The sequence below is a fragment of the Mesocricetus auratus genome, unplaced genomic scaffold, assembly GCF_017639785.1.
Source record: "Mesocricetus auratus isolate SY011 unplaced genomic scaffold, BCM_Maur_2.0 Super-Scaffold_2245, whole genome shotgun sequence".
In the NCBI taxonomy this organism is placed as follows: domain Eukaryota; kingdom Metazoa; phylum Chordata; class Mammalia; order Rodentia; family Cricetidae; genus Mesocricetus; species Mesocricetus auratus.
In genome coordinates, this window is record NW_024429180.1 from 50,202,859 (window position 1) to 50,347,037 (window position 144,179).

Here is a 144,179-nt window from a genome sequence, read left to right on the forward strand (position 1 = left end):
AGACTCTAGTTCAGGGGGTGGAACCATGTAGCACTGATGTTGAAGGGAATATGATATCACAATGGGCTTTGGGTCTTAAAGGAGAGAGAGGGGTGTTTGTAGACTGCAGAGGGGAGTCTCACCATAGCACTGAGGCTTGTGAACTTTTTCCTTGTCTTTGAGTTTAGACGGCGACTCCCATCTAATGGAATCTTCCCCCAGCACATGAGCTTCCTGTGGGCTTAGGGAGATTCTAGCTGTGTGTCAAGGGTGGCAGGTGCCCTCAGCTGCCTGCACACTTGCTCATCCTTGTACCTGGCCCTTCTGCTGGGATGCCACCCTGCCAAGCATCTCCCGCTTATTGGCCCAGCTTCACATCCAGCACTTGACAAACCTCAGGAAGCCACTTGTGCCTTTCCTTGCACTGACACTCAGCCAATGGAATGATTATTTTTACATCTCAACTTGACTGAGCTACAGGGCACCCAGCCATCTGCCTGTTTCTGCGAGGGTGTCTCCCTAAGACTTTAGTTTTTAAGCCAATAAAGGAGTGCCCTTTCCAACAGGAGTCAGCATCACAGGACCCATTGAGGACCCTCAAAGAATAGAAATGCAGAGGAAGGTTGAAGGCATTCTCTCTACTGAATGTCTGGAACTGGGCCACCGAGACTTCTGGTTATGAGCTGAGATATGCTATGAATACTCCTGGATTTCAGGCCTTTGGACTTGAACTAAGATTACACCACTGGATTTCCTGATTGTCCAGCTGCCAGATGGCGGACCATGAGACTTAGGCCCCATAGCACATGAGCTAATTCCATATGACAAGTTCTGTTTCTTATATGCTTCTTGCTGCTCTTTTCTCTGGTGGGCACTAACACACCACCTCCTTGGAGCACCCCATGCTGTACACTGGGTCCATCTCTTCATATTCCATCCACACTGCAAACAAGGCCTCCTCCATTAAACGCAGAGCTTCACTAGACAAAGGCTTCATTTGCATTCTAATGATGGAGATAGGAGACACACAGCATGTGTTTGTAAAAAACAAACAAGCAGTCAAACAGATGAGAAGACCCTGGTTGCAAATCACTCCCTTCCACCACCACCATGCACACTTACTACAATCAGGTGACCTTGGACATGGTGTTTGCTGTGGAATTCTGTCCTTGGGCATGGCATGGCCATTGCAGACTTAAAATCAAAGCAGCTGTGGCCGTTTGCATGAGATCCTCACAAGACTAGGCCCACTAACAAAAATTACACCAAGGAAACAGAGAGGACAGCTCATGAAACGATGCACACAGCCCTACATCCTGGGACATACAGCTGGCTAACAACTGTTGAGTAGGGAGATAAATCCCTCTTGGGTGATGTAGCTCACCGTAAATCGCCCATGTTCTTGTAAGTAATCCCAGTTAAACCTAACTGTTCACCAAGCTAGTCTTGGGTGAAATCATTGTGTTAGTCTTTTCTGTGTGCCTTCTCCAGGGTGAATAGATATCTGTTCACATCTCACCAAGAAAAGTCACTTGACGATATTAAACATATCTCACCTCAGTTTCCAAGCTATTGCAATTCATAGAATGATAAAAAAAAAAACTGTCAGCACTGTTTATATAATTAAATAAGAAAACATATGTTATATGCCTGGCCTGATATTTGGCACTTAAAAAGCAATGAATTAATGGATACTGCTATCATTGTCATTAATGATAGTTCAGCTAACAGAGCTCCAAGCTTCAGCATTGTGTTTAACAAAAAGGTCTGCAGCTGGGCTCAGGTGTCAGGGACATTTGCTAGGGACAGGGGAACAGGTACTTGGTGACGTACCCTGTTCCTTTCCAACAAACCATCCCCAGTCCAGATATTCAGAGTGCCTGCCTCTGCAGATGACTGGGGGGAGGGGTGGTTTACCCTCTTCCCAGCTAGTATGCACTCACAGAGAGTCTGAAGACATCACAAAGATTCTGCAGTGAGTGTGGGTTAGTACTCAAAAAAAAAAAAAAAAAAAAAAACCTGGACACCCCGCCGGGAAGAAACGCAATCACAGCACCAAGAACTTTCCAGAATATTCATCAGAAATGCTTGCTGAACAGCAAACCCCAACTTTACATCAGGTCCCACAGGAAAGCTGCTGACAAAGGCCCAGTTATGTAACTGAGGCGGCAGATAATTAGCACAAATGCTCCCCAGCAGAAGTGGAAGAAACAGCCCCTCGGGCCTGCTCTGTTGTTTAGAAGGAGACCGAAGCAGAGTTCCTGTGTTAGGCCAAGTATCGGGCAAGAATTTTGCTCTGAGATCTATGAAATTCGAAAACTTCAGACGAAAGCCTGCCAACCCGATGGAAAGGAAAACAGGTCAGGGTTCAGAAGTCTTCCGGAGGGGGCTCAGAGGGGAGGAAATGGCTGCCTGTGGGGTCTATGGGTAAGACTCCCAAACACTAGGAGGAAAAGCCCAAGCTGGCCTTAAATTTAATATGTACCGCAGGCTAGATCCCAACATGTGACCATCCTGCCTAAGTCCCTGGGTGTTGTAGTTATATAAGGTGTGAGCCATCATGTCTACCCTCCTTAGGTTTTTTCACGGAATCTTTGCCTTAAGAGCCACAGGGGTCACATAAGCTGTAAATAAAATATTCTGAATAAATAAATATTTCTCTCTATCTCAGGCCAACTGGGATTCACAAAGGACCAAGAAGAAGATGGCCACCAATGGCTAAGGAAGGATAACAGGCAGGTCACTCCAGCATACAGTGTGCCAACCTGCCTCCTGGACCATCTTCCAGACCTCCTTTGTCACAGAGTTCAGGGAGGCTGAGACTTATCCCATCCATGCATCCAAAGGTGCCTTCCTCCTAACTAAGAAGGCCGACTCTCAGCCGTGTGAGGTGAGTTATGGCCTGGATAATAAATTGGTGAGTGCTTCTAAAGACGCGGAATAAATAGGCCGTGCAATAAAAGCCCTTGAGTATGGGTTTAATTTTATCCTGAGATTCGCATTCTGAAAGCTGATAAATGCCATTGGTTCGTATGTCCAGGGCACACTCGGATGCGAGGCCTGTGTGTGGACCCGCTCGGGCTTCAGAGGCTGAGTTCAGTCTCTCCTCACTGTGTGAATGCTCGTCCCACTCCCCATCACTAATGCTGTCTGTCTTCCCAAGCCTGCCTGTTGGAGTCTTTGGCTTTGAACCCAGCCTTACAAACAAACCAAAGCCTTCAAATTTGACCCCCAGTGTTCACCTGAAGCCATCAGACCATTTCAACCAAGGACAAAGGTGCCCTCACCAGAAAGTAAGGCCATTTCAACTCCTGTGGTCTGGACCAGTTGGGGACAGGCACTGACTGTCTCCAAAGCAAGCATCAGAGAGGTGCCACCTGCTCCACAAAACCCTTTGCAGTGTTCCTCCAGACACAGGGTAGAGAGCGCTGACCAGGCCTCAGGCTACAGTGCTTGTTCCAGCAACCCTACTGACTGCATGGGAAAAAAAAGGAAAAAAAAACTCCCTTTTGTTACTTAACCTCTCTGGCCCTCAAGCTTCTCCCATAAAATCCAGCTGAAAACCCCTGCCCAGTCAGTCAGTCTGGCATCATCCCTGTAGGGATGGGATGAGATCAGACAGGAAACTGCACTTTGAAACCAGAGCATCCAAACCCGCACATGGTTCCTCACTCTATCCTATTCAGACCTGGCTTGAATGCCACCATCACCTTTGCGGCTTCTGCATTGTGTCAGAAGCCTCTACTGTAAGGACGGAGCCAGGCTCCACGTGCCGGGCGAGGGCTCCTGCCGATAGACAAGGCTGGCAACACAAAGGAGGAGAGTCTTGCCCAAAGCCAGGGCCCGAGGTTTGAGGGCAGCTGTGTCAGCTCAGCACCTCCCACACATGGAGAGGCAGAATCAGACCCCTTCATGTCTGCAGCTTCCACCCAGCCCTACTCTCCAAGTCAGTGAGGGAGACTGCTTGCTAGCACCGTTTATTCTGTAATCTGAAAACCAGATGCCCAGCGTTGCATTAGAGGAGCAGCCTGGCTCCAAAGAGCTAACGATTACATCAGATTGCTGGGACTGCCAAAGCATAGCACACCTCTCTGATGGAGACGTTCCGCTCCATCATAGAGAATTGCTGAGTACTTCCGAAGGGCCCAGCACTCTGTTTTCATATGCACCTATCATCTTCCACTATCTGAAGAAAATATCATTACTGCTACTCTGTAAGCAGGGCCATTGAAGGTCAGAGAGGTAAAGGACCCAACCAGGTTCCCATGAATGTTAAATAAGACAACAGCACAAAGGTGTAAGTTCTGTGTATTCCGAAGTTTATGTCTTGAGCCCCATTGACGGGCTGGCTGGAAGTTGCCAAGAAGGTTTTACGCAAGAGCTATGTAGTTACTTGTCTCTGTAGATAACCACAACCCTACTGTATTAGTTACACTTCATATTACTGTGCAGAGATATCTGACAGAGGGCAAATAAAGAGGATGGTTCATTTCCGTTCTCAGGGAGGCACAGCCCATCACAGCAGGAAGGCATGTTGTTGTCGCTTGGTCATATTGAGTCTGCAACCAGTGAGCCTAGGTACATTCTGGCACTACAGTCACTTTCTCCTTTTCATTCATTCTGAGACCCCAGCCCATTAGATGGTGCTACCCACGCTCAGAGTGGGCCTTCCTTCCTCCTCACGGACATGCTCATGGGTCCTTTTCTTAGGCGATTCTAAATCCTATCAAGTTGGCAAGACTAGCCATCCCACCTGCATCATTCCTAAAAGCTTTAAAGTGGTGTTTATCACAAAAGGGAGGTACCTGTGGTTATGTAGCCCAGGCTGGCCTCTTGGTCCTGTGCCTCAGTCTCCTAAGTGCTGGAATTGCAGTCATACTCCGTCAGGGTGGGCACTACCCTGACTATAAAAGATCAAAATGCACAGAAGGGAAAGGAAAGGGGAATTGTGCAGGGAAGCTGAAGTGAATGCGCTTCTAACCCACCTGTTCACTCAGATGTCTCTCAAGTCAACAAGTGTTTCTTAAGCGTGTCACAAATTTCTGATTCTTCGTGTTTTATGATGGGCGTTGTAAGATGGGAGACACAATCCGCAGCCTCAAGGAACTGGAAGGGCTGTGTGTGTGTGTGTGAGAGAGAGAGAGAGAGAGAGAGAGAGAGAGAGAGACAGACAGACAGACAGACAGACAGACAGACAGACAGACAGCGCTCGCTCTCTCTTTGTGTTGGCGAACAGGAAATAAAACAATCATCCTAGGTGTGTCAGACAGAGGCAAATCTGGGTCATCCATGGGCACTGAAGTGGTCCTCAGTCCTGGAGAATCGACTGAGGTAGCTAGAATGAAGTGTGACTAGAGGTTGAATGAGGCATTATAGTTCTAGAACCAACGTTAAATTTGAGTTTCCCAGAATCAAAGCACACAGGGGAAATACATTCTGCTCCAAAGTGGTCTGACATCAAATATGATGACCTTTCCCATGCTAAGTCTACCATCACATACATCAGATTGAAGAGGACACTACCTGGAATGGAACATGCCCTACAGAATGGGTTTGCATGCAGTGCAACACTTCAGGAAATGGCCATGACTTACAGCATCTCCCAGCAGGACCAAGAGTAGGAGCTGGGATGATTACAGGTACACATTGATGGAGGAAGTTCAGCTAATAAATTCCTACTCCCCTTCCCAGTGGTCAGAACTGACTCAGCAACTCAAGAGAAGAACAGAGGAGTGGGCAGTGAAAGATTAAATGCCAAAGGGAACCAGAAGGGGAGCTATGTTTTAAGAGCCTGCTATGCAGCAGGCACTTCACATATATTAGCTCATTTACCATCCCAGCTCTTCAAAGTTCATGTCAGTAGTAACAAATTGAGACATTAATGTCACTTAAGCATTCAGTTGGTCTACGTGGTGAGCTGGCCACCCTCAGCTTTCATCCTCCGCCATGCATTCCAAGTGACCTGGAACTCTTTGTCCCAAACCACTTACTTGACAAATGAGGAAATGGAGTCAGCCGAAAGATAAGTGACCGGGGTCTTCCTTGAGCCCCTGGAAGCCAACTCTCTCCAAAGGTCTTGTCAATCTCTAAGGAGTGGAGGGAGGTTCTGCAAATACTGCTTCGGCAGGGAAATTGTCGGGACCAGTGTCTATTCCCACCTCAAAGATTCCAAACAGCATTAAGGGCCATCCTAGAATACCCCAAGGGAGAGGTACATCCTGAACCCCATCTGAAAGAATGTGGTGTCCCGAATCCTATCCATGTTTTATTAGAAAGTGTACCGGGGGGAAAATGAATACAGAAGACTAGAGACCTGGAGCTTGCTGTCACAGCTCCCCCATACCCCACTTCATCTTGAAAACAGGGAGAGTAGCCCAAAATCTCCTTCAGCTAACTTATCTTACCCCTTTGTCTCTGACTCTCAACCCATAGCCCCAAAATGACATCCTGTATGTTCCATTATCAATTGTTGGGGGGGTCACTATTATAAGGAGGCTATTCACCCAAGGAGTCTATTTCTGAAGTTTTGTTTACTCGCCAGGCACATTGAAATCTTTCATTCTGATATGCCTCCTGAGATAGTGTCTTTTTCCTTCCCATTTCAAGAGGCAGCTGTTGATCTAAGTTATAATGGCCTGGTGATTTCTAACAAGTATCTCAGCCCTCTGCTGATGGCCTTTCTCAATCACACACCCTGAGCAAGTAAGACTTGGTTTTTCCCTTCTATTGTCATTAGTAAATAAAACCTAGCTGTTCCCCTCTTCCCTAACTGGCAACTTAACCCTTCCAGGCCCAGGCATAGCACTAACCTCCCAGAACATTTACTAACTAATGCGGCCGCAATGTGAGCTGAATGCAACACCTGCGTTTGGGAATTCAGAATGCTCTGGAAGACGTGTTTTTGGCCTCGAACACAATATTTTGTTTTGTTTTTTTAACTAGGAAGGCAAGGCTAAGTCAGAGGGATGGGCAGGGAAATAGGGTACTTGAGAGCTTGGTTGTAATGTGGGCTCTTGGCAGCAGAACTCAGCAACCTTGCCTAAGCGGGTATCCAAGGTTGAAACAGTGAACACCCTCCCACCCTGGAGGGTCTGGTCCAGCCTCATTCTATCCTGAGTCTAAACCGATGGGGCTTTGCTGGCTACACTTGAAAGTTCATCTTGTTCTATGTACAATAAACATTTACTAAGCACATTAATCATACTCTAGGAGGCTGCATGGTTGCATGCAGCTATCGACGAGATAAAGCCATTTCTCAGGGCGGGAGGAAATGAAAATAGACTCCAGAGTTCTAGTTTTTTAGCCCTGGTGTTAGCCTGTGATGAGACACAGTCTCTGGACTGGTTTTAATAGAAAAAAATGGCTAGTTCAGAATCCTGCTCCTCTCCACAAGCCACCTGAACACTATCCTGCAATTCTGTTAGTCTATGCCTACCTTCTTTTATTCAAGCAACAAATGTCAGCTGAAACCCTTTCTCTACCATTTCTCTGCTAAGAACTCCTAGCCCAGGAGCTAAGCATAGGTCTTGGAAGACAATAGTAAGAATGCCCTCTTGGAACTTACATTCTAGTGGTAGAAGGTAAGATGCATGCGTGCACGTGCACACGCACACATGCACTCACACACACAGAGCAGAGTCTTGCACTATACAGTGATGTTAGCTAATGATGGACTACATAAGTGACAACAGAGGTACCGTAAGGCTTCAGTGAGCTGAAATAGTCCTACCTCTTAGTGATAACAGCTGTCATGATACCAGAGGGCAATGCATTGCTCCTGTTTGTGGCTGAGGTATAAACAAACCTATTGTACCATTTGTCACATAAAAATGCAAAACATACAATTATGCACAATATATAATAGTTGATAAATGAAACTCTGCTTTACTGTCCTTTTATCATCATTTTAGAGTATATCCTTGTGATAACCAATAACTCAAATGCTGACTATAAATCAGCATTCCCTGTGGCTTCAGCAACAGCCTCCCACAGCTCCCGATTAACTATACCTCTTGATTGGATCAAGAGATCATGATCCCCAGTGACCGAGACTGTGTAAGGGTTAGTGCCAGCATTCTGTGACATTCACACAAGGAAATTGCCTCTCACCACATTTCTCAGAGCACAACCCTGTCATTAAGCAGTGTGAGCCTTCGTATAAACACATATGCATACATGGTCTGAGTATAAACACATATACATACATTGTCTGCATAGAAACACATATGCATACATGGTCTGTCAAAGGGTGGTAGTACTCTAGAGAAGCATTAGGAATAGGAAATCCTGAGACAGAGAAAAAGAGAAGTGTCCTGGACAGAGAAGGCCTCTTAGCTGGCACTGAGTGAGACCTGCGGGAAGTGAGGGGGTTCACTATCATGACTAGAAGAGTATTTTAGATAGATGGCATGGTCACAGCAAAGGCCAGGAGGTGAGTGTCCCTAGCGTGTTCAGGAACCAGGACAGAAGCCACAGTGGTTGGAGCCTAGTGCACATGGAAGATGGAGAAAAGATCAGCAAGGTCACCAGAGGCAGGGCACAGGGCTTCGTAGGATGCTGTGAGGGTTGGGCCTCACTCCAGAGATCATTTGTACTCATTTAAGTGGGTTCCCTTCAAACTTTCCAGTTCATTCAAGCTAAATCTGTGAAGTTTGGCCCCGGATTGCTGCAGAGGTGCAAGAGTTCTGAAGAGAAACTTGAAGAGGCTGAATACTGGATATATTCATGTAGCAATCACTGGGAAAAGCATGTGGGTGAAGCGACTGGTCCACCATGCTGATGTGTGCCTGGTGGAACTCTGCTCTTGACTCCATTCCCCTCCGAGGGCAGGGCTGAACAATGAGCAGAAAGCAAGATGGAACATTGAGAGGGAACTAAAATGCTGCTGGTTCATCTATTAAAAGTCCAGGTATCTCTTGACAGGGGCAATACACAAATTCATGCTTTGCTCCTTCCATTGGAAGGCTGTTCTGATGGACTACAATGCAAACGTCCTTCAAAATATTAATATGGCTGTTTCCACCAAATGCTAGAGCAAATTGTTGACATTAAATATACAAAACAAAAAAAATGCTGCTGGTTCTGGTGGATGTTCCCCCAGCCAGCCAAGAAGAAGAACAAGTCTGACGTGAGGCAGAAACTTAAAGGACAAAGCCCCCTACTTCTCCTGGGCCTAAGAATGCTGGTTGCAATATCTCCAGCAAAAAAACGGAGAGCTATAGATATCCAGGCAGACAAAGGTCTACAGGAGCAAGACAGAAGGTGGATTCCAGCAAGAGAACCATTGCATTCTGAGTCTGTGATAAGCTGAGTTTGTAATGAGACCCAGCAAAGAAGGGAGATTTGATCATACAGCTTACCCACAATCCCACAGCTCTGGGCTAAGCCTTACAAGAAATGCCTAAGCATTTGGTAGCCTGGCCTGCCAACAGTACATACAGAAAGACAGGGGCAAGGGCAAGGCTAGCTGGGGTAACAGCTACCAAGGTATGTAAGTCAAATATCTTGTAAATGACAAGCAGACCCCGAGGGATCCGTCTGGGAGACGGTCTTGTTCAGATGGTCCCTGGGAGCAAGCCATCTTTCTGTCAAAAATCAATCAATCAATCATACTGGTTGTAGAGAAGGTGATGGCCCTATGATTCATGACACTGTCAAATTCTGTTGTGAAGTTAGAGATACTGGAGTCCACACCAAAAGGCCCAGGGCCTGAGTCTTAGGCTCTTCCTAAAAGGGATCTGGAAGTTGCTAGGCCTGCTCTCTGGGTAGGGCCCATTGCAAGGTGTATCCTCAGAGAGACAGATCCTGAACTATTCTGCCAGCTAAGACCCAAAGTGGCACAAGTCTCATCACCAACTTTCTACTCACAGCAGGACTCCCTAACAAGGCTGCATGCACCAACACTCCTTGGATTGCCGCTGGGCTCTTTCTGTCCCTGCCCCAGATCCACACAGAAAGACAAGTCTGAGGAGCTAAATAGGGTGTTGTGAGTGTTGTAAACTAACAGCGTCCCTGCCACTCCAAACTGCTAACAAGGTCAAACCTCCAATGGAAAGTCGGCTCAGCATCCCCAAACGCTATGAACGCACGTCCCAGAGGCAGCGTTGTGCGCCAATCCCTTGCTGCAGTGGCTTCACCGTCAGCCGGCTTTCTAACCAAATGCGAATTATGAGTAATTTCAGATCACTGGGGTTCTCCGAAAAGCCCTTTCATCTTCTTTGGAGGATAAGCGTGAAGGATAGACGGAGCCAGCAGGTGTCATCCCATGAGATCTGTTGAGCCAACCAGGCAGGGTGCAGGTTTTCAGATGGAACGGGGTGAATGTAGTTGCTCTATCTTTGTCAGCCTCCTGCGGATTGTGAGCAAGGAGAGGGAGAGCTGAGGACGAAGCAAAGGGGTGATTCCCTGGAAACTTCCCTTGGACTGTGGGTGCTCCAACTCCCGAGTCACACTCTCAGGTTCACCTCAGTGGATGTGCAAACTCCTGCCCACAGAGAGGTGTCAGGGGAATTGGCCACTTTCTGAGTGAGCCACAGGAGAGACACATTGTGTCCTCTGGCTGTTACAGGCCAAGGTGGAGACTTGCATGTTAATTCTCTCCCCCCCCCTCCCCTGCCCCGGAAAGAAACCTCAGAAGACTCAGGTGGATCTCAGCTCCAGGAGACCTCAGGGTTGGCTTCCTTAGACAAGCCATTTTCGAGGAGGAGGGAGACGCCGGTAAGTGAAGTGGGCAATTGTCACCTATACTTACAGCGAGCACTGTGGCAGCTGTCGAGAGATCAAGACTCGTGGAATAAAAATTGAAACAGGCAAGCACAGTGTCGATGTTTACTGAAACAAAGATGAATTTTGTCTCCTTACAAGTTGTTTTGCAATAGACCAGCGAGTTCAGAAGCAGCTGAAGACACAGATTCAGAGCCCTATGGTAGAAGAAACCTGGCAAGCAAGCATGCCCTCTGCTCGCTCCCTTTGCAAACCAGGAAGGCGGGGCCCAGTGGGAAGTGACTGCTGAGAGCCCTGCAGACACACCCAGCCATCTCTGAGCATGCAGCTCTTCTGCCTCCAACCCATAACTGGCAGCTGCTCTTGCTGTAGGCAGTCGGTCCTGTGCCAGCACATACAGAAGCCTCTATGCACACTAGGAAAGGATGCTCTTCCTATCCTGAGGCCCAGAGCAGGTGCACAGATGGATGAGTTGAGCGTGGATGGGTTTTAGCCCCATTCACCCAGCTGGACCAATGTTCCAGTACAAGGGCACAACCTCACAGTGCTGTGGGCAGCCAACCTCCATGATCCTGTTTTGCTTTGTTTTGTGTTTTTCACTTGCATACCCAGCCCCACTATAGGACCATCCCTCCCCCACTCTCTCCATCACCAGCGTGCCAGTGACTTCACGTCCCTTTCCATGCTAGCTGGCTCACTCACTCTCTTCATCCCCCTCCCCAGGCACATCTCAGGCCCATCCACTGTCAGCCATTCTCTTCTACCCGTCACTCTGTGCTTCAGCTGCTTTGGATTGACAGTTTGCACTCTAAAAATGTCTTGAGGTAGGATTGGCAAACAATAGCCCATGGACCAAAGGGAGCCCGTGTCTGTTTTTGTAAATAAAGTTTTATTGGCACATAGCCTAGTCAGGTCTTTGACACAGTGCCTGTGACAGCTGTCGGGCTACAGCAACGGAGTTGACAAAATAGTAAGACCCACAGAGGAAAAAAATGCTAGCCAAGCTTGCTGGCACAGTCCAGTAATCCCAGCTCCTTAGGAAGCTGGGATGGATCAAAAGTTCAGGGCAAACCTAGGCAATTCAGTGAGTCCCTCACCTGGTTCAAAATAATTTTAACTACATATAACTCAGAGATATACTGCCTGCCTAACATGCATTAGTCCCTAGGTTCAATCCCCAGTACAGAAAATGAAAATAACCAGGTGGTGGTTCACACCTTTAATCCCAGTACTCAAAAGGCAGAGACAGGCAGCTCTCTGTAAGTAAGCTTGAGGCCAGCCTGGTCTACAGAGCAAGTTCCAGAACATCTAGGACTACACAGAAAAACCCTGTCTTGAAAAACCAAAACAAACAAATAAATAAAAATAAAATTTAAAAACTAATTTATGTATCATAATCTATAGAAACAATTAAGGGACCCACAAGTTCACTAGCTTAGCTAATGTCGCTAGGCAACGGATGGAAAGAATCAACTCAAGATCAAATCTAAAACATCCTAGATTCCTAAAGGACAAAATATCCTTTGATATTTTGATGTCTTTAGACTTTACCTTCTTTCCAGATTTGAGAAAAAGCACAGACAAGCCCTCAGAAGCTGGATCTGGAAGCCCAAGGCTACCTTCCTGTAGGAAGCTCCTAAAAGCCCTTGGTCCTGTAAAAGCATCCCTGTTCTTTCCTTGAGTCCACCAAGGGACCACATGGCAGGCACCTCCCATAGGTGCTGACCTTCCCAGCAGCCCAGCTCTGTGTCTAATTGATGCTTCCTGTTCTCAGTTCTGGGCTGCTGCACTTGCCCTGGCGGCATGTCCTCTGCCTTCATGCTTGGAGAAGGGACAGCCAATCAAAGGACTCCAGAGAGTATGACATTTGGATGCTCTGCAGCCAACATCCCTGGTGACTCTCAGATCAAACCAACTGTAATTTACAAATAATACAAGCATGTCCGCTCTCTGCTGTCCCCACTTTCCCTGCCCTTCCCACTCACTCCACTTGGCATGGCTTCCAAGAACAGCACCCTGGAGTGTAAGACAGTCACACCTGTCTATCCCAGGGGATTCAGGAAATCTTCAGAAGTGGGAGTAATAGAGGGGAGAAGCTCCAATGGTGACCCCAAGCAGACAAGCCTGGACATCAAGGCAGGCTCTGAGGGAACCAGGGAGACCTGGGATATTGACCCCTGGGTGAGACAGTGCATGGTTAAGTAGCCACTATATGCCAGGCACACAGGATAGTCCATGTAATCCTGACCGTTCCTAGAAAGCCAGATTCCTATCATCATTTCCTATATGAGATAACTCAAGGGTACTGGACATGATATCCTAGTTGGTCAGTGGCAAATTTAGAACTGAAATTACATCACTTTGAGACCCAAATTCAGTCTCTCTCCTCTTAACCATTAGGCCCCCAAGCCAAGAACAGTCTAAGGTCAAGAAAGCAGGACCCCAGATGGTCAGTTTCTTTCCTAATAGGTCCATCTTAGCAAACAATCCATTTCCCAACAATGCCATTAATCTACTCCAGGAAATTTGAGTTGGTGATGCTGCTAGGGATTACCCAGCTCCATCCTTCCCTGCCCATCAGCAAGGCTTCAAGTCAAGGTCTTTCGTCACTGAGTTTGTCATTAAATAGCAGCCCCTTCCCCTTCTCTTTTCTTTCAAGTACACACCATGGGTGACTTTATGAAACTGTCAGTAGAACTACCACCCCACTGCCCTGAAGGCCCATTAAGGTACACCCAGCCCTCTGTCTGCTGATGGTCTGGTGTTCTTAGCCATTACAAATGATGAGTATGCTGAAAACAGAGAGAAGGTTGCAGCAACCAAGCCCAGGAAAGTCACTGGCCCTACCTGGCAGCTATGTGCCAACACAGACAGGTCATCTATGCAGCAGTTCAATTCAAACTGCCCGGGGGGGACGGTTGGAACAGACCTCTGGTACTAGCCCCTGAATGTGAGTCTGAGTCCTACCACTCTCCTTCTTCATTATCTGCAACAAGATAGAAACATCTTTATTTCAGCGTCTACAATAGCAACATGGCATCAACCTGCCTGAGTTATGATGGACGGAGGGATGATTTTACACAATTTCAAAATAACATCTTGCACAGGGACACATGAGCATTCTTAAAATCTTAGATGTGAATATTTCTAAACATCCTCACTGTGTCGGGTTTTGTTTTCAATAATCCTATTATGATCCTTTCAAAATGCAGGATTGCCTTTTTCTGCCATGGGAGGTGCAGCATAAACCCCTACTTTACATTAAAAACAGGATTGGTAAATGGCATTCTCAGGAGTTGATGCTCTGTATATTTTGTGGTGTGTGTGTGTGTGAGCATGTGTGTAGTATATGTGTGTGAGCATGTGTATGTGGGTACATGTACATGTGTATAAATGTGTATGGAGGCCATAGGTCAATGTGGTGACTTCTCTTGATCACTGTCCACCTTATCTTTTGAGACAGAGTCTCTCACTAAACCTGTCATTCACTGATTAACCAAACTGGCTGGCCAGCAAGCTCCAAGAATCCAGCTATCTTCCCAACCTCAACAATGAGTTATGAATTTACGCTACAACATATAGTTAATGTGAGTGCTGGGGATCTGAACTCAGGTCTTTATGCATGCTTGGCAGTCATGATAGCAATGATCCATCTCCCCAGCCCCTTGCTAATGTCTTTGAGAAGACCCCCAAGCCCTTTCTGTTTACTTACCTGTCTTAATATAGGAGACAATCAAAGTAGTATGGCTGGGTTTTCAGAAAACATCAGCATTGAAAAATTTCAAACCATCCCTCAGCAAACTGGACATGCAGGCCTTGTCCAGAATATTGGAGGCATGCCTCAAGGATCAGTAGACACACTGCAGGAAAACAAAGCTGACTGCCTAGCACCAGCCTGAGAGTTGGCATCTGTCTGTCTCTGCACATCTCTGTGCCTTTACCCTCTCTCTCAGAGCTCATTTAAAGTTGAAAAAGACAGCTCGAGTGCCTGTCTAATACAACTTCACAGGTGAGGCTACCAAGGTTGAACAAGATGACAAGATTTCCCATAAGTGACCAAAAGGCAGCTTGTCACTACTTAAACCTACCACAAAAAAATACCACCTGTCTTATTTGTCACTTTGGTTCCAAATGGCTTTGACTTTTCCTTAAAAATTTAATCATTTTTAGAAGATGAACATCAACCCCCCATGGAGACTCAATAAGAGTGGAAAACAGGCCATGAATACATTCACTTGTATTAACATGGAGTGTGTGGTTTTATCCACTGGCACCCCAACCTACTTGGTAGGGGATGCTTGACTTAAATCCACTCCACAAATTAGAAAAATCTGGGCCAAGAATTTGCCCAGCCAGGAGGCAAGCCTGAAACTTGCTCTTCCAGGAACAAAGGAAAGTCTGTCTCATTTGGGTGTTCGGCAGTCCATAGCTAGAAACCAAGGTATACATGCATGCATACACACATGTATACACACAAAGCAGCAGCTTTAGAACAAAGTCAGGCTATATCAAGTGGTGTGTCAAAGCATGAACTCTAGGGATCAGTAGGCATCTCGGTGACCAGGACATCCTTAGTGAGAGCGTGGGGATGACACAAGAGGCCATCCCAGCTTACTGGTGTCAGGAGGATCTTTTGGACACATCCAAGCCTGGGGATCACATGCAAAGTTTGTTTTCTGGAAACAACAGTAAAATCAGGCTCAAGCCCATCCCTGGAAACCTGTTCTATTTTTCCCTGCAAACACAGGGTTTGAGGACTCAGGAACTAAGACAATGCCCCTGTGACTAGTCTCAGCATAAGACAGAGACCTGCCTGTGAAGAGTACCACGAGGACAGAGTGAGACAAGCCGCACTACTCCCACGATGTCCAGAACACTGACTCACGAACACGGGCCTCTTCAGATCCCCATGGCAGGCTTCCTCAGACCTTCATCCTGGCCTGGTATACCTGCTACAAGAAAGGAGGCCTGCAGCGGCAAGAGCCAATGGGAAGCTGATACCCAGACTCTTGTCTGAGCATAACTACTCATCACACATGTTCCTCCAACAAATAGAGAAGCATTGAGATGTGGCTTCAGTCTTGCCCAGGTCTTAGAATAGGGAACGTTAGCTATGGTCCCTGGTAAACAGACACATTTCCTGGATGAGGAATGTTCAGGAACCAGTAGCTAAACAAGCTAATGTCTTAACGTCTGATGACTGAGGTAAGCACAAAGGGAACTAGGTCACCAAATAACCTCAAAGCAACTTAAAATTGCTCTCTGTGGGTCGCTTCAGCCTGCTTCTGGTCCTACTGATTTTTTGCCTTTGTCTGTCCCCAGCCTCCATCTCAAGGTCTAGGCCTCAGTGTCCCTCAGATTCTCTCTACCTTCTGCTCCAGCCTTCTTTGGATCCCCTTCCAATTCTGTGAACCCCCCCTCCCAGAGTCCTCCAGGAACTCCCTACCAAACCTATGTAGTCTTTGCTGGTTACAAGAATCACGTATTCTCAAGCGGCCAGCACAGTAAGGCAGAGGTAGGTGTCTGGGAAGAGGGCAAGCTGGCTCACTGTCCTTCCTCTAGGCTGAAGTTAGAGCATAACATGCCAATGTCACCATTGTGAACAGATGTTACTAACATGTGTACAATCAATAAGAGTCATTTGAGCAGAACCAGGACTGAGAAACTGAAAAATGAAATCACCCAATACATATCACAGGCAACCCTAAAGATGTAGGCCAGAGTTTCCCTCTCCATCCTATCCACCTCATGAATATACATGTGTGTATATATATATAATGTATATGTATATGCAGTCCCAGTATCCAAGTGAGGTCTGTGTGGCAAATGGAGAAAGATGGAAGAAGTGAATAGAGAGAAGGAAAAAAAAAGCACTTGATGTTTTGCACCCCAATGCCCCAACACTAAGAACCATTTTCTTTCTATGGTGAGACTCAAGGATTAAAATTCCAAACACACACTTCAGGTAGACCAGAAGTCCTAAGGAGACACCACCCCAATACAGATATGGTAGACAGGGCCACTCAGGCTGCTTGGAAACAAAAACATAATCCAGGAGTGATGCCGGTGTCTCTCTTGATTCTCCACCCCACTTCTGTCTACAGCAACAAACATCGGTGTTGACTAGGATGGTGAGGCAGGAGGAGATACGATCCCACAGACTCAACACAGCCACAAGCCTCAGACCCACCCAGTTTTAAAAAAATCTCCAACGTGAGCTCCATCCATCACCCACACCAGGACATGTGGACCAGATACACCCATGTATGCACACATGCCAGTACACACATACAAACATTACAGACATCCACCAGCCACACAAGACCCAACATTCAATAGGTGGCACTGGGCCAAGAACAAAGCATAAGCAAAGTCACACAGGAGTGAGGCAGAAGGCAACTCGCTTCCTAGTACATTTATTGGAGCTTGGTTAAGAGTGAATGCAATCAGGAGTCCCCAGCCACAGCCCCATCAGCCCAATTGGACCAGAACTCAGGGGGCCTGGTACCTTTCTTCCCATCATAGACAACATTATTAAAAAAAATAAACTTTACAATAATACATTTTCGCTCATCTGTAGGGTATTATCTCCATAGTTTTGTTTCTTTAAAAAATGAAAGAAAGAGGAAATCACAGGATATATGGATATGGATATACACATATGTTGAGAAAGGAGGCCCAATATGTACAGACAGTGGATGAATGTCTCAGAAATGAGGAAAGAGAAAATGGGAAAAAGGAGAAGAGAGAAGAGGCAAGCTTGGGAGCCCACCAGAGTGCTATGAACACATGTCCAGCTAGGGTCTCCCCAGCCCCACTCAACAACCCTTCTCCCAAAGGGAGACCCACCAAATGGACTCACAAAAAAAGCCAACAGAGGATCATTTCTCTTTGACTTCAAGATTCCTGGCATGAAGGAAGAAGGTGCACCTTGGAGCTGGTGCCCAACCAAGGCTTGCTCCTTCCAGGGAGGAACTTCTTTCTATAACAGCTCCTAACCCCGTCTATGCTACAGGCACCTCAGCCCGGAGCAGCCATAGAGGCTCCCGCTCCAGATTCAGACACATTAGGCCACATAAGAACTAGGGGTGGTAGTAAACCATCTCCATCTTTGAAGCCAAGAAGAGGTGACAAGGTCCTTATGGCCAGCCCTGCTTCCTTGCTGACCAATATTCTCTGCTAGTCCCTGGGTAGGTCCTCAGAGTAGGCAGCTCAAGAAACAGCTGCAATTGTCCTTTCTCCAATCCACACCAGGCATGGCAAAGTCCCTTCCACAGCAGGCTGTCATATGGTTCCAAGAGAAAAGAGTCGTTCCAGAGCCTTGAGCCCTCCTTGATGCCGGGTGTCCCTTGCAGAGGACCTCTGGGCAGGATTCAGGCTGCCTGCCTGCTTGTCTGTTTGGTTTAGAAAAACTTCTCCAGAGAAGAAACTTGGGAGGAGAAAGGTTCAGAGACAATGTAGGAAAAAAATTATTTTTTTTGCAAGGTAGGTGTGTGTGTGTGTGTGTGTGTGTGTGTGAGTGAGTGTGTGAATGTGTGTGTGTGTTTCCATTTTGTCAGGTGGGAGTGACATCTGGGTTGCTTGAAGAACCTTCTTGCTGGTTTCCGAAGGCCTACAAGGCCAAGATCAGCATCAGGAGTGGCAGTACCAAGGCAGTCGACAGTCTGGCCCTGCTGGAGCCTGAGTAAAGTTTGATCACCTTTTTGCTCCCTGGACTGATGTTTGTCGTGAGCTGATCCATAGCAGAGGAGGTGCCACATACAAAGAAAACAACAAAAATCCATCAGTAGGGCTGTAGGCAGACAAAGAAATGGACACAGAAAAACTGTCCTCTCTGGCCCAACCTCTCTCAACACACAGAGCCTCTCTTTAGCCTCACTTATGCTCTGAGGGCAGAGCTGTGCCTCCTCGGAACTGGGCAAGTTGGGAACAAATGGTGGACTCTGTCTCTTCCAAGCCTCAAGGCCATGGGCAGCAGTCCTCAGTAAATAAACAGGTCATCCCCACAATGGAAAATGGGCATGCTAGCACAAGCTTGTGATCCCAGCATTCAGGAGGTGGGGGTAGGAAAATCGCAAATTCAAGGGTAGCTTTGGGTACAACATGAGTTCAAAACCAGTAAGGACTATAAGGTAAAGATTCCATTTCAAAAGCAGCAAAGAAACAAGAAAGATTCCAAAGAGATGAAGCTTCCGGGTCCATAAGGGCCTGGTTATTGATAGGGAGGGGAGGGACTTCCTTCTCCCTGCTCCTGATTGATAGGACATTCTTTCTCCACAATTCCCCCACCCCTGCCCATCTCACAGAGCTTCTCCCTCACTGCCCTTCTCCTCTTGCCTAAATTATTATCCTGGGTCTATGAGTCACTCCTACAGTCCTGGGCAAGGGGCCCCATCAAGAGTCTGGGTCCTTCTCTACTTCCGTGCCCTATAACCACCACAGAACTAGAGCCAAGCAAGTATTCACCCCATTTGTCTTAGAGGAGGTTGTGAAAGGGCCTCTGCTCAGAGCATCTATTTGTCACCCACAAGGAAACACCCACAGGCTCTGTATGGAGCCTTTGCCACCCCCAACAGAGTGAGTTCTCACTCAGGTCCAAATAGGGTCAGAAGTTCAGCTGACCCATAGGCTCCTGCCTAAAGAACAGTGCCTTTGGGTCAGCCTCAAGTTCCTGTCCCCCACTGTGTCCCTACTCACCTCTGTGAAGCACATGCTCAACTCTTTGGAGTTGTTGGCCTTCAGCCCTTGCTCCTAGGGAAAGAAGGAAGGGCACAGGTTAGCAGACTGTTTGGTCTGGACTGCATCCAGGGTTGTCATTTACTGCTGGCACCATTAAGCACAGGAGAGATGGTAAGACATCGCTGGCTGGGTCCCATGCAGCATGAAACACCCCGCTCCCTTTGAAACACTCTGTGGGCACCTGAAGAACACTTTGATCTCCAGTTTGCAGCATTCAGTGTTCGTTCACCAGCCGTCCACCTCTGTGAAAACTACTCACACCTCCCCAAAGACAGAGAACATGTCTTTCCCTTGCACTGAACAGTGCTTGGCTCATAAGAGCAACTCAGATAATGTTTTTACTAAGTACACACAAGTGCAAATGAATAAATGCCACTGAGAAAAATGGCTACTGGGTGCCAGCATTGCTGTCAGAGAGCTGTGGAGGAAAAGATGATGAGCCCTCATCGGAGTTCAGGAGAGAAGAAAACTGTGATTGATTAGTGATGCCTGTCACTAATGTGAGGGACCTAGGATTGTGCTGGGTCATTTCCACCCCGAACAGATGTGTGAACCTGGGCCCTCTGCAGATGAGGTGAGGGATGAGAAAGAAAAGCAGGTCTGGTAATGTGCCAGAATTCTCTACCCTGACTTACTACTTGGCAGCAGGACTAAAGGATATGCACCAACAACAGCTCTGTTAGCAACACTGGGACAGAGTCACGTGATAACTGGAGACACGGCACATCTATGCTGGCTTCAAATACCTTGGTTCTCACAGCATTTATGGGGACACTAGAAGCACCTAGGAAGCCCAAGAAATTATGTGGAAGTCACTGCTCTTGGCCAGAATTATCAATAATCCCTTGGACACAATAGGCAACCGATCATCCTGGACATCTGGTCAACTGAGTGAGGCCCCAGCTGTCACACTGAGACCCAGGCCAAGAAAGTCTGGTAGTAATCCAGGTCAGAGGAACAGGCTCAAGACCACAGTACCAGTATCCCCAGGTGACAAATTCTGGCCTGGCCAAGTCACCAACTGCTATTCTCTTCAGAGGGTCATGGATGCTAGGGCCTTGTATCCCCAGAGACAGACTTCTTTTCCTCAATTCACAGTGCCACTCTGGCCATGCTCTCTCTGGGCAGTCACTTAGGGTAAACATGTCACCTCATCTCAGAGGATGTACTGTCATCACAGTCTCCACCTGGCACCCTCCCCTACTCTAATCCTCACATCTGTCCTTCCTGTGTACTGCCAAGAATCTATTTTCAACCAGTACCATTTTCTATTCTAACTATGGAGTGTGGCAAGGCTGGCCTGCCCTCAGTAGTTCCATGGCTCAGTCCTATGTCATCCTACCCCCATTTCAATGCTTACTAGACATGGAACTCATGTACATCAGACTCAGACAACCTCACCGGATTCAAGGTCCTTCTCTCATTGCAATCAGAGGTGTCATGTCTTTGTTTTATTGTTGTATTTTAGAGTTACACATGAAATTGTTTTAAAATAGTCTGTTGCCTTGAAGAAATTAATATATTAGAAAACAACTAAACAATTACCTAAGGTGGGGCAGCCACAATACTTGGTGACTGGACAAATGCTCAGGTAGCCCACACAGGCTTCTAGACTCAGACTCCGATGGCCGCACAGGATTCTACACCAAGACCAGGACACAGAGAAAAAGACGAAAATGTTCCCAGGCCTCAAATCAGAACCTGGTTCTCCAGCTCACTGGAGTGTAGAGACAGAGTGTAGAGAGAGAGTTGTAAGGATAGAGTACAGAGAGAGTATAGGGACAGAGTGTAGAGATAGAATTTAGAGACAGAGTTGTAAGGATAGAGTACAGAGAGAGTATAGGGACAGAGTGTAAAGATAGAATTTAGAGACAGAGTGTAGAGATAAGAGTGTAGGGATAGACTGTTGAGATAGAATGTAGAGAAAGAATGTAGGGAGAGTGTAGGGATAGAGTGTAGAGAGTGTCGGAATAGACCGTAGAGAGAGTGTGTAGGGACAGTAGGGATAGAGTATAGAGATAGGATCTGAACACACATGCTCTCTGGGGCCCCTGACTTAGGTCTACCTTCCTCCCCAGAGTGTCCAGGGCCCAGAAAGTTCTCCCAACCAGGACAAAGAATCCTTCAGAACCCAAGGACAGTAGAGTTCAAGGCTGTGAGAAGCCACCACATGCAGTAAGGACAACCTGTCAGATCTCATGCTGCCCGTGAGTTACAAGATCTAGTTCTAGAACTCTCTACATGCCTAGTCCCTTTGATTGTCTACACTCCAGGATCTAAATTCTTGCTCCAAGGAGGTCTGAAACAGAGTAAGAATCAGGGACCTGAGAAGGTAGAGTCCTGTGCTCAAGACTTGGTCCTGCTGATTGCCCTGCACAAACTTACTGATCCTGTTTCCTCAGCTATAAAATAACCTAGACAGATGTACATACATCACTAAGTGGTGTTCATGTGAGACACTGACCCACACATCTCAAGATTATTTATTCATCACACAAAGCATGACACAGCACCAAGTGGTTTGTACCAAGAAGAAACCCAGGAACTAAGCATCCAAGTGACAGGGAAGGAGCCTTAAGATCAGAAGATGCAACCCAAGTCAGCCTGCAGTCTTCTGTCAGTGAGGGATGTGTAACTCGGCAGCATCCTGCTCTTTCTATGAGCTCCTCTACCTCTCTTCACAATGACACCTCTGGAGGCAAAGGACTGGGAAAAAAAAAAGGCTCTGCCCTCCTGATTCCAGGAAACCAAGTAGCTAGCAAATGACTGCAGTGACCTCCAACAGCTAACCCAAGGCCCCCTATCCAGTTCTAGTCACACAAAACAGCAGGGGGGGATCCCAGCCTTGCTTTTCTAAAGGTAGCACATGGGTAGAGAGGAGCAGAGAGATGGAAGTTCTACTACCTAATGCCAGAACACAGGGGCTCAGAGCCACTGCCTCCCTCCCTCACTCACTGGCTGGGGCTGCTTGTTTCTCTGCTTAAGGATCTCAGCCCCAGGGGAGATGAGATGATTCATCAGGTAAGGGCAGCTTGTCACCAAGTCTAGGAACCTGAGTTTAGTCCCCAAAACCCCATAATAGAAAGAGAGAGTTAACCCTTACAAGCTGTCCTCTGATATCTACATTTGTGACATGGCTCAGATACACACACATAAAAATGAATAAAGGCAAATACATAGATATAGATAGATATATAGATAGATCAACCCTGCTCAAAGGGCTCATACAGAATCAGAAAAATAAGCCTATACACAAGGGTTTCTAGGCAGCCTTAATCCCAATAGGAGGGGCCCATGTTCCCCAATTCTACACACATACACACACACACACACACACACACACACACACACACACACACACACATTGCTTTGTCCTAAGCTGCTCTGAGTCCTGTGCCTGCCTGCTCAGAACCTCCCGTAAGGCAGGATCAGGGCCGGTGGGTGTTGGTCTCCCAAAGGACACAGACCTAGGCTGCTAGGACAGGAGGACTCCGGCACTTCCAACAACTACCCTTATCGCCTGGAGGTGGGGCAGAGGGACTCTGTAGAATGAGCATATTGCCTAGAGGCTGTGCTGTAGAGGCCACCAAAAGCATGAGAAAAAAAATCAGGTGACACCTGCAAGCTTCAACCTTCTAGAACTCCCAAGGAGGTCCTTTTTGCCAGGAACTTAAAAGGAAGTCCCCATGCTATCTCCTAAAGCCAAGTTTTAAAGTCCCAGGGGTCTCTCTGGCTTGGGCCAGATGCTAGTGACTCAGTCCCAGTGCCAGCTGCTAGGTAGGCAGAGCCAGCCAGCCCTCTCCTGTACCCTACTCCTGTTCTGAGACCCACCCAAGTCCTTGGCCTTCTCTCTCACCTGTCCCTTTGAACAGGCCGAGGGCTATCTCTCCTGTATTCCCCACCCACGATGACTGTCATTTCTTCTCTGTTTCCTTCCCTCACCCTCCACCTAATCTTTCTTTTCTAGCCTATGACTCAGTATCACAGGACTCTTCCAACAGGCTTCCCTGACTCTTATCTCTGCCCTGCCAAACAATTCCCACCTGATGTCAGATTAAGGTCTACACTCTAGACTCTGAACAGATCCACACCCCACCCTGTCCCGCCCTCACTGCTCACCACTTTCTGCCTATTCCACACATACAGTACTCAACCATCCACACACAGCCTTCCCTGTGCTGCCAAACCAACACTCGGATTTGTTCCAGGTCAAAGTCATGGTAAGTGTGCTCATTAAAGGGCCAGTGGCAACCATGTAGGCTTTGCCGCCAGAATGACTGTCATAACTGCCTGCAATACTGCACAGAGACATCATGGAAACACCCTAAATCATCAGCTCAACCCTTACCTACGCGGGCCACACTCTTGTTTACTCCAAACCATGTACTCAATGCCCGTCCAGTTCCTCCAGGCTGGGCAGCAAGTTTTCTCTTGCTGGCTAGTCCTCAGCTTCCACTGCCACACAAGGCAATTCCTCCTACCCTAACCCTCAATAGATCCCCTGAGTGGGTCTCCTGTCTGTCCCACTTCTACAAAGAACAGGGTACTGTTGAATGAGGCTCTCAGTCTCGGTGGCCAAGATAGAGTGATACGCAATTAGAATTTCTATTGAATAAATGAAGCCATGTGCTAATGTGTATCCCAGCCCCATGGTACTGCTGGGCCTGGGAAAGAAACCCATACAGGATGAGTAAAGAGAGGGAAATGCTGATGCTTGCAAGTTCTGCTTCAGGCATGAGGTGAGGGTCTTACAGCAACCCTCTAAACCTCTTTTCAACTGTGCGAGATGTGATGGAGCAGTCTCCTGCCTCAGACTTCACAAACAAAGAACTTGGTTGTCTGAAGACTGGCTTGCCTCCCAGAGACTCCCAGTGGAGTGGAGGGAAGGGCGAGGCCATTCAGACAAGGTTCAGTTATAGACAGATTCTGAGGTTGAAGACCACCTCAGAAAGTATCAGAAGCTCTCCAAGTTCCAGAGAGCCAGAGAGCCACAGAAAGGGGGCCACAGATGGGTTGTTTCTAAGAAACAACCAACCTGAGGCTACATTAAAGATGCTGGACAAAGTACCAGTTCAGGACTCCCTGATGGAGGATGTCCTTCTAAATTCTGTGAATATGTTTCTCTTATTGGTTGATGAATAAAGCTGTTTTGGCCAATGGACAGGCAGGATGTAGCCAGGCAAGAAGTATAGGCAGGGCTAACAGACTAGGACAATTCTAGGATAAAGAACTCCAAGAATGAGTCTCAAGGAGATTCCGTGTAGCTGCAGAGGAAGCAAGAGATCCAGACATCACTGGTAAGCCAAGACCATGTAGAGATACACAGATTAATAGAAATGGGTTAATAATTAAGAGAGAGCTAGCCAATAAGAAGCCTGAGCCATCAGCCAAACAGTTTATAATTAATGTAAGCCTCTGTGTGTTTATTTGGGACTAAATGGCTACGGGACTGGCCTGCAGGAACCACCTGCTAAGGAGTCTCCCACCTGCCAAAGATTCCTAACCCTGCCTCTGGGCCGTGTTCTTCAGTATACAATGCATTTCACATCATCTCCCACAAGATCGTCATCATCTCCCCTGGAGTCAAATCAGAGTTAAGACAAGGAGCTGTGAAAGCACATTGTTGTAGGGAGATAAGCTAAGCAAGGATGCTTTACCAACCTAAACCCCGAACAAAGAATGGGGGACCATGAGATGGCCTAGCCAGTAAAGGTATTTGCTATGCAAACCTGGCAATCCGAATTTGAGCCCCCAGAAACCCACACAGTGGTAGGAGAGAACTGACTCCACAAAGTTGTCCTTGTGGCTTCCCTAACCACAAGGGTCACCAGCACAGAGCTGTGATTTGATGGGTGCCCAGGAGGAACCTGCTCAAGTTCTCATCCTGGTGCTATGAATGTTACATATGTGCCGTGGTATGCGCACCTGTGTACATACATTTTACACAAACAGGCTCACATATAATAATAATTAGTTGATTAATCAATATGAGAAGAATTAATTTCTCTAAGAAGAAAAAATGAGACTTGGAGCTACTAGGCACTGAGGAGTCTTGGGTGAGGGCTCACACCACAGCATTGAGCTTCTCTGTGCCCACAAGTGAACTGCTAATGTAGCTCCTCCACAGATGAGTTGTCCCCAAGAAGCTCAGGATCAATGGTACCCTCTGGAGTCATGTAAGGCATGTGTGCCTGTCCTCCAGCAGGCAGCACAACGCCGATCAACCTAACTATCTATCACATTAGCATAATATTGAGCTGACAGCTGTCTATAGAATGAGAACATGGGCCGTCCCCTGGCAGTCGTTCAGGCATGCCCAGGGTAACTAGGAAGTAACCAAAGATGACATGAACACCTTCACCCAAACTAGAGAGGGTGCCTTATTGGAGGAAGTAAGCCACAGAAAGGCTCCAACCGAAGGCATTTAAAGGTAACCGACATTGATAATGAGACCCCAGCAATGAGCAGAAGGAACAGTGGCTTCCCTAACCACAAGGGTCACCAGCACAGAGCTGTGATTTGATGGGTGCCCAGGAGGAACCTGCTCAAGTTCTCATCCTGGTGCTATGAATGTTAACTTTCTGTTGATCAGAGAAGTCCACCGTCATCCACCTCCCAAGCCTTCTAGTAGTCCTTGCTCTGCTAATGTTCTCCAGATCCCAGCAATATATTCAGCCAGTCTCTGAGATCTCCTGCCTAAAACATCTCCTGTGCTCTCCACACACACTTCACTGTTCACCCTCTGCTCATTTTGGCATTCTGGACTGTAGTTTCTTCCATGTGTACATGTGTGTATATGTGTGTGTCCATGTTTGTGTGTGTCTGTGTTTGGGTGTTGTCACAGGTGCGTACAGGAGGGGAGGATTTAGGCTGGCTCTGGGAGGCACCTGTTCTCTCTGGCTGCTGGCCAGGTCACGGAAAACAGCCTGGGAGGATCCTCAGAGCTAGAACCTGAGACAGCCACCTGCCTCTTGTGTAAGCGTTTTCTCTCCAAATACACCTTTTAACCTGTACTAGGTCTAGCGAACCTTGATTCCCACACATGACAGACCTTCAAGGCCATAAAGACTACATGTCTTAGAGTTTCTATTGATACAATGAAACACCATGACCAAAAACAAGTTGGGGAGGAAAGGATTTATCTGGCTTAGACTTCCACATTGCAGTACATCAAGCCAGGACAGGAACTCACCTGGAGGCAGGAACTGATGCAGAAGCCATGGAGGAGTGCTGCTTACTGGCTTGCTCCCCATGGCTTTCTTGGTCTGATTTCTGTAGAACCCAGGACCACAAGCTAAGGGGTGGCATCACCCATAAGGGGCTGGGCCCTCTTCCCCCATCAATTGCTATTTAAGAAAATATTCTACAGGCTGATCCACCATCTGGGCTTAGGGAGGCATTTTTCTCAGTTGTGGTTCCTCCTCTCAGATGACTATAGTTTGTGTCAAGTTGATATAAATCTAGCCAGCACACTATGCAACCCAGGATAGCATCAATCTCATTCACCAAGGTTTCCCTAGAAGCTCATCTAAGATACAGCAGACACTGGGTCTGTAAGTCACATTTCATGGATGCATGGATGGATGGATGGATGGATGGATGGATGGATGGATGGATGGATGGATGGATGGATGGACGGACGGACAATCCAATTAACACTATAAGTCTTGGAGTCAGATGAAGGTTTGAAATCTCATGCCACCAACTGTCAGCAGCATGATCATGGATATGTCACCTAACACCTCTGGATAAATTTGCTGAATGTTAAATAAAAATGTTGTCACCTCATTGTGAATTCAGTAAGATGAGAATTACTGGCATGCTTACTGATAGTTAGCAGACAATTGCTGTATGGTAACTCTTACATTTCTCTGTGTCCCAATATGTCTAATGTGATACTGGTAGACAACAAGTGTTTTCATATTTGCAAAGAAAATGCCAAAATGAACAAAGAGGTGAAGTTCTTTCCCAACTCCCTGGCGCTTTGGGCTCCTAATCTTAAGGAACCTTCAGTGTTCCTTCAATGGTCCCATTTGAGTGATTTCCCATATCATGTCTGTACTCCAAAATCTTGAGCTATCCCAAGTTCCAGTTTCCAGGCTTAAGAGACACAGTCCTCACCTGTATAGATGTGCAGGTGGTGATGACACTGGTCCCCAAGCTGGTGCTATCACTGAGATCATCCGGCAATGAAGGAGTCTTCTCCACCCGAGGGGCCTGGGTAGCTGGGAATGAGGGGCCTTTGGGAGACATGTTCACATCTGTGCCATTGCCAAAGGCCTGAATGGCATTCCCTGGAGAGGACAGACAGAAATATCAAAATCAGAGCCCACTTCCATTATTCCTGGTGAACTTCCTCCCTAACTACTGCCCTCCCAAAGGAACCTAGAAGCTGGAGACAAATGGTAGGACATTGGAATTTGACTTCGCTAAGGCTCCTTTCAGATACAGAATGTTCTCCCAGTTGGTAGAGAAAATAAGAGAAAAGCTAGAAAGGACAGAAAAATCAAAATGGAAATAAACAGACATGAAGAGAATTGCTAAGAGAAAAAGGAGAGTAAAGTCTAGAGACAGTTGGCCAGGCCAAGACATCTTGGTGGTCGTCACTGGAGACCTCTCTCACAGAAGGCCCATCCTTGACTTCCTGGGCACAAGCTCTTCCAGCTCCATTGCCAACTTAGGTACTACCTGATGCCTACCCCAGACTCAGACATCCTCCCTCTCCATATTACTGACTTTTCCTGGATGGCCTCCTTATCCCATGCCACCAACTTGCACTAATACAGTAGGGCAAACTAATTGGTCTTCTTGAACAAAATTATTCCTAAAACTCAACAATATCTACCTCCAAAGTCATCATTTCTCATTGTAAACTATGCATACCTTCTTACCATCAACAATGCTTTCTCCCCTTCATTGCCAGTCCCATACCTTTTCAACTAGCTACTACCTAGCTGTCCTCAAGAAGCCTTGAGTCCTCCCTTGTCCAGGGGAACTTGGGTATCTGAACCCTGAAACCATAGAGAACTGTACCCTACAACTTCCATGTGTGCTGGGATCACAGATGACTCTTCAGCCAGCCTCCATCTAGCTCCCTGTTCTTTAGTGACAGCCACTGGAATCTATCTCTGAATCCCCAGTGCCAGACAGAAGGGAAGGGGGAAAAGATAGACGAACAGAAGGAAAACAGGAGAGAAAGAATGGGGGAAGAGATATGCCAGTGGCACAATCAGCAAGAGATGCCAGGCTGCAAAAACCAAAAGCCTGACTGTGACCACTTCTCTCTGCAGCTTTTGGACCAGTAGTTAAATGAGGAAAGATACTACATGGAGAGGGTGCCTCTGGTCCTCATAGGAAGACTCCGTCTCCAAAGGAAACTGGCTGATGTTGTCAGAACCCCATAGGCTTGGGGACTCTGATGGTAGGTTCAGACAGTCCACTGACCCGTTCTGGCATGAAATCCCCAAGAGTTCAAAACTTCAGGTCTCTCTAAGAAGACTTACATGGTACAGAAGGCCCACAGGCATCATTGAGCACCCCAACAAGATGAGAGGAAAATGACCAGGGCAACTCTAGAGTTCCTCCCAGGTAACAGATGTGTATGTCAGCTAGAGGGCAGAGGGGACAGAAGGGGATAGGAAGAGTTTCCCCAGACTTACGGAGGCATGGGTTTTCTGTGAAGTCCCTGAGGAACTTCTCACACTCTTCCTCCTGGTTCCCACTACCACGACAATTGCACCAGGGAGATACAACGATGCCAGTGGGGCTGGAGTCCACATAGTTGGGCGTCATATCAAACCCTGCGGGGGGGGGGGGGAGGGAGGGAAAAGATGCATGGGCACAGTAGGACAAAGGTTTGGTTTGCCCGCCTACAGCAAACAAAATACAGACACCTCAACTTAAAATCCTAACTCTGAACACGATTCCTCCTGGTGACCATGGATTTAGCAGGATCAGAAAGGCCAAAGGCCTAGCGAATCACCAGTCTCTGTGTCATCAGGAGGGCAGAAAAGACCCCAACAGCTCACTCCCAGGCTTCAGACCCCTGCTTTCTCCCTCACACGTGTGCAGAATGAGTTTTCTAGAATCTAAAAGATGAAAGCACCCATCCTGGATTGGAACTCAGTGCTAGCATTTACCAACTAAGTGAGCCTGGCCAAGGACCTACTTCTCTTAAGTATCAGTTTCCTGTGAAATAGAAATAACTACTTAGTGAAAGCTCCAATGTAAGAGTCCACACTGATTGGCAGTGCCTAGAAGGCTGTAGCTTCATTTCCAAAGCCTTGTACAAAGAAACAGCCCTCCTGATAAGGAGTAGCCTCCCTCTGCTTTCGTCTGGATGCTCTGTCTGAATCTGCCACAGGCAAGGTTGTGCCATGAGTCTCTTTCACCAGCACTGGGCTGGGATGCAGCAATCCTCACCTTGCGGGGGGGGGGGGGGGGGTGCACTGAAAACACAAGGAGAGCTTACCAATCATGCCAGCATAGGAACCCAGACACGCCTGATAGTTGTCTGCAGGGCAGCTGGTGAGTGTCCGGTAGGAGGCTCGACAGTTGGCGTGGAAGTCTGCCAGGCGGGACCTGGTGTCAGGAAAAGACCCAAGGAGGAAACAGTTTAGTCTGGCAGCCTGCTCCAGCCTCCTCCACACTGCCTGGGGCATAGGAGCTCCACACTGCAGATCCTAGAACCTGAGGAAGCCAGGAAACAGGGGGGAGCAGGGAATAGAAAATGAAGGGAGACCAGCAGAGCCAGGCACAGTGCAGTTTAAGAAAAGCCCCAGCCATGAATGTGTAATATCAGCACTCAGAGGACTAAAGCAGGAGTGTTATCCCAAGTTCAAGGCCAACCTGAACTACATAGTGAGTTCCAGTTCAGCCTGAAATATAGTGCGAGATTCGTCTCAAATGAAAAAAAAAAGCAAAGCTAAAGTTCAGAGACAAATGGACCAAAAGGACTCAAAAAGACACTGGAGATGCTCTCCAACTGGTTCTTGCTGTCAGAGAAGGGAAGGCTGAGTTGACAGACAGTATGCAGGACCAGGGCAGGGAACTAGGTTCCACTCCCTGACAGCAAGCGCCTTGGAGAAGGTTTTCCTGGAAAACATTGCTCTTCTGCTTCCCAGCATCACCAGGCAGAGCCCACCTCTTAAAGTTTTCTCTTTATGGCCTAGCCTGCCATCACCCACTGGTGTTAGTACCTGTGACATTGCTTTGTAACCACATGTGCTCAGCTCTGACATACTTAGCCAGGAGCAGGACCAGGCCTTTTCTCTGCCTCCAGCCTCAGAGCTGGGTGTGACACAAAGTCTAGTCTAATGCCCACAGTTGGCTCCCTTCTTTCTCCCTCCTACCCTAGCGCTCTGGACACAGAGGTTTCCCTCAGCCTGGACTGGAGAGGAGGCCTCCCTCCCTATCATGTCTAAGACAACCATTACCTCCCACAGGGGAGTGCCCTGGCTATATGACCTCATTCATCTGAGTCTCTGACAGCACAGAAACAGCATGGTCCCACTGACACTCCAACCTCAGACTTGTGGCTTCTGGAACTGAAAGATCCTATTTCTGTCTTAAGCTGCCTAGTCTCTGGTACTTAGAAACATCCCTGGCAAACACCAGGATTTTCAAAGACTCCGCTTTGGTCAAATCTTCCTCCAGAAGGAAGCAAGGGCAACAGGATGAAATAAAGGCAGAAGTGGAGATCCTGCAGAATCCTGTATTGTGAGCAAACACTAGTTCAAATCTTCTGTATGAAGTTGCTTAAACATCTTCTGTTTGACTTGTTTAAACACCGCCTCTAACTGAAATTCTTATGTCCATTTCAATTCCACATGGCCATGTGTAGAACCTGTTTCCTATTTCTAGCATCCCCAAAGCCACACCCAATCCTCCACGGAGGTCTTTTCCTAGGATCACATAGATTTGTCTCCTTTCCATATTCAACTACATAGAAAATCTGGACCAGGCAACTCGACAGCACAGAGACTTGCTGACATTACCTGTTTTAATCGCTCTAATGACAACATCTACTACTAACATGGCAATTTTATTTCTTTTTTCATCCATAACCTCCAAGGCCCTGTTAAACATGGGATGGTAGATATATCCATCATCCTTGTTCCAACTATGCTGGAGCATACCCCCAGGCATGTGACTAACAAAGTCAAGATGGAAATGGTAAGCACGTCAGTGTGACACCAGAAGGGAACCCCAGTGACATGGTCAAGGCAGCATGTTTCCCATCTCTCTAGATTAGGGCACAGGGCTTTGATGGAATGTCATGATCTGCTCACTTCCTAACAAATAACATGATCTGCTCAAAACAAAGCTGGGGGGTTCCAACTAGACCTGCAGCTGTTGAAGCCTCCTGGACTGCTCCAGTCACCACCAGCATCCAGAGCAGCCTTGTCCTCTGTAACAAGTTTGGCTCCAAGATCAAATGACACTGAGAACTTTGGATGTCTTTTAGCTGGCTTCTCAGTCCAAGGAGCCCCTCAAAATGTCACCAGCTCAAAGGCTAGAAACGGGGCGGAAATATAAATGGGAGAGTATGAGAGTGGTCCTTTGGGGATCTAGGACATTTCCCTAGCAGACCATAGATCAGACAGGCTCAGCGGGAGAAGTGGGGGTGGGGTGCAAGCCAGGGAACAGAAGCTAAGGGAGTACAGACCGTTTCAAGGGGCTCCTGAGCTGTCAAGGAAGAATCCAGTTCAGCTGCTGTGAAAGCCATCTGTCTCATGGCCGTGCTCAACCTGTTGCTCTATTATGTGACCTGGGCCTCACTGGCCATGTCTCTGGTACTCAGTGTCCCCACTTACACAGAAAGCTATGTCTGCCCAGAGCTCCAATAGAACGGTGAGAGATACTGACAGAGCAGTCAGCCACCAACATAGACAGGGATCATCATTTCAGTTGCCTTCTCTATGCAGATGTCTGGTCCCCAGCACTATGACCGGGACTGACAAATGCAAACAAGAAATAGTTTTTCATGACCCACAGAGAGGAAAAACACACCACTTTATCCTGTATTGAGGTAGGTAATGTGAACATGTCAAGGGAGGGGAGGGCGCCAAAGACAGCTTGCTGGCTCCCAAGAAGACCCTGCCCTCCTGAACCCACTCTCCCTTCCCATCCCATGAAGAACACTGGGGGGGGGGAAGGACAGGCCCTGGAAGCTGGGAAATATGCACAGAGCCCCCCAAGGTCAGGCCCCAGGCTAATGTGGCGAAGAAACAGCATCTCAGTGCTGTGTGGCTGCAGTCTCCTGCCCTCAAAGAAGTCTGGGAGTTGGTGCCAAGCCCCAGACAGGAAACTGTTCTGAGTAAAGGGAAGAGGAGGATGTGGGTTTGGACCAACAGCAGGTGAGGGGAAGGAGAAGGGAAGCAGCTAGGCCTTCTGCTATCATCTTACCCACTCTCAGCACCAAGACAGTCTGGCAAGCAAAGGGGACAAATGGGCCATTTAGGAGGTTGCCAAGTCCAAGTCTGCAGGAGGCCTTTGATCGCTCAAGTTTTTCTCTGCCTCCCAATCTGTGATAAACCCATAGCAGCAGGCTCCCTTCGCCAGCTAAAGAGACCAAGTGGAGTCAATTTCCTTCAAGCCCTGTACAAAATCCAACTCCAACACAATGAGAACCCAACCACATGAATTCTCCAGCCCAACCCATAATATTCAGGGTGCCAGCTGGTGATCTCTACCTCCTCTAGGCAAATGTCACTCATCTCCACCACCCTAGGATGTCACCGGTGTCTTGGATCCTATTACTGCTGCCAAGAGTTAATCTTTGCTGGATCAGATCACAGATTTCTGCCTTTAATACACCGCAACCCCCCCTGAAAAGAAATGGTGTAAAGAAATCGTGAGAGGGAAAGACAGACAGACACATAAACAGAGAGCCAGCAAGAGAACTAAAGTATACACAAACCAATTCCTTTTCACTGAGCTCAGGGGGCAGGAGGATTGCCCCAAAATCACAAGTTCTCTTTGGGCCAGCTTCATCAACAGCTGTGGCCTGTTCAATCACAGGGAAGCAGCGGGAGAGAGGCACTTGACCCTAATTTGATGAAAAGGTGGCCATATTAGACGCTGTTTGCCCATTTCATTTGAATTTCAGACGGATGTGAGGTTTTTTTAATTATTAGTATCATTTATACATCTCAGACATACTTGTAGTAAAAAAAATCTGAATCTAATTTAAATTTTACTTGGCATCCTATATTTTTATGTGTTAGCACAGGTGCCCCTGCAAAAGGAAAAAGAGTAGAGCTGGGTATGCAGACAGCAACCCACATAGGAGCATGCACCCAGAATCAAAGTGATTCTCAGAGTATGGGAAACAGACTACCAGTTGAACATGCAAATTCTCTAGGCTCCACCCCAAACACCCTCTACCTGAAATTGTAGCAGCAGACACTAAGCCTCCAGAGGATGGTGTGGCAAGCTGCAGTCTGAAGTGTGGCAACCTGTACGGCTGCAGATTTGTGGGTGCTTTTCATGCCCTGCCTCCCGGCGTCAGCTTTAGATACTCCTACTTTACACCCCAGTGGAAGAAATAAAACCCTAGGAGGCTTGTGGTTACATGCAGAATATGCATGCTTCTGTATACATGAGTAAATACATACACACATGCGCACACACACACTCCCCCTCTCTCTCTCTCACACACACACACACTCCCTCACCCAAAGAGAAACACAGTACACAGTTATATAGACATGCCTTTCTAACTGCTTCGTGTGTGGTATTATCCGAAAGAAAGGGCACAGATTTGTGTTTTATTAGTGACATTCTGTCTTGACCCAGACTGCTGCACTTTGAGTCTGAAGTGTCTCCATAGGCCAATGCTCTGAGTGTGTGTTCCCCAGTTACTGGTGCTTCTCAGGGGACTATAGAGCCCTAGGAGGTGGGACATAGCAGAGGAGTAGAGGTGGGACTTTGAAGATTTTAGCCTGGTCCCTAATTCTGGCCACCGCCTGCTTCCTGCTCATCAGTGACATGACAACCCTCTGCCACGTGCTGCCCCCATCATGAATTCTGTCATTGCCCTCCCTGCCATGATAGATAGACTGAGTCCCTCACAAATCATGAGTAAAAACAAAGCTTTCTTCTCATAAAATATCTGTCAGGCATTTTGTCACAGTATCACAAAGAAACTGACACAGAAGGTGAATTTCTCCCCCCAAAGCCCAGAATATTCCAATGCTGGTCAAGGTGTGCCTTCTGTTTGGCAGTTCTTTTGACTTTCCAGAGTTTCCATCTATCAAGTTGTACCTGCTATGTAGCTAGAATGGAAGTCAATGAATGGCAATCCATAGTTGTAGACCATGGCCAGGGGCCTGCCAATCACCAGTACTGCTTAGTGTCTATGACTAGAACACTTGAATATTTCATGGAAGGGTAAAATATTCCCGAGAAGAGTAAAAACTGAGGATAGACTGTATGGACACCACCTCCTGGGACCAGGTGGACACCTGGCTCAGACTGGATCAACTGTAAAACCCCTTTCTCTTGGCCATTATGGTCCAAAGATAGCCCCTGACTAAGCATGAAAGAACATTATATGCTTTCTGGCTTCTATACTTGAGCACAGACAGACATACCATGTTCCACAGTTGTGGCCCTGGGGTCACATTAAGAACATTTACATAGCAATATGAATAAAGAAAAGAAAAAAAGGAGAGAGGGAGTTGAGAGGGAGGAAGGAAGGGAGTGTAAAGGGGAGGGAGGAGGAGGAAGAGAGAGACTTTCTTCCTTGCTTCCTAGGATACACGTCTATTACTTCCATATTTATTTTGTAAACCAATCAATTGCTTTTATTTTTAACGTAGGTATGTCTCTGTTAGTTAATTGATTTTTTTAATCACTGACTACTACTTAGTTTCACTCTCTGCTATAGTATGGTTTTCTCTGGCCAAGCTGGAAGCAATCAAGAAAAATCAGATCATGAAAAGGTTAAACAGAAGTCTAGGTAGGCAGCTCATTGGATAAAGAGCTTGCCTCACATGAGAACCTGCTTCCAATCCCCAGCACCCTAATAAAATGCTAGGTACGGATGATGTATGCTTGTGATTCTAGGGCTGGGGCACAGAGACAGGAGGATTCCTAAGGCTCACCAGTCAGCCAAGCCCAATAGAGATGAGAAATCCTGTCTCAGATGAAGGGAACAGTGTCCCTAAGGATGACATTCATCTCATCCTCTGGCTTCCACATTTGCACATGTGCACACAACCACAGCATTGCCCCAAGCAGAGACACACATCAAAAAATAATAATATTAATTGTTTTTTAAAACATGTCCCGGGAGCTCACTCCTGACAAACTACCACACACAGCCCAACCTGGCATGGACCCAGACTAGCAACACCTCAACCCCAGCCATCTGTAATCTATCCCCTGCCTCAGGTGCACTCTCCAGCCAAAGTAAAGCTGATCTAAGGTAGCTTCACCCCTCCCCCATCTAAGAAGCCTACTCCAGCATCACTACCACAGAAGGCACAGCCCAGCAGGAACCCAACCACACAGCCCCCCACCACCACAACCATACAGCTACCATTCTCAGCAACTGTGTAAGTTGCCATCCCCTGCTTAGAGTCTTCTGCAGCTGAACCAATGCAAACTGGGCTAGCCTGGCACAGATTCAGACAGTAAGTACTCCCCCAACTGTCCAGCTATGAGCAACCCAGGAAAGCACACGCACACACACACACACACACACACACACACACACACACACACACACACCCTTACCTGCCTCTTCTCCCCTAGTCTTCTCTAAGTTGTCCAATCCTCTGCTCACCTCCAGACTCCTGCTTTGTGGGCAGAAAACACTTAGCAAGACACACTGAACAACCTAATTTCAGATGTCCAGGTCTTATCAGAAAAACTAATGTAAGCAATACAACAGAAGAAGGAGAGGGAGGAAAGAGAGAAGTATAAAGAAAAAGAAAACACCAGTCCCATAGTCATGGTCTCCAAGAAGAAGTTCAAGACACAGACTTCAAAAGAACAATTATAAATGAGAGTTTAAAGAGAGCACAAACACTTGAATGAACTCCGAACAGTAATAAACCGATCGTAGACCAAGTAAACACAAACAGCTAAATGAAATAAGGATGCTTGTCCAGGATATGAAAATATAATTCAATGAAAAAGTAGAAATACCAAAGAAGAAACTCTAACCTGAAGTAAAGCTGGAAATGAAATTCTCCACTAGTCCAATAAAAAGTTCAGTGGATAGTTTTACTAGCCAAATGGATCATATGGAAGATGGAATATTTGGGCTTAAAGACAAATTAGAGGAACTGGACCATTCAAGCAAAGAAAATGGAAAAATAAAATTTTAATGCACAAACAAACCATGCAGGGTCTGTGAGATAGCAAAAAAGACCAAATCTATTAATTACAGACATAGAAGGAGAATTATTCCATGTCAAAGTCATAGAAACTACTTTCAGTAAAATCATAAAATAAAAATTTCAAAATCTGAAGAAAAATATGTCCTTATGGGTATAAGAGACCCAAAGAACACCAAACAAGCAGGACGGGAAAAGAATATTTGTCCACAATATGTGATGATTAAGAAAAAAAAGAATAAAGGAAGAGTGTTGAAAGCTCCAAGAAAGAAATGTTAAGTCACATACAAAGGCAAGCCCATTTGAAAAACACTTGATTACTCATAGAAACTTTTAAAGTCCAAAAATCTAGGAAAGATATATTCCAAGCTCTGAAAGACCATAACTGTCAACTGAGAATATTAAACTCAGGAAAGCTATCTTTTATAAGGAAAGGGGAAATAAAAACTTTCCATGATAAAAACAAACCAAAGGAATTTATGACCATTAAGCCAACTCTACAGAGGATGCTAGAAAGAACACTTGGGACTGAAGAGGAAGATAAATACATCCAAGAGACTATAGAGAAAAATATACACTATCAGGGCAATTCATCCTAGAAACTAAGAAAACATCACAAAGTCATCAAAACTACAGAAATTAATATATATCTTTCAGTAATAACTGAATACTAATGGTCTCAACTCCCCAATTAAAAAAATAGAGACTATCAAACTGAATTAAAAAACAAGATCCATCTTTTTGCTGCATACAAGAAACATACCTTACCATCAAGGGAATCATCACCTTGGAATAAAGGTATTGAATGGAAAAGAGTACTATAAGCAAATGGAACTAGAAAACAAGCAAGCATAACTATTCTGATACCTTAGAAAATAGACTTCAAACCAAAACTGGTAAGAAAGAATAAAGAAAGCCACTTCATGCTCATCAGGGTAATAATTAATCCATTAGGAGCTATCAATTCTAAGCATATATGCACCAAACATGAGAGCGCCTATTTTATAACACAAGCGCTTCCAGATGTAAAGCAACAAATTAACCCCAACACAGTAATTGTAGGGACTTGGATACCCAATCTCACCCACAGACAGGTCATCCAAATAAAATTTAGATAAACACTGGAATTAAACGGCACCATAACCAAATGGACCTAATAGACATCTACAAAGCATTCCACCAAAACAGTAAGGAATACACATTCTCCTCAGTAGCACAAAGAACAGTCTCCAAAACAGACCACGCAATTCATGGCACAAAGCAAGCCTTAGCAAATATAAGAAAGTGGGAAAAGCTTTCTATATTCTGATTGACCACAATGGAGTAAATCTAGACTCCAAGAGCAAGAAAACTGCACCAAGTATATAGACTCATGGAGACCAAATGATGGACACCCTATTAAATGATAATTGGATCACTGAAAAAGAAAAGCAAGTTGAACATAGATTCACAGCCAAGCACTGAGCTGAACTCCTGAAATCCATTTGTAGAGAGGAAGGAGTGATGAGAAAAGGGGTCAAGACCAGGCTGGGGAAACCCACAGAAACAGCTGACCTGAGCAAGGGGGAGCTCACTGACTCCAGACTGGCAGCTTGGGAACCAGCACAGGACCAAACCAGGGCCCCTGAACATAGGTGTCAGTTGGGAGGACTGGGCAGTCTATGGGGCCTCTGGCAGTGGAACCAGTATTTATTCCTAGTGCACGAACCGGCTTTGGAAGCCCATTTCCTATGGAGGGATACTATCTCAGCCTAGATACACCAGTGAGGGCCTAGGTCCTGCCCCAATTATGATCCCTCCAGGCCTCACCTTCCCTGGGGAGTGGAGGTGGACAGTGGGGAGCATGGGAGGACAGGAGAGAGAAGGAACTGGGACTGGTATGTAAAATAAGATTGTTTTTATTTTAAATAAAAATTTATTTTAAAAAAGGAAAAGCAAGAAGGAAATAAATGCAAAATTGAATGAAAAAACATCCTGAAACCTATGGGACATAATGAAGGCCATCTTAAAAGGAAAGTTTATAGTGCTAAGTGCCTATATCAAAACTTCTAAATAATTTTAAACAAATAAACTTAATGATGTACTGTAAGGCATTGGAAAAACAAGAGTAAACAAAATCCAAAGATAGTAAACAGGTGAAATTAAAATCAGAGCAAAAAATAATGAAATAGAAATCATATAAGCAGTATAAAGAATGAATGAAATAAAGAGCTCTTTGGAAAGATAAACAAGACTGACAAACCATTAGTCAAATTAACTAAATGAAAAGGAACGCCTAAATTAATAAAATTAAGTTGAAAAGAGGGTATAACATACTAATGAAATTCAGAAAATCATAAGGCATATCTTAAAAACACATATTTCACTAAATCGGAAAATACAAAAGAAGTGAATGAATTTCTAGATGCATATGATCTATCAAAATTATACCAAGATGAATTTAAACAGACATATAAGACAGAAGCAGTGACAAATAGCCTCCAAACCAAGAAGCCCCCAAGATTTCTCCCTGATTAACACAGATGCAATAACCCTCGGTAAAATGCTTGCAAACTGAATTCGTTGCAGATTTCCACCAGACCTCTGAAAAAGAACTATAACTAATGCTATTCAAATTACTCCAAAAAAAAAGAGGGAAATCCTTCCAAACTCTTTTTATAAAGCCAATACTATCCTAATACCAAGACTAGACAAAGGCACAAAAAAACAAAGAAGTACACAACGATCTCCATGACAAACACAGTTGCAAATATTCTCAATAAAATACTTGCAAACCGAATTCCAGATTACCTATTGTGATTGAGCTGGCTTCATTCCAGTAACACAGGGATAGTTCAGCATCCCTAAATCAATAAACATGAATTCATACAAATACAGAAAACTGTTCAAAAACAGTCCCCAGGGAAGAATCTACTGCTGCCTGAACAGACTGACAGAGCATCAAATCACCTTCTAAATGTATATGTTTGTACTCACAAAGGATACTCTTGCCTTTCTTTGCAATGAATGGAGGTGAATGCAGAAACCCATGGATTCACAACATGCTGATAATAAAGGATGGTTGAGGGATCAGCCATCCTTAATGCTCTTTTGGTTAGCCTTGTCAATGTGACACAGCCTAGAGTCACCTGAAGAGGAGACTCAGTTGAGGGACTGACAAGATCAGATTGGCCTGTGGCCATGTCTGTGAGTGACTGATTACTGATTGATTTAGAACAGCCCAACCCACTGTGAGTGGTACCATCCTTAGGTAGTTGGGCCTGGGCTATATAAGAAGCTGAGTGAGCCAGAGAACAAACTAGCAAGCAGTGTTCCTCCATGATTCCTGTCTCAAGTGTCTGACCTGAACCAGTTCAAAGATGGACTGTGACCTGGAAGTGGAAGCCAAATAAATGCTTTCTTACCCAAGTTTCTTTGGTTCAGAGTATTTATCACAGCGACAAAATGAACATGGATCATTCTCTCGAGGACCAGGGAACATGGGGAGCGGGGGTAAGAGCCATAAGACAATGAAAGGGGTTGCAAAATTCTATCATCTAAGAATGGCATAGCAATCATAAACTCACAGTAGCTTCACCTATTAGCCCTGGATGTGCACAAGTTGAGCCCACCCACTAGTCAGCTCTGGATGGGAAAGGAACTCCCTGGGCTTTTCCATTTACTGCTCAGCTATTGGTAACTAACAGATTTTGGAGGAAGGGATCATAATATACCTTTGTAAACCCCTTGATGAGTCCATCAGGCATTGATGGATAGTTCTCAGCCCATATTAACAAGACAACCCTGACTAAACTCTACTATATATAAAATAAAACCAAAAGTCATGAATATGGAAAACAGATTTATAGATAAGGAGGATGGCTAAGGTCAGAGGTAAATAAGAGAAGGTATGCGGGTTGGGAGAATAACCAGGATGCACTAGATACACGTATTAAATTATTAAAGAAGAAAATGTATTAAGTAAAAGATGTTCACATGGGGATACAGCTCAGTGGTAGAACACATGTCTAGAATGGGCAAGGTCTTGGGTTCTGTGCCCAGAATGGAAAACAAAATTATCACAGGCCAAGAATCAAATCCCCAGAGGTCAGTAATCCATTCAAAAGAGGAGGAAGCCAGGAGCACTTCAACAAGAACAGTTTTGGAGGCAGACACTGAACTGCAAGAAGGTAGTGTGGACCAGGGACTCTCTGGCCAGCTTAGTCAGGAAAGAGCCACTTGGAAAACCCCCAACACTGCAGAAAGACACATCACTATCAAAAAGGACAAGAATGTGGGTTATATCTGCATCTAAGATTTTAAATACAGAATCATGTTAATAGATTAAAAGGCAGCAGCCAGCATGGTTTATACCCCCTGGTTACAAACAGGGACAATGTTAAGCTGAGGACTGAGGAAACTCATAAGGAAATTTCAAAAGACAGTTCATTGTGTTCTCTTTCAATAAACTTGCTTGGAAGTTGTAATTATTTCTTGAAGTTTAATTGAACAAAGCCTTGGGAATCCTGGCTTATTATAAACAATAATTTTTCCAGGCCTTCTGTTAGAGAAAATGTTCTCAGTTCTGAGAGTATCAGCAAATTCAACCCATCCTGTCCTGGGATAAAGAGTCAGAGAAGAGCCCCAGTCTCAAGAGGGCCAGCTATAGACTCTCAGGCAGCGTCAGTTCACAGGAGTGGCCATGCTACACAGAGACTTGGTTTCCAGATCTTCTGAGCATGGAGCTGCCCAGGAACCTTCTTCTCCTTGAAATCTTCCGTGGAAGGATCCAGTCATGGCACCTAGTCTCTGACATGACCACCCATGGGACTTGAACCTTGGCTCAGCTCAATCTGAATGACCAACTTACATCATTCAATGAGACCTCGCTTTCCTCACCTGCTAAATGGACAGTGTAGCAAGGGCACTTAGCTCATGTGGGCCTTAGGAGGATACAATGTACTGTCCGATGGGAGTGTGGAAATGTTCGGAGAGTGTCTGGCACAGTGAGTACCTTGCTGGGATTTGCTAGTATGGGGATGGAATGTGATGGATGCCACTAACCTGGGCAGGAGCTCCGTTCCTCCACGCCAGTCACAATACCCCTGATCAATAGGTAGCATGCATCACTAACCTTTCAATATAATACCCTGACAACAATGCTCCAAAATCAGCATCCTCATTGCTGTTTTATGGATAAGGAAATGGAGATCTAGAAAGATCTATTGATTCACTAATTAACAGTGTACCAGGTTAGGAGACTTGAGTTCATATCAAAACTCCAAAACCAGTAGGTTTTCCCTGCTGCGCTGTCTATAGTTCTCCCACTTTCTCAGTCCCTCACTTCCCACCTACAGCATTCTGAAGCCACAGAGACATAGTTCTTTTCCGGGGCCATGCCAGAAAATTACTGGTGCCTCCCCTTCCTCCATTCTCACTCAGTCTAAAGCACACAGCATCTCTCCTCCAGGTGAGCCAAGAAGGTGTCTGTGGGAAATAGTGGTCTGGAAGAGGCTATGGTTACAGCCACTAGACCCCAGCTGATGAGAAGCACTCAATCAGACTTAGTTCACCACCTGTGTACAAACCCCAGGGAAGGACCAACACCTTCTCTTGGAAAGGGTCAGCAGGACCTAGGTGGGGCAAAGGCTGCCCCAAGCCCACCTGGATCTCTGCATGGGAATGCCCGGGTACAGCAGTCAGGCCACTTCTTTCTCCAAGAGACTGCCATTGGATACGCTCCATGTGTCCTTCAAAAACATATACTTGTTTTTCCACTTCTTCCCCATCCCTTCACCTGTGTTCCAAACCTATTATTACTGGGTAAGAGGAGAAAGGAATTAAATGTATGCATCATTTGATTTTAATTGAAGGACTGTTCTATTTCATTGAACTGCTAAGTAAGCCGAACAGGAGATTGTGTTTACATAAGCAAACCCCAAGTCACTATAGACTTGCTGTCACATTAAGTCAATACTTATGAAGGCTCTCTATTTAATTATTCAGTGAGGATTGACTTATTATTGTGTTAAGAGTGTGGTTAGCCTTGAGCTAGGTAGCCGGCCAGCTGAAAGATTTCTTTCAACTTTCTCTGAATGCTGATATGGTTCTTGCTGGTGGTGTGAGGTTAGGTTTCTCCCCACCCCTGCCTCCCTCCAGCTTCAGAGCAACGCATTTCAAGTTCATCTCTCTTTAGCTGGGGGTAGCAGGTGATCCCGTGTGGTTGACCTTTCAAATGGTCTTCCTAGGTTGGGTAATTTGCCCTAAGAGCTGAATCTCACCCAGCTAATGCCTCTTCTTCGCATAGCAATTCCAGCTTTCATTCTTCCCATTTCTGTCTCTGAGGGCCTCCTACTCAAAGTCACACAGCCTTTGTCTGCCTTGTTATTCCCAGCATTTACCCTCCCTTCAACCTCCTCAGAAAGCGTTTCTCAATCTTTGCATCCCATACAAACCCCATCACTCCACAGCATATTGCCTTCAAGGTGCAAAGATTCAGGGCATGCTCCTACATCAAATTTAACATGGGAAGGAAAATCCAGAGGTGCATACTTCACCTCAACTTAGAGCAACCAGAAAGGCAGAATGACGCAATAGCTAAGAGCTGCTTGAGTCCAAGCCACCTTAGTTCACCCCCATTCTGCCAGTCACAAAAGGTCCATCCCTGGATACTGAACTCATACTCCTTTGACTAAGCATCCACACCGATGAAAGGATACTAGTGAATTCTGAGAAGAATAACAGAGATTGTCATGAAGCACCTGGGATTCATGCTTAGCATGCTGGCTTCAGATTTTGTGAGTATCTCCATGAAGGAGAAACCCCTGGAATTCTATGGCCCACCATCTACCAACCTGACCCCGAACCATAACTACAGTAACCTCTATCATCTCAACTCCTCCTCCTTTTTGCCATCCCAAAGCCATGTTAGCAACATCAACTGCACATTTCCCAACCTTGTTTCATAAATCTTCTTTAACATTCCACTTTCCAAAAATACCTTCCTCCAGCCATGTCCTCCTTAAAGTTCTCTGCTAGTTCCAAAATTTCTAAATTCAGGTCACATACCATCTCTTCCAGAAAGCCTGAATACCTTTATCTCTGAATGTGTTTCATAAACTACAGTCATCTACTGTAATTTACATTTTTTCCTATGTTCCCAAGGATGGCCTCAAACTCCTGATCCTCCTGCCTCCAATTCACAAACAGTAGTTCATTTTTCATGTTTCGATTAAACAGTGGGTTCTTTCAGAACAAAAACTGTCTCATCCATGTTAGATCTTCAGTGCCCAAAGGTATATCTGACTCACAACAGTGACTCATTAGCCGTTGGATGGAGTCTAGATGAAGGAATGGATAGACGGATAGACAGGAGGATGAGTGGGTGGGTGTATAGATGTCAGTGAATAGATGGTGGGTGAGTGAGTGGGTAGGTGAGTGGATGGATTAATGGAGACTACCCTTGAAAGAATGGAGGGCTTCCCTCTAAGGAGCAAGAAATCTGAGAACTCTGCTTCCCTTGAGAAAGAAAATCACAGGCCGATCTCTAGCTGTCAGCATAGAAAAATGTGTCAATGCTGCATTTCCTTGGGCACTAAGACAGGTTAGGCCCAAAACACTCCCTGCACCGAGTTTGTCTTTTCACCTTCCTGCAATCCTGCCTGGTGGTTGTTAGGACTTAGAAATGTCTCTCTGCCATGTCTGGTAATAGCCATCCACTAAAGGAGACTCCAGTGGCCTACAAGAATTAACACACATCCTTAAGCACCACTCTTAACATAAAGTAGTGCCCTGGGGACCTACAGAACAGAAGCCAATGTGTCCCTATGGGGAAACAAGGCTACTTAAAGTATCCATTCTCCAACAAGCAGAAGAGCAAAGGAGCCAGTGATGGGGCAGAGTATTGGGGTCAAACACCTGCGCTTACAGTCCACAAACACTCAAAGCATTGATACACCGCTTAGTGACGGAGAAATAAGAAGGAGAACATGCAGTTTCGGTATCATATTCTCCTGGCTGGACAGACAAGTCCTCTGTGTAAGAGCTGGAGGAACAGGAGGACAGAGCATTAGAAGAAGCCTGTGTGGAGCATGGGTCTACCAAGAAGCAAGAAAGACAGGTGTACCTGGAGTCTTCTCTGAGAAAGCACAGGGACCCCTGGGCCTTCAGCCCCCTCCTCCCGGCCTTCCAGTGAAGCCTTTCAAAATGAACTGCATAAACAAATATTTTCCAACCAGGAAAATATCCGGGCAACTTTGCCACCACTAGGCATCCTTCTCATTATATAGACTAATGAGAACGCGGTGCTTCTCAGGAGCAATTTATCAAGGCAACGTCCATTATAAATGACATTTTTCTTGAACTAACAACAAATGTGAGGCTGGAGAAACCGGTCAAAAGGAAATGTTTACCTGATTCCATAAACCAATTAGAAATTAATTACCATCCAGTACTTTCTCCTCTTTGTATTGCTTTTCTGCCTTGGACCCCCTACCCTGTCCACCCACCTCCAGGTGTCTAAGCCAGGATCCTGGGGAAGGAAGTGTCGCTGGCTCCGGGGAGAATGCTGCCATTTGGGAGGGCAAAATCTTAAGCAGCAGCATTGGAGCATAGAAGACCAGATTATTTGTGGTCCCAACTTGCTGATGCAAGAAGAAAAATACAGCAAGCTGCAGCTGCTGAACTCAGCTTTTTTTTCCTTTTTCTTCCTTCTTTCTCCTTCGCTGAGGTTAGTGTTTTACCAAAAGGGGGGGCTTTGAAACAAAAATAAAATCTATAAATGAGGGGGCAACCTGTCAGCATAAGGTCAGGCCCACAGATTGCTGCATTCAGGATGGAGCCCGGGCCCTTCAGCTTACCTGCATGCAAGAAGTGCTCTCTCCTCTCTCCCTTCCTTCCTTCCCCCCTTCCTCCCTCTTACTTGCTTCCCCCTCCCCGCCTGCCTCCACACACACGCAACACACACACAAATATGCACTCAAGCATGTGTACACACACAACACATGCATGTACTCAGACTCTAATACCCTGATAGATGTATACAATGCATACAAGGTCACTTAGATCAAAAGTCTTCATCCCACCCCCAACCCCTCACCCACCCAACCCCACCACACACCAAAGTGGAACCTTTTCCCTAAGTCCTGCATCTCAACTGTTCTCTCTATACCTATCCTTTGGCTCTACGGTAGATCTCCCTCTGATGTCACTGGGTTGGGCTCCAGGTTGGCCCAGGAACACATGGGCTGTGCACATAGTGATGACTACATACATGGAACTACAGAGAATGTGGCAATTGATGGTCAACTCCCATCAGAGAGTGGGCTAGATGCAAATCAGAGGGGACACAGCAGACTACTCAGGCCAGGACAGCAAAGAGCCACTGAGAGCCACTAGATTAAGCCTTGCATGTTAGCTTTCTTGTCACTGTGAGGAATTCTTGAAAGAATCATCTCAGGGGCCAAAGGATTTATTTGGCTCACAGTTTAGGAGATACAGTCAATCATGTCAGGGATAGTATGGTGACTGGAATGTGTCAGTTCATGGAATCAAAAATTTGTGACATGGCTTGCCCATGTGTTTCCAAACAGGAAGAAGAGAATTAGACCAGAATCAGGGCAGACCTATAATCCTCAGAGTCCACCCTCCTTTGACCCTGAGTCCATCAGGACAATATAATACATAAGATTGCACAACCTCGAAAAACTATGCCACTGGCTGGAGACCAAGTATTCAAACACATTTGAGGGACATTTAACATTCAAACTTACAACCTTTGTCCTCTGGAAACTTCTACTATGCAGAACTAAGCAGAAGCTCCCTGGAGCTTTTGAGGATTTGAACTAAAATGTCTAGCTTCAGTCAAGAAGAAAGATGTTGACAGCTATGTAACGTAAGGACATAATGCCATGCACGATGAAGCAAGGAGGCAATTCTGTAGCCTATTAAGTATTTGCATGCATTGATGTTAATGCCTTCAGATTCAGGCTTCATGCAAACTTCTCACATCTATGAGGTCCTTCATGCATGCCCCATAAGCCCCTGTAATGGCTAAGGTTCAAGGGACGGATGCAGGACACAAGAATATAAGGTGCAAATGAAAGAAAACCCTGGGTGGACACTGAGACAGGGGTGAGGGTCCCATGGAGAGATGACAGACCAACAAAGTCAAAGGCACTGGAGAGATTTGGAAAATAATCAGGTAATGGGAAAGTATGGATGAGTGGGTCCTGAAAAGAGAATCAAGAGATGCCCTAGAATATCGGGATGCAGAAGCCTTCCCAGGACAGCTAGACTCCAATGCACGGAAAAAGGAAGGCCCTGAGTGCAGCCTTTTATTTTCTACAAGGCACTAAGCAGTAGGGAATCCCTGACCAACTTGAAAAGCCATAGGCCCCAACAGCAACTTTGACTCAGAAGTTATGTCTCAAGACTGCTCCCTTAGTGCTCTTCCCAGACACCTGTAAAGTGGCCAGGCCTCGGTACTACTGGACATTGGCACTTCCTGTAAAACAATGCAGTCCTTAATCCCATTTCAGAAAAGGGATCTGAGGTAAGAAATGGCATCTTAGCGTGTGAGCCAGGGTGAAGTCCCTGGAAAGCGCCAGAGGTGGGGAATGACTCAACAAACAGCCTCAGCAGAGGAAGTCAAACAAAACCGAAAAAAACAGATGGATGGAACAGAATGGAGAGAGAGCCAACAACTGCAGCCCAGAGCTGGGAAGCAAAGGGGTGGCCTGCACAAATGAACTACATCATTACATGGGTGAGAGGAAGGTTCAGGGAGAAAATCAGGTTGATGACCTCTGACCTCAGGCCCCTGGAAATAATCCTCCTGCCTCCTGCACAGAGAGTGAGCCTGACCCTTCCTCTACAGGACTTGCTTTTTGCAGCTCCAGATTAAGCCTTCTGTATGTCTTAATAGGACACCTGCACTTCATAAAGATATTTCAGGAAGTGGTCATGTAGGAAAGCAAGAATAGAACTGACTGATCATCACTCTGGCCTGGAGGGCAATGAGTTCTGATATGCAAAAATCTACAGCAGTGAGAAAGACAGCTAGCCTTATGGCTGACAGGAGGACTATTCTTCAAACATCCGGTAGATACATGTCTCTGATGTAGGACATCTGCAAATGATGGGCTGATGACCATATTGTCAGATGTCTTAAACAGCCCTTCTGAACAGAAAGATGAATTGGGAATGGCTCAAGACTGTAGTGACCAGTCCCCCATTTTAGCAGCCATTACAGGCTAACATGTGCTTGCATGACCTTGCCACTCCTGTCCTGGTCACTAAGGTCAGATGCCCTCCTCGTGTCAAGGAGCCAATCAGAAGTTAGCTGGCAGGGCTGTGCTTTATGGCTCTGGGTGTGCTTTACAGACAAGTGCATAACAGTGACGTGTAGAACATAGCAACCGCTCTGGGAGGGCCTATGGGCCATAACAACCAGTTGACCAATCAACTCAGGGCAGGTCACTCAAACCTAGAAGCACACCAATCCTGAGACTGTTTCATACCCCTAGACACTCAGGTCCCTGCCTCAAGGTTGGGGTCTTTCTCCAGCCATTTGCCATGGTGGTGGGGTGAAGGGCCCGAGCTAATGGGGTTAGCTGTTAAACACCTACAATAAAAGACTCTCTGCTTTTGCATCGAAATGGGCCTCTTGGTGATTTTGGGGTTCAGAATTTGGGCACAACAAGACCAGTAGCTGGTGGTCTGTAGGAAAAGGCTCTGTAAGGGGTCAGGTCTAGCGTCAACTGTGAATCTGCATATATAGCACAGGACTTAAATGAAGTCAAGGGTAATCGAGTCTGGGACATTTGGGAATTTCTACATTTGGGAATTTCTAAGTCAGGTTATCCTTTCTCAGAACACACCCTTAACTATGACTCTAATACCAATTGATGCATAATAGCATCTGATTGAGAGAGAGAGAGAGAGACTCTGCAGGATACATTCCATGTCTCAACTAGGCTATGATGGAGCTGCACAGCCCAAGCATAACCCTAGGACACAGACTCTGCAAGTTAAGATTTGCTCCCATTAGGTCTGTATTAGTTACTTTTCTGCTGCTGAGGTAAGATGCTCCCAACAAAGTAACTTAAGGAAGAGTTTATTTTGGCTCATAATTCCAGGGTACAGTTCATCTTGGTGGGAAAGTTATGGCTGCAGGAGCTTGAGGCAGCTGGTCAATGCTGCATCCACAATCAAGAAACAAGTGGGGGGTGAGTGCGTGGGGGGGGAGGACACGACACCTGGTAATGAATGCTGTCCTCAACTCACTTCCTCCTTTTTACACAATATAAGATCAAATCCCAGGAAACAGTGCCACTCACAAAGAGTAAGTCTTCCTGCCCCAATTACCTTAATCAAGATAATCCCCCATCAGGCATGCCCAGAGGCCTATCTCCTGGGTGACTCTAGATCTCAATAGATTGACAATGGAGAGTATAGCCACCCCACTGTCATACCATAAACCTTTTTAAATCCATCATTCCTGACTGTCTCTACTCCAAAAGATAGCAGAGGAGAGGTTGTTTCCCAGATGCATGTTCCCTAGCATATACAGTCAGTCCGAAGATGTCAAAGAGACAGAGATCCGTATCCCATACATCCAAGAAGATGCTAGAGTTTTTCCCAAAATCCAGCTCTGACTATTATTCAATGGGTTGCTGTAATGGCAAGAGATTGAATAGGCAGACTGAGTGGCTTCAAGAGGGCAAGGAGGCCAGAGCAGAAGTCCTCCAAGGAAGCCCAGTGCCCAATTCCAGGCTGAGCCAGCCCAGGTACTTGAACTAAAGCCTGTACTTTGCAAACTGGTATTTTTTATATTATTTATGTTTTCTATAATTATTTCTTTTTAGCCCTTGACTTTGCATGTGCTGAGAAACCTACCAAACTGCTAATAAATAACCACAGCTAACAATTTTGAGTGTTTACTGTGTCAACTGAGCACTTCTAAAAGCATTAATATGTCTAATCCTAGTAAAAACACCCTGAGACAGACAGGCCGCCATGCAAAATGTCCCAATTGACAGGGGAAGGAAGGCGACACTCACAGATAGCAACTCACAGCTCCAGTGGAAAGTGCTGGAGCTGGACTGGAAGCCAGGTCTATGAGCAGAGCCGGGCCAAGGCTAGTGGCTCCTTCTGGGCATGGGCAGGACACCATTTGACTTACATTGAGCATTGCCTTTGGGGAAAGGAGCAAACTGGTGGCAATGGAGTCCCACTGAGACACCAGAATGGGGCTGATGTCCACAAAGACAGAGCCACAGCTGCCAGACCTTGAACACTATAGCCCTTCCCTTGAGTCACATCTGGGCTCCACCCACAGGGTTCTGGGACTTTCTTATCATGAGAAGCTTGGCCCCACACAGAGCCTGCCCACCTGCTCTAGGTCTACCCACAAAATCACGTTTCCTCTAGCCTTTCCTATACCTGGGATACCACGCTAGGAATCCCTCTTCTCTGGCACCCCCTTCCAAGGAAAGCCTTCCTTGGCTCTCCAGCCACGCCTGCCCATCTGCACCCCTCCCATGGGCCCCTCAGAAACTTATTCATCGCCAGGTTCCATCAGCCTTGCCGGAGGGAACACATAGTGACATGACTATTATTCTCTGGCTGGTGACTCCCATGGAGAAGAGGGAGTCACTACCTCACTGTGGTACCTTCCTGGAACAAATCTAGGAAATTACCACAAACTGTGTAAGCTTGAAATGACAGTTCCTTGTCCTCTGTTACCTTGGGAGACGAGATGCCCAAGTTCGTTTCGAGGGCCAGGCTCCCTTTGATGGTTCCATGGTGGACCCTTCCCACCTTCTCAAGCTGCTGGAGATACAGCACTCCTTGACTTTTAGTGTCAAGGACCTACTGTCACACAGCCTTGTCTCCTACGTGTCTCTGCATCCTCCCTTCACCCACAAGCACTGGAGACTCATTCTACTGCAGTATGGGCGTAACTCTACTGCAGTACGCCTTTACCCTGATTCTGTCTAAAAATGATATTTCCAGCTAAGGCCAGGTTCTGAGGTTCTAGGTAGACATGAATTTAGGGAGAGGCTACCCATCCTGCCATCTTCATGGAGCCCCTCCTAATCCCAGATACCTCTGACATACTTCTTCCATCCCAGCTTGAAGAAGATCTAAGTCCAACCTTCTGTGAGAGCAGCCTCCACCGATGTCAGAGTCTCTACTGCCCACCTGGACCTGGACCCTGGTCCCCATGATAACTGGAAAGGACTTGCCTTGACTCCCCATTCTTGGAGAATACTATGTGGCTGCCCGGGAGACAACGATGAGGTCCACTGTAAAGGTACTAGGCAATATCCTGAGGAGGGAATGCTATCCTGATCCCCAACTTCTCTGAGCTCTTCTAGGACAGACTGTGTAGGACTCTGGGCTCCCTTCACAACTCCCAAAGAGACAGGCCAAAGAGGAGCCATGTCAACTTCTCATGTTCCTGCATGTGGATCCTCCTCCCCAAGGTTAGCAGTGCTTGGTCAGCCAAGGAAGAAAGGCAGGTGTTGCAACTCCCTGCCTGGGCACAGCCTGCAGCCTCCACGCTGGGCCTTGCCCAGTCTTTGCGGCTTGGGCCGACCCATCTGCTCTCATCACAACACAGTTAATCTACAATGACATTCCATTCCAAAGTCTGCCTGGACTCACAGAAAATATTTTGATTATTTTCCCAGGGATATGCTAATGATGTTATTTGAACAGTAAGGGAAAAATGCCAACTGGATGATAAAACAAGTCTGGATGGTGCATATAGGTACATGGTGGGTAAATCCAGACATGCTTGATCTACTGTGGGCAGACTTCTAGAGAATTCAGTCAGACATGATGGGGTTAACATTGACAGATCAGGGAAACTGAATGAGTTTACTGACATGGTAGCTTCCTTTGCATGCTGGGTATAGCACTGACTCTGGGAACAAGCCGGGGAACCTATAATGGTTCTCAGCCCTCTCTAAAAAAGAAAAGTGGCCAGAAAATGGACTCCTATGCCCCACACCCAGAGATTTTGTTTCCACAGCGTGAGGAGAAATCCAGAATTACTTGGAGAAACAGTGAAAGTAAGGAGGACCTTGTACCTGTTCTGATTTCTGCTTCACCTCCTAACTATGTACCTTGAGGATGCTCAGCAGTCAGCCGGAAGACGCCCCACAGTGCCCACCATTGGGACAGATCAAGACCCAAGTATAGATCTGCCAGTGCCAGGGAACAAGCTGAGCCTCGTGGCAGGGCCAGCTCAGGACCCAGCAGCCGCTCTCTGTTTATCACTTCATCTCCATCTTCCTGAGCCTTGATGTAGCAAGAATAAGCCTCTCGGCCTATTCTGGCTATTCATCCTTCATAGATGCCTCCATGTTACAGGGAGTGAGGGCAGCTCCTCCACTTCAGGTTCACAGGGAGTTGCCCTGATTCTCTGTAAGCAATCCTTAAGTTGAGAAAAGACCCTAGAAGATGAAACTGATGTCTAGGAGGCCACTGCCCTTCTGCCTCCTTGCAGATTTTCTTTCTACAACCACAGAGGATCAAGGCCTCAGTATAGAGATGCACTGTACAATGACGTTTGAGTCAACACTGGAGAGCAACCAGATCCCATGAGTGATATCACAGCATCTTTGTTTGCATGAATGTGCTCCAAGATGTTCACATGACAGCAAAATTGCCTAGTGACACAGCTTTCAGGGGCATCCCCACCATTAAGCAGCATATGACTGGGAATATTAAAGACATGGCCATTTCCTTACAGGTAGCACCTACAATTCATAGACACTTTGGAAAGATACATTGGCAAGTCTATAGACATGCTTGAACTGATAACCTCATTCAGGAACTCCACATTCTGGCTCATTCAGGAAAATGCACTCACAGTGGGCTTCACAAATGTAGGTGGAGTCACCAGAAAACACCCATGTCATATTCCAGCCCAAAATCCTTAGGACCACACCCCTCCTGAACCTGCCAGGTCCGGTGTTTCTGGGCTTACACAGAAGGTGACCCCAGTACTTGCTGTTAGATAAGGGGAAATCAAATTAACTCAGAGATAGGGAACCCAGGATGCCCTAAAAATGCCTGTTATGCTAAGCTACCTCCCAAAAATTCCAAAGAGGAAGAGAAGCTGCAGATGCTCCCCAGCCACAAGAAAGAGGAGCTATAACAGGGCTTCCTGGTTCACAGTCTAAGAAGGGACATATGGAACCAGTTAGCTCAGTCCCTCACTCTGGAAATAAGGATGCTACGTACAGAAGTGAAGCAGCCAATCCAAGGTCTCCTTTTCAGTTCTTCCCTGCACCTGAGTAAGAGCGAGGACAAGAACCTGCATTAGAGCAGACTAAGAAGTCTTTGTTCCCTGAAGCACTGTCCCTATGTCCATATCTCCCTTAGTGACACACATTGTCCACACAGTCCTACACAAACTTCCAGAATCACAAAGCACACAGAATGGCAACAAAATGCAGAAGTCCTTATTTTCCACCTTTCCAGGTAGAAAAAAAAAGATAATACATTTTATTACTTAAGTCCTAGACTCGTGATGACCCTCGGATCCTGTGATAATTAACCATCAGTCTTCATTGTCCACTTGACTTGACTGAGAATCACCTAGGGGACTATCTTAGTTAGGGTTTCTGTTGCTGTGATAAAACATCATGGCCAAAAAAACAAATTGGAGAGGCAAGGGTTTATTTGACTGACACTTCCACAACATGAAGGAAGTAAGGACAGGAACTCAAACAGGATGAGAACCTGGAGGCAGGAGCTGATGCAGAAGCCATGGAGGAATGCTGCTTACTGGCTTGCTCCTCATGACTTGCTCAGCCTGCTTTCTTATAGAAACCAAGACCACCAGCCCAAGGATGGCACCACCCACAATAAGCTGGGCCCTGCCCTATTGATCAGTAATAGAGAAAATGCATTACAGCTGTATCTATCTCACGGAGGCATTTCCTCTCTGGTGACATACAAAGCCAGTCAGTACAGAGATACTCCTCTGGATTTAACTGAGGAAATAAAGGCCCAACCTGAAAGTAGGCAGTAGGTGGCATCGACTCATGATAGAGGATTCCAGACTGACTTAAAGGGTGGGGGAAGGAGAAAGTCAACTGAACACCCACATTCTCTTTACTCTCCTTCCTGATCCACCAAGATGTGAGGAAGTCCATGGAATCCACCATGCTTTTCCCACTGTGCCGGGCACTAATCTTTGGAGCCATGAGCCAAAATCAACCTTCTTCCCATACGTTGATTTTGGTCAGGTATTTACTCATAGAAGTGAGACAGAACAAGTTCCCAAATTCCAGAAATAAGGTAAGTCTTCACTCAAGAGCCACAGAATCTGGGAGGGTATTATCTGATTCCAACTCTCCCCTGTTAAAGTCTGAGAGGGTCTGTGAGTTCATTCCCGAGACGTTCAACTTAGGTGTCCATCACCAGATGGATGGACAGTGAAAACTTGATTTGGTATATGCATGTAAAATGGAATATCACCTATCTCTAAAAAATGAGGTTTTAAAAATCACAGGAAAATGGGTGGGCTTAGAATATATAATGCTGTGAGGTTATACAGTCTCAGAAAAATAAAACTTCATGCTCACTCATTGAAGAATCTAGCCAACAATAGAAGTATATATTTAAACAAATGTACATGTGTGTGCAACATAACATGAAGAAAACAGACCAAGAAAGGCAAAAACTAAGGAAAGAGGGAAAGACTAAATGCAGGTAATGGATACAAGTTATAAGAGAGGATATAAGCTGGCTGTTTTTCTTGTTCTGATTCTGTCACATGCTTTTTGTTTTGGGTAGTGGATGAGGGCATAAAATATATTCAATACTGAAACTGTAAAATTTAACATGACCTTCCACAGCCTCCATTCAGAATGCCTTTTCTAACTATATAGAAGTTCATTGAGTTGCATATACTTTGGGTCTGATTAATTTGGTATGTGATGTTTTGGGCAATTATTTATAATAAAGTTAATAAAAATGTAATGCTTTAGATGGACAGGTTTAGGCTCAGGCAGGACCCAGAAGTGCTGGCCCTGTCTCTTCTCTTCCAGTGCTTACGGCCCTCACTCAGCCCGGGCTCCTTCCACCATGGTGCAGCTTCACTACCCAGCCCCGTGGTACCCTTGGGTAGAATGGTTGTAATTGACACCACCAACAACAACTCAGGCATTCTTTGGCAAGGCAACCCTATTCTTACAATCAGTGATCTATGTTGATGCCACTACTCCACACAATGACACCAAAACCATCCTCACTCTGACTCCTGGGCCCACAGAGGATAAGAGTAAATTACGCCAGTACTGGCCATCATGGGACACTGCAGACAATGTCATTCTACAGAGACATGAAGGAATCTGAGGGGTCTACTAACCTGATCCATCTTAACAGCCAAGTCCGCTTCTCTCCCACAAGCCTCTCAGGGAGCTCTCTAGTCCCTTTTCCAAAGTCATATTAAAATATGCTTTTTAATGTAAAGGGGCTCTACCGTAACAGCACATTTGTAGGTCACTCACCTGGCAGCCTTCCAAGAACAAGGAAATCGTCTAGATAGGCAAGATGAAGTTTATCCACTAAAGGATCTCTTTTGCTCCTAAGAAAACTGGTTCTTCCTCCACTTAAATCCTCAGGCCCCCAGTGCATATATTCTCAGCTATCTGGTTCCCTGTCCCTTGGTAAATGTGCAAAGGGAAAAGGTGACAAGAGAAAGAACACAGGAGGTGATGGAACCTTCAGCAAAAAGTGGCAGCAAACACAGAGAGGACAGAAATCAACAGCAAAACACCAGTGGCCCAGCAGCTCCAGCTCTAGGAATAATTAGAGTATGGGGGACAGCTCTATAGATGTCAGATGCACCTGAAATACTGCTCTCCATCCACACGCTTTATCTGGTCACCCTGGCTGTTCCTGTGTCATCAGGAAAAGATTAGGGCACCTGCTACCATCTCTAATTTAGGAAACAGGGCACTCAAGAACTCCATAGGTGTTTGCTACTTCACACCACACCATGTGCCAGACGCTGGGGTTAATGAGCAGGCCACCATGCCACCAGGTCCAGAGCTCACAGTGTCACCATGAGGAGAGTCACATGTGAGTGGACACCACGGTAGACACAGTTGACTCTTCCCTTCCTAAGGGTGCAGCAAATGGAGGAATGTGGAAAAACAGTAAGAGTTTCCCTTTCTTCCCACCTGCCACACAGCCATTCCAAGAGACAGGTAAGAGTTTGAGACTAGAAGGCCTGGGTGTCCCTCATGCTAAAACAAAGGATCATTTTCAAAATCCTGGAGATACTAGAGCTTGCTAAGTAGTCTGGTCATTAATGTGGGACAGGAAGCTCAAGATTTTATTATCCTGAGTCCCACTGCCCTAGGATACAGATAGAGGATGCTACAGTACAGGGAGCCTGTGGTCCTGAGGAAACCACCTGAGGGCGAGGAGAGGGGGACTATCCTTAGGCAAATTTGATGCCACTAGATGTCACAGGCATGGTGCATATGAATCCACCCAAAGCAGGGTATTTACCAAATACTGACAGATCCACAGGAGAAACCCCCAATCCCATGAGGCTGGCAGAAGGGGCAGAAACCCACACTGGTCTGGCCCCTATCTAGCAGGTTCCAGACCCCGAAGCTTCATCCCATGGGGAATGCATCCCTACAGCCAGGCAGAAGAGTGAGCCCGCTGCAGCAGAGACACAAACACCAGGAAACATGAGCTGACCCCAGAGCATTGTAAAGAGAACTCCATATGCTCGACAACTGTGATGTCTCTAAGAATAGCACTGATGGAACTGAAGCACAACACTACACCAGGGCAGGAAATGGAGAAGGCAACTTCCTGGAAAAGACCGAGGTGCGGCAAAGAGGGGATTGACCACAAAGGACATCTAATTTGCTTAGGCACTTCCGGTTGAGCCAACCGCACTTCCAGAAAACGGTCCTGCTCCTGCATAGCTTAGAGACAGGAAAAGCGAAATTAAATTTTCAAAGAAAAATAGACAGCATGAATGCCAGGGTTACTAGAGCCCAGAATCTTCTGGAACTTGCACTGAAGGCCCTGGGATTGGGGAAAGGGGGAATGCAGGAGGGTGGTGCGATTCATTCTACAAATAAGGCCGATGCTTGTTCACTGCGAGACTATGGGATTGTAAAAATCCATTTCCAGATGACTTGCTTGTCTGAGATGCTATAGACACCATGTATCCTACAGGAGCAGGGGTGCCCCTGTCCCAGCTTCCTAGCACCGGACCATTCTGTGTCCACCCAGTCATGTCTGCTCCCACAGGCTCCCTACAAGTAAGCAGGTGCTACAGCATACCCTCCTCTGGCCTCTCAGAAACCCAGGATCTTGCAGGAGGAGGCTGTTTTCCATCAGGTTGGGCATTATCACGACTTCCCACATCTACCCACTATATCTATTAACATGGAGAGTGGGAGTACATAGGGCTATCACTGGAGCATCTGCCCAGCACCCCAAACCTGGCGTGCTGCCAGTCTGAATCTCCCAGAAGAGGGGACTGATCAAGAAACAGCCCAGCCATGCCTGCATTTTCTGCACCTGGCAGGTTATCCCAGGTCCAGCAGGGCCCACAGCTGAGCTGGGCCCACTGCAAACTGTGCTCTAGTTAAAATACATCTATCTGCAGCATTCAGAAAATAGCCATCCACAGTATTGCTTTCAGCTATAATGGAAAACTGATGGCTTTTATCTCCCCAACTTTATGACTATTGATGGGATAGAGGCTGAGGTTTGATGACCATTTAATAGCCGACCCTGCGCAGTTAGAGGAGCATCAGAAAGCAATGAAAGTGCCGCGATGATTGTCTGGCAGAGAATTCGCCACTGAGGTCCAGGAAGCAAAACAACCACCCTCCCCAGGCTCTGACACAAGAAGGGAAAAAAAATCAAAGTCATCATCATTTTGTTTTACCCCCCTCCTGTCTGCCACTGACCTCTGGAGTTTGAGCCAAAGGGGAGAGGAATAGATGGAAACTAAAACAGGCCTGAACCCTCATGGAGAAAGGAGGGGGATGGAGTGTTAGGGACACCTCCTATGGGTCCCTTGAGATTCCCAGGTCTCCCCACCCAGCCTTCAGCACTCCGTGGGCTGGCTGGCTTCCAGCAGTATTGTGGGGACTTAGGAAAGTCTGTCAAACATGGCTAGAGACTTGGTTTCCCCTTTGCCAGGCTCAGGCTGACCTGAGGTCCAACTAGTCTTCAACCTTCTGCCCACAGCTAGAAGCCAAATGCCACCTCCAGATCTCTGTATGTAGACAAACACCAAGCCTTCCTTGCCTTTCTGTTCTGTCCACTTCTCCCTAACCCGCTGTCCTCCCTCCTTTCCTGCTGGGACGGAGCTAGGTCTGTAGGCCAGCGGTAGGGCTGGACACATTACTTTTTTTAACTCTGCAGCATTCCATAAACTGGGGAGACGGTTCAGTTAGTAAAAGTGCCTATTGTGCAAGCATGAGAACCTGAGCTTGGATCCACAGCACACATGTAGTAGGCAGGAATGCTAAGCAACCACACAAACAGGAAGGTAAGAGGGGACCATGAGGCAGAAACACTAGAGAGCCAGAATAGCAGAATACAAGAGATTTGAGATGGGAAATGGGTAGAATGGGGGGAGTGCTATAATTTGCAACATGCTACACAAGTTCCAAGGGAGGGAAGCAACAGAAATGTCCTACCTAGCTGTAACACCTATGAACCACAAGATGACCAGCAAGGCATGTTAACCCTAAGAGTATAATAGTGGCGCTCATAACTTGCAGTAACCAACAACTCTGTAATTGGACTTAAGGTCCACTCAATAGGAAGGAAATCGTGCCTGGTACTTGAAACCTAGCCAACTACCTGGAGCTAGTGAGGCCATGGATCTTAGAGAATAACCTACCACAGCCACTATACTAAGCCAGTATCATTAGTAACTGCATTCTAAAATGTATCCTCATACCCACAAGTAAGTGTAGCTCTCACCACTCATCAAAGAAACATCTCTTTGTGTGAGGAGCCGCCCTCGCTATCGCTATTGCCGTTAGAAGATGGCGCTGACATCTGCTGTCAGTTGGAGTTAACCGTTAGAAGATGGCGCTGACATCTGCTGTCAGTTGGAGTTAACCGTTTAAGCTGTGCCTCTCCCGTGGCGTCATCTGGGGTGATGTGCAAACCACCAATCCCGGCTCTACACGTCTCACTCGGAGCTCCTAGGCTTATATAAGGGGCTGGGTTTCTTAGCTTGGGGTCTCCCTCTAAGAAGCTGATCATCTATCTCTCAAGATGCATTAAAGCTTTACTGCAGAAGGATCCGAGTGTTCTGCGTCGTTCTTGCTGGCGAGACGGTAGCGCGGGACATCTTTGCAACAGGAGACCAAAACAGAAAACCACAACTACTCAAAAAGCAGGAAATGCCCAGTAGTGGTGGCACACAGCTTTAACCCCAGCATTTGGGAGGCAGAGGCAGGTGGATCTCTGGGTTTAAGGCCAGTCTGGTCGACAAATCGAGCCCCAGAATGGCCGGAAATACACAGAGAAACCCTGGCTTGAAAAGCCAAAAGAAAAAAGCAGAAAACAAATGATTGTACAGTACATGGCCCCAGTTACTATACCTGCAACACAACATCTATACCTAAGGCTCAGGGAACACAGTGGAAGATGGGGCAGAAAGGTTTCAAAGGTCAGAGGACCAAGGAATCTGCGTCAGGCATGTGTCTCCTAGAAATGACAAGGAAGCTACATTCATGATGCCTCAACAATATGGCTGCCTAGGCAAAAACTGAACAATGACAACATCAACAGACATGCTAACATGGGAAAGGGAAAACCATCCGGGTGGTGGTGGCACACACCTTTAATCCCAGCACTCAGGAGGAGGAGGCAGAGGCAGGCGGATCTCTGTGAGTTCGAGACCAGCCTGGTCTGCAAGAGCTAGTTCCAGGACAGCCTCCAAAGCCACAGAGAAACCCTGTCTTGAAAAACCAAAAAGAAAAAAATGAAAAATGGAAAACCCATGGAACATCACCTCTAGACAAAGAAATACAGGCAACTGAGCAATGTTGAGAGAGTGGGAAAACAATCTTCCTCAGGGGTGAACCACCAAGGGGTCAGAGCTGAAATCAAAAATCATAATGTTACATACAAGTAACATTATCGGGCTGAGTAGATAGCGTTTATAGATTTAGACTTATATGTATGTGTATGCATTAAAGACACAGAGGCCATGGTTTTGAGAGGGAGCAAGGGGGACATTTAGAAGGGACTGGGGGCAGGAAAGGGAAAGGGAGAAATGATGTAATGCTTGATTTTTAAAATAAAATTTCAAAACAGAAAAGTAAATGAGATGCCGCCACCTTTTAAAAAATAAAAATAAGCCAGGTAGAGGTGGCACATGCCTTTAATCTCAGTACTCAGGGACTGGTCTACACAGTGAGTTCCAGGACAGCCAGAGTCACATGGAGAAACCCTGTCTCAAAAAAGAAAAAAAAAGTCAAATAAATAAATAAATAAATGGCATCTGTAGCAGAGCATGCCTGAAACCCCACCACTAGGGGATGGAACAGAGACAGATAGATTTGAGGGAGTCAGCTCAATGGCTAACAAGGAGAACCAAAACAGTGAGCCTCAGGAATGAGACACTACCTCAGAAAATAAGGTAGAGAGCAAAAAAGAATACCCAACTACCCGACCTAACACACACACACACACTTTTTAATTAAAGAAAAAATAAACATTACAGTATTCCAAGTATCTAATCCAAAAATCTGAAATCTGAAATGTTCCAAAATCTGAAACATTAAGCATCAATATGATACAAGAAGTAGAAAGGGGCCTCCAGGAAGGTTTGCCTCCTGCAAAAGTTATTGAAAAGACCGCATACAACTACTTTCAGTCTGTGTATAGAAGGGGTGTGAGTCATAAACAAACGTCATGTTTACAAATGCAATGGTTTGGATGAGAATAGCCCCCATGGGATCACATATTTAAGTGCCTGGTCTCCAGTTAGTGGAACTTTTTAGGAAGGATTAAAAGGTATGGCCTTGTTGGAGGAGGTGTGTCACTGGGATGAGCTTTGAGGTTTTAAAAAGGCCCAGTATCCCTGTGTCTGTGTGTCTATCTGTGTGTCTGTCTGTCTCTCTCTGTCTCTCTGTCTGTCTGTGTGTGTGTGTGTGTGTGTGTGTGTGTGTGTGTATGGACCAGATGTGAGCTCTCAGCTCCTTCTCCAGCACCGTGCCTGCTGCCATGCTCCCTGCCATGATGATAATGAACTAACCCTCTGAAACTGTAAGCAAATCCCCAACTAAATAAACGCACTTGGATTCCACCTCCAATAGATACACATATATATGCAAATACTAAAAACAAGTTATCTAAAACACTTCAGGTGCCAGAAATTCAGGCCAGGCGTGCTCAGCTGTTCCTTCACCATCCCCAGTTCTTACAACCCCACGTGATGAACAGGACAGACTCACTTATGGCCATTTTGTTGTTTAAGCTTTATTTTCTTTTTAGGCAAAGTGTCACTATGCAGCTCAAGCTGCCTTTGAACTCCTGCTTCCTCTTCTGTCAGCCTTCAAAGTGCCGGAATTACAGGCACGCACCAGCACATCCTGCTCCAATTCTGTCGCTTTTTCTTTAAATAAGGGAAGACTCGTGGATATCGTATCTCCCAAGGCTGGGGGGTGCCTAGAGCTTTGACTCCATTGGGTTCACCTTCCGCCATATCAAGCTTCCTCAGAAGAACAGAACACTGTCCAGAGAGGCAAGACTCCACCTCTCATCCTGGTACTTAGGGTTCTCAGTCCTATGACTTTGAATCAATAACTTTATATTCCCAGACATCAGCATCTTCGTCTATAAAATAATATTATATTGGGGTGGTCTTCTCCATCTCCTCTACCTGTACAGGGAGCAGTCATGTATCTTTGGGGCTTCATCAGCCACAGTCTCGGGAACAGCATGGCCTCTCCAGCACCAGAGCTGTCACCTTTTCTTACAGCATATACCTTACCCTGGCAAGAATACTAAGGCATGCTAAAGACAAACACCAAAGTCCTACCATTACCTTCCCCTAAGCCTATGTTAGACACCATTGCACCAGACTCTCCACCAAGCCACTTATCTTTCAATGACCATGAAGAAGTGACCAAGGCTAATGGGTGAAGATGTCTAGGGACAAACATCAGGGAAGTAAGGGTCATGGCTCCCCGTCTCACCCACTGTAGATGTTCTAACTGGTCCTGTCTGAGTTTTACACATGCACACACATCTCTTTAGAGGAACAAATGAAAGCAGAATACTAAAGCAGATTCCTAGCAGTAAGACACATGACCAAAGGAGCTTTCTCCTCTCTAGGCTCCTGAACATGCCAGCCAGGGGAAGGAGGGCCTGGTAGGAAGGGGAAGGTATTCCAGACATGTTACCTTGAGCTAGCTTGCTTTCCGCCTGCCCACTGCTAGGAGATAGCAGCTTACTCCTCCCTCCAAGAAGGGCTCTAGGCATCTTTGCATGGTAGGGGAAGCCACAGCTTAATAACTATGACTGTTGCCTGAAGTCTTCCAAGCTCAGGGTTTGCGACAACTACTTGTTGGCGTCTTAGGGACTTCAAAAGGTCCCTGAAAAAAACTAGGGAAGAGCTATCTAAAAGCAGGCAATCATCCTTGCTCACTCATTTAAAATTCCCCCAGTGTGGGTGATAAAGGCTACAAGGATCTCATACCATAATCTCAGCACTGGAAGAGCATCGCCATGAGTTCAAGTTCAACCTGAACTACACAGTATGTTCCAGGCTAACTTGGGTTACAAAGTGAGACATTTAAAATGCAAAATAGTAACAATAACAATAAAAAATAATTTTTAAAATAAATAAAGCTCCCCAAGAGAAGTAAATCATTAAGAAAACAGAGTCAGGAAAGTATACACCTCAGCCCTCAGAGGCCCAGCATGGCCAGCATGTTTCCACTGTCTTAGTGTGCCTCTCACGGGCCCCTGACACAGCCTTCCGGTTTATGATTTAATGATATCAACACGCAGATCTTTTCCTCAGACCAGTGCTGGCATAACAGTGCTATAATTAACAGGAAGCAGATTCTACTCTATAATGACCACTAAGCTGAGAGGAGTCCAGGCAACAAATAGGAAAGCCCCCTGCCTGCTGTAAAGTCAGTGGCAGTCACTTCAGTCTAGCTCAAGGCTCCCCTTCACCTAAGCAAAGTTGCACACCAATCCCAAGAATTCTCTGAGGATGTTCTGAGTATCGCCTCTCACACAGAGGGCCTAGAATACGTCTGTCCCTTACTGTCTAACCCAGATACACATCCCTTAGATGCTAACAAGAGCACAGGCAACCTGTGCAAGCCATCCATGGAGACACAGCTCACCCCAGAAAGCCAGCATATTGCACTGACACGGAGAAATGTGGACCACATATTCAGAGAGCCCAAAATAGCTTGCAGAACAGCAAACATGACATGCTTTTGTTAAAATGCATGAACATCCCGTAAAAACAAAGTCTGACAGTGTACATTCCCCCAAAGTGTCATCCAAAGTTTATTTCAGGAAATTTGTATTAGGGATGATTTATATCTGTGTTTTTCCTGAATCATCCTTCACTTTGTTGTTGTTGTTTTGCCATTGTTGTTTGTTATTTTTGGTTTTGAGATAAGGTCTCTAGATAGTCCACACTGGCTGGCCTAGAACTCATGATCCTCCTGCCTCCACCCAATAAGTGCTGGGATTCCAGGCATGAGCCACCACACCAGCTTTCAATTATTTCTTATAATGAATCCTAGTGCTTTTATAAAATTAAAACTAACTCAGGTAGAAGAGGAGATGCAGGCATTATCCTGGGACACATAGTCAGCTGCTTACCAAGACAGAAGATTGGGGTATCACAGACTGCCTTGAAAGGGACTAAAACATGTCTCTGTCCCCCACATCCATCCAAAGCTGAGAACAGGGACTGAACACCCAAAAAAATCACTTGTTCTAATTTCCTGGTGTCACCACATCAGCTATGAGCTGGGCAGCACAGGGTCCCTCAGCGTCCCCAGGGAATTGGCTCCAGGACATCCAAGGATATCAAAAAAACCACTCAAGTCCTTTATGTAAAATGGTATAGATTCTGCATTTAATCTATATAATCTTCCTATATACTATAAATCATTGTGGGGTTACTTATAATACTTAATGTAATGTTATATGCTATATAGTTATTATACTGTGTTATTTGTTATTGTTATGCTGAGGAGGTTTATATACATATATATTTTCCATTTTTGAGTGACTGAATTCATGGGTATGGAATTTAGATGTAAACACAGAGGGTCTAATTCATTTTTGAGTGACTGAATTCATAGGTATGGAATTTAAATGTAAACAGAGAGGGTCTAATTCATTAATTAGGAAATCCCAACTATAATTCCTAAGAGAGTGTAACTCCTAAGCTATACTAGGTCCCGCTCCAACAAGCTAAGAGAATCCTTAACCAGCTCGAATTGGGAGCTGACAGGTGAAAGGCATTGGGGGAGGGGAACTCTCATCTGTTCTGGGTCCAGTTGGCCCTTTCTGCTCTTCGTAGAGTACACATACATACATACATACATACATACATATAGACAGACAGACAGACACATACATACCTACACACACACACCAGCTAGCCATGTCCTTCTTCCTAAGCCTCTTTTTGCTCTGAGTAGGAATACACACACACACACACACACACACACACACACACACACACACACACACCAGCTAGCCATGCTCCTCTTTCTCCTAAGCCTCTTTCTGCTCTGAGAAGAGTATACACACACACACACACACACACACACACACACACACATACACACACACACACACACACACACACCAGCTAGCCATGCTCTTCTTCCTCCTAAGCCTCTTCCCCCTTGAAGCATCTGCCTTAAGGCATCCTTCCCCCTCCTTCCTGGCCCAGCTACTGGACCACTCTCCTCACTGCCCTCCCTGGCTCTCCAGGGCCTGCCTGCAGCTCGCAGTTTAATCCTCAAAACTCTTAATTAAACCAGGCCTCCTCTTCATGGCTGCTAGTTCACGGGGGCAAGCCCTGTCTCCCCAAATGAGCTTAGAGCTCTTTGAAGGAGCTCATGTTTTCTACGTGCCCATGCACCAGGCTGCTGCTTACAGCTTTTCATGAGTTATTTCCCTTAATCCCATCATCTCCATCCAAGCCCTTGCCTCTCTGTTCAACTCCCAGATAACAAATACCTTTTGTATTTGACATTGACACTTGCACATTCAAAGGTTTTCAAACAATAGCTCTGAACCCCAAACATCCTCCCCCTTCTCTTAGCAAATTCCTTTTTCTCCTCCTTCCTTCTCAAGGTGATGGCTTCACCAACCAGTCAACTGCCACCCCAGAGACCTTGATAGCCTCCTGGACTCCCCTTCACTGTCTGCCTCCAATAAGTCCTTAGGAACTAACCCCCAAAGGACTCTGTGTCATCTCTGTGACGGTTCCTCTTGGTTTACCACCTGTCTTGCCCTTATTTCAGGCCCAGCACAACAAGGCCTCCTATTGGACTCTGCACCTCCAGTCTCCTGCCTCCTTCTGTGCATAGCAGCATCTTTCTAAGATGGCAGACTGGGTCATGTTATCCTCCTGCTTAACTACTTCTTGGCTCCCCATTGTCTTCCAGAGAAAATCAAACTTGCTAGCAAAGTACAGAAGGGGCAGATAAACTAGGCCCCTTGCCCTTTCTCCATCTGTCCTCTTTGATACAGTCCCTCTGCAAGAAACAGAAGGATTACCTCAACATACAAGTCTACTTCTTCAAACTAAAGAGAAAAATCACCCCTGCCAGCTGTGAGGGCCAGTCTTCTACCTATATCTAGAACTAGCCTAGCAATGCCTTTAGAAACCCAGAGAAACACCACCATCTATATCTTCCTAGGCTACTGTCCTTGCAGGCAGAGGCTCTTTAATCAATGTGTGTCCACGCACTCACACAGTACATGATATCAAAACCCAGGACTGTCTAACCCACTAGTGACATAACTCTCTGATTCTTTTCTTAGGCACATCTTGGTGCCAAGTCTAGCCCTCAAGGACAGAAAGGACTCGGGACTTATTAGCTCAGAAAGACAAGAACCAGGCAGGATGGGAGCAGATATTGCAAAGTTCCTATATGAGCAGCAAATGTTTGCTGGTGTGTGTGTGTGTGTGTGTGTGTGTGTGTGTGTGTGTGTGTGTGTGTGTGTGTTTCTGTGTCCCCATTCATCAGTAGTCAGATGGGTGTCACCAGCAGCCTAAGGTGTTCACCCAAACCAGAGAACCTTCCATAGCAGCACTACTGGCTAAAGGTCTCTGAGTTTTGCAAGACACACGCCCCCCAAAGGGCCCTGTCATGGTTTGAATCTGAAATTACTTCCATAAGCTCACATTTTTAGAGCATTTTCACCAACTGATAGTGTTATCTTGGGGAGCTCTGGGTCACTCGAGGCCTTTAAGGGTGATATTCTCTGGCTCCTGCCACACTCTGCTTCTTGGTTTACCATGCGGTAAACAGCCTCCCTCACATGTTCCCACTGCAGTGAATGAGGCCATCATGCTATACTCACAATTATGTGCTAGGACTGCCTAAAACCATGAGCCGAAATAAATCATTCTCTTGTGTCTATCAAGGACTGCATCATGACAATGTGAAACTGATGTAGTCAGACTTTTTTGTTGGCTACCAGCCCCCCAAATAATGATCTGGAGACATTATTAACTGTGAAACCTTGGCCTTTAGCTAGGCTTATTCCCAAATAGCTCTTACAACTTAAGTTAACCTGTGTCTATTAATCTATGTTCTGCATGTGGCTTTTTAACCTCTCCTTCATTTTATTTATCTGACTCCCTCCATGTCTCCCTGGAGTCTCTTGCTGCATCAGAATCTAATCCTGAGTTCCTCTCTGCCCGGAAGTCCCACCTATCCTCTCCTGACTAGCTATTTGTCATTCAGCTTTTTATTAAACCAATCACAACAATACATTTCACACACACAAATATCTCACAACAAACTGAAAGACCTTAAAAGACCTTGAAGCCCACATGTGGCTCAAGGACAATGGGGCTCAGGGTGCTCGGGAGGTAAAGGCTACCTCACCTCTACTAAACAGAAAAGCAAAGTCCTCCTGATGCTGGGCACAGGAAAGATGCACCATCCTTGGAACACCTTGGAGAAAATCCCATCCTAGGAACCCCAGAACACCCATCAAACCCCTTCAATAAAACCCTAAATGCCTCCTTAAAGAAGACTGGAAAAGTTGAAAAGTAGAGACTGTCTCTTAGGCTGCTCTCAGAGAATCGACCCAGAAAGAGATGTCTCCCAAAGTTGAAGGATTCAGACCTAGAGCAGAAGAGGCAAAGTCAATGATGACCACATCAAGGATCTTCAGAGCCCAGGTACAGGTGTGCTGGGCTCTTCAACTTAAAAGGCAGTTTTATCCCCATAAACCTGTCGTAGGATGGAAATATCAGAAGTCAAAACTGTGTTTCAAATCATCATAGCTTAACCCAGCTTACCTCAAATGTGCTCAGAGAACTTACATGACCCTTGAGCTGGGTGGACTCACCCAACATAAAGCCTATTTTATAATAAAGTGGCTTGTTGGTGAAGCACACTTCAGACCATCAGTAAACTGTCCATCACTGTGGTCCCAGGGATGCCTGGGAGTTCTGGCTCAGTAGCCATAGGATGGCATCATCAGAGAGGACCAAACCCAGGTTTAAAATTCAAGGATATTTTCTAGTGAATGTCTATCACCTTTTGTGCCACTGTAAAGCTAAAAGGCCCTACATCTATCCCAAGGATGAGGCTCAGAAAGATTACAGATTGACTCCGGCTAAGCCACTATGGCCATAGTCCTTGGACCTACAGACTGTCAAGGTGGAGAACCTGGGGTTACCTGTGGCTGAAGAACACACCACACTTCCCAGATCCAATCCAACGTCGGTACCCTTAGCCATCCTTCTGCTTTCTGCCATCCCTCCACCATCTATGGCAGCAAGTGTGACCAAGCGACCTGACTTTCTATAGTACTAAAGCACGTTTCTTGAGTCACCAACTTACCAAAACTTTGATGGAAACATCACCATAGCCCTTTACTAATACAGTAGTTCTCTGGGTGCCCACACCCTGAGAGCATCTCAGTACCATCCACCACAGCTGTCTAATTCTTTTTTGCAAGAACATGCTCTTCTGAACCTTGGACCTCATAAGACTAATGACAAACATTCATCAGGTACCTAACAAGAAAGGCACATCCTCAATGCCTCTTCTCTCACTGGACTCTCCCTAAAAGTAACTTACCATCTCCCAGTTTAAAATAACGCCACCAACCTGCTAATGAGCCCCAGAATTTACCACCCCAGTCAAGCTCCAGAGATGTCTGGAAGCATCAAAATACTAACCATGTCCCAAACAGAATTCCTGATCTACCTTCAGCCCCAGATCCTGTCCATCTGACAAAGTGGCTCCATGCCACTGCGTATATGTATCTCTTGAGTCTTCCTGGAGTTTCCCCCATCTCTAAACACTCTCTACTTTATCCACGTGTCTCCTTCCACACAATCATCACTCTGGTCTAGGTGCCACCATTGCTGAACTAGCACTGGCCTTGCTCTCAGTGTCCTGCAGTCACGTGTGACACATCACCAGTCATCTTCTCACTAAGTTTTGGTGATGTTTCTGCTCAGCTTCAGAAGCTCTTTCCAGCCTGTTCCTAGAATCAGTCTGAACTCCTTTCCAGGAGTGCAATCTGAGGCCCACCGCCTTGCAATAGCACCCCAAGCCTGCCCCCGAGCCACTACGCTCCAGCCACACGCCCTCTCTTGGCAATGCTAAGTCTTCCTTTCCTCCTGTAGCCTCTGCCCATGACACACCCTCTGTACGAATGCTTCTTCTTCTGTCTAGCTGTGGCTCTGCCTTCCTCATGACTCAGCTTATTTTCTTAATGTATTACATTTATTTTTTGTGGTGGGGAATACACATACCATGGCGTATGTGTAGAAGCCCAAGGACAGTTTGCAGAGTCAGTACTCTCCTTCCACCAGAGACAGAACTCAGATCATTGCGCTTAGTGAAAAGAACTCTACCCATTGATCCATCTCAGCAGCCTGAGGTATCAGGTCAAACGTCATCTCCTCTAAGCCTTCCTGACCCCTGTGCAAAGGTCCCCCTCCTGGCCCCTCCAATGCTCTATTTCTATATCCTGTTCACTATAACTATTCTATTACGGTTGAGTACACTGTATCCAAAAATGCTTGAGACCAGAAGTGGTTCAGCGTTCAGATCTGAGAATATTTGCATACAGATACTAAGACATAATGAGGATAGCACCCAAGCCCAAAAGGGAGATTTGATTTTGTTTTGTATACATGTTAAACAGACAGCCTGGAGACAGTTTGACGGTGTTTTTAGCACACTTGTGTTTGGACTGCAGCCCATCTCCTGAGGTCAAGTATGGAATGTTCTGCTTGTAGAGTCTCATTGCCGTTCAGAAAGGTTCCACTTTGGAGCATATGACATTTCCGATTTCCAGATACAGAATGTTCAACCTGGATATACCTGTCTGCTTACTTCTCCACTGCCTCCTCCATTGGACTGTATGTTCCAAGGAGGTGTGGTCATCCCTACTGTGCTCTTCAAGGTACCTCTCATGTCTAGTCTAGCACAGTACCTGGAGCAGAGTAGGGGAACAATACAGACCCCTTCTTGGATAAGTAAAACTGACACAGTAGGAACACAGGTGCCTTCACTATACAGGGACTGCACCTCCTCATCAGCGCTAGGTGTGAATTGGGGGGCAGGTGCCTGGAATGTAGGCTAGATGGGGAAGCCCCTGGACACAGCCTTGCTGCTAGGCCGCCAGTAGCCACAGCAGGACGTTGCAGACTGTACCATATAATCTAGGTATGTAGGCTGGAGCATCTGTGACTGGATATCCCCCAGAGACTTTTGTAAAATAATATTCAACATTTCTGTCTTGTGTCAACATGCCAGAGGAAGTTCCAGGAAGAGCCCTTCCCTTGACCCAGAATGAAGAAGAGCAGGGACTCAATGAGAGCCAACATGGGTCATATGGAAACAAAGTTGCTAGGCAAAGACACACACACATACACACACACACACACACACACACACACACACACACACACACGGGCAGCTCACAGCTCCTGCCTTCTCAGGCAATCTCAGCAGTGAAGCTTTTCCCTGATCCAGGCTAGAAAGCTCCCCAAATGAGACTGAAGCCTGCCTTCTATAAGAGGGGTACCCTCTCCAGTATCACCAGAGTAGACCTAGGAGGTATCAGAGAAAAACTGGGGTTTCTTGAGAAGCCTAGTAAAAAATGTTATCATCTGAGGGTGCAGATTCCTGATCTCACTGCAGAGCCAGCCAATACAGTGGCACCAGGAAGTCCTCCAATTCCCTCATCATGAACTCTCCAACACAATGCCAGGCCCAAAACAGATGATCAACAGGGCATTATGACATGAATGAAGAATGGTCACAAGACCCCCATTCTCCCAGCTAGTTGATTGCCTGAAGAATGACTAGCTGGGTTCCAACTAAGACCTATCCTAACCTCCCAGGCCAGTGGCAGACATCACTAGTCAGCCACAGCTCTTTGCTACTAGATCAAGGGGGAAATTCTGTACCCAACCCCAGGGAGCTGATAATGTTATCAGGAAAGATGGAGATTCTTCAGAACCCTTCTGGAATCTAATGAACACAACAAGGTTCTCTCTAAAATGTGTGCCCAAAACTTGGTGTATCACATCAAGATACACCAGGCTTCTCTTTAAAAGGGAGTAAAAGTAGGGAAGTTCTTAGCATCCCTAGCCCTTTGAAAATAGTCTTTTGCTGCCATTTGGAGATGGTCTGCTGAGAACTCCAGCCAACACATCCTGTAAATTCAAAGAGAAGCACATTCCAGGGAGTCAAGAACCAAACCCCGGTTTAGGACAGGCTGAAGGAGGATGCTACCTCCCTCCACTCCATATCCCAGCCATCCTCTCCTTCAGAACAAAGATAGCAGCCACAGCACAGAGTGGCCAAGACAGTTGGGGTAGCCCCAGGCTGGAGTCTATTTACGCACATCCTCAGCATCCAGAGGTTAAGTCACAGCTCTGTAGATGGCATGGGTCCAGCAGGAGGTTATTTATAGCCTTCTGACAGACCAGGAGGAACAGAGCAATTCACCAGGCCATTTCCAAATGCGGCCTGCAAGAGATAGTAAGACAGCAATCATCTCCCCACAATCTCAGAACCCCCACAACACGCACATGCACACATGCATACACAGAGAGAGAGAGAGAGAGAGAGAGAGAGAGAGAGAGAGAGAGAGAGAGAGAGAGAGGAATCTAAGCATATCCTTACAGCGAGTGCAAACTGAGAAAATATAAACAATAATGCTCAAAAATTTAAAAATAGCTCACAAACCACTGGACCCTGAAAAAAATTCAGTTAGCTTCCACAGACTCCTTCCAAAATGTCCCCAGCTCTCTAGGCTCTCTATCAGATGCTTCTAAAGGAAATGTGTCCCCTGGTCATCTTTAGATCTTCAGTTAGCTTAAGTCCACAGCCTTGAGGGTTTTGGGACAAAAACCAAAGAGCGGAGCCTGGTATGTTAAGGGATGGCCTCCCAGCCATCTAGATATACAATGAGCACAGCATGACATTTCCATTCCCAGAAGCTCCATCTGACCCTGGTCCAAAGGGAAGTGGAGAATTCAGAAGAGTTTCCATTAACTCCAAGACCCAGGTAGGAGATATCCTTGTTTAGCCAATGCTTCTTCAAACCCTAGGTCTAGAGAAACCCACCAAGCCTCCTTTGTAGTGATTTTAAAAGACAGTTCAGCAGAATCTACTGTACACCACACAGGGGGAGTGCAAGGATGCTACTAGGCCTCCTAGTGTATCAGTGGACCACTCCCATGCCATGCTACCTAGGTTTTGGCAAAGCTGTGCCAACTCCAGAATTCCTGGACCAGGACTGATTCAGGAAGAAGCCTAGAGATGCATGGGTCCCCTCCACAGAATGAAGACCAGTAGATGAGGCAGGACCGGCTAAGTCAGGACTAGATGCTATAGAAATGGAGCATGGGGGCTAGGCTCTAGGGGATTCCTAATGATGAGGGCTCCATTTCCAAAGAATCAACCCCCAGAGAGGTTTTTCCCTTAACCCCACCTAACCCACTTTATTAGCATACATAAGAGAGAGAGGGTCTTCCATTCCTGTTCCAAACCCCATGACATTTGGTGTCATTATTTTCATAAGATGTCTACCTGTGTGCCCATTCTGGAAAGCATAAACCAGGAAAGACCAAGCCAGAGGAAGGAAGAACAGAGAACACCTTCCTGGGCCCAGTGCAGAGTCAAGCCCAACTTGAGGTTCTCCAGGTGCCCTTTCAAGCCATTTTTAACCTAATAGAGTTGAGATTAGCACCAACAGGATCACCAGGGAATACTGAGCAGTGGCACATGGGTCAGAGGTCACAGCTATGGAGCTAGACAAAAGACAGTGCTTCTTTTCCTTCTAGGCCCATCCTGGGAAGATCATGTGGAGAAAACCCTTTGAGGTTGACTCCAGGAGCAACAGGAAGCATCCTGGAAATCACCTGGAAATACTCCAGCCCACACATCTGGGCAATGAGAAAAGATCCCAAAAGATGCCTTGGATAAGAATCTTTGCTTGATCAGTGTAGAAAACAAGAGCCCAGGGAAGGTCATAGCCCATTAGGAGGCTATTCAGGAGACCACACACAGGTCTCCAACTTGGAGTCCCACCCACCACTGGCCTGCCACCCTGCATTTTCATCTCTGTGTTCTCCCCAGCATGTCTTCCAGCACACCTAAAGCTTCAACTCTGAGTTGAGAGCCAAGTCCCCGCAGGAAATTTGGCTGTGCTATGACATCCCCCAATGCCTCTGCCAGACTCATCCTAGATGCAGGTTCTTTCCTCATTCCTATCCTTCTTCCTCTGGGACACCATGTTACATCTGTATACTGGAGGGTGTGGTGAGTAAGACAGGTACAAAGATGGGTTCAAATACTGTCCTGGTTGGAGACAGGAGCTCCTGTAACCTCATCTTGAGCCAACATGAACTTCCTACCTGACAAACCAAGTCTTGTGCCCAAGTCAAAACTCAATGTGGTGTTGTCTACAGACCCCTGCTTTGCAGTCCTTGAAGTCCACAGATGCAAGGGGCTTGTTTTCTTGGCCAGTCCTTTACTCCTCAGAGTCCTCTATCTGGACCCTCACAATTCCCAATGGTGTTTAAGCATCTGTTCTGATTCCACCGTAGGCTGTTTACTCTCCTGATCATAAATAACTGTTCCAGAAAAATAAGCAAACAAAAAACTCTTTCTATTCCTTAAATCAATAAACGACGTTATCAAAATGTTCCACGGTCCTCCATCTCACACATGACTTCCCCCACAGGAGTTACATGTCCTATGAACCACCCAGCCTTCCTCAAAATGATACTGACAAGCAGGAACATGGGCCTGTCACTTATCTGCTTGGAGGCTCTTGACTTACATATCTGAGCAGCTCGACCCTAAACACCTGCACAGACACCCTGAAGCTTGCTGGCTTTCTGGACCAGCCTGGCCCACCTGTAGGCACAGGGTCCTGAGCTGGGATTCATGCTGCTCTGTACCAGCTCTTCCAAGACTCTGCTGTTCATTGTTCTGTTGTTATGGGTTGTTGCTGTGTATGATGGAATCTAGCAAGCTTACCATTTAGCCCACAGGGGATACTGTGTCTCCATCTATGTATTAGCATGCTCCCTTCTGTGTTGTTTTAGAAATTCCATGGTCCATCCAGCTTCCCCTTAATCCAAGTCACCAGGAAGCTCAGAACTGATGTTCAGTGCTCTGCCTGCCTGTACAGTCAAGGCTTTTGCTTGCCCCTGCCTTCCAGGGCCCTCCGTTGTCACTGCCAACTCCTCTATTGTAGTAGGTACAGGCCTATTTCACATTCTTTCATCTGTTATATTTAATGTACCCTTCTTAAAAAGCAGACTCAAAATTCTATTTCTTCACGAGGTTTTCCCCGAGCCTTGTAGCTAGCTCAATGCTCAATCCCTTCTCTAAACACTGTGAGAGCTTGTTTTCCAAACCAAACAAAAGTGGAGCCTCCCATTCCAGCTGCACACAGACCCAATTCCCCAGCGTCCAAAAGAAGTTATGTTCTGTTCTGTGTCCTCCTGAAGGCCTGCTGCTTTCTGAAGAAAACAGTTTAAACCCAGCGCCTCTTCTTCTAGCTAGAAGCTGGGCCACAGCGATTGGCTTTCAGCACACACAGACACACATGCACGCATGCACACTTGTATGGAGGTACCTGGCTTGGCAAATTCTTCCCTCTTGAACCCCTTTCTTCTGGACTCTGAGTCACTGCTTCTTGGTTTTCCTATACCCTCCTCTGCATCCCTGTCTTCTGCTATACTGTTTCTGCTCCTCTCTTGCATGTGCATGGGCATTCCCAGTAAAGCCAACCCCGTTTCCCTCACCAATGGCTCCACTATCCCCTGACCACCGATGATGCCCCAGTCACCTCCAGCCTGGACTCCCTTCATGGGCTCCATTGACCCTCCTCATTATACAACCGGGCTTTAATCATAATCAAGAACCTCAAAACACCTATATCCATCCCTTCTCTTCAGCTTCGCCAGTGTAAGCACCCGAGATGGTCATCACTCTGGTCCCTCAGACACTGCGTGTCCAACACTACCCCTGCAGAATAACTCCATTGTCTCACAGTTATTCAACTAGAAAACAAGCAATTGCCGGCCACACATCCATCCAATTAGTGTGTTGCTGAGTATTCCCCAAGGCCACACTCTGAATTCAGGAAGAGATGCAGAGTTCTGCCTCCAGGAGACTTGCAGACAGACAGACAGACAGTCTGGTCAAGTCTACTTATCGTCTTCAGTGAAAAGATCCACTTTTCTTCATTCCTACAGGCATTCCCTTAGTCCAAGGTGATATGCCTGCTGTCATTCATGCTGCACACTTTAACATGCATAGTGGCAAGAAAGAGTATTATGCAATCGCAGCTATAAAATGTGTGTGGCCTACAACCTGGGGCAAGAGACATCCTTAGTCTATTCCCTCCCCTTCAAAGATGACAACACTGCCTACCTCAGAGCCTCTCCGCAGGGTTGACAGGTTACAAGCATGAAGCCTTTAGACAGTGTCCAGACACAATAGACAAACTGAGACTACAGCAATCTTCCCTTCTCCTCCTCAGTCCTCAAGACCCCATCAGGACTTCCGGGCTCTGTCAGATGGCCCTCCCCAGTGCTCCCTTCTCTGCAATCCATGCTCCACTGAATGGGGACCATGTCTCCTCCTGTGGGATGTGTGCTCGGTTGAAAGCAGTGTGCTCATCTCTCCATGTATAGAGTATAGAGCACTTCACATGACACGGCTCAATATATCAATACTTAGCAACAGGAAAAGCACAACAATTGCAAAAAAAAAGCAAATTTCAAACTAGCTATAACCAAATTTTAAAAACCCACACCTAATAATTAGACTATACTTATTAGCTATGTTTGTTATACACCAGGTTTTGTGCTAAGGTTTGGGCATGTAATCACATGCAGAATAATGCTGGGATATTATTTTACTTCTTGTTCCCGGGTGAAGCAATGAAAACTCAGGAAATCTTAAAAACTGACTCATAGTCACACAGCTTGCAAGTGGTAAAGTCAGGATTTGAACCCAACACTGTCAGACTCTAGAACCTAGACCTCACCCAACACTAGCTTGGCTTTGCTCTCAGTCTGCAGGGATCTGGCTCTTAGATCATATTCCTCTGCTGGGAAATAGCCACAGGCTTAAACATGGAACAAAGACCTTCGACGATCCCTACCTCCTGTTAGCAATCCATGATTTGATATTGTAGTTTGTTTTGGCATCCCTTGAAGTATTTAGCATGAAGCTGCACACAGAGTAGAAAATAATAAACCCATGCTGAATGAAATATCTGGGTGACAGACAGATGAATGAAGACATTATGGATGGACAGAAGAGTATATGAATGAATCAAATGAATAGGTGGCAATTGATTTCACCTATGACCAACCGGTTTTAACCTCAACACCTTCTGCTGGGCTCATTCATGGTCATAATCCAAGTGACCCTAAAACACAGCCCAACCATGTGAACCCCCAGAGTAGATGGCCACAAGTTCCGCGGCTCCTACCTGCACAGGTGGTCTATACGGCACAGGGTGCGCAGGTCCAGGCAGTTGGGCTTCTCCTTGTCCTCGTAGGAGCAGCTGGGCAGAATGGTTTGCCGGCGACGCTCAGCACATGCCTGGTCCTGACAGGAGCAGAAGAGCATGCGGTAGGTGTACTCGCTGGGCACACGGTCGAAGAACTGGCGCAGGGCCTTGTGGCACTTGCGGCGGTTGCAGCGTTCGGTGGACGAGATCTCGCGGTTGCAGATGGAGATGTAGGAGGAGCGAAGCTTCTTGCAGTTGTCGTTCAGGTTGCAGGCCTTGGCGGCATCCAGGCAGTGATTGCTCTTGGCGCTGACCACTGGGTCTGCCCCCGTCCCTGGAGGAAGATGGAGAACACTAGTCAGAGGTACATAAGGATGCAAGGGGAGAATACACATGGCCTCTCAAGACTGTATGCAGGCTTCTTTCCTAGGTTCCCTTGTCTTGGAATAAAGATCATTTCAAAGCATGTATAGCTGTCGCGAGCATTAAAGATGTTAATATGCAGGTGCCCAAAGTACATGAGACAGACAGTTCCAGGAAAAGGGTACACTGCACGAGAGAAGAATAGTTCAGAAAGAGACTCATCCCAAAGTCTTAGACTAGCCCCAGCTTCAGAAGCTTGAAAGTGGCTGTTCACAGCCCTGTTTACTAGGGCAGGAAATAATATGTCTGCCTCAAAGTCACATAACCAGGGTCCCCTGACAGTTCTCCAGCAGCACAATTCAGCAGGACTTCAGGGAAGGGGCACCAGTGGCATTTGGAGTGAGGAACACTCATTACTGAGTCTTGTCAACGAGGATGCAAGCGACATTCCAGCCACCCTCCTCACCCCTACCCTTGTAACCGCCAAAACTGCTCTTCTATCCAGAAGGGTGCGGCTGCCACTGCCACCTAAAAGGAAGCACAAGTCCTCTAAGTGTGAAGGTCAGACTGTCCCAGCTTCAACTCTGACACTGCTGGATATATGTCCAACCATGAGCCAGATGGGCTGGGTCTCTTGCCATACTGTTGTGACTTTAGTAAAGGAAACGTCTGAGGTACATAGCAGGGTTCCTGGGAATCATACAGCTACTCAGTGGTGGCTGTCCCAACCCCACAGATCTTACTTGTGCCAAGAAGATACTCAACCCAGAAACCATCTCTACCACCAGCTGGTTACCACCTGAAAGACCCTCTTGCCCAACTTGGTAACAGGTAGAGGGAGGGGCAGGACTCCCAATCTGCACATGCCCAATTGAGATCTCCTGGGACCAGTCAGGTGCGTAGTCATCCAACCCAAGCTGTATTTTACAGGTAAAGAAAATGAACTTTGCAGAGCTGCCACAGCCACCCTGAACACTGACAGAAGACTAGAGGCAGAGGCCAGTTGCTCGGCACCATCACATGCCCAGGCCAGCGGTGACTTCTTCTACCCTGCCAGGTTCAGTCTTCCCTGTGTATCTCCCAATACAAGAACCTGCCATACCGTAAGGGAGACTCAGGCTGGTAGAGGCCATGGCCCCTCTGTGGGTATGCCTGGTGGCTCAGCATTTGAACATTCCTGGTCCTGATTGCTGGATCATTAGATAACTACAAAGTCCTACCTCTGCTGGGTGCCATGCTGGGAGCTGAATACTGAAAAGTATTAAGAAGTCCCCACTAAAGAGCTGACTACTCCAGCCAAGAAGCCAAGAGGCAGAACCAGGCCCTGTCGAATATTAAGCCAGCCTTTACATCCTGACTCAACTATTCATCAGCTCAAACTATTCTTTGCCTCAGTTTGCTCATCTGCAAAATAGTACCTGCCACAAAACATCTTTGCCAGCATGAGAAATCACTCATAACTTTCTTGATTTTAGCCTGTCTTCTAGAATATTCCAATTGGCCGTGTCTTTGAGGGAGTCTCCTGGTGGTCATGTAAGGCCCTTAATCTGCCACCCCATTTTCTGCTCCCATTAAAGCAAAGCCACTAGTTGTCTTCCCCATCTGTATCTTGCTCTCCTTGCATTTTCTCTCAGACCCACATCAGCCTGGCAGCTGTCCTCCCTGATCATAAACAGGAACCTGCAGACCTAGCCTTTCCAACTGATGCAGCAGCAACCCTGGACCCAGCATCTCATTCACTTCCACCTGGGTCTTCTTCCTCTTCTGTCTTCATTCTGCCCTCCTGATACCTCCCTGCTCAGGTTGCTTTGTTGGTTCTTGTCTGTGCTCCCCAGGGCCCAGCCCCCCTCTCCAGGCACCTGAGTCTACCATTTTATCTCATGCCATTAAACACCATTAGTTAGTCTCCTTCCACATCCTGAGACCTCTCTGGCAAAACCCACACTCATCTGTTCACCACTACTTAATAATACTACCTGAAAATCCAATACCCTTGTGTCAAACCCAGAACCCTGGTGGCTCAGATAACAGTAACTCTATCCTGGAAACAGCCACACCAAAGCATCTCATTCACAACCACATTAGGAAAACCAGGAATTCTACCTTCAAACCTACCCAGAATACACCACTTCTCACTGCCACTACCACCTCCAAGTTGTCCTCACCATGCCCAGTTCCCCAGATTTCACAGCACCCTACAATGACCTCCTCTCATGAGAATTTCAGGATCCTAAGGCACAGAGGTGTGTCCCTCCAGTGTTCCAGGATAGCCACTGGCTTCTTCACTCAGTGGCTTTAGCATGAGCTACAAGGCTCTGTATTTGCATTGTTCAATATGGTAACCATTGACCATTGAAATGGAAAGATGAGGAAACACACACCAGATTCTAAAAGCTTATTAAGCCAAACAGTATCTCACTAATAATTTCTTTGCTTTAATCACATATTGAAGGGATAGTATTTTGGACATGAAGTATTGAACATAGTACCAAAATAAATTTCACCTATCTTTCTTTCCTTTTAATATGACCACTAAAACACTTAGAATTCCGTGTGCATGGTGTGTCATGTACTTTTAAGCAGCCTTGCTCTGTCTGACCTTGCCCCTGATCCTCCTTGTTGGACACTCTACTTCAGTACTAGCAGTCATGGTCTTCTTGGAACAGGTCAGTGGTGGCCTGGTCTTGGGGCCTCTGCACTTGGTGTTTGCCTGGTCTACAAGGCTCTCCTCTTACCCCACACTGATTAAATGGGTCAGGTCTCTCTGCTCAAATGTTAGCTGCCCTGTGAGATCTTTTCTCGCCTCCTGGCACACAGCACCCCAGTACTGCGTCTACCCCCAAAATGGTCTGTGTTTCCCACAGCATGCAGCAGCAGCAGCAGCCACGGTGTATATACATGACTCGTTTCTTATATCAAAATAAGGCAGAGGTCATGCTATCCTCCATGTATCAAAAGGAAGTATTCCATATAAAGAAAAGACTAAATATTACAAGAACAATGTCTGGTTTACAGTAAAAGCTTGCAAGTTTGTTTATATTCTGAAGGAAGCAAAATTGACACAAACCAAGTGACCACGGACAAGATGACATTTATTCACGTGTTAGAGGTGGCCTAGGCAAGAAGGGATCAGAGCGCAGCAGTAGAAGAGACTCGAATTGAGCCAAACAGCAACCTTGTAACACTGGGGAGAGCAAGGTTCCTCTCTTTGTGCTGAGATAAAGGGGAAGGGAGTACAGGCAACAGAAAATTATTTGGTAATAAAAGGAAATGAGCTGTCACACCATGAGAAACTCATGAAAGCAGCAGGACATAAGATGCTGAGCTGAGCTGAGTACATGACATTTTGGAAGAGGGAAAACAATAGAGATCGGTAACCATCAGAAGTTGTGGGGGAGGGATGAGTGGGCAAAATGTGGGGTATTTTCAAGGTATTCTACATGATACTGTAATGGTCAGCAGGCAATATGCCTGTATCCAAGTCCAGGGAATATACCAAGCGTGGATCCTAATGCCAGGAGCAATAAGCTGTGGGTATAACAGTGTATCGCTGCAGTCAGTTGTAACAAGGTACTACCAGAGTAGGGTGTCAGCAGTGGGGAGGGTGAGGAAGCAGCGGGTAGACAACAACCTTCCGTCTTCCATCAGGCTGTGAGTGCGGAACGGCCCTAAAAGACACTGAATCTCTTTAATATGGAATTTGAGCAGGGTACAATGGCTCACTTCTATAGGCGCCGCACTCGGGGCTGAGGTCAAGCTCAGCTACACAGTGAGTTCCATGCCCTCACGGCTCATAGAGGGAGACCCTGTCGCAACAAGAGGGGGAGAAGGAAGGAAAGCAGAGAAGACAAGAAAGAGAAAGGGAACAGGCTGAAGTGAAACTGAGGCAGAAAAAGAATCAAGATTTATTTTCCTGGTTTTCTTTTTCCCAATAAACAGCTTTTGACTAAGGAGATGGCTAAGTAGGTAAAGTGTCTGCTACACAAACATAAGGACCTGAGTTTGGATGCCCAGGACCCACATAGAAAGAAATAGAGATGATGGAGAGAGAGAGAGAGAGAGAGAGAGAGAGAGAGAGAGAGAGAGAGAGAGAGAGAGGGCAAAAGAAGCATCTATAACTCTAGTGCTGGGAGAGTTAGAGAACAGGAGGATACCTGAAGCACACTGGTTGGCCAGCCTAGCCACCTAATAAGCTCCAGGGTCAAGGAGAGACCCTGCCGTAAAAAATAAAATGGAGACATGATTGAGGAAGACTCTTGACATTGATCTATCTGGCCCTCACTTGCAGGCACACACACAGGAACATATACACCACACATACAACACATGCAAATTTAAAGAGATTCATGTATCCATACGTACACATGCATACATATGTAAGTATGTTTATGTACCAGACACTTCCCCAACCACTAGGCTGCCACCTTGCTGAGACAGCTGGGGACAGAAGAGCTGCCCATTTGAGCCAAGGCTAATCCTGAGCTCTCCTGAAAGAGTTCAGGGTGCAGAGAGGAAAAGACCTGTCTGGAGTTGGGGGGCGTGGACACAATGATTTCTTTGCTAAAACTGACCGACTCCCTGGGGAAGTAGGAAAAGGGGTCCCAGGCAGAGGAGGCAGCCGAACAATGCCTGAGAAAAGCGCAAAGAAAATCATGCCTAGAAATGGAGAAAGATCAAGGAAACGAGCAACGAGCAGGAGCGCTGGACGGCGGGCAGTTAACTTGGCCATGCTGGAGCCTTGACCTCCGCAGCTCTGAGCTGCTATTCCACCATTGTGCAGGCTGTGCACAGCCCCGAGGAAGTCTGCCAGCACTAAGGCTGATGTGGCCTGCCGCTGTGGGGATGCTCTCCCAGATCAGACAGTCCTCCCTGCACTTGTCAGATGTGGGCTGGCTGGCAGGAGCAGAGAGTGAGTGGCCCGGGGCCAGGGGGGTGTGGGGAGCGGTGGTCTCTGCAGAGCAGCAGTTGACAACCGCGAGCAGAGCAACAGCTAATTTAGGCCTGTGGCTGCATCTCGGTTCCCCCCAGGTGCTCTGTTCCCCTCCTCGCAGCAGTACTCATAGCTAATGCCAGTGTAATTACAGCCCCAGTGGCTTCCATTTGGAGCTTGAATGGGGAAAGTGTTTGCTATGGGGTGGCACATGTAAACCCCTGGGCCTCAACTTGGTAAATTTCCTAGAAAAAAAAAATCAAGAAATGCAGCAGTGTGAACAACAATTGCCTGGATGCTGGGAAGATGCCCCCTCTGACTTCAGGAGCAGGAGGGGTGGTGGGGTGCTCCACTGTAGAGAGATCCACCCCCTCAGAACTGGCCGAGCTGCCCGCTTGAGCATCTGTTATGCTCAGCACACAGTCAGGTGCATGCAAGCCGACGTAACAGGTTTGTGGTACAGTATGCCCCTTTCTGGGCTAACGCATTTCATCCCACCCCAAGGCCTCTCTTCAGCACCTGGAAAGAAAGTCTGTGGAAGATTTCAGACACAAATTTCTACCCCCAGGGTTCCTTAACCTCCTCAGCCTATAGCTCCAAAACAAAAACATAGAGCAGACAGGGATGGAGATTCCAGAAACGTAGGCCCTCTTAGTCCCCATCCATTCCCTGTGCAGATGGCTAAGACCACATAGACCTCAACAGAGACTTGGAAGCTGAAAATTAATGCCAGGCCCTTTGACCTAGGACTGCATGTTCCTGACAGGTGTTGCTACTCAGGCCCTATGTGGGTCCCCTAAGCCTGTAGAGAGAGAACGAAAGAGGGCCAAAATATAAATGGCAGTCACCAGGGGAGAGGGAGGCAGGATCCAATGGCACTTGGCGCTTTCCAAAAACTCAAGAAATCTCTCCACCCAGCAGCTCAGCTCCCAGAGACACATCTTGGCTTCTTTATCCCTTTCCTTGTTCCTCCCCACTGCAAGAGCCAAGAAAATGGGAACACAGCTTGCTGAGGACGGGGAGTGGGTCTCACCACACAAGGGTCTACACCAGCCTCCCACACCCCAGGGATCCACAGCACCAGGTTGTCCCCAGATAGTGTGGTACCCTTCAAACTGACATTCCCTGAACGGCTGTTCTGCATTTAGTAGAGTTGAGTTTGCCAAATAGGCCCCCGAGCATGACCCATAAAATTTAGGACCTTTTAAAGTATCACTTCTATTAAAGTATCACTTCTACTAATATTTAATTATTTTTTTCTTTAAAGTGTGTGGGGGGTGCTATGGGTTAAGTGAGTGTTGTACCACTGAGCTATTCCCTCAGCCTTTTTACTAAGTTACTCAATTGGCCTTAACTCGTTCTATCATCCAGAGAGCCCTTGAATAAGTGATCCTCCTGCCTCAGACTCCCCACACATTTGGGATTACAGACCTGAACTACTAGACCTGGTTACCTCCCTTCATTATTTAGTGAAAATTGAAGTTTTTCTTTAATTGATTTGATCTTTAACATAACATCTCCATTAGCTCTGAACCTGACACATTAAAGCCACAACTTTCAATTTGTTTTTCAGTTGCGTGTCATATCCATCTCAAAATCCAACTTTTTAACTGTGTATGCACTCAGAGGCAGGAGACTAGCTGTGAGCAGAGGTGCTCAAACTTCATAATCCCAGGCATGCACAAGACCCACTGAGTCATAGCCTCTGTGGCTGACACTTGGGTTTTGTATCTTCCCTATGATTCTAAGCTTTCTTCCAAAGTTTGAACCCAAAACCTAGAAACAAGGCTCAGGTGCTAGTGACCACACCCCAAATGCACATCCATGGGCACACAAGCACACACACATAGTACACCTAGCTCACAATTGACCATAGCCACTTGAGCAGAAGGTAGCTTTTGTAGCTGTCTTATCACCTAAGCAAGATTCTTGGGCATGTTTGTTCCTCCTATCTCCTCCCTGTCCTCAACCATCAAGGTATACTTCCCAATCACAAACAGGTAGGCAGAAATAAGAGTCTCAATCTTTTGAGATACGCACAAGTCCCAGGGACCTAGATACCTCAACTTCCCTTCTTGCCAGGAACCTTCCCTTCTTGCCCACGGGTCACTTGCCCCCAACCTCACTTGCACAAGTGTGCACACAAAGGCTCTCTACCAACAGCACCATGGCTTGGCAGTTAGCAGTCAATCAAACAGACATCAGCCAACAAATATTTTCATGAACTGACCACACACCAGGGCCAAGAAGATGGAGTCCCTGTTATCCAGGGTCTTTCATTCCAGTGACAGGAAAAGTGGCAATAAAACACACACACATAAAAAGATTTAAAGGGTTGATAAGTGCAACGAAGGAAACAAGAAAACTCAGAAAAGAATGAGATGCATAATGTCTGCCAGGAGGTGACATCAATTTGAGAATTGTGAGCAGGAGCACAGCACACATAAAAACCCAAGGTCAGAGAATTACAAGCATAAGGAAGGTCACATGCAAAGGTCTGCAGACAGGCATGGTTTTGGCATGTTCCCAATCCAAAAAGAAATGAATAAATGAAAAAGAATGGGGTGGCTGAAGCTTCTAGAACAAAGAAACAGTAACTAGGAGGGGCAGTCAGGGGGTGCCATAGGGCCTTGTAGAGCAAGATAAGAACTTCAGATTTTAACTCTAAAATGATAAACATTTGGAGGAGGGGAGGGGAAAACACAATAGCTCATTCATCAATACATGGAAGGTTGGTCTACTAATAAAGGAGGTGGGAGAAATGGACTAAAGGGGAGAAGGGAGTTTCAGCATCAGGCCAGACAGGTGAACTTTTGGGCAGATGGTCACTGTAGCCCATTTTCACTTGGCACATTAAGTAGAAAGCAACAAAACAGAACTGGCTGGATTCTGAGTGGGAGGAGAGAGAACTCAAGAAGACTAGAGTGTCATATTCCAGTTAGATGATGATGATGTCATTAGACAAAGAATTCTGCGAAGGAAAGAGGAGACCAGAATTGGGTATTTAAGAGTGAAACTTGGTTGCTATGAAAATTCATACATGGCCAAATGGAGACAGAAGAATCAGAGAGCCATCGCTAGAGGCACGAAGCTAGTCATGTCTTAACTGACATGAGGGGCCACCAAACTCAACAAGACTGCCTAGGTTAACCATTAAAGATGAAAAGGTCCCTGAATGGGACAGGACTATGGATGCCAATGTTTAGTACAAAGGAGAAGCAATGGAAATTGAGTTGGAAGAAATCAAGAGAATCTAGTTTCATGGAGTTGAGTTTCATGAAAGGAAAGCAGAATCAACTGGATGGTCAACAGACCCCAATAAATTAGGAGTATGTTAACAATGAGATAAAGAATAAGCAGGATGGATGACTAGAAAGAGGAGAGCAGGAGAAGAGACAGAAGTGAGGAGCCCATGCTGTAACCTGTCACCCATTGTCCTCAAGAGGCCACTCAGCTACAGCTTCAGTTTTGCAACCAGCAATCTCTGAACTCTCTGCCAGCCCTGATCTAGGACTGCTGGAGAGACAACACTAATTAACAAAGTTGAGAAGATTCCCCATTGTCTGAAGCTCACATTCTATAACAAAGGGGATGAGAATCATGGGCAAACAAAAACTTGCCTTTTGCCTCATAGATTCCATTCTCTGCCTCTGGTTATTTTTAAGAATGAGTCCTCTTGCCTAGCAGTGGCTTGGGAAGTGCAGCTATCTAGAAATGGGCACTAAGTAACATAATAAGTGTGTAGAAGTTACAGGAACCTCTTTGAGCTTCACTTGTCTAGTGTGCAAGATGGGACCACAGTGTGTGTGTGTGTGTGTGTGTGTGTGTGTGTGTGTGTGTGTGTGTGTGTTTGGTGTGCATGGGCCATCAAAAGTGATACAGGATGATGAAGATCAAAATTCCCACTGGAATTTGGATGTAAGATGCACGTTTCCCCAAGGGCCCATGGATTGAAAATTTGGCTAATCCCCAGCTACTGGGAGATGGTGGATTTGAAGGTGGGGATTACTTGGAGGTCTCTTCATCATGGGGTATATGCTCTTGGAAGGCAGCACTCACAGAATGGTGGTTCTAGAGAAATAGAGAATTGTCATAAAAGTCTGAGTTTGGTAGAGAATTGTCATAAAAGCCTCACCCTCTCTGCTCAAGATCAAGATGTAACCATTTGTTCCTATATAGTCCCCGATACAAAGAAGTATACTACTGTCCCCTCTCAAGCCTTGGGCTTTGACCCCTCCCAAACTCTGAGCTAAATGAATTTTTTTCTTCGATAATCAGCTGCCTGTAGTGTTGCCTGGTAGTATTGCAAAGTTCATTACCAATGTCCCTCAGCATCTCCAATTCATAGTTCAAAAGCAACAAGGACCTGTTTAAAAGATCCCCAGCTGGAACATGCCTCTTCCCGCCTCTCCATTTCTGCAACACCCAACGCACCTTGCCAATAGGAAAAGCCAGATCCATGTGCTGCTGCCTTTACACCCTATACCCAAAGAAAAAGGACCCCTCAGACTCCACCTCCATGAGCAAGCGGCCATCTCCAGAGCTCCTCTTCCATGCAGAAAATCTGACAGAGCAGGGTCTCAGACACCTTCTCATATCCAGCCCTCACCCCTGAAGCTCCAGTCAATCTGCAGAAAATGGTACCTTAGTGTCCCCCAGAGAACTGAGAGGACCAGTTCCAACATTCCACCTCCTGTTCCTCTCTGTTGTCACTCGAAACCCAGAGAACTGAGAGGACTAGAATCCTCATCTCCCTACTACTCTCTATGTCCTGCCCTCCCCACACATGCCCAGGAAGTCCTAATCCAAGTCCAGTGACCCCAGTACAAAGCCACAGGCACTTTTTAAAGGAAGCAGACATTTTGAAAGCAGGCCAACCCACCAGAAGTCTACTTGATGAATGGCAAAATGAAGTAAAAGGCAATGACAACAAGAATCAATGTGAACGTTTTGAATATCATGTTATGCTTTGATAATTTTTTATCACAATTAAAATTTATTCTCAAATTTCTCAAAGGGTAAATTAGTCTGGATTTCTAAAATTTAAATTTTAAATTTAAGTCCCCCCCATCCATGCAAAGCAACTTTTTAAGACATATTTGTGGTCTCTATATCTTTGGAATACACTTCTGGGACATGGGGTTTTCATATATACAACAGAGGCATATCAGTCTTAGTTCTGTGTTTACAAAAACTAAAATTGAGGTATTTTATATTGGTAGGATTGACCTTCTTTGGTCTTTTTGTTTTTTTACTTGTGATGAATGGCTGCTGACATGAGGCTCCAATCTGTAAACTAAAACTTTGTTTACTGATTTTGAAATAGACTTTTCTCACCACAGGAAATATGCATCAACTTACAACCCTTAGCTTCTAAAATAAACTGAATACATCTTAAAATACAGCTACCAAGCACATTTGAAAAAAGCTCAAAAGCCATGGAAACCATTCAACACAAGTCTCCAAAAAATTCTTAAATGATTCAAAGCATTAAGTATAGATAAATAAAAACATTTGACAAAACAAGTGATTTCCTCGTTTAACACACTAATTATAGAAGAGGGGGCCACTGGCCAGCTGGTTAACAGCTAACCTCCAAGTCCAGGGTAGGAAGGGAGGCCTTCTTTTCTCCTTTCAACATTTCTATGCCATCTGTCCTCCTGTGAAGGTCATTTCACCAAGCTACTGCCCCCACTCCATGGGGCAGTCACCTGTCAACTCCCACATTCCTCTTAAAAGTGATCCCTTATTTAGTTTGTTGTCTCTTCCCACACTGTCCTTGGATCTTCCTCTCCACAGAAATGGTCTTTACACAAGGGCCATCTTCCTGCCTCCATGACCCTTTCCCACTCTTCTACTGCCCATTACCACAGCCATGCCCCCAACCTTGCTTTCCCTGGTACCTGTACCAACATCCCAACCTTGGACCACCTTCTCACCTCCCTGGCTTCCTCTCAGGAATTCCTACTCCCAGCAAAATCTGTCACCTTCCCTGAGACTTAATGACTGCTCTGATCAACCCTCCACCAGCACACCCATCCTCAAACATCCCTTTCACAGGCTTGACTTCCTGGCCTCCAGGCAGACACATCACCTCATCAGTCCCTCTTCTAACACACTAATCTCCAAGGAAGCAAAGCCTCCTTCCATCTCCATGCTAGCCCAGCCCTGAGTGTCACTCAGAAATGCACCTTCCGAAATGACTGGTTTCACTTTAAATGCCTGTACTCGAGTCTCAAATGTCCTATAAAAGCTACTTCACAGCTTCTCCTGACTCAGTCTCCCTGGACTGTTTCTTGCCTCTTTGTTCTGAGCTGATAACATCGTGTTTTAGTATGTTCAGGTAGCTACAAGCACACACACACACACACACACACACACACACACACAGAGAGAGAGAGAGAGAGAGAGAGAGAGAGAGAGAGAGAGAGAGAGATTGATCAGGTGACCTATAAGTAATAAAAGTCCCCTCTAGAAGGAAGTCCAAGATGTCTAGCAACTGATCACTTTCAGATCAAGGACAATCATGTTTCCCAATGCCATTGTTTGTTCAAGGGGTATTTTTCTAGTTTCCTCAGAAATCCAATGACTTCTTCAGGCCTTCACAGGCACCTTCACACACACGGTGCACATGAACTCATGCAAGCACACACATACACTCATAAAAACAATAAATTGAAGCCCCCAATACCATCACCTTCAGAATGAAGATTTCAACACACGAACTGGTGGGAGAGTCGGGCATACATACACATTCAGAGCACAGAACTTTGCCTCATATTTTGTAAGGAAACAAAAGAGCTAAACAGAAATTCCCTCACCTTCCTTCCCTGGCAACAAGCAGTCTATCTCACCTGCAACCCAGCCTTGCCTTCTGTTACTATGGAGGCAGAAGTGTCCCTGACAAAGGCCACCTGGCCTCCTGTGCTTGTGTGTGCCATGTGGATCGCATCCCTCCTCACTGCTCAAGGACATCCTTCTCGCCCCCTCCACTCGCCTCCTGTGCCTTCCAAGTTCTCCCTGTCATGTTCCATCCAGCACAGAGAACAAACACACAGCCATTACTACCTGTCTCCTCCAGCCCCCTTCACCTGTTCCTCTCCATAATAAAGCCTGAGAAGGGTCCCTAAGCCTATCTACCCACATCACCCTCCACAAGGGTTCAGCAGGAGACTGGGGTAGCTCCATCTGTAGGTAGATGTGTCTCCAAGCTGCTCTTGCTTAACTATGGCTGTACCTGGCAGCCAGCCCTTCCCTGTCTTTCTCCAACAGCTAGTGCCCACCCAGGCTTCCACTCCCAGCTGGTTCTCCTCCTCCTCTGCAGCTCTCATCTTAGCCCTCTGCCTTTTAGATCCTAGCCCCTCTCTCTTTCTCATACCATAAATTTCTGCTTTCACAGCTTCAAATGTCATCTATACACTAACACCGCTCTATAGATTGCCCCTGACTTTGGCATTTCTCGGTGAAGGGTCTACCTGACATCTCAATCCTAACAGACTGAACTGAGTTCTTGATCTCTGCCCGTTCCACCCCAGTCTGTCCTTTCCCTCACCTTTTCCATCCTAATAAATGGCAGCATCACTGTCGTACAAGCCAAAAATGTGACTGAGCCATAATTCTAGTTCCGCACACCTACACAATCTATCCCAAATCCATTCATTAGGTCCTTTCTCCTTTGACTGCCTGCCCCTTACCTGGACTTCAGTGGTAACATTTTAACTGAGGCCACTCTTGCCCATGGCCCTGTCTGGTCCTCCCCATCCATTCTCCCTAGAATTAGAGTAGCTTTCAAATGCTGCTCAACCATCTAAAATCTTCCCAACAATTTCCCATCAGTTCTCAACTAAAAATCCAACTCCTTGCTACTTGATTTGCATCATTTAGAGATCACTCCACCTACATCAGCATTCTTCTCCCTTAACACGACCCTCTACCTCAGGGGTGTAGCTTCATGGCCTTTTGCACGTCCTGCCTCCACACATGGGTTCCCCACTGGGGTCATTCTCCTGATCTCCCCCATGCTAGGTTCTTCCCGTGAGTCATAACTGGCTGTTCATGTCACTTCACCCAACATCTTATTTTAGTGTAGGCCTAGTGGTTGTCACAATTGTCCGTGTTTCCTGTTAACTTGCTCCATGGCCTGTTTCTGAGATCCCCTGTCTTGCAGCACCTCAGCTCCATAAGAACAGGAAGTCTTTGGTTCAAGCTATTCGTGTACCCTCTACACCTAGACAAGGGCATAGAACACCAGGGTTTCCTGGGAATATCTGGGAACAAATGCCTCTTAGGAGAGGGCTCGTGGAAACAGCCTGCAGGTGAGGATGTCCCAAATTACACACACACTTAAATCTAGTTCTTTTTGTAGGCCAGGCGAAAGTGACTTCCTAAGGGCCTCAGTCTTCATCCCTAAACCACCTTCTCAGAACTTTCCAGAAAGACAAGAAAGGGACAAGGAAAACAAGAAAATCAAGGAAGAGTGGCTATCCCCAAGGCAGTTCAGGGAGAGTCATATCCCCAACCTCTACCTTTCTACCTCCCTGATTCTGCCCCCTTCCTCTCCTTCCCTTCCTATCTGCAGGCAGAAAGCTGCTGCTCCAGATTTATAGCTACCCCTACACACACCACTATACACATACTGACATGCCACGTTAAACACACCCAACACCCCATCCACATCACCACACAAATACATTAAACACAATTATACTAGCCAGGTAAATCCACACAAATGACCCAAGTGGTATTAACTCATATTAAACACACACAATATTCTATACATTTAATCTCACACAACCTACACTACACACACACACACACTCACTCACACACGCTAGCTCACATTACACAAACACCACCTCACATACACATTAAACACACACACAAGCCACCCCATGTACCAACCCACTTATTAATTTACACAGCTACACACATATGTAATAAACACACACATAAACCATCCCATAAATACATTATCACCACATATCCATATCACCATGCACACATATATAATAAACACACATACAAACCACCCCATAAACACAGTAACACCACACATTCACACACACTCACATGTAACTACACAAATTTACATACACACACCTGATAGGTACATGCCACTCATGTATCCTGACACACATGTATCTATATACATACATGAAGCCTAACACATGCAGAAACCACCATACAAGCACACTCACATACAGCATTTATCAAAACACATTGGCCCACATACACCACCTCATGCATGTATACAAATACAAACACATATACACATATATGCCATACATACCTACACTACCCTTGTTCTCACTCCACTCTGTGTCCCCACACTGGTCTCTCACCTTGCTGTGGTCCTTTCTCTGTACTCCCCACAGGCACAGGATCATATGGATGGATGGATGGATGGATGGATGGATGGATGGATGGATGGATGGATGGATGGATGGGTGGGTGGGTGGGTGGGTGGGTGGGTGGGTGGATGGATGGATGGACGGACGGACGGATGGACGGGTGGGTGGGTGGGTGGGTGGATGGATGGATGGACGGATGGATGGATGGACGGATGGATGGATAGACGGGTGGATGGATAGATGGGTGGATGGATGGGTGGATGGATGGGTGGATGTGCTAGGAAGGAGGGTATCCAGTATGGGATCTCACATCACTCATGCCTGCTTTCCATAAACTAGAATAGGTGCAGCTAATGTCTAAAGTGGGAGTCAACTGTGGAGTGAAGAATCCCAAGCAAGGTCAGGGACTTGATGACAGCAGAAAGTGTCCAGCCAAGAGCCACCTCACAGGCCAGCACCAGCAGAATCTATCATGCACAAAGAAGCAAGCTGTACCTACATGATAAAGATCATCGAAAGAAAAATGCCCTCACCCCCAAAATAGTCCTGTTCGAGTCACAGCACCTGAAGTTCTACCATTAAAAACCATTTCTTTAGGCTAAATTTCTTCTCTGGTAGTTCGTTTTTCCCAGAAATTTCTTCCTTGAAAACAAAGGCAATCAGAGATGAAGTCACCAACACCCTGATCACACCTCAGTGCCAACAAATCCTTCCACCCACTGGCAGGAGTCTGAAGCAACCCCTCCCCCAGCATTTATAGGGAAGAAAAGAGAGGTGCACAGGTCTCTACAGCTCCAGTACTCTTACGTGGGGACACTGGCTCACCCTCTGCTGGTCCCAGACACCCAACAGCATGGTCACAGCCATGGGTCACTCGCCCCCAGCAAGCCAACTAGTGTTTCCCTCCCCCACCTCCCCTTTCCCTAGCTAGCAGAGTTCTCTGTGAAGGGGGAGAGTTAGAAGGGGTGACAGAGCTACAGCTAAAGTCCAATTTTCGTTGACACTCAGAGTCTCTGACAGCTGTTAGAAGAATGTGATTTTGAAATTTAAATAACACACTTCTGCATTCGACTCAGGGAGACAACCTGAGGATAAGCAGTTTATCGCCTGAGCCACCATGAAGGGGTTAGGGAGGGGCTATGTTCCTCCAGCTCCTCCAGCTCACCCACCTGCTTACATCCTCCATTCCGTGGCTGTCTCACAGGTGCCTCTAGATCGTACAGCCTGGCTTCTGGACAATAAAGCTGAACCTCCCAATATTCTGCCTGCGCAGCCCAGGCTGTGAGGCCCACACTTGCCCCAGTGGGGTAGAGAGCTAGAATAGGCCAGGACAATGGGGGCTTCCCTAGGCATACAGAAGAGATAAACTGGATCCAGCCTTCCCTCTAGAGCCACTGGGATGCTCTTCAAAGTGTACTGACTCTGAGGCCTAGGGATAATGCCTTTCCCCCAAGGACAGCTCAGCTCACCTCCCTAGGGCAGCTACCTCAAGTTCTGTTATGTCACAAGGGTCAGTGTTCAGTGTTCCGTGAGCTCGCCAGGCTCAGAACACTTGGGGGTCCTCTCAACACAAGCTTATCTGGGCTTCCCAGCCATGATGCTATCAAAAATGTCAGAGCTAGAGAGTTAGACCCGCCAGTAAAGGCCTTGCTATGCGATCATGAGGACCTGAGTTCAAACCACAGAACAGTTGTGAACAATCCAGGGATAGTGGTGCACACTTGTAATCCCAGTGCAAGCGGAGGCAAAGACAGGAAGATCTCAGGGCTCATGGTCTAACTTCTCTGGGACAATGAGAGACCCTATCTCAAAAGCAAGGTCACTATGTCTGTGGAACAACACCTGAGGTTGACCGTTGGCTTCTATGCACAGTTGTACACAAGTGCATGTACGCATGAACATCACACACACATTTACACATACACACACTTACACATATATGAACACACACACACATATATATATATACAAAGAAAAAAGAATTGTCATTCCCAGGCTCCCCTGCCTCACCTCCCAAGACTTGCCTGACACTCCCCAAGCACCGCTTATTTCTGTTCCCCTGAAAGCTTTGGGCAGCATTTGGTCTGAACCACAGAGACAGTAAACCGTCTATTGGAGTATCTCAGCCAAGAGTTTGTTTGTCCCCCTTTTCAATAAGGGCACAGGTCTCAGCTTGTAGCAGTGGACTTCATGTGTCTCTGGCCTACACTCCATATGGACTGAATAAAATTGTATTCATCTCATGGCCCACCTCAACCCCACCTTCTCTGTGAACATTTCTTGTACCCCACAAAGCATACCTCATCTCTGCACCTCACCATAAGATCCAGCACACGTGGAACATCTCACAGTTGCTTGGAAACCTCGGGTACCTTTACCTGGGCAGGCCTAATACTCTTACTAAGTCATTCTGTCCCTCCAGTCCCAGAAAGTGACCCCAGTGGTCACCATCTAGGGTACTCCTATGTGCCACATGAGGAGCTGTCCTTATGTCATCCCAGTTGACCTACTCCATCTACAGATAAGAAAAATGAGGTTCAGGAGAGCCAAGTGGCCCAGAGGTCACACAGCAAGTAGAGCAAGGCCAGAATTTGATGCTAAAACTAGCCGACCTCAAAGACCACATCACCCTTCATTCCAGGGCTCTCGGGGGATGGGTAATAGGTGTAAAGCATGAAGGTAGATCCCCAGGAGGTATGAAGAAGAATGCATACACAGTACACCACCATAGCACTCATGCTTAAAACCTAAAAATGAGCACATGATGGAGCACCATGCCATGGAACCAAGAACAGAGTGGTGACCCCTCTCAAAAGCCATCGGCAAGGCTTCTTGGCCATGAGTTCTCTCCTATCCTGCAACAGATAACTATAGCCACCAGCAAGAATGCCCCTACCCCTTCCTGTAATCCATCCAAACTAGATGGCCAGTTCAAGTAGACACAGCTAATCTTCTACCCTACAGTCTCAGAAAGCCCCTGAGCTCAGGTCTCTTACCAGCCACCATCTGTCCCACCCAGTCACTGGAAGACTAACATTGTGTAAGACTTTGAGCCTTCATGGTACCACTGTCCCCTAAAACAATCACCCTGTCCCCTCCATTCCAGCCCCCACAGTTCTACTCGGCTATCAGAGGTAATGTCAAGCAAACAAGAGGTTCACAACCATTTCTCAAATGCTATCTAGGCATCTACCATCTACCATCTGACCTTGGAGAAGTTACTCTGTGATCATTTCTAAATTGCTAACACATTTCCATGCAACACGCCAGGCAAAGTGCTTACCTACGTCATCTCATTTGGTCTTTGTAGAATCCTAGAAGACAGGTGTTTCTGCTGGCCTGTACACATTTCTAAGGATGTGCTAGGCAGAGCTTAAAGTGGAATTTGAACCCTAGTCTATGTCTGACCCTTCTCTCTGAATGCCAGTTTTCTTTACTCTTGGGTATTTAGGCTCCCTTCCAGCTTCAAAAAGAAAAAAAGGGGGGTGATTTACATATACGTTTCAAACGTATGTCTCAAAGCAATACTTGTACGAGATGTAGAAACCCTGGAGACTCCTTCAGGGATCTCAACCAGTATGCAGAGGCAGAGCCTAATGACTAAGTACCATCTATCCATCACTTTTCTGTGACGGCATGGCACCATAGCTGTCAAAGACACCCTTGGCTTGCTCAAACCAGTCCTTCTTGTTCATTGACGTCCAGCCAAGTCCTTCACTCTCCATTAGGCCCACACCCCTGCTAGCTCCAGGTCAACTTCCTACAACCTTTTTCATAGAAACTCTCTGCCTGGAAGCTCTCACTTTCTTCTTTACCTTCATCTGCCCTCACCTGCCTCCCCAGCTGCATTTAGAGAGTCACAGAAGCCTAGGACAAGACTGTTGCTCAGTTTCAACACCTTGGCCCCTGCATCCTGTCTAGAGAAATCTCTTACCTCCACTGCCAGATCCACCTGAGAGAAGAGGACCGACCAGTGTGCCTAATTTGGTCTCCATGTGCAGACGCTACATTACCTGACCCATTTTCACTTAAGTCTCTTCGCCACCCCTGAAGGTATATGACATATGCCCAGTTTACAAATGTAGCCACCCCAGTGCAAAGAGGCCATGGTGAGCTCCAAGAACGCACAGTCCGTTAGATCTGCATGTTAAAAATTCCTCGCAAAGACCAGTCTCCAGTTGGTGATGATGCTTGGGCCTTCAGAAGATGGGGTCTAGAGGGAGGAAGTTAGGCCCCAGAGCATGCCCATGGAGTGGGTATTAGGACTGTGGTCCCTTCTATTTTGGATTTCCAGCTACCATTAGGTGAGCAGCCCCCCTCCTCCACACTCTTCCGCCATGGTGAATTACTGTTACTACAGGTCCAAAGCAATGTGGCCAGGCAACCATGGACAGAAACCATGACCCCAAATAAACTTTTTCTCTTTCTAAACTGTTTATCTCTGGCATTTTGTCCCAATGACAGAAAGCAGATTAGTATATTCAGCAGTCAAGACTGGATTTACTGCCAGGACTGTTAGCCCATGTTCTTCCCCTATACCAGGTGTCTCTTCAAATGCTCCAGTTTCTGTTTTCACGGGCAGTTTGAATTCAAAAACACAAGGCAAGGCCAACTCCTCCGTGAAGGTAACTCCTCAGGGTAAAGTAAAGGCTTTCAGCATCACCATTGCTATGGGTCAGTCACAGCCCACACTGCCCCTGCCTGGCGGGTCACACTGCCCCTGCCTGGCCGATTCACCATTGAACCCAGGGCCTGCCAAATAAGACTATGAAGAACAGAGGAGAAGGATGAGGCTGTGCCTTCCCCGGGGCATCTGGCAGGCAGAGGTTGTTGTAAAAATTCTGGCAGCCTTTCTTGACAACTAAATCCCAGAAGGACTTTCCAAGAACCCCAGCAAAGATGAAGAGTTCATAGTCCAGGGTTCTTATAACAAACAACCTCAAACTTCAGAGAAGAAATGGTAAAAGATAAAGGCAAGTGGGCCCCCGAGATACAACAGCCTCCTCCTTCCCACAGGGACCCAGCTAACAGCAGTAAACTACAAGGAGGTCACCCAGACCTGGCACTCCCCAACACACACTGCTCAGAGGAATGGTAGAGGGGCGATACACAGCCTAGCAAAGACATGTGGAGGTGGCCAGTCACTTGCTATCAACTACATGTCATCCTCTGGGGCAACACCCACTGAGGCCCAGCGCTCTGGTACAGAATCTCAGGTCACCCTGCCCAAAGATGCACCAGCCCATGGGGAGCCAGGCAGGGAACCATGACAGCCTGTGGTTCAAGCTCATTTGCACTGCCTACTGATGCTACCACAGGAGTATTTATTCGTAGGACAAAAGATGGAGGAGCTCAAACTTTTGTCTTCATCCCTTAAGAAGAAAACAAAAAAAAAAAAAACTCGATTCTGGAGCTGGGAAGCCAAGTGCCCAAAGTCCCATGGGGTGTATGGGGGATGTAGGGTACATACCACACAGGAGTCTGACCTCCTGGTTCTGGTTCCCACCTTCTTTCTGCTGATTCCCCACAAAGACTTCATTGTTTTCTTAGGGCAGGGTCTGAGCCAGGGCTTCCCCTCCCTAGCTGCCTCTCCGGAGGCTGTTGCTTCCTGGCCCAACTTCAGGGCTGCTCTGGGTGAAACTTTTTAGCAGACAACTTTTATGTAGTAGACACCACACTCTGTCGGACAAGGGTGTCAACAGGACAAATGAGGTGATCACTGCATAAGCAGCTTAGAGTCAGAATCGTGTTACCTGGTACTCAGTGATAACTGGGCCAGGCATGACTCTGAAACTCTGTGTTCCAGTCCACTACCCACCATGTCCCACCAACAGGACCATGTGTTAGTCACTTTTCTTTGTCAACATGGCCAACTCTTGACAAAAGACACTCAAAGGAAAACAGGTTTATTCTGGCTTATGGTTTGAGAGGACACCATCCATCATGGCAGGACATGTATGGTGGTTGGAGTAGGTTGGCCTATGAAAATTTAAGCTTTGAGTAACAGGTTTCACATAGCTTGAGTCACATGTCTGGGGTCTGGGGCTAGAAGCAGAGCTAGATTATAAGCAGGCCAACCTAGAATGACTTCCTCCACTAGCCATGCTATCCACAAGGCTCTGCAACCTCTTAAAATAAAAACACCACCAGGCTTCAGACATTAGCCTACAGAGGACATGTCACACCCAAGTTATAATGGAGAACCACAGCATCCAATGCCTGGCCCTTATGACATCTTATGGAGGGCAGCCGACTGGAAGACAGTTTCAGAGCTGTATCTGGCCCCAGTTATCAGAGCCATCAGGCAGCAGCAGGTAGCAGATGCTGGCTCTGTAAGCTGCACATCCAGTGATCTCCTCATTTGTCTTGTCAACACCCTTGTCCCACAGAGTGTCCAAGCATCTATTATATAAAGATTTCCTTCTAGGTAGATACTCAAGCATTGAATCCAGGAAGCAACAGGAGCTGAGGTTAAGGTGAGGACCTTGGACCTCCAGCATTCACAGAGCAAACACAAAAAGCACCTGTCTACACTGTAGCCATTAGCTAGCATCTGATCAATGGGTACCAGGCTCATTGGGTACATTTGGAAGTTCAATATGTCCCCACCACAGCAGACTATGCCAGCAAAGTCCTCATCCTACATGCGAGCCTCAGAGCACAATCTCAGAACCACCAATTCACAGAGGATTTATACTCCAATCTAATCAGAAACTGTGAAAGTCAGAACATCAGTTGGAAGGGGCCTTAGTTAGTCAATCATACAACCCAGAAACATAGGGTGGCCAAATATTATAAGATGGTTATCACTATACCTACAGGTACATCCAGAAGGACGCATGATCTAAACACAAAGCTCCTGGGGAGCCTACAGTAGTGGGAGTCAAAAGGTAGAGTGTTGTAACTGCCCTGCTTTGAGATCTCTACCTACCTGCTTCTACCATTCCCAGTCACCACAAGGGCCCAAGACCATGTCCAGATGACCAATCTCTGGCTACTCTAGTTTGAGTACTTTGTGTTTTTTATCGTGTTGAGATGTAGTCTCATTCTGTTAGCCTAGGATGCCCTTAAACTTACTATGTAGACTAGGCTGGCCTCAAACTAGCAATTCTGCTTCTGTCTCCTGAGTGTTACAATTTAAAGTGTGTGCCACTGTGCCCAACTCTATAGTTTTAACCTTAAATGGCCCCAAATGCTCATACATAAAGGACTTGGTCAAGTTAGCACTATGACAGGGAGCAGAAACTTTAAGGGGTGGGACCTTGTGGGAGGTCTTTACATCATAGAGAGTATGCCTTCAAAGGGACTATGGAATCCTGATCTCTGCCTCTTCTTCTATTTCATTTATCAGATATGAATTGAACAGTTTAACTCCACATCACAGTCATCACAATGTACTGTCGCGGGTGTCCAGCAGCAAGTGAACTGGTCGTAAACTAAAACCTCAGACCCTGTGAGCCAGAGTAAGCCTTTCCTCTATAAACTGATGACACCAACACACTGGTCGATGTCTCCTTTCTTGTGAGAGTCCAGGATCTCTCCCATCAGGGACACACACCCCACCCCTCCTCAGGACCATCTAAAGGGGGCATCCTCGGATGGAAGCAAATATATCATGTCAAAGTGGCAATTTGGTCTTCAGGTGCATGAAAATAAACAGACATTCCAAGCAGCTCATGGTCATCCAAAATTCAACCCTGTGATACAAACTTTATTTCTATGCATTTAATTTCTCAACCTGAAAGAACTGTTCTTCCCTCTGTAGAAGGATAATAACAAAAGGTAGTTGAAAAACAATGGAATCAAATTAAAGACCCTGATATTAACCCATACACCTATGAAGAGCTGATTTCTGACAAAGAAGCTAAAATTATACATTAGAAAAAAGAAAGTATATTCAACAAATGGTACTGGTATAACTGGCTGTTGATATATAGAAGAATGCAAATAAATTCATACATATTACCATGCCCAAAACTCAAGTCCAAATGAATCAAAAACCTTAATATATAAATCCATCCACACTGAACCTCATAGAAGAGAAGGTGGAAAATACCCTTAAATACATAGGCACACCAAAAAAAAAAAAAAAAAAGCCGGGCGGTGGTGGCAAACGACTTTAATCCCAGCACTCGGGAGGCAGAGGCAGGCGGATCTCTGTGAATTCGAGGCCAGGCTGGACCGATAGCCTCCAAAACAGAGAAACCCTGTCTCATAAAAACCAAAAAAAAAAAAAATACATAGGCACAGGAGACCACTTCCTAAATAGAACACCCATAGCACAGATACTGAGAGCAACAATTAATAAATGGGACCTCGTGAAACTGAGAAGCTTCTGTAAAGCAAAGGACATGGTCCACAAGACAAGACGGCTCCCTACAGAATGGGAAAAGATCTTCACCAACTCCACATCTGACAGAGGGATGATCTCCAAAATACACAAAGAACTCAAGAAACTAAACACCAAAATACCAAATAATCCAATATAAAAATGGGGTACAGATCTAAACAGAGAATTCTCAACAGAACAAACTCAAAAGAAGGAAAGATACTTAAAGAAATGCTCAACACCCTTATTCATCAGGGAAATGCAAATCAAAACAACTTTGAGATACCATCTTAACACCTGTCAGAATGGCTAAGATCAAAAACACTGATGACAGCATATGCTAGAAAAGATGTGGAGAAAGGGGATCACTCCTCCATTGCTGATGTACAGCCACTTTGTAAACCAATATGGTGGTTTCTCACAAAATTAAGAATCAACATACCGAAAGACCCTGCAATACCATTTTTGGGCATACACCCAAAGGAGACACACTCACACCACAAGGACATGTGCTCAACTGTGCTCATAGCAACATTATTCGTAACAACCAGAACTTGGTAGCCCTTTCTCCTAATATTTTTAATATATGTGTATGTACACGGACATTCATGCATGTATAAGTATGTGCATGTGTGTTCATTATGTACAGGTATTTGTGCATATAGAGGCCAGAGGATAACGTTAGACATTACCCTCAGACATTCCATTCACCTTCTTGGGGATGGGGTCTCTTACTGGCCTGGAGCTCACCAACTAGGCTGGGGTGGCAGGTCAGCAAGCCCCAGGGATGCTTCTGCCTCCACTTCTCCAACCCTGGGATTACAAGTTTGCATCACCATGCTAAGATTTTTCACATGGGTGCTGGGCATCAAACACAGGTCTTCATGCTTGCAAAGCATGTGCTTGACTGGCTAAATCAATCCTCTACCCTTCTTTCGTTCTCAAGCATATGCCCAACAAGCAAAGCAAGAACCCAGTGTGACCTTTCTCATCCTTCAAGGAATCACCCATGAGCAGGTGATTCTTACCTCAGATACCTGTCTGATGGCTCAAACAGTGGAAAGAAAGCCTAGATCAGACTTGGTAGTGGTGACAATAATATAACTGAGTACCACTTATCTGAACTGATAAGGACCAGACATACTCAGTATTTCAGATGATCACCAATTTGGGGATATTTGCATATTCATAATGAGATGTCATAGAGATGGAACCCAAACACAGAATTGGTTTGTTTCACCATGCTTGAAGGGAATCTTACAAGAGATTTCCAGGATGCCTGCTTTTTCACCCTGCCCTATCACATAAGGTCAGTAGCAGAGTTTACCCCTGAAGCATCCTCTCAGTACTAAACACATTTAAAATTTTAGAGCAATGTTGGATTTGGATATTTACAATGAAGGAGCATAACTCTATGCCAACAACCATGTCCAGTGTTTCCAGAACACAAGAATCCTTCAGCGTGCCATGTGCCTTACAACCCGCTGACTCACTACTAACCCAAGCAGACAGGGCCTTCCTGGCTCACAAGCGAGGAAACTGGGGCGCAAAGAGGTTGGTAAGCGACCTGACCGAGGAAAGTGTCAAACAGAAGAGTCAGAGAAGTAGAAAGAGAAACAGGGCGACAAAACATCAGAGTGGCACAGGTTCAGATCCAAGATCTATCCATGAGCAGCAAGGAGCCTGGCAAATGCTTAGCTCCAGGCCCTACTGAAGGAGGGAGATCAGGTAGCTTCCTAAAAGCCAGGAGCCAAGGCTCAAACAGCAAGGAGCAGACAGGCGAAGAGTGGAATCAGCAGAAGACCAGGAAAGACACCTGAGTCCAAGAGATGAATGGGCCACAGCACAGGGATGAGGGGAAGGGAGGGGTCAAGCACCGGCGTGGGTCACTTACCTGAGAAGATTGAAGCAAGCCTGAAGATGTCCGAGAGGCGCGAGGTCACAGGCTCATAGGGCGAAGCCTCGTAGAACTCCCCACCTGGAAGAGAGGAGGGGCCATGACACACAGGCTCTTCTCCAGTAAAACACTCCCATCAAACAATAACCATGACTAAGAAAGTTCCACCAACACACTGGGCCATGTAGGATGTGAGAGAGGCCAATCCTTACCAAGGAGGGAAATGCAGAGCAGGCAATTTGGGGGCGGAAGTTCATTGCCATTGTGTAGACACCAGTTATTTCTCACCAATTACAGTAGGTATGACTGCCTGCCATGTGACTTCCCATGTGACTTCCCTGCAGGACAAACTCTCTCTACAGGGATAAGGGAGGAAAAATAGTTCCTCCCGCCCCGAAAGGTCAAGTGCAAATCACAAAATCTGGAGACAGAGGTCCTACTAAAATTTATAGTCCAACTTCCTTGTTTCACAAGAGAAGGCTCTCGGGTAACCCAGCAGTGTAACACCTGGGAGTGGGAGCTGTCACTCAGCTCTGTGTGGCAGACTCAGGCCTCAAGTGGTCTCCTAAAGACCCACACTCTGAATTTCCCCTTCGCCTCCCATCATGTCACCAGAAAGAGTCATGCTAGGGAGTTTAAAAGTCACTAGGTGAAAGGTCTGACCCCATGCGCCTACTTCCCTGGCCTCTGATGGACACCCTTCTAACCTCTCCACTACCCGCTACCTCAGGTGCCTCCTCAGAGCTTTAGAGGACATCAGAGACTTGTAGTGGAAAAGCAAGTGAATGGCAGGAAATAAATGACCCGGGATGCTCAGGAGACCCCCACCACATTATCAAGAATCCCATACCCTCTGCGGACACCTTGCAAGAAAGGAGCTATCCCCAGGAGAGCAGACCAGTGAGGAGAAATCAATGCAAACTCGCTCAGACTGAGTGTGTGGTGATGGGGAGGGGCAGACAGGGGGTGACCCACAGCCTCATGCATTGATTTCCTATCCAGCAGGGCCTGGCGTCACAGACAGCACCTTTGCCTACAGAGAGCCTGGGTGAGGAGCATCTATGAAGGATGTCCCTAGAAGAGGGAACAGAGACTCCCCGTAAGAGGTTCCTTCATCTGGCCCAAGGGGCCACAAAGAACCAGGACTGGAGACCCAGCTAGCCCTAGAATGTTTCACAGCTGCTGAGGATGCTCCTCCCTAGAGAAGGTACCTGCAACCTTGGGCAAAGACACCCAAAGGACAGTGCGGAAGTTCGCTCCCTCCTGCTGAGGCGTCCTAGCCGCATTTTACCTCATAGGAAATGCACCCAGCATGCACAGCGTGTGCCCCCACTAGAATCTGCTCGCAGCTTCATCCATTGCCTCTCACGGTCTAAGTGCCATCCGTTGCACCCACTGAGACTTAATTCACTCTCTCCTGGGAGACCCCTGGGGGTGGGGCCCCGGGGCGCTACCACATACTGAAGCCAAACTATGTAAGAGCGTGGGAATTGCTGTTAGTATAAAAAAAAAAAAATAAAGTTGCAGCGCACGGTCTGCGTGCCCACAGCCCTAAGCATACTTCAGACACACTAACTCACTCTTCTTCGCTGCTCTGTGAGCTAGGCACTGTTGCTCCCCTATGGTGCTGACTAAGAGAAAGGGGCACAGAGAGAAGTAACTTGCTCCAAAGTGGTTTGGTTTCATCGCCTAGCAAGCTGCAGAGCCCGACTTTAATCCCAGGGCAGTGGTGCTGGAGAACAATGCTCTCTCACTTTCTGACACTCTCCCAAGTATCATGTGGCTCTTCAGTAGACCCTGTGGTCAGAGCCCTGCTGGCCCTGGCCCTGGACTGCTCCCCAGTGTCCAACTACCCCCTTGTCCAACTGTGGGAAACACGGGCCCTATGTCTGGTTGTAGGGCAGCCTTCACCATTGGCTAGGCAGGGGTCCTCTCTCTCTCTCTCTCTCTCTCTCTCTCTCTCTCTCTCTCTCTCTCTCTCTCTCTCATTTCACTATCACTTAAATGGTAAGTTCCTGCAGTTGGGCCTACCAGGAAAGATCAAGCCTGAGACACAGAAGCCAGATCCAGCATGCAGATCCTGGGAACTGACACACGGGGTGGGCCTTTGCTCTTTGTGGTTTGAAGATCAGGGACTCTGAATTTCAGAGTCACCTTTGGAGCAGCCAATGGTGACATGCCCACTGTGACCGTACACCGTTGTCATGACAGGAGAAAAAAAGAGACCCCATACCCCTTTCCCAGCCACAGGATCACCCTCAGTACAGCCAAAAGAATCCTGGATATGGGGTAAGAACCCTGGATTCAGCCACCAGCTTGCTGTGTGCCCTGGACAGTCCTCCGGGTATACCCCTGTGACTCAGCTTCCCCTACAAACAGGGTTAATGGATTACACACAGTTCTGACTCCCTAAACTCGGTGCCGCCTTTTCAGAGGCCATGGCACACTGTCACACTGACTCTCCTTCCTCCAGTGCCACCTCAGCTCCTGCTACAGGTGTGGGGTCCTGGAGTTGGATGGAGGAATCAAAAACCTGGGTAAGTCCCACCCACCTCAGGGTCAGAAGGAAACCAAGAATTGGAAGAAGGTATCGGGAAGGGTCTTGCCCTCTCCCGGGCCCCAGGCCCAACTTAACTACTAACTATTATTAAGTTGTAGGGAGAAGGTACCTACAGCCTCCACCAGGGAAACGACTCAACCTTACTATGAATTATTAACTCTCAGGCAGACCTTATCACTCACAGGGATATAACCTCCTGCTCAAAGGCCTCCTGGATTCTCCTGATGGATCCTGAACAGTAAATATCCAGCTCTGAGACCTAGGAGAAGAGGCAGCCTCTTAAAAAGAAGAGGCAAGCTTCCGTAGAAAGGGACAAGCTGGGATGTATTTCTGTAACCCTCCCACGGCAAGCATAGGTTGTACAGTTTCTGTGGGGCCAATACCCTTTGAGGCATACAGTAGGGTTAGCAGGTGGTCATTGAGTGAATGCACACAAAAGTCATCTCAAGACATGGAAGCAGAGACAGCTGTGTGCAGTGAGGTATTCCAAGTCCAAAAGGGCCTTAAAGATCCCATGATAGTGACAAACAGCATTGTGCTCACTGATGCCACACAGAAATGCCTCATTCCTCCTGCTTCTGATCGCAGGCTGTCCTGTACCCCCCCATGGCAATGCCAAAGGGAGCCACCACGGTAATAAGACTGCCCCTGCTAAGGAATCCAGCCAGTCAGCTCTATCACCTCCTATCTGCTGCTATGCAACCCAAGCTAGCCCACCTCTACCAGCTGTCTGAATCCTAAGTGCAGTGCCAGCTGGCTCACCACTGTCTGTAACTCTTAAAACCAGCTTCCATAGGCACCTGCACTCACGTGCTCGTAACCACATCAGACATACACACCTGCACGTAATAAAAAAAATAATAAAAATGAAGACAAATGGCAAAACCATGCATTCCCAGAAGCAGGATATTTCACGATGTGCATGCCCGAGGCAGAATACTGGGTATACAGTCCCTCATGTCATGTATGGATAAGTACATTACAGTTCCTCATGCCATGTATGGATAAGTACATGTGTGTTGGGACAGCCTTGCCTTCCTCGGTGCTTCTAGCTCCAGGAATGGGAGTTGCTAGAGAGAACTGACCACGTAATGCCTACGGCTCACTCTGCTCTTGATGGCAGTCATGCCATTACTAAAAGCATGCGCTTCCTATCCATGTGGTCAGAGCTTACCTGAGCTATCTTGGGGACTGTTGGGGATACCTCTCTCTTAAGACTCTGCTATAGCTGGACTCTCCCTCCTTTCATCCTTGCCTTGTGGTACCCTGCAAGGGAACTCTTCTCTCCTCTTAGGCTAATGGGCCAGCTCTGTTCCTGGGCCCACCCCCTTCCACATCCCCAAAGACACAAATGCATGTTAAACCTTCCTGTTGTCTTCCCCTGGTCTCTCATCCTCCTTTGGGGTTTAGACAGCCCCACTTTCTCTCATCTTTAAATGAGAAAATAGGTCATCCTTCTGATCTCTACACACACACACACACACACACACACACACACACACACACACACACAGAGAGAGCTTCTGGGAGAAGTTATCCATATTCATCATGTCCAATCCTCTGCCTGCATTCACTCCCTAACCAAGGCTCTGTCCCCAGAAGCCACCTAGGAGGCTTACCCAAGTGACAGCAGGGATACCTCAGTCTTTCTCCTGCTTGACCTGAAATGTGTGAGCTGTTGAGGGTTGTCTGTTTCCTTGATGGTCCTCCCAGTCCTCTTCTAGAACCTTCTCAGTCATCTGTGCACGTGCCCTTCCCTCATCTGTCCTTTAATGACGGTGGTTCAGGAGCTCTTTCTCCCCCCTCGTTCTGTGATTGCACCCACAGTCTTAGCTCCAGGTTCTAAAACTGGCTCATGAACGCTCCAGGTTTCTCTAGAACCATACCCTCCACTGAGCTCCATGCCTGCATGTCTGCAGGGCTTGACCGATGACAGGTAGGGAGCCCCAGAGAAATGCCACGCCCCTTGCCTTCTGTAACTCAAAGCCACTGCAGGCTCAGAAAGCTGGGGGTCCACTCTTTCCCTTCCCAACTCATAGGCAGTAGTTGCCAAAATCTGTTGATTCTAGCTTGTTCAGAAGCGCTTACATCTCTCTTCCCCTTGGTTTCGCTGTCCTGTTTCTGCCACTATCGCTGCCTGGGGTCACAATCTACAACTTACTGTCTTCCCTAGAACTGCATGGACATTTTCCTGGAGTATCAATCTGATCAGCTCCCTTGATGTCTTAATCAAAACCATTTAGGCTTGCTTCCTGATGCCTGTCAGGTCCCTTTCCTCCTAACTAGCCCCAACCCTTCCGATCCACACTCTACGCTGTTCAGTTACTTCCAGTTCTTCATGAAGATTCAACTCTCAGGCCTGACCATAACATGCTTCTCCCTCCACCTGCCCACTCTTACTACATCCTTCACCTGTGCGGTGACTCCACCCCAGCCAAGGGACAGCATCTTCCCAGAAGATTCTTCAGAGTCCTTTAACATGGGCTTAGATGTTCTGAGGTGTTACTGCTATGGCCTGGGCCTTTCCGTCACAACAGTTATGCCTTCAAATGGCAAGTTCCCCCTTTCTTCCTACACTCCATCCCAGGCTGTAAGTTCCCTGAAGGCAAAGACGATGCCAGATTCTATACTATTCCAGAAACACAAAGCAACTATGCACTCTCGGTAAACGCTTGCTGAATTAGTAAATGAGCATCTGGCCAAGGTGACCAAGCATCCTGAAGAGTATGCAAATCCTAAGGCCCTGTCTGGACTGAGGAGTAAGGAGGAGGTGTCACTGGGGGAGAGGCTCTCGGGTTCTGCCTTGGGCAAGCTTGAGGAGAGCTTGCCTAGAGACATAGGACCTGTTGCTCACGTCCCATCCAGAGCTCCTAAGTTCTGTATAAAGTTCCTAGGTCAGCCATTGGATCCAAAGACCACATGAAGAGAGCAAGGTTCTGGGCTCAGCTCCGGGTAACAGGGCAGGGGCCGGTGCCTCCTGTTCTCTATCTGCCTGTGCCACTCCTGGGCACAGCTTCATGCTGCCCTGGCTTGCATCCCATCATCCGGCTCACCCTCCATCCTTGTCATTTCCCTTTCTCGATCACCATTGTCCTCCTAGGAGGGGTAACTACTTCCTCTCGATTCTAGCTTCTCTTATGGGTAAAACTGGGAGCAAATCAGGTCCCCCTTCTGCCAAGTCCTCCCTTGTGAACCCCTGGCTGGATACATCCCCTTACCCACCACCACCCTTCCTTGGGGCCCAGCCAGGCTTACCCTCGGTCAGCCCCAGATGAATGCTCCAGTAGATCTGCAGACACTGCAGCTCCTTCTTCATGGCCCGCTTGCAGCGGCAGTCATACAGTGGACTTTCCTGCAAGACCTCCAGGGCCGCCTGGCACTCCTTATTAGCCAGCATGGTATTGCGATCCCGGCCTGCCAGGCACTGCCGAAGGGTGCGGTACCTGGAGCTGCAGTTGGATTCAGCCGCACACAGCTCATTGGCCCGGACACAGTCCACTGGGGGGCGCCAGCCGTGGAGCTCAGAGCCCTGCAGGGAGGAAGGGCTGGCCAAAGAGCGGAGGGTTTCGTCTGGGTAGTGGGGAGGGAAGACAAGCATGAATGAGGGCTACCACAGTCTCCGACCCCAAGGTAGGCCTAAGGCTTGAAGGAACTTCTCGCCCACTTATATACCAAAGTACAGGAAGGCCAAGGTCAACTCAAGACCCAACCTAGTCAGCAATGCTCCCCTACAGCTGTGGTTCACATTCATTCCTTCTCGGCACAATCCTAGGAGTGGAACACAGCATCATAAATCCAGGAAGGCCTAACCCTTCACTAAAAACTGCCGCGGGGCTAAGAAGTCAACAGTCTAGACAGAAGGTCACAGCCTCAACAAGGAATGCTAGGGTTTGTGCAGAGTGGTCTCACTTCAACTCCGGAGCTACGAACCTCTGCTCCATCCTTGGTTAGAAGGCGCTAAAAGTCAACTAACCTTCAGAACCTGTCCAGACCTTAGAGAGACCCAAGAATCAAGCCTCAACATCACACTCCACATCCAAAATGGGAGATAACTCAAGGTCACACCCAGAGATACAGAAAAGCCCCCTCCAGTCCCTAGTTCCATCATTCCGTATCATTAGGCTTTTAGAAGACAGCCAGAAACAAGCCTAACTCTGTGGTCCAGGAGACCCAGGAGGGAGAAGCAGAGGCCCCTTGTAGGCCTTGCCTTTCCAAATTTGCCAACTTCACACCAGACAGTGGCCTGACCAAGGGCCTGCATGGCCAAGCTCCACCCCAGCACCCTGCAGAAGAGCTTGCATTGGGTAAAGCACAGGAACAAATCCGGCTCCCCTGAGCTCCCCTTCCCTGCCCCTCCCACCCCATGCCTCAACCTTGCTCACTTCCTGTCTCTCAAGGGCTCTCTGTTTGCACCTCACCACCCTTTCCCTGCTCCTTCCCCTCCTCCCTATACTACTCTGAAATCCCTCTGCATTTTTTATTTATTCCTTCCAAAAGCAAACTAATAAATCAATTACGGAAAAGAGAACTCCTCTCCGTCGGGCCCTGCCTTCCAGCCTGAGCTGGTTTTAACCCACCCCTCTTATCTGCTTCCCACAGTATTCTCAGAAGGGAGGGGCTTGAAGACTGGACATGAAGGGCAGAGAGAAGCTGGCCAGACCCTTTCAAAGCCAAGCTCCCAAAATGGTTTCCTCCAGACATGGACAACATCTTCTGTCGCCCTGCTCTTTCTAAACTCCTAATTCCAGACCCTGCCCCCCCCCCAAAAAGCCCCTTACCACTAGCTAAAGCAAAGGTGCAAGACCCAAAGAATAATTTGAGAGGCTTCCTCCACTCCCTCCCACTCCAAAACAGAATAAGATTCTAGGCCATTAGTCCTTTCCTCAGAATACTGCAGAATCCCCCCCCCACCCCACGCTTGCCCAGCCGCTCTCAGCCCTAGGAGGCCCTGCTCATGGGGGAGCTACTGCAGGGAGACAGCGACACCTACAGGTAGAGCTGCGCACAGCAATCCTGTCACTCCCCAGAGCCCCTGGAGGGGAAAGAAATCATTCCCATGGGCCACAGGCCTTTCCCACAAGGAAACAGCAAAGGAGATGAAGGGGAGTTGGACTCCCGATGGAGAAGGCTCCGGTTAGAGCAAAGGAAAATTTCTGCTTTCACTGACCATACTCCTGCCCCAGAACAGAAATAGGGAAGAATATAACCACACTGAGACAAAACAAGAGGTAGAAACCTGTACTGAGTAGGAGTTACTGGAAGCAAGGTCTGCCTTAGATGTGTCCTCCACAAAAGCTGAGACAGCAGCTTTCTCTCTAGGCTTCAGCAGATTCCTACACCGTTTTACACGACTCTAGTGCCTCTGGGCCACCCAGGAACAGCTGAACCACCACGCCCCCACTTGCACCTGTCTGCCCCTCTCAGCCAGCCCTGAGCTCTCACTGACTTCATCCCTGGGTCACAGTAGGAGTTCACTTCCACCTGACTGAGCTAAAGGCTGAACTGCCCAAGGGGAGCTCAGAATGGAACACACTAGCATCCTGGACCTTCTACAGGCTCAGAATTCACAGGGTTGTTTAAAGTCGGGCTAGCCGCTCCAGAGAGTGAAGTGATAAAGCATCTCTCTCTGCCTGTCCTGCCCCCCCAGATATCCCTAACACAAGCCTCTGTTGGTTCCCATGCCAATATCGAGGGGGCCCCCCATTCTGTCTACTGATGCTCACGATGTACTCTGCAGAGGACTAAGACATCCTTTCACCAGCTGTCCTTACCTCTGGGACTCAGCTTCAAAACTCCCAGAAGCAACCAAGCCCAGCCAGAGAAAGGAATCACAGCAACCAGGAGCCACTAGCCAAGAATCAAGAAAGGGCTGCCTTCCTGGCCTTAGGGAAGAAAACTTGGATCTATCGAGAACAGACCGTGTGGAGCAGTCCCAGGGAGCACAGGGGAAGTCCAGATTGCCCTCTGGCATCCAGAGTTCCCTCAAGAGCTAGGTGTGTGCCAGAGTGCCACTAGGGATGGGTCCTCTGTCCACCCAGCTCCCATCACTGTCTCTGTTGTCTCTCCATATATGCCAACACTAGAAATCTGAATGGCTGGGCTAAAAGGCCCTTTCTCTCCACTGCAGTCACTCTGAGCCTTTGAAAAGGCATTTGAATGGGGGACACTCTTCACCATGGCCCCAGCCCACTTCAAGCTGCTAAAGAACCTCCACTCTGAGTTGACTTTCCAGCTGGTTCCCAACTATAGTCTTCTAGGCAGGAAAGGAACCTTTGGATTTAAGTTTCCTTCCCACAACTCCATCCTGTCCTATCAGAACCTGTCATTCAGTTGAGCCCTTTGCCTAGCTTTGGGGAGGGACTTCTCAAGGGAGAGGGAAATGAAGGGTCATGACCCAAGGAGATGCCAGGCAACCCCCTCCTCTCGGATTTTACCCTCTTCCCATCTTAAACCCCTGGATGGTGGTGGACGTCTCTGCTGTCTGTTCATACTCCACACACATGCTTTCACATACCCATCACAGGGCAGGATGCCCGGTGCCACTTCCATGCAGAGCTGACTCCTCAGCCACCTCAGCTAGGAACACCCCATGTGCAACATGGGGTCTGACACTGGAGGGGGCTGTTCTCCTCCACTGCTGGCCTTCAGACAGGACCCTACACCTGGAAGGATGCATCCTTGATGATGGTGGGGCACAATTCAGCAGCAGGCAGTCTGGCTGGTTTTTGCCTGAAACGCAATTTTCTTTTCTTCTTGGCTCTGATCATTCTAAGCCCCAGAAAGCTGTGCTTTCAGACCATCAATGAAGGAAAGGTCAAATTTTGTGACAGTTCATTCAGAGTGAGAGTCCACTCCCCTAAGGCTGCTGGAAAGGGCTGCAGGATAAAAATGAGCTCAGAACATCTTCTACTCTCCTACTCTGTCCCTCAGGGTTACCACCACAGAGAGAAAGCAAGCCTGGGGAAGGCCACACCCCAGGGCAGGGCCTGTGTCTCCTGGGAATGCATAGCCGGGAGGTAGAAAGTCTGTGAGCAAGCAAAGCACCCAGGATACAGCCAACACTCAGTCTACCAGACTACAAAGCCACAGGACCAATCTGGAGGGCACTTCTTAGACCATGCACACCTTCCTTAAGCAAAGTCTACTACTTTCCTGTCGGGGTTATCCATAGTCCTTTCTGCTGGAGGTAAAGGTAGCCTAGCTCACTCTCGACTGCCAGCAAGCCATGATCCCAGAACAGCACCTGCACTGAAGCAGATCACACACACACACACACACACACACACACACACACACACACACACACACACACACACACACATGCTTTCCAGGACACAGAATCCACACATAGTCTTGTAAACATCACATCTTCACCTGTGCCAAGAGGAAATCGCTGTCTATCCCTAGACATGGCTTCCCAAGCAGCTAAGGTTTCACAAAGTATAAGGGGAAGGAGCAGGATCTGCTGGAGCTCAGAACCGCTGAGCAGCCACTCCTCCCTGCCACAGAGGGAGGGGGCTTAATGGATGAGCAGTGAGTGGTCTTTGTTTAGACCTGTTTTCCCCCTTTGCGTACATTCCCCCACTCGTCTCCTTCCCACGGAGCAAACTTTGGCCTCCTCCCCTCCTCTTCCTCCATGCCTCTAGCCCCAGGCCCCAGGGTGGTTGCTCTGAAGGCCTTAAACACCCATTTACAAGCCTGCGCTCCGCCTACCCATCTGGCTTGGGTCTAGGTGGAAATGGAGGCAATGGGTAGGAAGAAACTTGGAAAGTGTTCCTGAGAGTGGAGAAATAGGGTGCTTTCCTGAGGTTGATTGGCAAGCGAGAGGTGACTACAAGGGCTCCCCACAAATGTCCAAACCAAGACTTCCTGCAGAAACCCACCAACTCAGACAGCAATCAGGAAAGGAGAGGGCTGGCTGCCGTGATAGTTACCAGCCAGCCTCTCCCCTCCCTGCTTGCTTCCCCACTAAGAGTTGCATTCTTTTTTCTTCCTAAGTTGCTGCAAATTGAGTCCATTATTTTGAGGGAAATGAACGTTATCACCGCCTGCAAGTAAGCGTGTGTGCGCGCGCGGCGGCGCGTGAGTGCGTGCGGAGATGGTTTGAATGTTGGAAGTCTCCTTCTCAGTCCTCCGCGCAACCAGCCAGCTACCGCACCGCTCCGCTCCCTCCTTCAGAACCTCCGCGGCTGTTCGCCTCCCCGGAGCCCCGGCCCAGGCTCCCAGCACGGCGCTCTCCCGATGTCTCCCGCGGCGCCCAGCTTGAAGCCCCCATCCCCACCCCCGCGTGCCCAGCTTCCAGCGGGCGCCTGTACGCGCGCAGCCCGGTGTGGCCCCCAGACTCGCCACCTGCAGGTACTCACCTAAAAAGAAGAAGAGGCAGAAGGCGTTTGCCAAGATCATGTTAAATAAATCCCACAGTTTTGTGTATGTGTGTCTTTTCTCCCTTAGGTTTAAAAAATAAAAAATAACAACGATAATAACAATCGCCAAGCAATGATAATGACCCCCAAATCCAATGCGGAGATCCTGCCGGGCGGCCGGTTGAAGATGCCGAATCCTAGGGTTCTCGCTGGTGGCTGGAGGGGGTGGGGTGGGAGGCGGGCGGTGGGCTGCCTCTCGACGTCCCCCGTGCCACTGAAATCAAACACACGTAGCTATGTGTCTGGCTGCCTTCTAAGCCAACAGACTGGTCCTGAGGTCAGCCCAGCCCTTTGGGCGTCCGGGAAGGCGTGAGTCCTCTCGGGTCCAATTCTCCTGCACTTCCCAGGAGGGGACGGGAGAGGTGGGGGCGAGGAGATCTGAAAGTGTAGGGCTGGAAGAAAGCAACGAGGGAGGGGGTCAGAATAAATGCAAATAGGAAAGAAATCCACCGACGGATAAGGAGCAATCCAGTAGGAGCTTCTAGGACGGGAGACGAGAGTCGCTTCTTTGGCACCAAGACGAAGAAAAAGATTCAAAAAAAAATATATCTTCTCCCCCTAAGCCTTGCTCAGCTCACTTTTTTCTAATGGAATTCCAGTACCGGGGTGCCTGTGCTTGCGTGTCTTTCTCTCCTCCCTCCCTCTCCTCTCCCTCGCTCTCGCTCTCGCTCTTTGCTCTCGATCTCCGCTCTCCCTCGCTTGCCTCTCCCTCCCTACTCCCTCTCTCCCTGCTCCTCCCTCCTCCCGCTCCCTCCCCCTTCACGGCTCCCTCGCCAAGGCTCTCACGCCTCGCCCCACTCCTCGGCCCGGGGCTCGGCGCTCCGGCTCCCTGGCCGCTGGCGGCGTGGAGCGCGGAAGCGCGGCGGAGCAGCGACACTCTGCAGCAGCCGTGGTGGAGACTCAGCAGTGGTAGCAGCAACACGGCGGTGGCGCTGGCGCCAGGGAACGCTGGTCTAGGGGTGAGCTCCACCGCTGATCCTCTCGGCTCAGCTGCCCGCCCTTCCTGGGACCAGCCCGCCGCCTTTGGCCAGAAAGCGATTGGATCCCTGGGCTAGTGTCCACGCTCAGACCTACGAAGCCTCCACGCCCCCTCTTCTCCATGCAATGCCTCTTCCCTCCTAGACGAGGGCTTACGCCCCTCGAGTGCCACTGTCCAAGCACTGGACCCCCAGGGCCAAGAGGTCTGGGAAGCCTGGGAAAGCTGAGCGAGGCTGAGGGGTCACTGAGGCCCGGGTGCGGGAGCCATCCTGCATGTATGGGGGCAGGGCGTAGAAAAACCCTGGTCTGGTGGAGGTCTGGAAGAGAGCATCACTCTATGCAAGATAATGTATCCCTTCTGGGAAGCCGATCTGCACAACACCCCAAAGACACAAGGGTACACCCTACAGGCCAGCCCTCCAAGCAGGAGAGCAGCCTGCATGCCTGGGTCTAGTTCAGCGCTCCTACACGTGTGTTCTGCATGCGGAGCTTGGCAACTTTCACCGCACACTGGCGCCTCTTGCCAATACCCGCCCCCCAACACACACACACACACACACACACACACACACACACACACACACACACACACACACACACACACCAGCTTTGCAGCCATTCCAGACGTTTCTTTCCCAGTTGGTCTCTCATGCCCTGGGCGTCCCAACTGTCTCCTCCGAGGCAGTGAACCAGCTGGAACCGCACGGGAAAGCTCCAGCCTGGGTTCACGTCTCAACCTACTGGAGTGGCCCAAAATACAGGACACCCAGGCCTCCTCTCCTTGTCACCCCCACCCCGCATACAGAGATCGCCTGGGCTCCCCAGAGCTAGTCAGGGAATTGCTGGCCACTCCCGGCTCCCAAGGTTTGTGGGTGGGGACCCCTCCGGATGGGGACTCCTCCCCAAGCCAGGAAGGAGACAATTGATCCATCTGTCTTTGGACCCAGCTCACCGGCGTGTTTTAGTCACAGAACTGACAATAAAATCTCAGAAGTGCCACCGAAAAAGAAGCGGTTGGCTGGGAAAGGGTTGAAGGCAAAGTGAGGTTGCTGACTGAGGTGGCTGGGCTGCAGACAAGCGGTGCACACACCATGGCTGATGCTCTCAGGATCATACGAACCACACACATTGGGCAGCCTAGTTCTGTGCTCTCCTCTGACACACCGTCGGCTGTCCTGAATCCCTGCCTTTTTACCCTCATGTATGTGCCTTGCATGAGGCTCCTAGCAACTGGAGTGCTAGGGCCTGGTTTACATGGTGTCTGTCAACTTTGCATGCTGTCAAAAGAGGGAGGGGGGAGGAGAAGGAGGAGAAGGAGAAGAAGAAGAGAAAAAAAAGTGGTCAACAGCCAAAGCTTATTTGGGAGTGTCGTTTAAAATACATTGTTAAATATCGAGGCGATGGAATAGAGAAAATGCTAGAAATCTGCTTAGTGTGAAGAGAGTGGTCACTCACAAAACCAGCAGCCTTAGCTGCTAAGTGGCAAAGCTGGAGGGAGCAGCTTCCATCTTGTGGATTTAGGCGGGAAGGAAGCTTTTCCCAGCTGTGGGAAGCACCTAACAGAGATCTCATCTAGCCCACTGAAAGACAATGATCCTAGACCCTACATCCAATAACACCACTGTCTGGGCAGTGGGGGGTTCCAGCAGGAAGTGGGGAAACACTTAAGCAACATACTGCTGGCTTCTCTCTGCCCCTCCTCCCGGCCAATTCTGTTTTACAAAAGGACCTCCCAAGGTCTCCCAGGTTCTTTCCAAAAATTGGGGAACTTGAAGGTCTGATGTCAGCCAAGTGTAGGCAAGTGTAGGTTAAGAGATAAAGGCAATATGAGTTATACCTCTAGGGACTCTTAGTTCAGAAGCCAGACACTGAGAGCCTTGTCATTAAATAAGTAAAGACCTTTCCACTCACTCATCTGCTTCCAGAGCCTTCGGATGCTCCAGGCATTGCCCACCTCCACTCATTTGTAACCCCTGATGGTCTCTCTTTCAAGGATACCCTAGAGGCTTCAAAATCACTGCTGAGCAATCCTTTCTTTACTTAGACGGTATATATACCTCTTACCTCTGTTTAGCCCTAGTCGAGTATAGGGTTCTGAGACATCAGTTTTGCCCTCCATCTATAGTTAAGTGTACTGAGAAAGCAATAGAAGGCAGCCAGGGATGAGCTCTACTGAGTTCCCATGGGAACAGGGATGCAGGATTCTGGTGGTAGGTGAGTGACTTGAGATGCTTCAGGCCTTCAGGACCACCCAGCCCTCACAAGGACAATGAGAAGTACTCACCACCACCACCATTCACCTTGTGTGGCTGTGGAACACATTTACCTGGAAACCTCTTCCTTCCTATCTGAACCAAGATCCACCACCATCTTCTAAAGGCCAATCTGAACTGCAGTTAGATGGGGTACAGTCCATTCACCCCGATCTACTAAGGAGAATGTATTAAGCAGGGGTAATTTAGTCCCTCTGAACATCAATTATCTTATTTGTAAAGTGGAGATATTTCTTTAAAAAACAACTTCGTAAATATTAGACAGGATACAGCACACAAAGCCTTTGGTAGAATGCCCGACTCACCCCTACCTCCCAGATCCAAAATGAGAACGAGGCTATAGGATCTAAGTGCAATGAGAACCAGAGACTGAAAATCAGCAAGGTTCAAGAGAAGCTGAGAGTGCTTTCTAGAAGATGGGAGCAGATCCACCAAGAGGAAGTTATGGGGGGGTGTCCTTTGGGAGATGAGACATGAAACACACTTAGACCCTGTGTCCTTTTCAGTTTTCATGGGCCCCACCTCTCTGTACCTGCGCTTGCAGGATGGGGGAGCAGCCACTGGGCACAGACTGACATCACAACGTTGCAGGGGGAGAGAAAGCGGAAACTTGAACCTTAATGCCTCCTCTCCTTTGCCTTGTGGTGAGGAGTCCCTCGAAAGCAAGAGCACGAAGGAGTACGGAGACACAGAATGACCCACCCACACATAATGCAGAATCTCTTCCTTTGGTGTAAAGAAGACTGGGGGCTCCCTTGACCTACAGATGGAAACTAACCAAGAGCTTAAAAAAAGATGGCACCCCATCATGCTAAAACACACCAGAAACCACTGCTCCACCACAGGACAGGAGCCCAACCCAGGACATTCACCAGCAGCCAACCAGAATAAACTCACCAGATGTCTTCTCTGTCCTCAGAACTGTGCCAAAGGCTGTCGGCATAGGACTGGCGTGTTTCTCTCAGGGAAGCATTTAGAGATGGAGCTGGTCATACCTCTGTGAAAAGAGGGGAACAACCCAAAGACAAAGAGAGAGGCAGAAAGAAAGTGCCACTGGATTTCAGGACAGCTGACAAAAGGGGTCTCACTGTTTACAGAAGTGAGACTCGCTCTGGAAGTGTGAGCAAATTTGTCTAAGGACATTTCAGGCATGGGAGTTATATGTGAGGCAGCTGTGGTGAGAAAGGACTGAGACATCCAATAGTTGAGAGGAACCAGGAGCACAAGAGGAAGAGGCCTGGTGGGAGGAGACCTAACAGATCCGATTGGAAGGCATGATTGAGTGCCACACACCACAAGCTTTAGACGTGAGCCTCTGGGAGTCATAGAGGCATTGAGCAGGCATGTGACATAACAAATTCATGAGGATACTGATATGACAAGTATATGAAAGATGGAGACAAGTTTGGGGGGTGGCAATTGTGACAGTGTCGGCCTGAGGTAATGAGGGCCCGTAACAGGCGATGGCAGGGGCATGGACAGGAGATGGTGGTCAGAGATGGTGCATTCTAAAATGAATCGGCAGGATGTTGGTGACAACTTGAACACAATGAACAGGAGAGGGAAATTGCCATCTACTGAAGAATGGCTAGGCTTGGATAAAGACACCAACTCTCATTTTGCAGGCTCTGCCATGGGGATGGGGGAAAATAGTTCACTTGTTAGTGGAATACAAGCTAATACTCCTTTAATTCTGACAATAACTCCATGAGCTAAGTTAGTGGTTTAACTTACATGAAGTCCTATTCTAAGTGGGATAAAGTCAGGCAGCTGAGATTCAGGGCCCTGCATTAGTCAGTCTGGGTTCCATATGAATAAACAAAATGACAGCAGCTCTCCAGTCCTATAAATCCTGTGTCTGCGTTAAGGACATCTGAGATAATCCCTTTCTCCTTACCCTCTCTGCAAAATATTAATAATAATCATGATAATCAAAATCCTTCTTGTTATTTATACTTTGGCCATGTCTGGCTTCATCCTTGGAGTTCAAGGCTCGAGGGCACCAAGGATCCTGTCCGCATGAAACAACTTCATGATGTCCAGCCCTGTGTACTGAGCCTGGTTTCCCAGGCCTCTTCCAGGCCCCTGTTGCTCTCCAGTGACAGCAGAGTCCCAACTAGCATCGCCTTGGTCCAAGTCATTATGGATCTCAAGGGACAGCCCTGAAGGAAGGAGCTAGCCTGGGGTTAACTAAACCTTCTGGTGTTCTGAGAGGGAACAAGACTTCACAGCGTGGTGGGTGAGACCAGATGAGGGAGAGAGCACACTGCACTCAGGGGCATTGATTCCTCTAATTGATTTCAGTCAGTGTTCTCAGTGCCTCTCATCCCCTATAGAGGCAGGATCTCTGCAAAAGAGAATCTTTATACTTAGTGCCTTTTCAAGCCCCAAGGACTGCTCTGTGGCCTCACACAGCCCAGGGACCACCCCCCTCCCAAGCTCCAGCATGGCCCATTAGAGAAGGAAACACCTGCTTGCTACAGTTTCTTAGAGGGAGAGATATGGGAAGCAGAAAGGAGCTGCAGCCTTAAGCCATGTACCCTCTGGTGGAGATGCGGTGACCCACACAGAAGGAACACCCTCCCCATCCAGGTCTTATGGCATCCCAGAGGGATATGTAACCACAACGAGTCTCCCTTCATAGTGGACAAACTTGGGTTGAAGTCTGTCCATGAGAAGATACTAAAAGGTCATGGCACAGTCAAGGTCACAACATAAGTCAGCAAGTTTCAAATCTGGGACCAGAAAGGAGGTCCTTCTCATCCTATGGGAAGGAGTGAATTCTGATTGTCTTTCAGAATTGGGAAGGAAAGAAAGAATCCAACCTGCCGATGTGCAGGGGAGAGGGGGCAGGGGAAAATACCTAAGTCCACACTACCCCCACACTTAGCCATCACGGCATAAGCAAGCTAGGAAACTGGGCTTCTGCAGAGCTATGGCAAGCTAAACCCCCAGACGTTGCCCTGCCTTCGCTGTTGGCCTGACTCTTCTGCTGCCCGTGGCCGGCATGTACTCACCACACCCAGCCCCTTGCTAGGACCAGCCAGCGCTACATGTACTTGACAGCCCCCAGCTGCCTAGAACAACCCGGCTGCCTCTCTCAGGCACTGGCCATCTGCCAGGTGGCTCGAAGCTAAGACAGATAGGGGCAGTGACAGCTTCTGCCAAGACTCCTGAGCAGCTCCTGCTGCCTGGCACCCCCAGGAGAGCTCTCAGCCCCAGTGGCTCCCCACTGGGACCATGTCTTTATTTAGCCAAGCCTGGCAAGGAGGTGGGGCACTAGCACTGGGTCTGAGATGGACTGTCACTCAAAAGCCCCAGCTCTGTATCCAGGGCCTGAGAAGCGGCTCACAAAGGTCTTTGGACACAAAATGAGAGCAAGAGTGCTGCTTTCTAAGCAGAAGTATCTACCCTCTGCCAGGTGTGGAATTTTACACTTTATTACATTTATCTGCATATCCATCCTATCACACTGACCTCTTGCTCAGAGACTATCTTTTCTCATTATCCAGAATTTTCTCTCCTTATGCCTCGATTTCCCTGAACTAGTATTTTCCTGCTATCTTACTGGGTTTCCTATGGTAGGGAAACCTGGGAAAGTATGTTTAAAAACAAAAGAGTAAGTCACTAATAGTAGAATCATGACCATCATCGGCCCTCAGGCCCAAGGCCCTTGAGGTTATAAGGAAGAAGATATAATACCCACAACGATCAGGAGAGTGTGGAGGGAATCCTGCAGATTGTACACACCTGTGGGCAGCCAAGCTCCTGGGTGCTGGTCTGATGTATGCACCATTTGTTTTCAACAGAGCAAGGCAGAGGCTACCTCATCACCGCCCATTTCCAGGCTGTGCTCAGAATAAGGGAGTCACATTCGTCAGGTATGCCACAGGATAGAAATCTCAGCACTATAGGGACCCACTGTCTCCTTACTCCTAGAAGGAGAAGGAGCCGACTGGACCATGGTCTTCACTCCTGATAGCAATGGGAACTCAGCATTCTGTAGTCTTCCAAGATGCCCTGGGAGAAAATGCCCCTTTGTGCTTGAAGTGGTTCCAACCTTTCATCCTCTTGCTGTCCTGAGACAACACCTAGCCAGAAGAGTCCCAGATTAAGGTTTGAGTTCTCTCTTGCTGCCAGCCCAGAGAGGACCTTGGTACTGTATGAGGGTCATAATACAGTGATATGATGAAACCTCAAGGGATTCCCAGAAAGAGGGGGACAGGTGAAACTGAAATGTTCCCTTCAGGTCTATATGCTTAAACACCTGGTCCCCAACTAATGGTTCTGTTTGGGGGAGCTTGTAGAACCTTAAGACTATGGCTAATGAGCAGAAATGGGTGGGAGGAACTTTGGAAATGATAGCCATCTGTGATTCCAGCATAGCGCCCTCTACTTTCTGACCTAGCAAGAAGCAAACAAGGTTTATCACAAGTTCCTGATGGGGGATGCCCTTCTGTATATAAGTTTCTCTTATTGGTTGATGAATAAAACACTGGTCAATAGAGGCAGGAAGATAGGCAGAACTAGGAGACGAGGAGAATTCTGGAAAAGTAGGCAGAGAGAGGCTTCAAGGAGACACCATGTAGCCACAAAAGGAGTAACAGGTCCAGGCATTCTCTGGTAAGCCAAAACCATATGGAAATACATAGATTTATAGGAATGGGTTATAATTAGACAGAGCTAGCCAATAAGAAGTCCTAGCCATTGGCCAAAAGTTTTATAATTAATATAGTCTCCATGTATTTATTTGGGGCTGAAGCAGCAGCAGGACATGACAGGACAAGAACCTCCAGCAACAAGTTCCCACCACTACATCCCAAGCACCATGCCTTCCCCACTGTAATGACTGATATCCACTCCCGAAACCATGAGCTGTAATGAATCCTTCCTGCAAGTTGTTTCTGTCACAGCAAGGGAGGAGTGTTTGTGTACCGTGAGAGCCTCTGTCCTCTTGCCTATCTGTGCAGCATCCCAAGGCCCTCCATTCACCTTCCATCTCATTCACCTGGAACTGAGCCAGCAAAGTATACTTGCAGCCAGCTCTGCTCCCAGATGGCCATGTGACCTTAGGTCCTCTGGGACTGCAGTTGCCTGCCCTGCCAACCTCAAGGCAAGATGGTCAAGTGAGATGCTGAACACGACAGCACTGTGAAGTTTGAGACCCCCTAAACAGACATGCAACTGTGATGGAATTTTTAGGCAGCCCAAATCTTTGAGCAATGAGTTCTGGAGCCCACCTTCCAGCATCTGTTTCCAGAATGAGTATCCCATATCCACTGCACATGGGACTCTGTGGGAAAGAAGACCATACCCTTTCACAGATGGAGAGACAGAGGCTTTCTGTCTGGTCCCACTGTGGGTGTCCCTGTTAGCACTCCTCACAACCTACTGAAAAGGTTCATGTTTTTGTCATACCCCTTCAACCCAAAGCTCTATGCAAGTAGAACCTGTATCTTCACTGTCACTATACCCTCAGAGGCTGGTACACAGATGCTTAAGAAGGGATGGATGGATGGATGGATGGATGGATGGATGGATGGATGGATGGGTGGGTGGGTAGGTGGGTGGGTGGATGGATGGATGGGTGGATGGGTGGATGGGTGGGTGGGTGGGTGGGCGGTTGGGTGGGTGGATGGATGGATAGATGGATGGATGGATGGACGGACAGACAAATGTTGCCTCTTCTGTGCCACCTCCTCTTTCCTGTCCAAGAAGTCTCCAGGATCTAACTGACTTGTATAATAAATGTATTTGCTCCCTTCTGTTCTCCATTGGAAAAATTGATAAATCTGACCAGAAGATTTTTTTACTGCTTAAATTCTTTTAATTCAAACTAGATTGGCTTATGCTCTTGACTTTAAAGCCAATTCTACAAAGATTTAGCACATTAATGGAAACCTAACCCTTTAGAATTCCTGCTTGACCCATAAGCCTCATCTTTCTTACACATTAGTGGTGTAATCCTCCAACCTCTGTGCTGTGGCCCAGGAACCTCAATAATTTTTGTTTTAGTTGGAAGAAGGAAAAAGAAGCAACAACTTCAGGCCTGAGTGGCCCCCTCCCCTAACATGGATGAGAAGGGTACAGCCCACAGAAAGCTGGCCATTAGAAACCTGCAGAGAAAAGAGAACTCTTGTCGCCTGCAACAGAAACCCCCTCCCTGCACACACACAGAGTGACCACAGCAATGGGACAAAGAGCAATCAAGAGTCAGTGGCATCAGTATCTCTAGTCACCTGATGCCCCCTGCCCCGTGACCCCACTGCAGGGGACAACTTGGCCAGGGATGTCGTCAGTTTGCCACCTCACCTTCCATGACACTGACCACTGTCTGTTTCCTCTCTGCCAGCTGCATCTCTACAAGTAAGTCTGGTAAACAGATCCTACGCGGAGGGATAATCTATTTAGCTCCAGTTGGCATGTGTTCCAGAACCTGCAGAGTTGATCAGGGGCTTTTTTTGGCCATCAATAGCAATCAATCATCGGATTCTTCAATGCCTTCTTATTACCTCTCTCTCTCTCTCTCTCTCTCTCTCTCTCTCTCTCTCTCTCTCTCTCTCTCTCTCTCTCTCCCTCTCTCTCCCTCTCTTTCTAAAACATGTGCATTTGGAGAAATGTTTAACAGAGTCCGAACCTTAATGCAAGCTAATGGCTCTCTCACAGGCAAAGTCAGTCACCAGAAGAAAAGGGTTGCAATGAAATGAAGAAGCAAATCCACAGCCGTCTTGGGCCACTCCCTCTCCTTACCACATACTTGAGGTTCATTGATCAAGCTGACACTGCTCGCAGCAGCTCATAAAACAGCCGCATTAGGCACTTGGAGCTTCTAAGTTCACTTCCTTCATTTGTGAGTGCCAGTTCCATGAATCTTGAGTCCCCATCTCTCCGGGATCTTGGGGAGGCTACTATATAGCAGTTACCTGCATCCTTCAAATGGCACTTAGGCTGACCTACGTTATGCCTGCCCATCCATATGAAAGAACAGTGTGGTATCTATAATGCATTTCAGAAGAGAGGCACTTTCCCACATCCTTAGGGATAGGAAGTAAGGGGTTTGTGGGCAAAGACCATGCCACTGGACTCTGACTACTCGTTAAACGAAGTGTCTGCTAAGAAGTCTTGGAGGGCACAGGTGTCTCTTGGTAAGATTGTCACTAGGGGCTCTGGTGGCAATGTCTGTACCGGGTATTCTATCCACCATCCTCTTGAACTCACATAAGGAAACAGGATCTTCCCTCTCTTCACAGGGAGCAGTCAAGAGTGGGAGGCAGAAAGATGAGCTGGCCGATACTATGCTTCTGCTATGCATTCTACACTCTCCTCTAAGTGTATGCAGTGGAACAATGTACTGCCTACTTGCTCAACTCGGGACGCAGAAATTGATATTGAGAGACAAAGTCTGCAAGATGTTGTCTCTGCGTTCAATACGCCAGGCTGCAGAGGCTCCAGCCTAGAAAGGAGGCACAGATATACAAACAAGTAAGATGCAATCGAATCGTAAGCTCCAGTGGTTGAGCCAGTGTCCAAAGAGGGAAAGAAGCTAACCAGAGACATCTTTTCCTAAACAAACAATCCTTGCTAATCTCTACAATTAAGGAACATTTTGATTATAAAATGAATTACTCCGGGCATAGAAAAAGATAAGAATGTGAAACTACCCTATAGTAAGCAGAAGAAAGCTATAACAGAACAAAGTACTCATGCAAAATATCTATCTCTGGCCAAGTTGCTACACTGACTATACTGTTAGGTGTGGTTTGTGACACTAAATGAGGGCAAGGACTCAAAGGGTTTTCTGTGTGGCATGTCCAGTGTACCTTGGCAGACTCCTCTGCTTCAGGTAGCCTCTCAGACATCTAGGCTGACTCATGCATGGTCATGAGTGCCTGTCAGCTCAGAGCACATGGGCCCCTCAGTCAATGAGGCAGGAGAAGTGAGGGCTAGGGGACAGACAGAAGGTCAGAGGTGGCACATACGCTTGACGTGATAACCCATTAGTCAGGACCCACTATATAAATCCATCCACTAATACTGGGACCCAGAGGAATATCTGATGGACATCACAGAGGACCAAAGAAGAGTATTCTATGACCTGCCGAGCTTGAGTGCTTCATTAAGTCAAGGGTCCTTTATGGATATCTGAATCTCTTGGGGCTAAGAAATTGCTGTGACCTAGAACTGAACATGCTTTCTTGCTAACTCCAGAGCAACTGATCAAGGCAGAGAACTAAGGAGGAACCACTGGACTCCAGTTACTTATGTGATTCCAATGAGCAGAGTTATCACAGTAATCATAACACTGATTGAACATTTACTATGTGCCAAACCTATATCACCCATGTTAACTCATTTAAGCCTCATAATAACCTGAGTAGAACAACAATTAAACAGCTAGCCATTTGATCTGTGAAGACATTGGAAAACAAGTATCAGGTTCTTCATAGTCTTCAATTCTTTTTTTAAACCTATATAGAATAAGAGATGCTGTGCAGAAATAATGTTTCAAAAAAGACATCTATTTTGCCATCAAGCCGTTTCCCATGGAACCACTCCACTAATTACACCCAGTTTGCAAAGCCAAGATTTAGATTCTCAGCCTGGCTCTGTCACTAGACTCATGACCTTGGGTAAGTCATGTTACCTCACTGAACCTAAATTTCCTCATCCATTAAACAGGACAACTTTAAATGTCCATTATTCATTCTCTTTAATGTGTTATAGAAAGGAGGTTTTTCTATCTTAAACTCCCCTGCTATTTGTTGCATGACACAAAAATATACCTGTGGATCACATGTCCCCTAGACATGAAGCAGGGATCTGAAGGGAGGTCACATCTGTTAGATGGGAATCAAAACAGCACAAACCCCTTGTCCCCTGGGATACACCTGAATGGAACCCTACCCTCCTGGCTTCCATCTGTCTTTCCTGCAGAGGTTTTTGCAGTGTCTCTCACAGGGACACTCATATCAGTATGTTCCATCATATCATGGGTGTTGTTGAAGAGCCCAGCTTGAGGCTGAAGCTTCCAGTCTTCCCCCGTCCTCTCTCTTATCCTGCAATCTGAGCCTTGGTGCCACTTCCAGCACTTTCTCCTCTCTTCCAGCTTCCAATTGCGTTCTGCCCCACAAACCCAGCTCCAGTCTGCCTAGTCCACAGATCTGTGCCCAAAGTGACCATCACCTTCCTTTGTCTCCCATAAACCTTCACTCATGGCTCCTTTCCTCCTAGACTGGCCTCCCATTGCCTCTGTCTGTCAAAAACCCTCCCTAGGCACACATGACAATGTCGGAAACAGTTAGCTGAGGGTGATAGGATTATAGATTACCTCCAACTTCTTCTTTCCAATTTCCACTTTTCGCAGAACTAGGGGTTGAGCACATGTTATTCCAATAATCAGAAAAACCCAACAAAGTCATGCTTTTGGTCCATGTTGTCCTGTGAGCCCCTCCCTCCCCTGCCCCAACTGACAGTCCTCTTTGTATTGAGAAATTCTAAAGCTCTCAGCCCCACCATAAACTGCTTTATACTTATGGGACTGAGGAGATGATTCCATCAGTAAAATGCTTGCCACAAAAACATGAATTCTTGAGTTCATATTCTCAGAACCCACCTTAAAAGATAGCTGTAGCCCTAGCACTAGGGAGACAAAGACAAAGGATTGGATCCCTGGAGCTTGCAGGCAAGCTAGACTTGCAAAATCAATGAACTCCAGGTTCAGTGAGAGACTGCACCTCAAAAAAACAAACTGGTGCCAGGTGGCGCACACCTTTAATCCCAGCACTCGGGAGGCAGAGGCAGGTGGATCTCTGTGAGTTCAAGGCCAGCCTGGTCTACAGAGTGAGTTCCAGGACAGCCTCCAAAACAATACGGAGAAGCCCCGTCTCAAAAAAACAAATTGGGAAGCAATCAACAATGCCTTTATCCCCACCCTAGCAGCCTTCATAGCCCTTCTGGAACAACAACTCAAAAAAAATTTTAATCTATTGTGCTAGGGAATGGGGAGATAACTCAGTCAGTAATGCACTTGTCTTACAAGCATGAGACTTGAGTCCAATCCCTAGAATCTACATTAAAAACAATTGGGTGTGGTGGCATATACTTGTTGTCCCATACTGAGGGAGAAAAAGCAACAATTTTAGCCAGCAGGGAAACCTACAAGACCAATCTGCCAGGCAAGCTGTACCCACATGTGCTATTATAACAGTGGCATTACTGTTACGGAGGTAACCAACCACTCTGTGGCTTGACTCTGAGGTCCCATTCCACAGGAAAGAATCCATGGTGGAGGAGGTCACAGACTTTAGAATGGAACCAACAGAACACTGTTGTTTAGCTAAAATGACAGTGTCTAACTGCCTTCTAAATACTTAGGTCCTCACGGACAAATGCTACTCTCGAACTTAATCAGAGGAGCTTCTCTTTCCCATGAATGGTACTGAATGAGGGGCTGCAACAAATGATGAGTAACAGAGGAGTGACTGGCCAGCCCTAAGCAAGACCTTTATACCATCCACATAAGGTTCAATGAAAGCCATGGAAGATGGGAAAGAAAGATTGTAAGAGTTTGAAGTTAGATAAAGATATAGCCCTTACAATCATGAACACACAAGAGCTGTGGGTGCCAAGTATTAGGCACAAGAATTGGCCTGTCAAAGTATCAAATTCCCTGGGCTTGTCTTGGTTTGGCAAGGCTGAAGACCCTAAATTCTAGCTTTGTGCACTTATTTTTAGGGGTCCTTGGAGGGTTAGGCAATGTGGTCAGCCATGGTGGCTTCTGCCTATAATCCTAATACAGAGGAGGCTCTGGCAAAATAACGGTGAATTCAAGGCCAGCCCGGACTACACAAAGAGTACCAAGCAAGATATTGATCAAAACAGGAAGAGATGGGAGGCAGAAGAAGGTCTGTGAGTTCAAGGCCAGCCTGGTCTACATAGCAAGCTCTAGGACAGACAGGACTACATAGAGAGATCCTGTCTAAAAAGAAACAACGAAAGCAGGTCAAGAAGGTGGAGGAGAGAGGAGGAGGAGGCAACCCAAGCTGTGTTCCCTGTCCCCAGTGGGGAGGGAAAATGTACCAGGATTTTCTGCTCTCATCCATATTTAGCCATGTGAGATTCTGTGGCATCTGCAGGGGGTTCAGGATCCCCACAAAGCCTAAACCTGTTCCTCTGCTTAGGGCTCTCCTGAAGTCACCACTGTGTCTCCAGCACCTTGGACACAGAGGCTCCAGTCTGCACATGGAAGCAATGAGTCAATGCAGTGTAGTGTGCTTGCTGTTTTGGCTCCTCTTCCCAAAGGACTCCATCTCTCTTGTACTCAGTCCATCTCTTCATCTTGCTCAGTCCCTTCCCCCCAGGTCCCCCATGTCTTTGTCTTCTCCTGTGATTCAGTGGTTTCCAGCCTGGTTGGAACAAAAACACAAATAGACTTAAGGAATTGGCCTGTCATTAGCCAGGAGTGGGTGGAGGAGGGTCTTAGGGGCCCTCCCCCTCATTCCTGAATATTTGCTACTGATAGATGCAGGGAAAGGAAGAGTCATTGCCTTCAGTTGTGTACGCACTAGTGACCGTACCAGACTCCATTGGATAGTTTCAATCCAATGATCACACCAATGTCCCTGGTTAACTCAATGTTTCCAACAACAAAAGTCACACATCTGGAAAAGAGACAGTTGGGAGAAGAGGAGATTGATGGACAGAGAGAGACAGTGACCAAAGTACACTACAATGCTGCCAGTCTTAACAACCTGAGTTGAATCCCCAGAGCATGTGTGCATGTCCTCACCACACACACGCCCACACACACACACAAATAAGTAAATAAATACACTGAGAGGAGGAAAAGCTCAGGTATATTGGCACACATTTATAATCCCAGTGCTGGAGAGAGGGAGACAAGCAGATCCCCCTGGGCTCGCTGGCCAGCCAGCATAGCCTAACCAGTGAGCCCCAGGCCAGTGAGAGACCATCTCTCAAAAGAACAAACAAGGCTTGGTGAGACAGCTCAACAGGTAAAGGTGTTTGCCACCAAGCCTGACAATCTGAGTTTGATCCCTAGGACCCATATAGCAGAAGAAGAGAACCAAGTCCTAAAAGCTGTCCTCTGACTTCTGCACACATGCCATGGCACACACATACCCATATTCATACACAAAAATTAAGTAATTAATTTTAAAAATGCAAAGTAAATGTTTCCTGAGGAATAACTCTCAAGGTCCAATGCTGACCTCTGGCCTCCGCACAAAGCACATACACGCACGCCTTTTATCAGCACTCTTGAAATCCATGCATGTAGAAGCCAAGGACAGAAAGGTCTGACTATGTTGCCAGATGGGGGGTTATGGTGATGGTTCAGAAATAGTGTACAGTGGGCTGAGGACTTTAATTTTACATAATCCAATGCCCTACATTCATATAGACTGTTCCTGACACTTCATTTGCCCACTAATTGAGTTTCATTAGCCCTACTGCATGAGCAGTCAAATAAGAACTGGAAGGGAAAGTTACTTGGCCCAAGAGACCAGAACCCACATCGCCTGTCGCCCTGCCCAGTACCTTAACCACTAAACCACAAATGCCACTCCAAGACCTTATTAATAGCCATTTCTCTCCCGAGTCAGAGGCTGGACATGGCTTGCCAGGTTAATAATTTGTTTATTAGGTGTCTAATGAATTACTTGTTAATTGCTAACTTGATGAACAGCCAACAGTCCCCATCTGCCTGGAAAAACAGCAACAAATAACTGCAGAAGGGCTAGCCAAGCCCCAGCAACTACAAAACAGCAGAGGGTGGCTGCTCCCTAGACTTGAAGTCTGTCATTGTCTCCTGGAGCACGGCCAGGTGCTCTAGAGTGGGCGTCTTCCACGAAGCTAATTATTACTGAACTGCCCTGAAACCTGAGTCTCCCCTGATCGTTTAAGCCTCTCTTCACTAACTCTGAACCTTCTATGTTCTTCTATTTATATTTTCCCTCAGCTTCCATCATTTGAAGTCAGTGTTACTCCGTACCATACAAAGTCGTCTTGTTTTACATGTGCACACACAATGAGGGGGTCCATCCTATTCCATTATGATATAATTCCCAGCCCCACTGGTAGAAGGAAGCTGCTGTCTCCACTGGACTCTGGGATTCTACGAGCAGAAACTGCACCATTCTTGTTGTCCTTAACTTTCCTGTGTTATAAGTAGTACTAGAGGAGCAAAGGAGAAGTTCCTTCCTTCTCATATGTGTCTATATTAGTCTGCCCAAGCTGCCATAACAAAATACCACAAACTGCACAGTTTAAACCACAAACATTTGTTTTCTGGACGTTTTGGAGGCAAGAAGTCTGAGACTCACGTATGGATAGAGTTGGGTTTCCTTTAGATCTCTCTCCATGGCTTATAAATGCCATCCTCTCTACATCCTAATTTCTTATCTCTTCATTGTTGTTGTTTTGGGACACGGTCTCATTATGTAAATCAGGCTGGCCTGGAACTCAGTGTATAGCACAGGATGCTCTCCAACTCTTGAGGCCCCTGTCCCTGTCTCCTAGATGCCAGGATCACAGGCACGCTGATGCATGTCTGGTCTCACATGCTCTTTCTCTATGCACGTACATCCCAGTGTCTCTTGATGTGTCCGAAATCTCTGTTCTTGTGAGGAAAACCATCACACTGAATTAATGCACCGCCTATAATTCCAGTCGCATTGTCATTTCCATTCGGACACAACTTTAGAAATTTTATCTTCAAATACACACTGTCATAGTCTGAGTCCTGGGAGTTAAGACCTCTCCGTGTAAATGTGAGTTATGTAATTCAGCCTGTAATGGAGTCTTACCCTACACTGCCAGTCTCGGCACTAGGCACATACCCCTTGCTCAGTATGTGCCCTGAAAGTGGCAGGCATTCCACAGTCTCCATGAGAAGGTCCAAACTTCACGGTCTAGATTTCCAGTCTTGCAAAGAAACTGAAAAACCCTGGTGGGGTATTTAAGAAAAGGCCCCTGGGTCCTGTCTGCTCCCAAATCCTAATGGCCCCGATATTTCTGAAATCATTCTCCAGTTGTGCTGAAGAGCCTTGGTGATTCCATGCATTTGCATAGCAATTTGTCTCAGCAGATCCTTCCAGCACTGCTGGGGGTGGGGTATATAGATCTTTATGCCCATCTTATAGAGCAAGAATTAGAGTGAGAAGGAATGGGTCAACTTCCTCAAGTCAAGCCAAGCCTGGTCAATGACTTTCACCCCAAGACTTCTTTGATCCCCTGTAGGAGAGACTCGGGCATTTTAATTATTGGTGTGCAAGCACCTAGCCCAGGGCCAGGTAGAGAGGTCACAGGCAGAAGAGACTGGCATTGCTGATGATGGAAAATGAAGGAAAGCTTCCACTCAGAGCTGCTGAAAGTCAGAACTGACCCACAGTCAGCCACCCAAACCTCTGGGAGGCAAAACCAGACCTCAGGCCTCATGGCTAGGCAGCTTTGGGGTCTGAGATTCCCATGTGAGGTTTGCTTTTCAGTTAGAGGCCCCAAAGACCAAGGTTAGGTTAGAAATCCTATTATCACTTCCACACGGCTATGAGCGACAATAAGAAAAACGTGCTTGGAGTACAATTGTGGGTGATTTCATATAGTATTTATTTTTATCTCTTTCTATCACAGGTATTTTTAGAAGCTGCCTCAAATGCATTGTGGAATGAAGCCAAGTACGAATTTTAAAAAGGCACTATCTTGCTTCCCCTCAGAAAGATGCTTCAAAATGGTTAAGAAAGACATTATACCCATTTGGCAGATGAGTGAAGGAAGACAGGGAGGGGTCAGTATTTGTCCAGCACTATATTCATGGATGCTCAATGTCCTTTCCATGCCTGGATTCATAGAATAGAGGGACCCTGAGGACCTGGACCAGCAGAGAGTTCCTCCAGGTCCAGAGGAGAAGGAGGCATGTTCTACCTGCAGATGTACTTCTTTGGGAAGACATCAAGTTTTGAAACAAATTGCATCTGAACAATTTTTGGGTGACGAACATTTCCCCAGCTCCCTCCAGGCCCTCCAACCCCTCTGTGTCATGCCCAGGACTGGTACCCACATTGTTGACACACTTGTTCAGACGTCAGTGGCTTCTGAGTTTGCAACCCAGGAAGTGCATTATAGCAGCAACTTTCTGCAGAAGTCAAGAAGCATGAGGGGTGGGAGAGGGATGGGGGACTAGAGGCTCTCAATGCTTGTTCATGGGCCCCTCAATCAGCAGCAGCACCTTGCCCCAGTGGGTGGATGGAGTCTGGTGCCCTCAACCCCTAGATGCTACTTTCCCTCAGCATAACTGGAGCATATGTGTTATCTGTTTGGTTGGAGCCTCCAGCTCACCCCACTCAGAGAGTCTCTGAACAAAGTAAAGGTGCCAAAAAGCCTGGTTCTGCATTCTTGGCAGCTACTTCAGCTTCCTCCCCTGAAGTTGCAAGCCACCCAAGCCCCTGACTAAGTACTCGGGTTTTTTTTTACCATACTTTTACCATACTTGGACACAAACCCAGCTTGTGGCAGACACATCATCACCCCTTGTCTACAACTCATAAAACCTCCTTGCTTTCATTTGGGAGCACCACTTCTCTGGCCCTAATCTCTGGAATAGGAGAACCCACCTGGGAGGTGCTTTATTCAAAATATACTTGTTATTAGACTTTTTCAGTTCATCTTGATCTGGCTTATTGCATTGGTGGAGAAACCTAACTGGGAGGTGGGAGGGCAGAAAATAAATTATTACCCTGCCTGACCCTACCCTAACCAACAGACTGAAGTAGACTATAAAAGAAGTTAGCCCATCATGGAAGAGCTGGCCCCTGCACTTGGGAAAGCTGCCGCTCCTCACCATGGGGTGGAGCATTGGAGAGCTGGCTCTGCCCCTCACCTTAGGGGTGTGGTCCCAGCAGCCTAGACTGAGCAACTCACCTACCTGAGTTGACCCACCCCAACATCTACCCCATCTATGACCTGCTGGAGCGTGTAAAGGGACCGGTCCTACAGAACTACAGCTGCAGGATCTCCATGACTCCCGGCAACAGCAGGATGTCCAAGAGGAGTTTTGGTGGGGGTTCAGTACTGATGGTGTACCAGAAGCCAGAGGCCTTGAATCTGACCAACAACTCATTACACAATGAACATTTGCAAATAAAGCTGTTTTGACAAAAGGACCTACTGTGTGACACACCACTGCTCCCAATGTCACTAAGATGAATGAAGATGTGCTGGAGAGTCAGAAAGACAGAGGAGCAAAGTAGTTTTTTTGTTTGTTTGTTTAATATTTTATTTTTTACTTTTTATCTTTATTTCTTTTTAAATTGTTTTTGGGGAGGTATACTACAAGAGTGAAGGGCAGATATAGAGGAGTTGGGAAATGGGTGGGATTGGGGGACTTGATGTGAAATTCCCAAAGAATCAAAAATATGCAAAAAAAAAAGTTAGCCATGGTTTCTCACCAGTTCAGCTCAATAAGGAGAATTTTGTGACCCAACTTTACACACACACACACACACACACACACACACACACCTGTGCCACTACTGTCTCACTTCTGCATTCTTCTGTGATGAACACAGGTACCCCAAAGCTAAACCATCCCAGGTCCATCTATAACACTCTGAGGTCTGGGTGTAGACATGTCCCCCGACACACAGTCCATTCTATCCTCAGCAGCTCTCTAGCTTGGGTATGGTCAGCCTCCCTTTCTCTGATTCTTCCTCCTAACTGAAGCACGAGTCTTGCATGATCCTCCAGTCTCTTCAAGTCCCCCTTTTCCCCTGGCAGAACCCTCTCTGGACATTGGCTGCCAGGAGAAATCAAGACTCCTTGGCATTCTGAGCATTCAAAACAGCTGGGTCCTGGGACAATAGGATGCAAGCAGGTCTCAGCTGGAGCTAAGAGAAACAGAAGTGTCAAAGGAGCTGTCACTGTCACGCAGAGACCCAGTCTCACATGATCGAGAGAGCAGTGCAAGCCCAGGACAATGCAGTTACGAGGGAGGATCAGAAACACACCGTGGATCAGTGGCATGGTAACCAGGATGTCAGCTGTAGAACCAGAATACTCAGGGAGTCTACGGCAAAAGACAATGAGGGGGATGAAGAGAGGTGGGGTGTTTTTTGTTTGTTTGGTTGGTTGGTTTGTTTGGTTTTGTTGTTGTTGTTGGTGGTGGTGGTAGTGGTTTTGGGGGGGGGTTGTTTTTGTTTTTGTTTTGTGGCAGGTTTCTCCATGTAGTCTAGACTCACCTGGGACTTGGTCTTCTAGGCTGACCTCAAACTTGAGAACCTCCTGCCTAAGTGTCCAGAATACTAAGTACAGATGTGGGCTACCATACCCAGCCCTCTTAGTGAATCTTAACACCCAAGCGCCCTTGTCACAGTTCTTCAGATAACTAGAAACTGGAAGGGGGCGTGGCTCCTGATACAAGCCTCCCCCCTCCCCAGATTCCAGACTGCCCTGACCACTCATTTTCTCTGGAAGAGAATGGTAGTCTCTCTCCATCCCCACACTCAGTGCAGAGGAGGGCTTAGCTTTTTAAATTAAGCATTAAAAACTACAGATTCACAAGAAGTTGTAAAAAATAGTACAGAGCAGTCTCACAGACCCTTTGATCAAGTTCCCGGAATAGTAACAATTTACATAACCAAACCATTGTATCAGAACCAGGAATCAGCAATGATACAATGTGTATGCTAGGTCTGTGTTGGGGGTAACTCACTAGTACATCATGTATCAAATCCAGAACCGCCCAAGATTCCCCACATCTTCCTTTCACCCTCCCCCAGTCCACGCCCTAATCTGTTTTCCATCTCTGTCACTGAGTTATACAGTCTCTGCCCCAATGGAGCTTGTGGCCTTAGAAAGTCACTTCACAGCCTGGGTGGGTCCAGCTGAGAAGAGGACAGACAGGTCAACACGGGCTGCCTGACACAGAGTAACCATGTAGGGATCCTGGCTTCCCTCGGATACAGTCACCGACATACTCAGTGCCTAAGTGCCACAAGCCAGTCCTCTCCTGCCCATCTCAGGTCTGCCGAATCACCTGTCCCATTCAGATTCCTTGTCCCCTTGCTGTTCTGTACTGTCCCTCCCTCATCTGCCAGCCCTCTCCGTACCATCAAAATCAGTTCACTCTCTCTGCTGCCCCCACCAGGCAATCTACACTACAAACAGCCCAGCCGCAGGATTTTAATTTGAAATTCTCCCAAGTCATACTTCTCCGATAGTGTACCTACATAATTCATTTTTATTACCTAAATATAGGGCTTAATATTGGTCCCTGTTAAATTTCATCTTGTTTGTTTCAGGCTTCATTTCAGCTTGTCAGGATGTTTTCAAACACTCAGCTATCTCTCTGGACTTCAATTATCCCTTCTAACTGTCATCTAAAAATTTAATAATCCTGCTCTCTGTGCCTTCATCCACGTCATGGATGAAATCAAGAAACAGACTGGGGTCAGGGCAGAGAGGTGCAAGGCGAGGGGCCCTTCTCGGTGGAGGAGATCGGGGTTTGAAGTGCAACCTTTGGGAGAATTACTCTGCAGCTCATCATCCACTGAGCACTCTGCCGGCACACTTCATATTTTCACTTATTCACCAGGCTGCCAGGAGGGATTTTACACTGCCTGCTCATGAGCGGACAGATGAACCCAGAGAGGCTTGTGTAAGCTTGGGTGTAGAAAAGGAATCCCACCTCCTCTCAGACCCAAGTCTCAGTGACCTTGGGTCCCCGTAGTTCACTGAGTCTCTGATTCACAGATGTTCTCAGGAATCCTTGGGGTTATACAGTTCCTCAAGGCCACCTGGCTCCTAGCCACAGAAAAAGCAGACATTCAGAGGCTTGTTTCGTTGACTGACTTTGGTATGGATTCCTGCTCAGCTTGAGGCCAGGATGGCTCTCTAGGGTGGGAAAGTTTGGATGTTAAGTCTGTCCAGAACCCAAATGTTGTTTGCATCTTTAATCAGATTTGCGTAGCTTTTCCCTGTAGATCCATGGGGAGATCCACATTAGCCCTGGATCTCATTTTTTTCTGCCTGGTGCTGGAACCAACCCTCCCTCCCAACTATAAGCCACCTCATAGGGAGGACACATATCTTTCCTGCTGTCCACCTCAGCCACAGCCGCTAACACAGTACCCCAGTGTAAGGATAGTTTCTCAGAGACACCTTTGCTCCAACTAAGTTCGAAATAAGAACAGCAAAATAAGGGAGGGATGGCCCACAAGACCACCTGTGATCCTGAAGTATGTTGATAGCAGCCAGAAAGGGCAAAGTCTTTGGCTACCACTCCCAGCAGCCCCTGCAGAGCCCAAGTTCCTCTTTCACTGATTTGCCAATCAAACAGCCATCAGAAACAAGAAAAGGCACTGGGTTGATCCGCTTTGTTCTAAGTAACTCATGCTGGCTTCTAGCAGTCATCTTTCTTTTCCAAGAACTCACAAATCATTCATTTCCGTCCTGTTTTGGAATTTCGCCAAGAATCCACATGGAAATTACTGCATAATCACTTGCAGAATCAAAGAGGTCACTGGCTATCTAGGCTCAGTGGGTGATAGCCAGGTGCCCTAGTTTGCTTTCTGTTGCTGTGATAAAACACTAGCCAATAACTACTGGGGGGGGGTGAAGGGTTTGCATCAACTTCTGGGTAACAGTCCATCATGGAGGGAAGCCAGGGCAGGAGCCCAAGTGGGAACCTGGGGCAAGAACTGAAACAGAGACCACAAAGGGACAGAATGGTGCTGCCTGACTTACCACAGGCTCACATTCAGATGTATAGCCCAGGCCCACCTGCCTGGGGATACTGGTACCCAAAGTACCACCAATCAGCAGTCTAGGATGCCTGACAGATGTGCCCACAGGCCACGCTGACAGATGCAAAGCTTCAGCTGAGGCTCCCTCTTCCCAAATGTGTCAAGTTGGCAACCAAGATGAACCATGGGACCAAGCTTCTGTAAATCCTTCCAGCATGACCTGTCCCTCTCACTCAAAGTCATAACTTCTCTGTCTCACACACAGAGCCCCCAGAGCGCGGTTCTCAACCTTCCTAATGCTGTGACCCTTTAATACAGTTCCTCGGCCAGGCATTGGTGGTGCATGCCTTTAATCCCAGCACTCAGGAGGCAGAGGCAGGCAGACTTCTGTGAGTTCAAGGCCAGCCTGGCCTGCAGAGCAAGTTCCAAGACAGCCTCCAAAACAATACAGAGAAACCCTGTCTCAAAAAAATTTTTTCCTCGTGTTGTAGAGAACCCAATCATAAAATTATTTCTGTTGCTACTTTATAACTGTAATTTTACTACTGTTAATGAATTGTAATGGAAATATCTGTGCTTTCCAATGGTCTTAGGTGAGCCTTGTGAAAGGGTCGTTCAGCCCCAAAGGAGTTAAGACCCACAGTTTGAAAACTACAGTCCTAGTAGTTACAGTCAGAGAACCTCCAAGTCCCCTTTAACGTAAACACAGAGATACTCAAAGCCAATAGCTCCAGTATTTTCCAATCTGTCTTCTTTGGGCCTCTTTCAAATCAATCTACCAGCCTTCTCCCTCCCCATGCGGTCGCCCAAGAAATAATAGGCATCTTCATAGCTGTATAATTGCAACTTTAGCTAATCAGTCCTGGGATCAACAGCAAAGAGGAGCCTAGTACCAGGGAGGGTGCTCAGGATAGGCTCTGAGCCACACCATGAACATACCTTCATCTGCCAGCGTGGTCCTCCCCACATTGGTGAGTTGATGGAGTTTTGACTGCTGGTTTCCTAGCATCCTTGTCTATGGATGTGGATGACTCACACAGTTTACTCTTCAGTATTTTCATCTTTACTTGTAAGTGTTCATTGCCTAGAGTCATTGATCTGGCTCAAGACTTGGTTTCTGCCACACCACTGATAATGGGCTCTCACTGGGGCTCCTCTTGGATAGCCTGTTGCTGTCCTGTGTCATGGAGATCCTGCAGTTTTGAATCTGTAGATTCATCCCCTTTATGTGCTCCAGCAGTTCATAAATTCGATGGATGTTGGGTGGGCCAACTCATAGCCCTGGTTCTGGGCCTGCCTGGTTGGTAGGTAGCTGGATTGGTCAGCTTGCTAGCTTTCCCTCACTACCTGGGTGAGCGCTCCAGCACTGCCTCAGCTAGCTCGCCCAATGCAGCCTACAACAAGGAGTGGGGCCAGTTCTGCTCTCACGTCCTCAGATCGGGGATCCCCTCACTCATATCGCCAGGGCCAGCTCTACTGTTTTGCCCACGCAAGGTACAGGGCCCTCTTTCCTGATTGCTGCAGGGGGAATACGAGAGGATAGTAGGGTCACCTTTCCTGCTTTAATGCCCTCAGGGATGGTTCACCTGACCTCCCCATAACAGGGTCAGCTCTGGTGTGCTGCCCAGCCCGGATGCAGGGCCCACTCTCGTGTGTGCGGCGGTTGGTGAGGGGCAGGGCTGGTTCTCCCACTCTGATGATCCTGGGCCAGCTCTCTCGCCTGCCACCAGCGGTAATGGGTGAGGGGAGGAGAGCATTTTCCCTCCCCCATGCCAGCGCATGGCAGATGGGCAAGGGATGGGGGGCTCAGCTCTGTTGCTCTCATGCCCTCAGGACTGGCTCACCTGCATCCCTGACTACAGGGTCAGCTCTAGTATGCTTCCCAGGTGAGGTGTACGCCTATGATGAGGGGTGGCCCATTTTTTTTTCTCATCAGCATCTGCCAAGCCTAGACAGAAACAAATCTGGTAGCTGTGGTGGTTTGGATGAGAACGGCCCCCATAGGCTCATATGTCCACATGCTTAGTCCCTAGTGGGTGAACTGTTTAGAAAGTTTGAACCTGTTGGAAGAGTTGTATCTCTGGGAGTGGACCTTGAGGTTTCAAAAGCCCATACCAGACCCAGTCATCTCCCTCCTCCCCTCTTCCTCCAACTTCCAGGCAAGTTGTAAACTCAGCGGCCGCTCTAATGCCATCCCTACCTGCCTGCACCATGCTCCCTGACATGATGGTCATGGACTCGCCCTCCGAAACTGTAAGCCAGCCCCCAACTAAATGTGTTCTTTTGTAAGTCGTCTTAGCAGTGATGTCATTTCATAGCAACAGGTAAGACAGGTTCATGAACACAGATCCCATTATAGAAACCCTTCAAGCTGCCTGCAGGAAGGGCCCCGTGTGAGGTCTCTGTCATTACATTCCCCTCAAAGAGTATAACCCAGACAATGAGGACCACAGCTGTCAACAAACTGGCACTGGGAAGGAAAGAAACATCAAGCACAGTGCCTGGGGCTTGGCTTTCAGGCAAGACTAGAAAGGCTGTCGGAAGCATGGAGGACCTTGTGTTTGACAGAATCTCAAGGTGGAGATAGTAAGATACATGAATTTCTGTGTCAGTCATGATAAAACATTATGACCAAAAGCTTACCATTCCAGAAGGGTAAGGATCCATCACGGCAGGAAGGCGTGGAAGCAGGCAGACAAGGTGGCCAGAGAAGGAGACGGAGAGGGCACATGCCACAGGCAAGCAGGAGCAACCTGGAAATAAGCTGTATAGGCTCTGCACTAGTGCTTTTCTGTTTGTTTGTTGTTTGTTTTGTCAGTGTGACACAAGGCAGTCATTTGGGAAGAGGGAACGTCACTGAGAGCATGACTCCATCATATCGGCATTTTCTTAAGTAATAATTGATGTGGGAGGGCCCAGCCTTCTGTGAGCAGTTCCACCCATGGGCAGGTGGTCCTGGGTTGTTTGAGAAAGCAAACTAAGCAACCATGGGGAGCAAGTCAGCAAACAATGTTCTTCCATGCCCTCTGCTTCAGTTCCTGCCCTTACTTCCCGTCATGACAGATTGCAACTGTAAGCACAAACAAACCGTTTCCTCCCCAAGATGCTTTCAGTAATGATCTTTATTGCAGTAACAGAAAGCAAACTTGATGCTCTCAAAGCCCATCCCAAGTGATATACTTCCTCCAGCCAGGCTGCTCCCCCTGAACTTCCCCAAATACCACCACCAGCTGGGGGCTAAAAGATCAAATGCATGGGACAACTGGGAACATTACTCCCTCAGATCGCAACTTCCCTTGAATATTGGTGACTTATGAATGGGAGAGCAAAAGAATCCAGACGCCCACTCTAGTCTCCTAATGTCTGCTCACCTTCTTCCCCCCATCTTCCAGCGCTGTTCAGAGCACTATAGTGTGAAGTTTATTGTCCTCTCCAAACTCATGTTGAAATGTATTTGCTCTGTAGTGTTAGAAAGTTGGACCTTGCGGGCAGCATTTGGGTCTCAGGGCAGAGTCCTCCTGAGTAGATCAATGATTTGCTTTTGATTTTGTGAAATGTGTGTATCGTTGGGAGGTGTGAGGTGTGTGCTCTTGCACATACAGGTGCATACAAGGAGTGTGTGTGCACGTGCACATTCATGTGATGGTCTGAGGTCACCCTCAGGTGTCATTCCTTAGGAGTAATCTACCTTGTTTGAGATAGGATCTCTCACCAGGACCTAGTGCTCACTGATTAGCCTCAGGACTGTCTGCCATAGCCTGTCTTAACCTCTCCAGCACTGGGATCACAAGCACATGACCTAATACCTGTCTTTTTTACATTGGTGTTGGGAATGGAATTCAGGACCTCACACTTGCACAGCAAGCACCTCACTGACGAAGGCATCTCCCAGCCTCCTCGATGTTTTTCTTGCAGGGATGCTTTAGTTATCTCAGCACATGAGCCCCTTTCTCTGTCCCACAAGCCCCATTTGGCCTTGCACCTGCAACAGCACGAGATCCTCAAGAAACTGAACAGATGTCAGCATTTTACTCTTGCATTTCTCAGCCTCCAGGACAACAGGCCAAAAAAAAACCTTTTTTTTTCTTTATAAATTATCTAGTGTCGAGTATTCAGTTATAGCAACAGGGAAGTGGGTGAAGACAGAAAGAGATGGGATTATTTTACTCCTAAACACTAGTTCCATTCAATGTCCTCCTACCAGGCCTCTTGAAATGGCAACAGGCTTTGACAGAGGCAAATCAGGGGTGAGGAGTATTAAGTGGAAGAAAAAAAAGTATTTGTAGGGAAGACAGCCTTACACAAACTGAGAATAGTTTCTAGGGTTTGGATATGATTTGAGTGTCTCCCTAAGGCCTATGTGCTAAAGTCCTTATTCCCAAAGCTGCAGTATTAGAAAGAGGAGATATCTTTAAAAGGAGGGGCCTGCTGGAAGAAGTTAGGTCCCTGGGCCCTTTAAGAAAAGTTAGGCCCTTCAAAAGGATTAAGGAGATTCTTAGGTGACCTCATGGTATTCAACAAAGAGTGATTATAAAAAAAAAAACGTAAGCCTGCCTTTCTTCTTTCTGCTTCCTAGTTCAAAATTGGGCCGCTGGCTCCTGCACCTATTCCCACCATGATATATGAAACCAGCCAAGCCAGGTGGGCAGCCAGACCCTGAACTGGAACCTCTATAATAAACCTCTTTGCTTCCTAAGTATCTTGCCCCGAGTGCTCTGTCGCAGCAATGAAAAGCCAACCACCACAAGGGTGACAGCATTGTCCAGACCCAAAATACCTTGCCATTATGGACTTGGGAATAAGACAATCATGTCTCCAGGGAGGAGGGGTGCTGTCACAATGGTTGCTCTTTCTGTGTGGTCGAACAATTGCAATGTCATCGCAGGCTGAGTTATACCCACTCTCTCATTGCTTTTCTTTGCAAAATGAGGATGATAATAGGATGTACCACACAAGATGCTTGTGAGAATTCAATGAGATGCGAAGCACCTAGCAGAGTTTCTGGCAGGTAATCAGCACACAGCAAATGTCACAACTGTATTATTGTTTTTATTTCTACTTAATGAAATTTTTTTTACTTTTACACTATTGTAAAACTGAGAGAGCGAAGAGTTAGATTCCAAAAATTTCATTGCTGAGATCATGTCCTTTGGGCAGTTCCGTTATATTGCTGTTATTTAAATAAAAATGCACCTTCTTAGGAAAGATAGGAGAAACACATTCCCTAGAGCACTCCAAACCGCACCCATGCGCAAGTTCCTAGGCCAAGATGGCTCTCCCTGTGTGCTGGTTAGTGTTTGTTTTTTGTTCTGTTTTGTTAACTTGGCACAAGCTAAGTTCCTCTGGAAAGAGAAAACTTCATTGAGAAGATGCTTCCATAAGATTGACCTGTAGATGAGAGATCCCAGCTCAACATTTTTAGACCCCTAGTGACTAGCCCATCACAGAGTGATTTGCCCTTCTGCCCTCTCCTGAGAAACTGGAGACCTCAAGTGGAAAGAGAAACTTCATTGAGAAGATGCTTCCATAGATTGGCCTCTAGATCCAGGAACTAGCTCACCACATTCCTGCTCAATGTTTAACTGTACAATGCCCAAAGTATGCTTGCTTGAGATAACCTTCCTGTTAAGACATAAGCTATCATTTAACTTCTCATCCTTTATGATGTTTGCCTAACTCCCCGATTCAGTTTTTCCCTTTTAAAACCCCCCGACTGCAACTACTAGAGGTCGATCTCCTTTGCCCCTGCGAGGGTCATGAGCTCGGCCCCAGTGCACTGGTTCCCCGAATAAACCTCGTGTGCTTGCAGCAAAAACAGTCTCTCTTGAATTATTGGGGCGTCAGCTTATCCCGAGACTTGAGTGAGGGTCTCCCCACTCTGGGGGTCTTTCATAGACAAGTCTGTGGGGCATTTTCTTAGTGGATGACTCTTGTAGGAGGGACCCCACCCACTGCGGGTGGTACCAGCCCTCGAAGGTAGTCCTGGGTTGGGTAAAAAAGCAAGGGGAACCTACCATGGAGAGCAAGCAGTGCTCTCCTGTGGCTTCTGCTTCAGTGTTCCTGCATCGGTGTTCCTGCCTTGATTCCTGCCCTGGCTTACCCTGATGATGAACTGTGACTCACAAAGCCAAATAAACGCTTTCCTCCTGAGTTTATTTTGGCCGTGGTGTTGACCACAGCAATAGAAACCTAACTAATACATCCCACCTTCCACAGCATGTGCTCTCAGTGTGAGTCTACTGGGGGAAGGGACATCATTACAGCTCCTTCATCAGTCTCTGTCCACATGTGTGCACATGCGTTTAGAGGCTAGCAGACATCCTTAGCTGCCATTCCTCAAGGGCCATCCATCTTTGTCTCTCACTAGCCTGTAACTCACCAAGTAAGCTAGGCAGGCTGACCAGTGACCTATCTCCATCTTTCCCACCACTGGGATCCCAAGTGTGCTTTTTCACATGGTTCTGGGAAACGAACCCAGATCCTCATGCGTGACACTTTGTCAGTCAGCTGAGCAATTTTCCCCAGCCCAGTACTACCCTAGGTTTGTAAAACATAAAGTAAACGAAGTCTGTGGGACTATACAAAGACCCAGGTCCCGATTGTCCTCAAAGTCCTTGCCCCAACAAGACTGAGCGAGACTGTTGAGCAGGCTATCTGCCTGCATGCTTCCTGGAACACAGTGGGTCCTCTTTGTCACCCACCACTTCCCATTGCTAGGTACTGCATCTCTCCCGTCGCTCATGTTGGCAGGACCCTCGCCTGAGGCTGAGATGTTCAGAATCTCAAGGAGTTGGAAATTACAGTGAAGTGTCACTTGCCAACAAGGATGCCTTCTGAGAAGTGTGTCATTCAGCAATTTCATCACTGTGGGAACATCACCAAGTGTACACACACAAACCTGCATGGCCCAGGTCAATCGCTCTACGTGGTCTCTTGATGCAATCAAGGCACAGTAAGCTCAAGATGTGTGGGGCTGCTGCTGGCCCAACACCACACACTATTTTTCACAGTAAACTTTTTAAATAAGGAAAACAATCCTAAATAGCCAAAGAAAAAGCAGAGTGTGGTAAATGCACAAGCCAGCCACATAGCCACTTGTTATCATGATCAAGTACCCTGAGTTGTTCATAATTGTTAGATGTTCTCAGTGGATGGCAGTGCATTTGTTGATACCAGCATTACCTCCAACATGGAAGTAATGAATTATGCTACAACATACAGTGCCAATGTTACTAGGTAAAGGGAATGCCCCAGCCTTAATATAATCCCATCTCTATACATATATGTGCCAAAAGTCATGCCACATATACCTGTGTGTGCAAAGACCTTAGTAAGTTTGCCCCTTTTATTACATTTCATTGGGGAAGTGCAGGTAGCAAGAATAGTCCTGAGTTAATGTATATAGTTTGACATGGGCACAGTCATATCAAGGACCAATGACTCCACCCCCAAGGGATTAGCGAAGCCTTCCTCAGGTGAGTATGTAGCACCGGTACTGGTGGAACACTTCTCAAGGACTCAGGTAAGGGCCTGAGGATTGAAATGAAAACAAAAGACAGCAGCTCTTTCTTGCAAGGAGAGTGCTCTTTATTGTAACAAGAGGGGAGCAATATACCAGTCAGCAGGCACCCTGGAAAACTACCAAGGTCAGAAGCTCACATTCCCAGGGCCCTCCGGCAATAAGGATGGGCAGATAACAGGAACTTGCATTCAGGCAATAAGGGTGGGCAGATAACAGGAACTTGCATACAGGCCTAATTGGAAGGAGGGGAACAGGATATGCTCACTCCCAGTCACAAGCTGGTCAGCAGTCCCTATGGGGGAAAGGTCCAACATGAGTACAGAGGGGTGGCAAAGCCTTTCTGAGTGTGAATGTTGACAGTACAGGAAGAAAATGTCAGACGTAGCTTTCTCCCACCAGGATAGTAATAGACTGAAAACCGCTCCTCTACTGAGACTCCTTACCAATATTAGCTAAGCCTGCCTCCTTGTTCAACCCTTGGTTATCTGTATGTAATAACCCTGTCTCCTTGTTCGGCTGTATAGAATGCTGGTTCTCAACCTGTGGGTCAGGACCCCTTTGGGTCCTGTGGCCCTTTCACAGAGGTTGAATATCAGATGTCCTGTATCTCGGATATTTACTTTCTGATTCATAACAGTAGCAAAATTACTGATGATGAAGTAGCAATGGAAATAATTTTACAGTTGGGGGTCACCACAATATGAGGAACTGTATTAAAGTGTCATAGAATTAGGAAGATTGAAAACCACTGGTATAGAATAAACACACTGAGCTTCCAGGGTATTAAGACTTCTCCATGAGAGGGTCCAGTGCACCCAATCCTAGCTTTTCTGTGCCCACGTCCTTTCTTTATTCTTCGCTGTTCCTAGTCAGCTTTCCAGGACCCAAGCCTGATGTAGCAACAGTGCATGTGTGAAGTCGGAGGACAACTTGTGGAGCTGGTTATTTCCTTCCAGGATGTGGTTCTAAGTATCAAACTCAGATCATCAGGCTTGGAGGCAAATGTCTTAACCCACTGAGCCATCTCACCAGCCATGGCTTTGCTTTTAAAGAAGCAAGCATCAGAGCAGTGTTCCCATTTTACAGGAACCTCAGACCCAACACTGCCATTCCCACCTCTGCCCCCATCACACACTCACTTCTCCCGTTCCTTGTCCCCTCTCCAAAGTGGAGGTCAGGCTGAAAATGGTGCCACGGTCTAGGGGTCATATGGGTGTGTGTTTTGATCAGTCAGGGCCCACACTCACCAGGATGCAAGCTATCCTAGGTGTTATCTACTTCAAATGTCACCCTTGCCTGTTTCTACATTTCCCGTGACCCCTCATCATGTTGTTCCTGTACAGAGAGACTCAAGCATCTACAAATGTCCTCCAAACCTTCCTTGCTCACAGTCTTCTCTTCTACAACAGCTTTTCTTTGTGGATCCAGCCCCTTCCCCATCCTCCAGGGTGCTGGTCAAGAGCTCTTTCCTTCTGGAAGCCTGTTACCACCCACCACAGTGTCTGCCTGAATGTTCTAACTCCTGAAAGTCTTTAATGTCTGCATTGGTTCTTTTTCAAGCTGGAGATTGTGTGTCAGTGGAGGGTGTGTGTCACTGGAGGATGTATATAACCAGACTGTGTGTGTCACTGGAGGGTGTGTATCACCAGAGGGTATGTGTATCACTGGAGGGTGTATATCACTAGATGGTGTGTGTTCACTGGAGGGTGTGTGTCACTGGAGGGTGTGTGTCACAGGAGGGTTTGTATCAC

At 47.2% G+C, this 144,179-nt stretch overlaps 1 protein-coding gene across 3 annotated transcripts; it reads right to left on the bottom strand.

Moving 5' to 3' along the window:
* Positions 1-17,085: 17,085 nt before the first annotated feature.
* Positions 17,086-112,602, bottom strand: Gfra2 (GDNF family receptor alpha 2). 3 transcript variants are annotated; one of them, XM_005070976.4, is made up of 9 exons: positions 111,839-112,602; positions 106,731-107,045; positions 100,913-100,996; positions 76,026-76,380; positions 29,912-30,021; positions 29,100-29,240; positions 27,562-27,734; positions 19,399-19,452; positions 17,086-18,433 (listed from the first exon to the last, which is right to left on the bottom strand). In XM_005070976.4, exons 1-9 carry the CDS (start codon positions 111,876-111,878, stop codon positions 18,314-18,316), a joined length of 1,392 nt encoding a protein of 463 aa, XP_005071033.1. In that variant the 5' UTR covers positions 111,879-112,602; the 3' UTR covers positions 17,086-18,313. The 3 variants fall into 3 exon arrangements, with proteins under 3 accessions (XP_005071033.1, XP_005071034.1, XP_005071035.1); XM_005070977.4 differs by lacking the exon at positions 106,731-107,045 and having other exon boundaries at positions 111,839-112,601; XM_005070978.4 differs by lacking the exons at positions 100,913-100,996; positions 106,731-107,045 and having other exon boundaries at positions 111,839-112,601.
* Positions 112,603-144,179: the final 31,577 nt, after the last annotated feature.

Coding starts and splice junctions, on each gene's coding strand:
- Gfra2 (XM_005070976.4), bottom strand. CDS start 111,878: ATGATCTTGGCAAACGCCTTCTGCCTCTTCTTCTTTTTAG. Junction 100,997..106,730: donor TCATCTGGGGCTGACCGAGG/GTAAGCCTGGCT, acceptor CCTCTCTTCCAG/GTGGGGAGTTCTACGAGGCT. Junction 29,241..29,911: donor TTCCTATGCTGGCATGATTG/GTAAGCTCTCCT, acceptor CCCCCCCCGCAG/GGTTTGATATGACGCCCAAC.